This window comes from Chlamydotis macqueenii, chromosome 1 (genome assembly GCF_036417535.1).
Source record: "Chlamydotis macqueenii isolate bChlMac1 chromosome 1, bChlMac1.mat, whole genome shotgun sequence".
NCBI classification, from domain to species: domain Eukaryota; kingdom Metazoa; phylum Chordata; class Aves; order Otidiformes; family Otididae; genus Chlamydotis; species Chlamydotis macqueenii.
The window spans coordinates 108,552,859-108,697,037 of record NC_141556.1 but is presented as its reverse complement, the minus strand read 5'-3'; the positions used below and the strand labels follow the sequence as shown (position 1 = coordinate 108,697,037).

Sequence of the window (144,179 nt, the reverse complement as noted above, 5' to 3'; positions counted from 1 at the left end):
GGTTTTGGCACCCATTTTGTTGACTGTGTGGTGTTTAGATATCTGTACCTAGCTGAAGGGGTGATTCTTTTTCTAACAGAAGGTTTACAAAGGAGTCCGTGTCCAATGTTCTGGTACAGCATCTGTAAATAGGGTCGAAGCTCTCCTAAGTCTATGTTTTGATAGCGCTTTTGCACTAAAGGCTTTCTTTAGAGCAGGCATACAATTTCTCTTAAATCCTTTTAGGTCCAGTTGACCCAGGAGAAGGAATTATTTGCAGGAATTTTCCATCTCGCCTGCATCCAACCATTGTACAAAGTGAAGAGCTCAGCCCCTGAGAGTAAATTACTGTGTTTGGTATAAATGTCTTCAGCCTTCAGCAACTGCAAGATGTGCAGCCAGACTTGTTTTAAGTCTCCCCTCCCCTCTCCCAGGAGCTGTTGCTAAGAAAAGAGTTTCTGGGATGAGTTTTGACTAGCTGTTATCAGAGCTTTCTGTCCTTACATATACTCTCTTTCATACCCATTTGCTGGCATAACATTTGTTATGTTCACTGGGTAAATGCTGTTCTGTACCACACAGAGACCTTGATCTGCCACGAGAGCAACTGCAGTTCCTGTGTTGAAGGTAGAAGCTTCTTTTTGAAGAGTGGCCTAAAGCTCTTATTCTTGCAGAAGGCAACGGATTTCAAAGCCATAAGGAAAAGCTGTCAGTGGGATCAGGCTGAATATTGTGCCCTAAGGCACACAGATATCTTTTTCTTTTCTTTCTTTTTTTTTTTTTTAATTAATTAATTAAAGCTTCTCAAGACTTGGAATGTTACGAATATCCTCGAAGTGGATTTGCTGGCAATGGCTGGTTGTGCAGGATCAAAGACTCATAATAGATTCGTTACTGCATGGACCAGCCTCAAAGAACTGAAAGTCATATCACGATGCAGAAGGCGATGATAATTTTTTTTATTTGTTGTGTAGTCTGTTTTGAATGCCTGCCAGAGCTCTGCTGTGACTGGTTTTGTTGAGCAGTGCTTAATGCACAGTTGACTGGGATATCACAAAGTTGAAGGTATACATTCTACGTTTGGGTTATTCTGAATTGAAAGTCCATGTTAGCATGTAGTTAGCTTCACATACTTTCTTTGTTGCAGAAGAGGACAGAAGTTTGAAAATGTGTGCTTTTTTTGATGGAAAAAAGAGAGTTCAATGCATTTGACAAACTCTTTTCACTTGTTTGAAGAGTGTACTGAGTATGGTAGCATTACTTGACTGAAACAAAGGGTGAAGAAGGAATTAATGTTTTGTGATGCCCTGTTGTAAATTTGATGACTGACTTGTTTTGGGACTTTGCTTCCTTTTCCTGTTTCTGATGTTGGGGAAACAGACTTAGGTTCTCCTTAGGTTTGTGTTTGGTGTGCAAGCATGCAGTAACATGTTGACGGGCAGCTGTAATCCAAGCACTTGACAGGGTAAACCAGAATGGAGACTGTACAACCTGAAGAGATGCCACAGAGGAACGACGGGAGGGATGTGAGAAAATGCATGGGCTAGGGAAACTAGAGGGAAGTAACTTGCATGTGTTCCTCATTACCATACTCTTCTGCCTTTTCTGTATTTTTAATGGGCTCCTCTTGGTCCTGATGAGCCTGCTGTCTTGGCTCCTGTGCTTTTGCTTTTCCTGCATGGTAGGATGCTTGCCGAAACAATGTTAAGAGCATGAGAGATGGGGAAAATATGTTCATACTGTTTGGTAGTGGGTGAATACCTGAACTGACTCCAAGTGAACCACCTTCTAAACTCACCAGCCTGCTGCCACACCTGAACTAATTAGCCTCACAGAGATCATTTCATTTACTGTGAGGAAGTCCCCAGAAGTTGTACCATCTGTGTGGGAAGAAGAGTTTAAATCATTCAAGTAACCCCTTTCTCATACCCATTTTCTGTTAGAATTATTGCCATCTTTATTCTCTATGTAATATTGAGAACAAACTGATTGTTGTAGCTTTCGTCAACTGCTACTATGATCACTTTTTCTAGGTTAAACGATTTATGATGTTTTACCACAGTCTTACAAACAGGAAAAGCCAGCCTAAAGACAGGAGAGAGATACTAATTAGAGAATGATAGAAATACAAATTTAAAGCAACCACAGTAGGGCAGAGAACTTAAACAAAAGAGCATCCCTTTTATTACAACCTAAGCCTTAATTATATTTCCTAAGTCTTCTATTACATCGTAAGTTCAGTTGCAGAAGACAGATGGGAAAACTAAGCCTCCAAAGCCGTATTTGGCAGAAGCTCTAGAAGGAGATTGCCATTAGAGAAGAAAGTAGGAAGTGAGCCCTTGTGAGGAGCACCTAAGAGAGATCAAGATGCTCTAACTTGGCAAAGGGGAGATGACAAGAACTTGGAGCTCCTGCCACCAAGGAATGGGACAGAAGTTGGTAAGTGCAGGCCAGAGCTGGATGCCTCCCTAAAGTAGCTGAGGGAGAAGCTATCATGTTTTACCATGTTTTTAAAAATGTTTAACTCTGTGTTGGTGGTGTGTATTTGTAACAGGAGGGCTTAACAGGCTCCCAAATTGTGTGTCAGACAGCATGGATGGTCTTTTCTTGAGTGTATATTCAAGGAAATGCTTTTTCAGGGGACTGGTAGCATTGGATGCTGATCTTACAGAAGGAACATTTTTAGCAGATTATGACAGGATACAGAATACAACTCATTGTTACTTCTCAGCATTCTTAAATAATAGCAAGATTTCTCTACGGTGTGTGGGGACTCTCCCCTGCAAGATCTTTTCTGCAGACAGCATCTTTTTGCCTTGTTTCATTTCTTTCTACCCTTCTCAAACTGCCTCAGCTTGTGTACAGGGCTGTGATAGGTCCTGTTACCTGATCTTTCTTCCAGGGAATTTTGGCCTTCATCCATTGTCCTAGTTCAGTTTGTCTCCAAATCCACTGGATTGCCTAGCCAGTCTAAAATGAGTCCGTTCTTGTGAGTGTATTTATTAAGTCTTCATAATGAAAGCATCCCTTTTCCCTCTCAGCTTAGTACAAACGATAAAAAGAAAAACATAGCCTAGGCAATCATGAGGGCTTAAGCCCATACAGTTCATTAACTGAAAGTACTGAAAGTAGATTCCTCAAAGTTAAGGGGTTTAAGTTTAAGAGTTAGGGTTTTTTTTTTCTGGGTTTTGGTTTTTGTGTGTTTGTATGTGGTTTCTCAGAACCAGTTGTGTTTTAATTAAAAATAGATGGATTTTTCCTCGCAAAGAAAAGGGCACTTATCTAGCCATCTTTGATTTATATTTTAAATTCTTGCTTCTAATCATGGGAATCCTACAGAATTTCTGATTAAAATCATTAAGTATTTTGCATAATAATATTTTCTAAATACATTCTTTAAAAGCCTTGGTTGTTTTACCTGAAGTTAAACACATAAAAAGAAAATGGATGATAGTGGGCATTATATTTTAGATCATAATATACTATAATTTATAATATAATATTTAATATGTCTCCATAATGTCTTAATATTTCAATGCTTACTATTATCTACCTGCATTATCTCTATAGGTAGAAAATTGTTCTCTATTTTCCCTTTTCTACAGATGAAGTGACACACAGAGACAATTAGACTTATCTCTTCAAACCTGTTTTAAAAAGCATCAGGGCCCAAGGTCATGCAAGAATGATACGGTGGTGTCAGGAGCTAAACTTCACTCTTAGGTTTAGACAGTGGACCACACTCCTCTTCCCTTAGCTGAAGTATCTACAAAGAGGATTTGGAAAACTTCCTGTGGATGCTTTTCCTCTGCTGCTTCCAATGCAATTTTGATAGAGGTTGTTTATGGTCTCCTTTAGTAGCAGCTTGCAAGAAGCTCTCAGGTAGAGAGCAGTCAGTGAGACTCGCAAAAACAGTGCATGTGGAAATGGGAGAAGATCTCTACCTCCATTTTAAGCACTGTGGCTTGTCATGGGCTCCGTTCCCAGCTGACAGGGGCACTAGATGAATCTCCATGCAACTCCATTCCCAACTGAACTAACTGGGCCGAAGGCTTGCTGTCTTTATTCCCAGCTGCCTATCAAGAAAACAGTTTGTCTCCATTGCTGCCATCTCTCCAGGGACATTCAGAGAGTACAGCTGGATTCTTTACCCATATAGCACTAAAGCTAGGACTTTGGTTTATTGTAGATTAAAAAAAATGATACATTCTTCTGTGTTTATATTATACAATTTTCACATCTGCAGTATAAAATATATCTGCAACTGTGGCACTGCAAGACCTGGGCTATTCTCTTGAATTCGAAGGCAGAACTTTTTTTTGAATGCACTGTTTTGCCCTCAGCACAGGATCTCTTTGCCAAAAATGCTGGGGTGAAGAGCCACCCAGCCCACACCTTGCAAAAGAGGTTGAGAGGGAGCTGCTGCTGTGTCCTCCTGCACTGAAGGACACAAAGCAAAGTCTGGCTGACACCTTTGAGAAACAAGAGTGTGTTTCCACATCTGTATCTCATTTGCATAATCTGTGATATCTGAATTAAGTTTCATGACTTATTAACACTTTGAAGCTGAGTTAATATACTGTGTTGTATAATACATTATGTATGACTTGGGCATCAATTGCGCTGGAGCATCGGCAGCCACAGACTTGAAAATGTCTCTTTCAATGACAGAAATCCTAAATAATACTGAAACCAAATTCCATTGGCATAATTTTATTTTGTATTCCTTGTCCCATTATAACATCTCTTACTTGCAAAACCACTCATGTTCAAGCCATCAAGCTTCCTCTTCTCTCCTCCATGTACTTGTCACGAAGTCTCTGTTTCACATCTTTCATATTACAAATATTCCCATGGTGCTGCATGGTAATTTTAGTTTGTAACATCAGAAGTGTTAGGATTATGTTAGCTTTGCTGAGCCTGGGCACTGCGATGTGAAAAAGAACAATGATAAGCACTAACATTTATAATAACGATGTGCTACAAAGAAGAGTAAGAAACAAAAGAAGAGTAAGAAACAAAAATAAAACCCCACTGTGTTTTCTTCTTCTTGTATATTTGTATTTCATGCTTCCAAACACAGCTAAGATATAGCTTGTTTCATCAGAAGTTGTCTTGTAAACTATACATTGGTCTGACATTGGATACAGCATGTATATATATATCTATAGGCAAATATGCAGTCAGAGGTTTGTTGCTCTTAATATAACTCATCTTAAGCCTGATTACTTTGTTTCAAAATTAGACTCTTAGAACATATTAATTATGGACATATCCCCAGACAACATGGCTGTCCCGGGGGGATTTCTGCCCTTAACTCTGATGAGTGTTAATAGCAGCTATCCATGTAAACTCCTAGAGGACCAAAAAGAGAAATAATTTTCTGCTAGCTGTATTTTTCTTTTAGGGTATAGAGCAGTACTGAAATGTTCTGTGAGTAAACTGGTAGAGTGTTTGATGTTAGTCTGAAACCTTTCCTTTCTGGGGTGGATTCTGGATCTGATAAAAGCACGTTACAATACTATACACAACACTGTGTATATATTTTTAAGTTTATATATAAAGCGATGCTCCTTTTTGTTTATCTGGGTTTTTTGTTGTTTTTTGTTTTCTAACCCAAATTAGACATTAGGGAATTTTTTTTTCCTTTTTTTTTTTTTTTTTTCTGGCAGCACTGAACTGAAGAATGCTAGTATTACATAAATAATGTCTACGTGACCTGGTGTTGGATGCAGTAATTATCCACTTGTCATGATTCTCCCACCCCAGATTGCTCAGGAAAAAATCATATAATTTGAAATTAGCAACAGGAACAGTTTTCAGACAGAGGGAATGTCTTGTGCTAGAAGCTAGATAAGCCTAAACATTATTGGGCCTGTGTTGACTGAGACTTCTGGCCTCTATGCATACGATAATTAAAATAGTTTCTTAGTGATGGAGAATTTACTGCATCTTTTGACAATTCATCTCAGTAGCTAATTATACTTAAAACATGCTTTTTATCTCCAGATTGAACTTGCAAATATCAGATTCTGTTGTGTGCCTGCCCACTAATTTAGAGTCTTCCGAAATATCTTCTTCTTGTCTAGTCCCTTAAAGATTATAATCTTCTCTTTGAAGCAAAACACATTTAGTTCAATGTCTCATTGGAAGGAGTCTTTTTTTTTTTCCCAGACCTAAATCATTCTTCTTGCTCTTCTCTGCACTCTTTCCAAGTTTATTTATTTATTTTAAAATTTATTTTAATTAAAGATATTGTAGCTTCCCAGAGGCTTGCCTCCTTTGTTCACAGAGACATTATGGCTTGCTTGGCTTCATCCACATTCCCATCTGTGGCTGTCCCTAGCTTAAGCGAATGGTACAGATCTTTGTGCCTGTCCTCACGGAGAGAGGTCTGACACCCTTGACGAACTGATGGAAACAGCAAGCAGGTATTATCCAGAATCCAACCTAAAGGTTTTATTGTCTAACACCATTCAGAAACTGTACCCAGAAATAAAGTAGGATCTATTCCAAATGATCGTGTCTATTTTTAGCAACAGCTAAATCTTATGATCATCATAGTAGACCCATGTGACGGGAGGGCCGCGGTCCAGGGGTGAGGTGATAAGGCATGCATTATGCATGCCTTATCATGGGAGGGCACCTCAAGGAGGAGAAATCGTGGCTTTCTGGATATAGAAAGGAAAATAATAAGGTGTAACATTCTTGTAGTTGTGCCAGCTGCTTTGCAGTCACTGGAGGGCTAGCAGTACTGTTACCCAGAATAGCAGTAACACAAGAAAATTAATTCTGTCAAATTCTGTCTGTCTGCTCCCTGTAAAGGATGCAAATCAAACTCTAGGATTAGACGAATGATGATACTTTCAAAGCATTGCACTGAAGGTGGTGTGTAAGCAAAGAGGTCTAAGTAAGAAAAGTCATGGGATTTCACAAGGCAGCTCAGGAGCGGACCAATCTCACTCAATTTCTTCTGAGTGCTGTCAGCCCAGTTTCATGCAAGGGAGTGGTCTAAAATCTTTTGACTTGGTTTATTCTTTTCTCTTCTGTCTTTCCAGAGTAGTTGAAAAGTTCCTTTTTTTAATCATTCTGTTCACAAAAAGGAAGGAAAGCTGGGTGGAATGGGAGGTTCTTCCCCATCATATGGAAGAGAGGAAAAAAAAGGGAAAAAGGAGAAAGCTGACCATAAAGGCATGGAAAGAAATTAATATTTAAGAGATGGTGGTGATGGAAATAGGAAAGGTATAACTGTGATCCCTCTGTCTGTGGATAATTTATTTCAAACGGGCTGTGATAAATACCTCTGGTATCTGAAGACAAGGATAATATACTCCAAGTATTATTCTAGTTGTATTTGAAGAATTGTTCAGGAAACATTTACTTTTTAAATCTTCTTTGCCACTCCATATTGTTATGACAACATAGATACTATATGGATTTTCCAGTATTTCTTTGTTTGTATGTTTTGTTACAGTAAATGCATATCTGCATCTTGAGCTTTTACTTCTGGTACAGAAACAATTTAAGCATCTTTTTTTGGCCCCTCTCTTGAGGCTTTCGTTTGGTCCTTGTTTAGGTACGATTCTGTTCCTGATCAAAGTTTTATTTTAGTGAGAGCTAAAAAATGGATGGTACGCAAATGGATCTAGGCCATGAATATCTTCTCTACAAATTTGCTGTGCTGTCCGTTTTAGCATACGTTATGGTCAAATATGCAGACGCCAAGCACTGACACTGCTCCAAAGTAAAAGCTGTGGCAAGAAGGTGTACAACTTTAAAATATCACATGACACTTTCTTAAAGTATGTCTTTTTAGTGTGAGTGGGCTGACCCTTTTCCTACTGTTTTATTTTTTTTATCTGATTTGCTAAATATGACTGAAGGTTGCTGCTGGCTGAATTACTGTGGGTATCATCTCAAGAAGTGATGTCTGCAAAGGCAGGCTCCAGAATGTTGCCTGATTTCCATAATTACCTTTAGTTATTACAATTGAGTCTCTCAGAAAAGAGCACACAACAAATACCCACAGTACTCAGAAGGTGCATAAAGTCTAACTTTTTTTTGTTAGTACTTTTTAATAATTACTGCAATCCTGTGAAGTTGCATGGTGCGTTTTATTTTGAGGGGGAGGGGGAGGTGGAAAAAAACCCCACACCATGCTTTAAAGCTTCATTAACAAAGAACTTTACTCAAGGAGGAGATGTTAATAAGTAATGGAACAAAGGCTCTGTTATGGAGATTAAATGTGCATATGTCTAAGTACAAAGTTCGTGTTGCAAAGTGCAGCTGTTTCTCTGCTGGCAACCCCGCAGCAGCCCCGGAGCGCCGGGTTCAAAGTCTGCCTGCTTTCCTGTGGCAGAGCTGACCGGGGCAAGGTCTGGCCAAAGTTCAGAGTTCGGTGTCTGAAGGCTTGCTGGCTCTGTCCGCCACCCTGTCTGACGTGCTCGGGATAAGCAATAGTTGGCTTAAGATTATAAGTACAAAAAAACCAAAAACTTCCCGTTCTCTTTTCTGATGTGTCAGATTTCATTAAAGAAGGAACGTTTTGGAAGGCATTGCTGAACTGTTTAAAAATAATGTGCTGTATAATACGGCAATCTTACCAAAACTCACTGAACGAACAGACCAGGAAAACGATGCATGCAGGAAACAGTGCCTGTCTGCATCCTCCTTCCTCTCAAGTTTTATTGAAATGAGGAAAATGAAGTAAAAGAACTAATAATCTATATACAAAGAGATAAAACTGAATTATTTTTAAAAAAAAAAAAAAAGAAAAAAGCTGGTCCATGTGTTTCCTTTGTGTCACGATTATGGTGTTCCACACGGTGAGGGCGAAGAGAACTTAATACGTCTGGATATCCTGCTTTCAAATCCCCCTTTTTCTCCTCCTTCAAAGGCTTTTTAAGAAGCTAGCACCAACTTTCTTATTCAGAAGGCCTGCAAACCCCACCTGTGCAGCTTTTTGATTAGCTGCGGTCATATCAAGGGCTGCCCTACCCAAGCACAGATCCTGAGTGAGAATGGAGACTGATGGTGGAGAGCAAAGGCTGGTACAAACACGCTTGCAGAAATTTATATTTCAGGCAAAGCTGTAGTTGTATCACAGATGGAGAAAAGTTTCCTATCTGTTGCCACATCCTTTCTTAAGGAAAGGAGGGTAACCATGGGTGGTAAACCAAGTTGTCAGTGCTCAGTGCCCACAGCGTGCTGCAGGTCTGAGCAGACTGCTGTCATCTCACTTCACTGAGAGGGACGTGGATGTTCAGAAAACTTTCTCAGACATCAGAGGTCTGCCCCATTTCTATCATAGCTTCTGTTTCTCTGGGTTTGGTAAGTTTAATCATTGAGAGCCACACTTAAAAACAGGATGCAAGGAAGGACTGTAGCAGCCAAAAACATGACTTCTGGACCAAAAGATTTGTGTGTTCAGATATGATGATTTTTTCCCTTCCTGCAAACATTCATGAGTCCATCAAACACCAGAGGAGTCTTCCTTTGAGTTAATCCTATCCTTTGAGTTAATCCTACCCCAGGTCTAACCTTCCACTTGTGAGTAATGTACTTGAGAAGGTAACAGAGACCAAACGGGAGCCCACAGAGCTACAGTGAACACTCCAAACCAAGGCTTGTAAGGGTTCAGATGGGCACATGAGCTACATAGTGCTCAAAAAAAAAAAGAAAAAAAAAAAAGGCAGCCAAGGTCAAAAGATCCAAAATAATGTGTTATGATGGCTGAGCCCTTCCTGGGAAGATGTGGGGAAGGAGAGATAACAAGAACTTCACCTCTGCTGTTCTGTTCCTGTCCTGGACTGTGGAGATTTGGGAGTATTCAGGTTTTTTTTCTCTTACTACTTGCTGTTTCCATGCAACTATCATAGTGAACAGATAGAGTCACTGAGATTTGATAAGTCTTAGTAAGTCGTGACACTGGCAGTGCATGTCCATAATTAGTTAATATGGTCTGCACTGATGCAAATCCCTGATGTACTCATCCCTGTGAGAAACAATTTCTGTTGCTCCCACTGCTGAAGTTCCATGCAAGTCTGTTTGTCATGTCTTTGGCACCTCTTTGCTAGACCTGGCCTTGAAATCTTTGTTTCCTAAGAAACTCTGACTAGTGCCACTACTCTCCCCAGCACTGTAGACTACTGAAAACATACAAAAGGTGAGGAGAAGATAGCTTGTGTACCACGTGTACATTGCTTACTACGCTGATAGAAGTTCTTCAGATGATCGAGCTCTGCTGGGTGGCAACTGCAGATTTGAGCCTTGGCTTGCCTCTGCCAAAAAGACAGCCCTGTCAGTGTGCTGTGGATTGGGCTTCTTTCATTCTTTTCTCTTGGCATTGACCACATTTTATTAATAAATATATTTGTAGGGGAAGGTATAATGGGAGGAAGGAGAAGAGTCCCTGTAGCCCTGCGGTTAGAAAGGTTGCACGGGCTAGGGTGGTAGGCTGAAGTTCAGGTACATAGTCCAAATCAAGCAAAGCAGGAACTTGGACCAGGTTTGCAAGGCAGCAACTACTCTGGTTGTTGGCTCTGCTGAAGTAGATGGGTGAATGATTTTCTCTCTCCCTCTCTTGCCTTCCCCTCCCCCCCATTTTCATGACAGTCTTCTGTGCCCGTGTCACCGGGCTTCCGTTAAAAATAAAAGAACAAACAGGAAAATTACTTGCAGCTCAATTATTTATTTTTGTCTGGGTGTATCTACTTTTACTTAAAATTACTTATTTTCTTTCTCAGCAGATAGTTTGTTGCCTACCTGAACCAAGAACCAGACCCTGGAGTAGGACCGTGCTGGTATTAATTGGCTGCAGATCTACTGGAATCCTAGCATTGAGAGAGACCTAACAGGTAAGTAAAAATCAGAGATTATTCAAGAAGCTGAGATCCTTAGAAGAGAAGATTGCTACTGCTATCTGCCGCTCTCTGAAAAAAATCCCAGGGAAAGGGTGTGTGCATGCAGATATGACTAGCAGGTTTTCTTATCTTGACCTAATGTCTTTCCACTAAGAATCTGTGCCTGTGAATTGTTTTATTCTCAGTTTACGCACTCCACAGCCCATTTTCTCATCTGTTCACGTAAGGCTATCAGAAAAGCCCTTCTTCAATCTAGCTTCCCTCTTCTAGTTCGAAGTCAGATGTCTTAAGAAAATACAGAGGAATTTCCTTTGGCAGGAATACTGGAAGAAAACAAAGAAGAATAGTGCAAAATAAGATTGGCACAGCTTCCCTTGGGCTGGGGTTTTTTATTTCTTTCTGATTATTTTTTTGGCTTTGTTCACCACGTTAGAAATTTTCTTTTCTGCATGTGTACTGCATTCAGTTTTGTCCACACTAGAGTGGTAGAGCAAGAAGGCTTGTCTGCAGCTGAAGTTTTACTGCTTTATTCTACTGCTGTAGTTAAGGCAAATCCTCCACCACCTCTCGCCCCTTCCTAATACAGACTGTATTATATCAGTAAGGTGGTGCTTGTACAGATACTTATGATGCTCTGTAAAGCAAATTGACTTACATTATCTGATGTCATATTTATGCAGTAGAACTGTGCACTTTCAGTAATAAAATTAGTTAATTTTAAAAAACATATTTCAAATAAAAAATGTATATTGGGTAAATGTTAAAAGCAGAAGAGATCTCTGTATAGCTCACTACTTTATACATTGGTAATAATGAATCTAATACACAGTCACTTAGAGTAGTGGACACCCGTCGTTACAAAACTAGGACAGAGTGAATTAAAATGAAGTTATTTTTATAGGTATACATAAGTTTGCTATGTAAGGACTTTGACAAACTTCTTCAAAGGAGTTGTTGAAACAGTAGTGTTTTTCCCTTCCATTCAGGTTAAATATTTCACTGGAAAGAACCTCAAGTTTTTGCACTTCATTCCTATAGCACAACCTACTCTATGTAAAATGATTGAAATGTCTGCTCTTCTAAAAATAAACCTGAGTAAAATAATCAAATTTGCTTACAATCTGTTAATTATGGCATAATATTGGTGAAAGGTTCAAATCTTTATTATGAAAGGACCTTGTTCCTTTTGGTCTTTCTGTCTGACATGAGATTCCCTATGAAAACACAGATTTGTATTACCTCTGTGCTAAGTGGAAGGTTCTGCACAATCTCATCTGTTGTCAGGATCTGGGCTCTGGTTTGCCTTAATTAACGACGGAGCTCTGTAGTTTATTGTAAGAGATGTTGGCTTCAAATTCAGAAAAATTAAAAAAAAACCGTCTCAATAAACTGCCACTTAAGGTGGGAGCAATTTAAATATTGAATGATATCTTGATGGAAAATTAACAAAAGTAGAAGGATATTTAAGAGTTAAACCAGGTTTTATTTCTTGCCAGTGTTTCTTTTAGCTTATTCTTTCTTTCCATAAGTCACTCTTGCACTCTGAGATTGATCCTTTGTCCTGCTCTTGTTCCGCAAATTGCTCCCTGCTTGATGATCAGTACAGACATGTAGTTTTCATCTGTGGAGAATTTTCTAACTTTTTAGTCATAACTGAGAATTTATGTGCTAAGTTCAATTCAATGAATTACATGACAAATCTGCAGCAATGCAGACGCCATCAGGGAGACAGAGAGGCTGGCTGTCTGTCTTGCCAAGTATCTCAGCAATCCTAGGACAGAATCAACTTTCTAATGCGTGGCGTATGTGACAATGAGATGTGCTGACTTTTTGATATATACGTGTACAATGTTCCTCTTAAAGATTTTCTTTCCAAATGAGGCGTCGACGCAGCGGGGTATATATCGTGCTTTTATATCTGCTGGAGATGGGAGAGGGAAGGGAAAACATGAGGGCATTTCAGTACAGTATCAGCCGTGCTGGTGGGCGGTGTGAAGATCAAAAAGGAGCAAGTGTACTCCTCACAGCTTTTAAGGTGTGTGCCTGCATGCCTAGGGTATGTTCCATAATGCATCTTAAATGATCACTAATTAGCTTTTGCTTATTTACATGAATTGAACTTAGACCTATATACTATTTTGATATATTAATGCGTATTTCAAAGCTTTGCACTATTTTATATGCTGAATATATAACATCACCATGTTTTATTTCCTGTGTTCACAAGCAAACTCGCTGCTTTGTAAGCAGATGAATTGTTTACTTTTCAGACAAAACAAGAACATACTCTTTGGAAATATATTATAGCATGATCTGATCTGGCTGAGAGACTGGTAGGTACACATTACAAAACAGGTGTTCAAATTTGTCGCTATGGCTAAAACAGCATTTGCTGAAACATGCATATAAAAATCTCTGAGAATGTAGGGCAGGTTTAAAAATATGTCTGAATTTTTTTATTCATATCTCATTTAGATAGCTCATTTTTAAATAATAGTGAAATTGTTTTGGCTTACTTGATTTCAGTTATTATCAGCTGAAGAAGTGAAGACAAGATAAAATAATTGGTTATCTTCAGTTACGTGTTAAGATGTACTTTTTTCTTTTTCCAGAAAAAGATCTTTGAGTTAAACATAAGCCAATTGATTTTTCACGGATTTCATCTGAGCCACAGGCTTTAGGTCAATGAGACTTTGATTTCTTTTTCAAAATATCAGATCAATTTATGTGAAAGATAGAATGTAGGTTTGAATTTTAGTCGCAGTTTTCTATCTTTAATGTTTCCTGAATGGATTCTTGTAGTCTGAACTATTATTGATGCAGAGCTTGCTTACTTTGACGAGTACCAGGAGTCAGTCACTGGTTGTGCATGACTGTCCTAATGATTTAGTTTCATTTGAAACTCGGGGGAGGGGGCGTGGGGGGGAGGGACACACTTGTGGAAGAGAGGAAAAAGCCTGGAACAGCAACTTACCAAACTAGCCAGCCATCTTCCTTGTAATAAAATGATGCTGTCAAAAAGCCTTTCATTCCTATCTTCCTTCATGTCTCTCTCTCCTGTAGAATTCAGCAGGTGCCTCTGGGTACAGTTAATGGGGTCCGGCTTCTATAATGGGTCGTTAATGTTTTCACAAATCTAAGCAGAAACACTAGTGCTGAAACACTACCTGTATGCAAAAGGGATACCCGTATTTAGTTTAATTTCTTCCCTTTGCATGTAACAAAAGTAGTTTTCACATAGAGGATAACAATATTGTTGCAGTTTAAGCTTCTTGTCTCTAATTGTCATTAGATTTTACGTTTCTGTGTTTAGGTACCCCTTTTTTTCCCTACTTTGCCATTGACTTTTGTGGCAAGAAGCTAATGTAAAGAAGGTGGTTCTGAAAAACCCATCCTGTATTTCTTAAGCATCAGCTCAGTGAATCTCCCTTTGAGCTGCAAAGCAATTCCGATATTCAGGATTTTAGCCAAGGCAACAGGGCAAAATTCTTCTGTTGTGCAAAAAAAAAAAAAAAAGAGAAAGCCAAGGGACTTTTAATGATCAAGCAGAGATGATAGGACCTTGGCATATGAAAAACCCTGATGTAGTAAATCAAAGCAGACTGTCTTGAGTGTAGTAATATTTTTATGCTAATAAATTAGTGTCATAAGTTATTTGTCAATAAGATGTAGAATATGCTATGAAGGAAGTCAGACAATATTTTTCTTTTGTGTAGAAAAATAGGGTGAGGTCATAGAAAAATCCTCAACAAGATTTCTTCTAAGAAAGATGTTGGTGGTCTGACCCACTGCACAATAGTTGCATATTTAAATTCTTATATGCCTAACATGTCTTATATACCTAAGCTAGATTTAACCATTTAGAAGAGTTTAATGAGAATTGTTATGGCCAATGTAGTGCAGACAAGTGCTCTTGGCCCACAGCCATGCACGAACCAGATGTGCAGTTTGAAGGGATGTGAAGCACCAGTCCTGAGGAACCAGGGCAGGAAGGAATTTGAACCTCAGCCTATGATGGTGCACTTAAGGTCTCGGGCCAGTCCTGCATCAGTCAACTGCTGGGCTGGTTGCTCCTCCAGTGAAAGGCTACTGCATCCCTCGGCCCCATCTGTGCACCCAAGCAGTAGTTCTTCATGCTGGTCACTATGCCAGCCCTCAAAATCTATCCTTCAGGCTGTACAATCACTTGTACTCCTGTACACCAACCTTTCCAACTCCAGTGGCAGCTAATTCCTCCCTTGTTTGCCTTAGATTTGCTTTTTTATCTGTAGTCAGTTCATTCCCATACTTCAACTATCTGGCTTTAGAAATGCACTGCCCAAGAACTGAAGCAGCAGCTCCTCTTTCCTCTGAACCTGGTGCAGTCCAACACAACAGAGACCTGTTTTCTTTTCAGACTGCTTTTGTATTCCCAATCTATTTTGTTCCACAGAGAATCTGCTGCTTTCCTTGTGCTTGAAAGGACTCATGGGAGTTATTGTGTCCCTGAGCACGCAGGGCCTTCATTTCTCCCAGTCCTTGCTCAAACTGTACAAGGATGGAGAGCTGCCCTCTCTTGCGTGCTCATAGACCAGCAGAGTAAAAGCCTCTGACTTGGCAGGATGAAGGTATCAGTCCAAGGTAAAGAAAACTTTTTGCTGGGGGACTCCAAGGAACCAGGATTTATTCTTTATATTTTCATCTGTATTTTTCACACACAGGTCCTATGGCATACAACCTTCCTCCACTGCTGCTTCATGCACACAAAATTACAAGTGGAAGTCCAGTCTGACCGTTTGGCACCGCTCTCTGCAATGATACTAAGAAAAAGACTTAGGAAAGTCAAAGGCTTATCAACACTCTAAACATTCATACTAGTGCAACTTTGATCTGTTTGTTCTAATTCATTCCTGCTTTTAAGAGATTCAGAAGTTGTATGTTAGCACCCAATTTAAAAGTGGTATGTGGACGTAATGCCTCTGGAACTTGCTGGCTCAGCAGCAGCAGAAATGGTAGCCTTCTATTAATCTACCTAACAGATATGATACTGAGAAAAGAGTTTCCATCTCTCTCAACAGCCAGACAGTTTGGAAGAGTAGAAGGTTGCCTTATTTGCAATATTTTTCATGGAAAAAATTTCTGTGGCTGCAATTACCTTGATGCAACAAGATAGCCTTCTGTTGGCACTTGTTTTACTACTCACTTGGATATTCTTGCAGATATGTGTAAGGTATGTGAATATTAATCTTTCTCATGCCAAGAGGTTTTTAAGTTTTCCCCCCTCACTTTCAGGTCCTCAGTACCTCTTCTTAAAATCACAAGCATCCAAGAAGAACATGTTTAACCCAGAATCTGCTGTAATGCAGAGGTGGAGATTTTTATATGCACGCACCCTCTGCAAGAGTATGTCTACTATAGCTGGCTGTTGCTTTTGTGAGAAACTAGGGTGAATTCTCCCAGCTCGTAACCGTGCCTGTCAGCTAATGCAGACCGCGTATCTACCAGCATTGGGCTGGTAGATGGCTGTCCCATGTGCAGTATGATGAAAGTAAATACATACTGCATGTACCATTCACACAGATGCACCAATTTCCTTATCTTCACATTATCCTCTGTATTGCTAATCTGGGAGAAGACCTTCTTCTGTAGTAGTAAATCAGGTCCTCTGCAGTTTGGACCGTTTTTGAGGGGTTATCCAGAGCACATCAGCCAGTGACTCAGAAGCAGGTCTCTGAAGCAGAACCCCAGTGAATCCTTTTGCACATCGTACTCAGAGCCACCTCTGCATTGTGCCCTGCAATTGTAATTTCTTCTTGTGCGTTCCTCATTTCAGCTCTTGATTCCTGGGCAGATGCTTATTCCTATCTCTGGCTACTGACCCTTGGTTTGACTTTCTGGCTCCTGATTTTTGGCCATGAACTTCTGGCTCATTTCCCAGTTCTGGAAACAGGCCCTAACCTTTGCGCTGGATAGCCTATGCTCTGGTCTGTAATCCTAGAGGGCCACCAGGTCATCTGTGGTGGACTAATTTATTCAACAACAAATGAAATCTAGCAGATAAGTTTTTTTTTTTTTTTATGACAACTGCAGCTATTTATTTGTAACCTGGTCTTCTGTTAGTATTTTGCTAGATTGCTAAATGTGAACTTCTCCTTTCTGCTAGTTCTAATATTGTACTTAATGGCCATTCCTTCTTTAGGGAGAATATAATCATACCTCAGCCAGCAGAGTGGGTGAACAGAACTGTTAGCATACATACAAATTTCAAATTGGTAGCTACGAGTCCAATAAATTACACCAGGAAAGACAAGAGTGTCAGATTATTATAAACTTCCATTTCATTTTAATATGAAATATTGTAGACATTATTGATATACTTTACACATGGTCTGCTTTTTCTTCTGGGAGTTCATAATGTCATTCCATTGCACATGACATAAGAGTGTAAACATACACTCAAACTTAGTCACTGAGACCTGTTATAGTCTCGTGACTGAAACTCGATGAAAATATGAGATATAAAGTTGACAAAGTCCGAAGTAAAAATTCCAGATGAAAGAGGAAGAACCGAAGCTCATAATGTGTGTTAATGTTCAGGTGGAAGAAGGGTCAGGTTGCTTTGGCAGGAGAATTAATGGAGAACGAATACAAAGCTGAGTTGTAAAACGAACTTAAGTAACAGTCAGCTAGAAGTAATACAGAATAGGCAGTGATGTGGATCTGAGTGAAAAGAGAACTGCTTTTATACATACTATATATGTTACATTGTTTATACACAAAGATTGTGTAACAGACATTTATATACAGATGCTCAACAGAAAATAAAAATCACAAGATCTGGGTGGATTTTATTTAATTTTGCTCATCAGCAATTCAGGGATAAAAAGCTCCACGTTGATGCAATGTTTTTGCTTTGTAGTATTTTGATGGAGTTAGATATTTAAAGGTCCCTTCCAACCCTAACGATTCTATGATTCTGTGATCTAAAATCAAAGCAATATATGGCCCATCTGTCCTGCTTCTATGTCAAAATATGTAACAGTTGTCAATTTAGGAAAAGTGTACTTGTTATTTTGCTTTAGCCTAAAAGCAAATTATAGTCCACTGTTCGTCACTTTTTCACAGAAATGTGAAGCTTCCTTAATTTTAGAGCTTAAATCAAGACCTATCAATATGGAGACACTTAGATTAACTTTTTTTTTTATTAAGTTATACAAACATGCTTGCTAAAACCATCTCCTTCTGCCCTTTGACAAGAGAAAGTGTCCTTTGGTAGAGTAAATTTCATGGAAATACGTATTTATTTCTTTTTTTTTTTCTGAAGCAGGCTAGCTCAAATAAGGGATAGCAGGATGTTTGTGGAATTCAGCTAATGGTGACTCATTGAGACTCTCCTTTGCTTGAAGCGGATGGTGGAAGAAGCAAGTCTGAACTATCAGTTCAGAGAAAGAAATCTGGTGAAATAAAACAAGTGACATCTTCAGTTTGTTGATCAGTTAAAAATTGTTAGTATAAAAAGCTAGAGCAGAACAGTAGGGCATAGCTTTTATGTAAACTGAGAATTTTTACTTGGTGTAAAGCTCTTTAATGGAACTGCCCATGAACTTGTGTGACATTCGCCATGTGTAATGACATCCTTTTTTTTTTCCAAATGAATTAAAAATGGAAAGTACTTCCAGTACTTCTTGGTAAGTACCAAGAAGTCAGATCCCTTGGTACCACAGAGGTCCTTTCTTCATTAGAGGCAGGTAGTTTCCATTATTCATATTGGGTAGCATTTCATTTAAAGTCCCACCATTACTTAAAAAGCAAGATATTAATGAGAGATGTTACTGGAGTGCTGTCTTTTAATTTTATATTGTTCGATCTAGCTGTTTTAAAATTTCAAAGAATAAAGCTTCCATTACCTTACATCAGAGTAGATTTTTATAGGCAAGAACGTCTAATTCTTGCCTAGGTTCCCTTGACAGCCAATTGCCTTTCTTAAATCTTCACCATTTACTTCTAGGTTAATCCTCTTGCTTCGCTTTAAATAATATATCTGAATCCTTGATATTCATACATTGCAGTTAGTTATATATAGATATTTTTTCATACTACCCCCATCCACTTAGCTGGTGAGTTGCCAAGTAATACATACTTAGCACTTTTAATTTTACCTCATAAATCAATCATTGTAGCTCCAAAATCAGTTACATTTTTCCCTTAAACCAGCATTCAGTACAAAGAGTCCATTATGCATGTCTGTGAATAATATTAATGGTGTGGTTTAAATTAATAAACAATGTTACACAATTAATTTCATGAAATTGCTCACTTTGAAAAGTGTACAACTACAATTTCTATAATAGCAGCTACAAGATGACAGCATTAAGCTGAGCGCTGTCACTCTGAATTGTCACCGGTAAAGCAGAGGCCTCTTAAATGTGCAAGTATGATAGAGAGAAAGTGTATTCCTTGTAACAGATTTATTCCTTAAGGTTTTCACCTTGTTTTGCATTACCATGCTCTAATGGTGTAAGGCAAGATTACTTCAGTGAAGGGCTTATATAAAGAAATACTACTAAATGCTACTAAATATTTTTTTAAAACTAGATTTAAAAAAATCTTTTCCACTGTGCTGTATTCTCTATCAGGTTGTTTAAAAATATTAAAATTACTTCTGTACTGATTTTGCTCTTGGCAAACACTGTTCTTTTTCTCTTGGAATGGAGACAGAGATGGAATGAATAGCAGAATCTACAAGAAAAGAGAATACAAACCAAAACCAAAAGGAAACATGTTTATATGTTGATAATGATTTATTCCAAGTTAGAAGACTAAACTGAGACCCAGGTTCCATAGGCTAGACAGAGTGCTAGTGTCTCTAATGAATGTATTCCTGCTGTATGACAGCGTGCTTAGATAAGGCAGAGAAAGGGTTCAAAAAGGCATTACCCTGCTTTCAAATCTGGGAAACTGAGGTGCAAAGAGACCAAGCAACTTGTCCAGTATTACAGAAGTCGGTAGGAGAATTGGGAGCGTAAGCTCCTGCCTCCCAGTTGAACTGATCTACAAGACTGTATTTATTCTATAATCTGTTTTTATGCTCTTATCTATTTAATCTTCCCCTCATACTAATTGTTATAAGTATGTCTCCTCAGAGAACTCCAGCATAAGAAATGTTTCTGCAGATGAACCCTGAGGTTTTATAGTAACACTGTATAATCATTACATGGGAGGTACTCAGAGTTAAAATGGTGCAAATTGCCATTAGAAGTGAATTACTCCAGCACAGGGAAGTAAGGTTAGCTACCAGCTTATTGCTGCCTTTCCATTGCTTGCTGTCAACAGCAGTGGCTCCTACGGCGTTACATAAGGTTACATATGCTTTGCCAGATTGCTTGCTTCTGCTGGGAGTGGGGGGGACACAGTAAACACATCCCCTCACCCTCCTTCTGTTGTGATGGGGAGGAAAATCCTGAGGAGTCCCCCTTGGGATTTTCCTATATTGCTTTGGGAAATGGGAAACTTTGGCCCAGGCATACGTGTACATACGCGCTCGTGGGCAAAGCCCAGGGAAGGAGGAGATGCTGACACCCATCACCCACCTCTCTTCCTGCAGCAGGGCTCCTGCAGCCCCCTGGCTCTGAATAGAAGGGATGGGTTAGCACTGCCCTCCAGTCACCTGGCAGGTGGGGATGCACCCAAGGGCTGCCTGGTCAAAACCAGTGTCTTACAGCCATCCGTAACCTTTGCTGCATAAAAATAAACCAGGAGGGAGTGATCCCGTGGCTCATAGCTGCGGTATGGAAATACACTAAAATTCCCCGCCGCTCAGGCGTGGAATTCATGGATTTGGTACCCCGCTACTCAAAGTAAAACACAGCCACTAATTGTTCAGCGTGGTATACCAGTTATTTCACAGGTTATTTGTCTACACAGAAGATTCCACTGCTGCCTAATTGTACTGTACGTGAAACTCCAAATCTGCTACAGTTCCAGATTTCTAAAGGAGCACTATATAGAATATGGGCCTATTAATTTTACAGTCTAATTTCTGATTAGATTTTACAGCATCTCTGACAAACTGCATAGATTTTACCCATTAAAAATGATGACAATTCAGTTCTGTCATTTTAAGTGGAATTAAACCCAGTATTGCCAAGTATGATAATATCCTATGAAAAAAAAAATGAACGAACACTTGTTAAAAAAAAAATAAAAACCCCAGCACTGTGTTATTTCTATATAGGAAAATTTCCCTTGCCGAGACAGCGGGACGAACTGTTACCCATTAGCGCAGTCAGGAGCTTGTGGGTCTGACAACTGAAATAAAAAATTCTCCATTCAGGCTGAGGAAGTTAAGCAAGGTTTTCTAGCACAGCTGTGTAACGTGTCTGTTGGCAATTAAAAGAGACTGCTAGAGCTGGTTAATGAAAAGTTTAAACTGTTTTCTTTCCGAAAATAGTTTTTGGTAAAAATTAAAATCTCTACAATGGCTGTGTCTTGTGGCTGAAACTACAAAATGTGGGGGGGTTTAAGAGGAAAAAAAATCAAACACTGAAACAGCCTGATCTTGACTTTTTTTTTAGATGCAAACTACATAAACACCCCCCCAAACCAAAACTGAAATGTTGTAATATGAAAACAAAATTTACATTTTCTTCAGTGTCAAATTAAAATTTGGGAAAGGGGCTTATTCTGATTTGAAACAAAGCCAAATTCTGAAAGCAGATGTAAAATGCCATTCCCGCTTGTGACACGACTTTCTATTTGCATTTGCAGATGCAAGGTATACTTTTTAGCTCTTATTTGCTACACTAATCCAGTTGACTTCGCTTGAAAAGTGGCACATTTCCCACTAACTTTATTAGTGACAGGATTGGGTCTTGATGCAATACCTCATGTCACAGCAGCAAAACTTGTTGCCAATAGACTGTCTCAAGGGAGGAGATTTCCAGTAACTGCTCCCAGAGAACTATTCTAAAAATGCATCTTTATTTTTCTGTCCAGCCATCGGGATAATGATACACTCCATCCCTAAAGAGAGGGGCACTGACTGAGCTGCACTGATGGCACCAGAGGTCCCTGCTGGCTTGTTCGCTAAACAGAACTGGCAACTGACTCTGAAGATAAAAGTTCTTGACGTTTTTCCAAGCTGGTGGAATGGAGCTGAGTGACACTTAGAAATAAATAGAGGAGGGAATAGTATGATCTTCAATGACAGAGGAGCTTTCATGAAAGACTTTCATGAGGGAGATGTGGGATGTACTGTTCCAGGCTTGAGTCTAGGGGATTTGTTGACAGTTGGATAATGGGCATGTTTGCTACCGCTCATATGAAATGTAGAGAAAACAAAGGGAAAAATCCCAAATGAATTCTTTATTCCCACTTATATGGTTAAAACCAAAAGACAACCATATCTCTCCTTCTTTCCTATAACTGACTCTCTACAAATTGCCAATCTCTTCAGAAATCTGTTACAAGAACATTCTCTCTCCTGACTTCATGCAAAACATTTGTCATTTGTCTGTTATAATTCATTATCTTATCCTTCATCCTCTCGTTTGTGTAAGCAAACAGTAATAGTACTTTTAACCTGAGACTTCAAAGGTAAAAATATTGTGAAGAGGTCCACATTCTCTTTCTTCTTGTCTCTGATCTTAGCCAAAGTCTTTGAACATCAAAGCTTCTCAAAGTTTGGGGCAATTTCTTAAGGATCGGGTTACTGGAAAGAAATTAATTGAATTTCCATGTTCAGATTCAACATGGACCAGGACAAATATTAATATTCAAGAATTGTTTAATTTAATCACTTACAACAATTAGAACAAGTTGCTGCTTAATCTTTTTGCTCAGTACAATGAAGCTCACTCATTCCATTGTATTGCTGCGAAAAATCTTTTACTTCTGTCAGTCAGAAATTGCGTGAAAAAATTTCTAACCTAGGAACTACAAAGCAATTAGACATTTAAAATAAATTCCTCAAACAAAGAATGTTGCCATTTTAATTACAGTATCACACTGTCATGTAAGAGGTTAACACTTAAAAAATGAATCTTGTACCCTCGATCTATTACCTCTAAGCAATTCTCATTTTCACATTAATTTTTGTAGGCTGTCATCTAAATTAAATACTTCTCAGCTCTCTCAGTTTATCTCTATATGTATTCTCATTACAGCAGTCACTAGAGTCAAAGTATTTTAATCTTCAGTATAATCCCTGTAGGGCCATATTCTTAGCTACAATTTTAGGGGTTCTACAACTGATCTTTTTCTTTCAAACAGTGGCACTCCTTTGTACAACAACTCTTGCCCTTGTATGGACTTTCTATAAACAAGTAACTTCTGCAGTCTTTTCAGAAATTGTCTTCATTGTCAGTGGCTGGTTCATCATAAATCCTCCCTTTCCCCATTACTCACCTTTGAATTTCTGTGTTCTCAGAAAATGATCTGGTAGGTTTAATTATCTCGTCATTTAAAACCCAAATCCTAGGGACAAAACTCTTAAAATACTCCTTTTTGGATTTTAGCTGGTAAGAAAATACGGGATGTAAAACTAAAAAATAAAACATGTTAGTCCTAAAGCTAGATCCCTCCTCAGATCAGCGCAAATATAGCTCAATGTGCAAACCTGAGTAACCACAAGGATCAGCAATCAACTCTTCAGCAGAAACGTGTGCCATCAGGAAGGCCAGTAAGATGGGCTAGCAACTCTGCCACACAACCACTTCTGACTTGTTTACGATATGTTTCGTTATGGAGAATTTTCACTCACTTCAGTAGCGCCATCCAAGAAGTAAGGTACTTGTTTGAATAAGGTTGCCTGAAAAAAAGGGCTGCTAACACTACTGTTGTCTGCTTGCTGGGGTGGGCTTTGGGTTTTTATTGTTTATTTATTAATTAACAGTGAAGAGTGCTACAAGGCCAAAATAAAATTAAACAGCTTCTTAATCCTTGGCAGCTGACAGAAAAAAAACCATCTTCACAAGCCAGAACTCATCAGAAAACAATCAAATCTCATGCAGCTCATGAGATTCGGTCTCATACTCGGATCATTGCTGGGCATGGTACCCCAGACTGCCTCTGTCAGCCCTAGTCCTCTGATCAACCTGTCAGAAGGGTGATCACACGTGAGGGTTTCCTTCAGAAGAAAATCAGAGTTTGCAAAAAAAATAGTGTGTATGCCTAGATTTCATTTCAATATATAGTATATGGCCAGAGTGCAGAAGCACCTGGATTCAGGAGCGGAAAAGTGCTGCTGAATCAGCCAGTTTGGACACACCAACTCTTTCTCAAAAATATATAGGATATGAGCAGAAAGCCACCACCCAGTGTCCGTGCAATAGCTTTAAGAACATGAGTAGAGGTTACATGGGTTTACAGCTCATTTTTTCTGAAGTCAGTGGTAAAGCTTCCATTAACTTAACTTGCTTAAGGATTAGCCCCCTGACGAATGTCTCTTAGTAATAAGTCAAAGTTCATTAAAAACTTGGTAGGGCAAGAGCAGTAATAGCTTAAATAGATTTTGTGGTGTATTAGTAGCCACCATGAGAGAACAGCAGGTATGAAACATGCATTAGTCTGTACAATACATTGCCCTGGAAACAGAACTTGCTATACAAGATGAAATTTGATAATCAGTCTCATTGGCGGATCAACAAGCTGGGCATTAAAATAATCTAGTCTAGAGAACATAAAAGCATGAATGAGCAATAAGCGAAGCACATTTATTTCAACTAATAATAGGAAGCCTTAATCTTTTGACTGCAATACTGAAAGAAGAGGTTGCAATCAAAAACCACATAAGGTTTTTAACCAATCAACTTGGATTGAATTTTAAAGACAGGTTAGAAGTTCAAGTGGGTTTGGGTTGATAGCAAGAGCCAGCTATGAACAGCTCAGTTTTGTCTGATTTTAACTGAAGAAAATTCATGATCATAGAGGCTTTTACAGTCACCAGCTTGTCAATATGGTAATAGCATAGTTTGAAATTGCTGGTTTGGTTGACAAATAAATCTGTGTCTTGTCGGCTTAGAAATGAAACCCTGCATCATGCCAATGAACAGCCCTGCGCACAGGCAGCTTTGGACTGCTGAGTAAGAACAGGGCCAAAATGGAACCCTACAGAGCACAAGAAATAAATGCTGTAGGAGAAGGACACAAATTACCCTTGAAAATATAATGCAGGTAACTGTTGGATAAATATGATTTAAGCCAATTTAGAACTGTGCCAAACAGGAAGATAAAGTCCCTCAGGCATTCAAGAAGAACATTAAGATCTAGCAAAATGAGAGTAGCTGGAGAATGAGAACCTGTCTTTAGGAGAAGGTTATGTCTTGTTGCTGTCTTGCTAAAAATTTAAAATAGTAAAAAATCCCATTCAAAATACAGAATTTGATTCCATACTCACTGTAGCCAATGAAAAATATTTTGGTGATGCTGGATTATAGGGATGTGAAATAGAATAGTAATACACAGAGGGATCTTATGCTTTGTGTTGTATATCAACATAGCTCTTTTTTCAATATAGCAAACAATTCATGCATGGTGTTGCATCTCTCGATTTCTTTTGGATTCCAGCAACTAATAATGCTTATTGTTACTATTTTTCATTTAATCTCAGAAGAGATATGAAAAAGACAATGATAATAACTGGGTGAAACGTTCTGCAAATCTGAATTTTACCAGTTTTTAAGAATTTGAGAAAACATTCAACAGGTTACTTTTTATGTTCTGGTTTATAGATTTCTTTCTACCAGAATCATTCTAGCAGGATGGTAAAATGTTGATTAAAATGTTCACTGATATTACAACTCGCAGTGAAGAAATAGGGAAAGAAAGGAGGGAAAACTTTTAAATAAGAGAACAGCTGTAGAACAGGAGGAAAGGTTGAATATCCTTCTCTTTTGCATGGTCTGGACCATGCACTCTACCCCACTATTTTTTTTAATATATATATTTTTTTCAATATATGAAGGTGGGAACCAGGAAAAAGCTGATGAGTCACAGAAAACAGAATTATATGTCTTTGTGTCATGATTTACACTGTGTTTTACTCATAAATCCAAGTACAGCTTATTACTGGAATCTCAGTAGATCTTTGATACTGGGAAAGAGAATTTCAGTAGAGAATGGTGAGAGTCATAACACAGTAAATTGTTCCTGCCTTTTCTTTTTCTCTATAGAAAGGAAATGAACAAAATCTATTTACAGTTGAAGGAATAACTCTGGAAAACACATGAAACTATTTGTTTCAAAAAGCCAGGAATTCATCTGAATTGTTGTTTCATTTATTAGCTTTCTTTAAGCATCCATATAAGCAACATCAATCACATAGCATGAGTAGAAAATCACAAGTAACTAGTATACAAAGTGACTTTGGAGAGCTGAAAAAATACTTATGGATTTAATCAATTTATATTGTGTTGACCTGGAAAATTTAACTGCTTATTAATTATTTGTTAAATAATTGTGAATAGTGATCACCTTTTCAAGAGCTTAAATCTGCTCTAGACAAACCACACACATATATTTTTTGGTTTTTTTCAAAAATATTTTTTCAAGTAACCTTTTTTTTGTACATTTCTGTTGGTAGACAATGCTCCAAGCCAGTAAAATATTTAAGAGTTATTAGGGATCTAGAACGTGACCTGTAAGGAGTTGTGTGAGTCCTTACCCTTCTATTAAGAAAGTTAGCAATAGTGTTAAAGAACTGATGTATCAAGAGTTTGAATATAATTTATATTAAAGAAGGGATTTTAGAGAATGGAGTAATTTTAAATAGAGTTTGTCAGAAAAACATAGATCCATTTGTATTTTCTATGACATAAAGAGTAGTCTGCATAGACAAAGGAACAACAACAAAAAAAGTAGGCACAGGATCAAATTACACAAAATCCAACAAATGAAAACATTTGAAATATTTCTTTTTCCTGCTGCTTGACCATCTGATTCCTCAGATGGGGGAGGAAGCAAGAAGCAGGAATCCCTAGGAGTACAAACTTCTCCTCCCTCCGTGAGAAAGGCTTCCAAGTTCAGGCTCTTTGGAGTATTTTATCAAGACAACGTTAAGGTCCTGGCTTCCCACATGAATTTACAGTGGGCAATAATTATAATAATATTGGAGGAATTAAAATGTTGCTTCTAAGTCCAAATAAACATGAAACAAAACTTTCACACTATTCACAAAGTGTAATTATTTTTCTCCACTCAAGTTTTACTTGAAAAAAGTTGTTTTGGCCATTGTAATGCAGCAAAAAGGATATTGTTCAAATGAAGAATGTAACCCAGAGATTCTCTGTGCCAAGTCATCAAAACTCAGAATGAATTTTCTTTTCCACAGAAAACATTCTCACATTTTTTTTTATCATACGACAGATAATAAAACAGAGATGCAACTATTTCAAAATTAGAATTATATATATTTAGAACCAGGTTATAGCATCTGCTGTTTATATACGGAATTACCCTTATGTTCTTACTCCTTGGTTTTCAAAGCAAGAGCAGTCTTGGCTAGGCAGTTCTCTAACACACATGCAAAAAGTAGCAAAAGAAATTTCCCAGCTCTATGAGGGGATGTAACTTATGTGAACATAACTGTTGCTATCTGGTTTATGGTGAGCTGAATCACTCCTGTGCCTCTGCCAGATTTATGTCACATGTAAAATACTGCTATGATGATCAGCGGAATCAAAGCTGGATTTGTTGTATTTAGTGAAGCTAATGTATCCTAATAAAACCTAGATATTTGTATGCTAATAAAAATATGCAAAGATATATAGTTGGATCAGTTATGAAAGCCCAGCTCATTCGATTCTGATAAACTAATCACATAAAATAAAATCACACAGAAACTTGTCTAGGCTTACATGGCCCAGTGATTTGAGATCCTTAATTTTTTTTTTATACACAATTTAAATAGATTTTCCCATTAGGCACCTGTAGGTAAACAAAGCTAGTAATCACTTGTGACTAAATATGACATTAGGTAGGTAAGCACCATTTTTTGTGGGAATATTTAATCCTTAGAACTGCGACCATGTTTTCCAAATGGTCACCTTTTAGATACCTAGCCAAAGAAGCCAATTTATTTTTCAGAATTTTTTAGCTGATACTTTTCTGAGGGCTTTCATGAGTGATGTTAGGAAATGTTGGGTAGTAGTTCATGCTCTTTATGTTATGTTTTTGTGCATTTGTGAAAATTGTTAAGTGTCAGTTTTCCAAAATAATGTTTTTTCTTTTCACTATAAAGCAAGAGAATCATTAAGATCTTCAATACTTTTGAATTCCAGTCATTTTCTGAGGCTAACCTCTTTTCTTCACCTCTTCCTCCAACTCTCACAATGAAAAAATGAAAGACAGAAAACAATCAGCAACTTACTTTGAAAAAAAAAAAACAACATTACAGACAAATAGAAAATATAACATGCTAGTTTGGCATTTAAAACACTGGTATTGTGTTATTTCATCAATAAAAGGTCCATTCTTCTGAGGCATAGGGACTGAGTTGGCTAAAGTAAGGTAGCCTGCACCATATTAGAAATTTGATCTTTACTTTACACTCTGGTGTATCTGAAATCAGATAAAATAAATCTGGACTTACTTGTTTCCCTTTATTTGTTGTTAAATAAAATAAGCTATTATTTATTCTTTTTCTCCTAAAGGGAGAAAAAGAATAAATAAATGAAAACTTGAGTTAATGCTATTCAAGCAAATGTTCCAAGTTAGTGGATCATAGCTTAAGTTTATTAAAATAAGTTGCATTTTATGTCACTGGTTTTGCATCAAAGGTTCTCTTGTTCATAAGCTAATATGTGAGTAGGTAAACATATTTAATAAAAATACATGAGATACGCAGTTTAGCTTAACACAGCAGTTTTGTTTACTTGAGTCAGAGCACTTAAGATCATTTATACCAAAGAATATTATTACAACTTTAATATGTAATTAAAGTGTTCATATGTTGTAGAAAATTTGCCCAGTACCTGTTTATATTGAAGGGCAAACACAGGACACTTTAGCTCCGCTTTTTTATCTGCTTCCTAATGATCCTTTCCAGAACTTTATTCATTTGCAGTGTAGCACAGGCTGCCAGATCGCCGTATGTATAATTTGTACGTACTGTTCATTTTATTTTAGAACATACCGTTTCAACAACGTGGCTTGTGTCATTGTGAGAACCACAACAAAGGGTTATCCAGATTTCATGATAGCCAGCCAGAAAAGTGAGGCTGTGAAACAGTATTGTTACCGAGAGTAACTTATAAATGCAGAGCGTGAGAGAGAGCACAATACCTCTGTCCTTATTCAGTCTGTTATTGCTGACATGGGGAACATCTTTGTCAAAGAAAATGGGAAAATATGAAGTCTGAAAGGAACATGCATGTTCTGAATGGTTTCATCCACACGCATACAACCTTCTCAATTGTTATCTTTGCATTGTTGTTGACCCACAAGTAGTAACAGTATTTTCACACCGTTACGCCTGCTCTACTGGTACTTTCTCGTGTCACAGTTTCGGAGTAGTGACTCCAGGCTGGTTATTTTCTGGACATGCCTTCCCACTAGCAGGAATGTGACTCATCAGAGTCAGAAGTCTATTTTTCATGTTTGTTTGTGCGAGTGGGATGAAATTGCAGAAAATTCACAAGTACAGGATGTGGTGTTCTGGTTGAAAACACCAGTATTTTATTCTGGTAAAATATTACCGATTAATGTAAAGTACTCATATCAACTTAGCATACACTACTTTGCTTCCTCCATGAAAGCTGTTACAGGGGCTCAAAGTAGTGTTTATTTCCTGCCACCAAATATAAGACACAAAGTGTTAGTTCCTGGCCAAAAAATGCAGACCCCCACCCCAAAAACGCCTGTGGGAAAGTACACCTCACCCTAGCTCATGCCTCAGAACAGATACGATGCGCTAGAGGCATGGCCAAAACTCACCAGATGCTGCAAGCATATGATTCCTCCATGAGAGTTTATATGGTACAGCTGTCTTTAAACGTTTTCGTAATTGAAAAGACTCTAGCATCTGGTCCTTTGCTTATTACTCTTAGATCAAATAGTCACCATCTGAAGTCTACTTTTAAGTAATGCAGAAAAAAATGGAACGGGAGGTGGTAGGGGTACATTTCTCTCGGATGACCTGCTTTGAAGTACTTGTAAAAATATACGTAAACTGTGTAATTAGGAAAAAAAAAAAAGAAGCAGAAAACAACTCCAGTAGGGAATGTTGTGAGTTAAGTAAGCATTCAAATACTTCTATCATTTTAAATGTAGGTAGATAAAGCAAAGAGCGGTATGTACTCTTGACATCCTTCAGTTACATGAAGAGTCTATTACCCTTCCCTTTACATGTTATTGTGTAATTCAGCTCCACTTCCAACACTTGCAGACATGCTGCTGTCATGAACAGAACAGGCTATGCGCTGTGGTGCACCCTGCAGAAACCCTTGCCCTGCACCAGTTTTTCCTCTGATAACACTCGTATGGTTCCCACTGGTTCCAGTTAGTCCTAGATAGTACTCCTGACGAAAGGCAGACTTCTCCACCTTACTACTATAGATTTATGGATGAACACTGTTACATGATTATAATTTATTTATACAAACCTCCTTTGAAGTCAATTATTGGATAAGTAAGAATCATAATGATTCTTTGTTTTTTTAAAAATATTATTTTGTATGCCTATACAGGTTCTGGAATACCAGGTGAATTAATCCTCTGTGAAGGCACCTTCGAAGTAGTGGGTAATCTGACATATTACGTGAATTGAACTAGGCTGAGTCAAGGATGGAATTTCATTATTTGTCTTTGTAAGGCTGACAAACTATTTTAGAGTAAGATTTAGTCTGGAAATGAATTTCTGAAAGCTAGCTAGCTTCCCAACCACATCCCAAGCCTTTGGATGCCATAAAGCAAGGCCTTAATTATTCTGATTGAAAAAGGTAGTTTCAGAGCTGTTAGTTTTTGAGAGGCTAAGATAGCCTTAAAAGAAAATCAAAATAAGAGCAACTGTAGTTTGCTCAAGCCCTTCAAAGCACTTTATGTGATTTAAAAATAGGCTAGCATTAGCTTAAAAATGTTTGGGAATCAGGTAATGGCATTTTCATTTTCTTTTTGACAATAATACATGTCTTGTTACTGCATGGCGCAGACCTATGTGGTTTACTTCAGCAAGATAAAGATACAAGCAAGACAAAGTTTTGTTACTGGAACTGTAGCTTGGTTCATAATTTTTAAATGCATTATTGTAATCATCAAAGCGATCAAAGCAAAACTGGGGGGGTATGTAAACAATTTATTGACCCATTTTTGAAATAGTCACATAGATTAATTTTGTACTTCAAGAATGTCAGAATCCAAATTGTATTTTGGTTTTGATAGAATTCCTACTAGGTCAAAAACATACCTTTCTGTCTTGAGATTTCTGGTTAGCAATAGTAAAGGTGGGGTTTGTGTGTGTATTATATATTTTTATAAATACAAAAAGAAGTGGTTCCATGCTATTGCCAAAGTACAGTACCAACAGCTCTGCACTAAGTGCTTGCAATTCTGGGAATGAGTTCTAATATAACCTCTGTAAATGTGTTTTTCCCTTCCAAGACCCATCCAAAAGCAGTTTACCTTTTCCTGTCATAATTGGCCTTCCAATTACAAGCCTCTTAGAGGGAAAAATTCCCCTTGAAGAAAAAAAATGGAAAAACTATCCCTGTTTGCAACGTCTATAATGAAGTAAAGTTATCGACACCACCCACAGATGGTAGATAGATAGGTTCATCGGTAGACGCACATCTGTTTGGCTTTATGATTTGGTTGAAGACTGCACAGGAGGAACCATCAAATACTCATCAGTACTTTCACGCTTCTTGACAGACTGATTTCAGTGTGTGCTGGACTTTTTCCTTTACTTGTACAGATAATTTATTTTGTGTATTTTTTGCATTCTCAGTTAAGATAAATATTAGCAAGTGGCACAATTCAGCATGATATAAATATTAACTGTTGGAAAGAACCTGCTAAATCCATATATTATGTTATTTAATACAGTTGACTGCATCGTATCGAAACTTGTGTCCTCAGACAACTATATGTTACCTAACAGCAGTCATTTTAACACATATTCCACACATACATTTTTTTCTGTTGCTTGTCCAAGATTCCTCATTTTGTAGGTCTCTCGTCTACGCAAATATGTTCCCTAAGGTTAAGAATGAGAGAGGTCTCTACTACAGACATTCTTGATTGAAATAGCGGCTAAATTGCTGCAGTAATGAGAAAATTTCCTTTTCCCTAGATAATTCAGCCGCTTAGCATTGAAACATTTCTGAGATAAAGATTCTTCGTGAAATAAAAAATTAAAGATCATTTCTTTACAATCAGAATTTGCTAACGAGCCTGCTACGGAAATGAAGAAGAAAACTTATTGTTTTAATGGAAGCACAATCTGGCTATGCTCTCAAAAAAAAAGAGGCTGTTGTATAGACACTGTGACATCCAGTAGCTTTAGAAAATGCTGCTGCATTTCTGGAAGAAAGTGGTTAAAAACACATGATGATGAAGTTAACCTAAATCTTTCATTGGCTTAAAAAAATAGGTCAAGTAATACATGACTAGCTCTGCTGTAAGCCTGTACACAATCTGTACATTCCAAAGTGAAAGAGGTTTTTGCTTTAACATTCTTACATCTACTTTCATTCATGGTATCTCTAGGTTAAAATATTTGGCATTTCACAAGCGTGACTCCCTTTTGCTTTCTTTAAAGTGGAAATTCATACGTTCTTTAACGATATTAGCGTTTAGCTAAAAAGACGCTTAAATACACCATTTATAGTTATTTTACCTGAGTTTTAGAACTAAAGTGTTGGCATCTGTCAATGCAGATATTATCACACAGTTTATAAGTGACTTGTAAACAAGCGTGTTTCTCTTTTTGCGGGCTTTAACTTCTAGAAGAAGAAAAGCGTCACGAAGTGTTCTGTAAAGCGTTTGTCAAACAACGCGCAAAGCACGGAGACACGTGTTACAGGCAGGCACGCAGGAGATGGGACGAAGGTCACGCACGCTTCGCAGCTTAGCCTACACCAGCCAAGTTCATCTTCTTTGATGAGATCGTGTCTCTTCTTCGATGGGAATGGAGCCTGAAGGACAACTTGATGTGTAATGCAGTTTCTGACAGCAGAGGTTGTGGGGATGCCACCTACCAACATGGAGGGCTCTGCCCAAGGCTGGTTTTCCTCCCAAACTCTATCTGTTGCCACGTGGGCTTTGATCAGCCGCTTTGCCCCCGCTTCTCGAATCGCTTCCTCTGAGACAGCGGGTTGGGAGCTGGGTTGGGGGGGCGGATGCTCCACTCCCCTCCCGGCCGCGGTGACCATCCCCGCGCCGCCCGGCCTGCGGGGCTGAGCCCGGGGGGTAACGAGATGGGAGCCGGCGGGGCCGGGGCCGGCCGGTCTCTTCCGGGAGGCGCCGCAGGTGCCGGGCTGCCCGCTGCCTTTTCGTTCAAAACAACCGAAAAAAAGGCAAAGTTTCTAGCGCGTGTTTTTCGCAGAAAAGACTGAAAATATAAGCGCTAAACCGACGGGAAATGCTACCCACTGGGTGCGCGCCCCCCTCCTCCCCCCCCCCCGCCCTTATTCTAAGCCAGCCGAAGAAGGGGGTAAAAAAAAAGGTGTAATTTTTAAGGCACCGCTGTTTTCATCAGATATGGGTCCCCCGGTGCCGTCGCTCGTAAGTTTGTCTCCCGGGGGCCCTGCGCTTTCGGTCAGGTTAATGAGCGAGGACCGGAGCCCCCGCCACTTGCGTACGTGCGACGCGTTCAGCGGCAACCGGCTCCGCAGCCCCCCCCCCGCCCCCAAACCGTGCGGGGCCGGGGAGGGAGTGGGGTGCGGGAGCATCTCTCCTTCCCTCCCTCCCGGCCTGCCCTCCCCTGGTCGGGGGTTAGAAAAGGGTTAAGAAACTTGGCTGGAGCGATGAATGGCGCGGCGCGGGGAGGGGCTGGGCTGCGCCGCGGCGGGCGAGGTGGAAGGCGGGGAGGGATCGCGGCTGCGGGTGAGGCTTTGAAAGTCAGCCCCGCAGGCATTGCAGCAGGGCCCCCGGCCGCCGACGGGCGCGGAGAGGAGCGCAGCGCAGCTCGCCGTGTATGTGTGCGGGGCGAGGGGGACGGGCGGACGCGGGGGGTGGGTGTGTATGCGTGGGGAAGGGGGAGGCGGTGCGCCCTGCCCTGCCCTGCTCTCCACCCGGGGGACCCGGCCGCCCACCTCGGCTTTGGCAGCTGCCGCCGTTCCCCAGACCTCCGCGCCGGGGCTGGCTGCCGGGCTAGAGCCGAGGGGAGGCTGGCGGGCAGAGCCCGCCCGAGAGGAGCCGCCGGTGCCGCCGCGGTGAGGGGGTGCGGGGGCCCGCTGCGGGGTGAGCGCGGCGCCCTTCGCCGGCGGCCGCGCTGGCTGGCGGGGGAAATGGCCGAGCGGGGCGGGCCGGGCCGGGGCTGCGCTGCCGGGCGGGGAGGCGGCGGCGGGGAACAATGCCGGGGTGAGCCCGGCGCGGGGGCGGCCGCGACGGCGGCGGGGGCCGTTTCCGGTGGCGGCTGCCTCTCGGCCTCCCCCCGGCTCCCAGCCCCCGGTGCGAGCTGAAAGTTTGCCCGGCCGGGGTGGGTTTGGGGGAGCCGGAGGGACGGAAAAGTTACCAGTCTCTACCCCCCGAGACCCGCGAGTGTTTTCTGGAGCGCTGGCTGCAAGCCGGGGTTCCCGTTTCGGAGGGACGCCCTCCTCCCCGCGGTGCGCCCGTGAATTATTGAAAGAGCCGCAAGCTCGGTGCGCAGCGGCTGCGGCGGCCGGTGGGGGTGCGGGGAGAGACCCGGCCCCGCCGGCCGCGGCCTCGCTTGCCTCCCGCCGCCCGGCTGCCTTCACGGCGGCGGCGGGCAAGGCCACGCTTCCCTCTGCTCGCCCCCCTCGCTGCCCCCCCCGGCTGTGTATTCGTGGCCACCCTGCCGCTGCCGGCCGTGGCGGGGGGGTGGGGGGGGGTCCTTTTCCCGGTGCCTCTTGCCGGTGGCAGACGCCGGGCTCCCCGCTTCCCCCAAAGATGCCTTCTCATCGCCTCGGGATCCTCAGGGACGTCGCTGTTTCCTTTCTAGACTAAAGGTTACTTTTCCAGACGTGTTTTTGCGTCCCTGAAGCCCTTTAAAGGTGATTTTTTTTTTTTTTTTAATTTCTTTTTCCCCTCCCCCCTCCCTTTCTCCGTACCGAACGTGTTGTTTGAGGCTGTTCTTTATTAAGTGTCAGTTGGTGATTAAGTTGGAAGGCAGTGAAAGGTGAAGAAACATAGCGTCGGGGCACACAGGCAGAATAAGGGACAGCTTCCTAACGTGCCAGCAGCCTCTGTGCTGCACCTCTGTACTGTGGGCTCTGGTGATTTATTCGGTTTTTAATTTAAAGCAGAATTCAGCTAAAATACTTGACATGTGTTGAAGATGTTGAAAAAACCTGGTGGGGTTTCTGGCTTTGGGATTATGTTTATGTTAGGAAAGCTGAAGTGGAAGTTGTCCCCTTCTGCTTCATCTCTCTGGAATCCAGAGACTCTATTATTCCTTGTTTTATTTTGAGGGGACCTGCCTGCAGTGTCTGACAGCTCACAGGCTGATTAGAATTTAACTGAGTCATGGCACTATAACTGTTCGGAGGTACTGTAAAGCTTTATTTGACAAAGAGCGCAGATCCAGTCTGCGAAGACCCGCGGGGAGGAAGCAGTCACTTGTGGAAAGTGGGTGGTGTATCCCCAACCGAGTGGTAGAAAACATTTTTTTCTTTAATGTTCAAATGCGATTTATTGGTTTTGGGGCTGACTGAATGCACTAGAAAGTGACACATGAAGGTGCCATATGACGAAAGCTTTCTGAGCTGAGGGTATCTTGTGGTTAAAGTCTGATTTCATGGCATCTGAGTAATTGTTGCTATATGGGCAGCAAGAGTTTACATCTGGGAGAGCAAAAGTTCTTGTCCAGAGCGATGTTCAGGTGGGTTTGGGGCTTCCGCTGTCCAGGGCAGCTGTCTTCCCAAACTTGTGGTTGAGAAACCTGGCTTGCTGTTTTGTCAGCGGTCTCTCCAGGTAGTGTTGATGTTGACTCCAAAGCAAGACAGCAAGTTTGTCATGAGTGAAATGCGTGCGGGAGGGTGTACATTTTCTGTGGAGTGGGGAGGAGGAGGTAACACGTAGTGGCTACGTGTTTTGGGTAGGGTGAAATCTGACCTCCTGTTGGACTGGCCTGTGGTTCTGAGGAGTTATCTAATGAGCGAGAGCTGTCAATGCTTTTCAGATTTTTGTAGACCGTGCATGCACAGAATGCGAGATGCTGTCAAGTGCCAAACTGTACTGGGTGGATTCCCCCCCCCCAGTCTTGGGGTAGGAGATTACTGGGTGAAAACACGCTCTTCCTCTCTGCACTTGTTTCTTTTTCCTAAGTGAAAGACGTAGTAATCAAAATTTAAGGAGATTAAAATAACTAAAACTTATTATAGTCATAAAACCTACATTGATAAAGAAGTAAAAGTGAACTAATGTTTTCCTATTGTAAACTTAAATGAGTGATTTAAATGCTGACTGTCTCGCCTGCAGTGTTTGATAAGCTGTTTTTAGGGTGAATCTGATCTGTAAAAGGCACTGAGGAATTTTTCTAACTGGTTCAGTAGATGTTATAGAACTCACACATGAATTACTTTATGGTGATCGTATTTGCCTGTAGGTTTTGCGTAATGTGGGATTGGTTTAGAAGAATTGACAAAGGCTTGCTTGCTTAAAGCTGGTTTTGTCTTTTCGGAGCTGACTTCAGTTTTTTGGCTTTGAACGCTGGCAAAAGGTTTCTATAATACCAGCTGTATCGTTGCTGGCAGTGAGACCGCTGTTAATTTCACCAGTGACGGTGCGGGACGTTACTATATTAAAAGATAAACTCTGTTTTGCGTTGTGCGGAGCACATGTATAAACTTGCCCAGGGCAAAGCTAGGGAGTTGCATTTCCCGCAGTCAGCTGTCTTGCTCAAGGCTTGCGCTTGACACCTCCTCGCAGGGCCATCAGAGAAGACATGGAGGCTGTAATATTTCGTTAATTTTAGAATGGCTCTTCAGAACTTGCCTGAACCTCCAAACCCAAATGGCTTAGGGTTTGGGTTTTTTTATTTATTTATTTTTTTTTTTTCCCCTGTATGTGAAAGTGTATGGAGCGGAGGGGGTCCAGCAGAAAGACTGGGGTGAGCCTGGGGCTCTGTGAGTGTGGCTGTGGGGGCCCAGGCCCCTCTGGATGCAGGGCTATGGGGAGGCTGGGCTCAGCCCAGCTGACCTCCCAGCTGCTGGGTGACACCGGCAGTAAGCAGGATAAGGAGGATAACCATCCTGTGGGTTGGAAAAGGGTAAATACCCTTTTGGGACAAGAAGTGCAAATTTTGAAGTATAAATCATTACTGCTCAGCAGAGGTTTAATGACAGGCAAGTGGAAAGATAACGTAGGTAGGGAATGAAGCCTGAACAGGAGGAAAACGTATAAAAAAAGTGTGCAGAAATGTACAGAAAAGATAAAAACCGTAAGCTTGGCAGTCTGTCTAAACAGTCTTAAACTACAGACAGAAAGGTTAATGGTAACAGCGTTTGTGGTTTGCTCTTTCTTCCTGCCAGCAGGCCAGGCCGATAAGAACAGTCCCCGTCGGAGCTGTGCAGGCCTGCCTGCAGCGAACAGGAGGGAAGTTAGGAGGGAGGCCTCTAAAAGGCTTGCGGTGTTGCTTTTGGATATTATGGTGTCAGGGTTTTGCTAGTTGCGTTTGAAAATACCGGATTAGAAATTAAGGTGCTGTGGTTGGTTGGTAGGCAGTGCGTTGGGTGGACATCTGTGAGCATGTGAAAACTTCCTTGCATTCTCTGGTGGGAAGACCTGCCTCAGGAAAAGCAGGCAGAGGGGTTCTTTTGGTAAAGGTGAACGTCTGCATTTGAGTGTTTCTGGATTATTTATTTCAAATGCTTAGAAATGTGAACGGACCTATTTAGCACTTGAAAGAATTAATGTGGTAATTTATTTGGCTGGCTGCTGCAGGTCACTTGGCTTGATGGTTGAAAAAAGATAATAGTAACTAACATTCATGTCAATAAATATTCATGTGTAGAAAGGGGAGGAAGCAGTTGCTAGCCACCTTATTTTGGGTCAGACCTCTCCTGCCATAGTCTTCTCTTACCAAAATGGCTACTGGAGCTCATTGCTCCTGTTTAATTGCCTGTCTTGAGAGAAACTCTGTTTTCCTAACACTTATTTCTAAATACCGTTGTCTTCAGCAGAGGAAAAGTGATTTTGCTTATAGACAGCATCAGATTAAAAGCAGAAGCTACAAATCTTCTGTTGGTCACCAGTTTCATAGAGGTTGAGTTTAAGGTAGAAAAGAAGCTCAGTGTTGGGGGAGACTTCTGGTGGGCTGCCCTTCCTCCTCTCGAGAAAATTGTGGGGCAGTCATCGTGAGAGATCGGGGGCTAGATTTAAAACATGTTTAGGTCTTGACCGAAACTAATATTTAAAAAATATCAAGGGAGTATTTAATTTGCCCCCAAAAGTGCTTAATGAATTTTTGTATTGAAGCGTGTCTGAGTAGTACGTCTTGCTCACGAAGTAGAACAGTATTTCTGTTCCCATTGGTGCTAGGCTGGTAACTGCTGCTCTGATGTTGTGTTTTTGTTTTTTGTTTTATTTTTCACCACAGCAAACTTTAAGATTCATGGCTACGGGCTTTCTACTTGTTCTCTGCCCTACCCTACTATGAAAATGGAGTGGGAAAGAAAATTTAAAAGGCTTTTTCAGTGACATAGGAAGCAAGGCTCACACCAGAGGTAGAAATTATCATTCTTGCCCTAGGAGATCGTCCCGTTGGCATTGTTCGTGTTGGTCACCTATCCCACTTTCAGCAGTTTATCACACGAAACAAATCAACATTCAGAAAAACTGAGGTGTGCAAAGCGAGTCATCCGTCTGTGAAGTTTTGGGGAATAAATTATTATTCTAGAAAAGCTTGCTTTTTTAAATATTTTAAAAAGATTATTGTTGGTTTTTTTTTTTTCTTTCCCAGAAATAACAAATTCTTTAGTTCTCTTTTCTCTGAACTCTTATGAACTTTTTGTAGTTGCTTGGAACAATGCAGAAAACACTGTTTAATCCTGAGCTAAAGGAAATCCTGTCTATACGTTGAACCTTGATGGCAGTGTAGTGTGAGGTGTTTGTTGTTTTGTGTGAGGCTTTGGTTTTTTTATTTTCTTATCTCCTCCCACCCCCCAGATACAAATCTATCTTCTCTTGGAAGTAGGAATACCTAAATAAAACCACTTGTCAGTAGTGGAAAACATTTTATCTACATCTATGGAACAGAAATAGTGGAATTAACAATTTTTCTGAAATTAAGGTGACTTGAAGAGGTGAATGTATTTTTATTAAAAATACTGTTTCCTTCTACTCTAAGGGACCTTTTGTCTGTTTTTTCCTTTGGGCACAAAAGAATCCCCATCCAGCTTATTTGTCCTTTCAGTGAAATGGGGTTGGGAAGGCTTTGAACTATGTTTATTACCACCTTTGTCACTGTATGCGTCACTTTTCTGTTTATTTTGACTGCAATGGTAGCTTCAAATTTTTTTTTTTCCCCTAAATGAATCCAAATGCTGAGGATTGCTACTGTTTTGTGGTGCAAATTGGCTTTTTATTTTGTGATGTGTATAGGGGAAGGATTTCAAATAGGGTCTGCATATAGTATTTCAGGGTATTTACTTACTTTTTTGCTTAATTTGGTCTATTGCTTTTGTTGGGTCTTGATGCTGGCAGGAGTCCAGCATGCTTCTGTTATCTTTCACGTACCTGAAAGCTTTGCATAGGTCTTATTTTTGGATGATGAAGATGATGACCCATCTACCAACACCTGTGTCTTCCTCCCCCCACCCCCCGGTAGCACATTGCAGCGGTCAGTTAGGTGTTTTCTCTAAGCTGGTTTTAGTCCCAGTGATTTTTGCAGAAGGGGGAAATGCTATGAGCTGCCCCAGTGCACACACTTCCCCCTCTGCCCCTCTCCACCCTGCACGCCCGTAGCTGCCTGTGGGGTCCTCTCTGCTGGAGAAATTTTGTGTTTATAACGCTTTTGCATGCAGTTTTTATGAGACCAGAAGCTAAAGGTGAGGCGGAGAGGAGAGGAACTCTTCCCTCGGCCAAGCAAGAGGAGGGGAAAGTTCAGCCGAACAGGGAAGAGAGTCTCTCTCTCTCTCTCTCTCTCTCTTTTTAATATATAAATTTTATTGCAGTTAAATTTGACTTTCTGTACATAATAAACTTGCTGCTTGGGTGGTAACTTGGTGACGGAGGGTTTAACATAACCTTTAATAATGAGGCTTGTCACAGGAACAGGGCTGAAATAGTGCAAATAACAATGATCTGGGCTAGCTGTAACTTTACATCTTTTAGCAAAAGCTGGCTTAGGAATAATAGAGAAGTGCTGAGAAGAATTTTTAAGGTGGTGCTTGTGATGGATAATGTCTCCTAACTATGATATTATATACTATTTAATTTGTAAATACCTCAAAGCAAATATTATCACTTTTTCTGGTTTAGTTTTTTTCCTAACTAATTTTGTGGCATTTAGCATTACATTCACCAGTTATACTGTTCTCTTCTTAGAATCATAGAATGCTTTGGTTTGGAAGGGACCTGAAAGATCATCTAGTACCAACCTCCTTGCAGGGCTCTTCAGAAAAATATGATTTTGACGTTCATAGGTGCAAGTTTGAAGTGTTAAGCAATAATCACCACATAGGAAGGGGGCTTTTATGTCACAGCTGGTTTTTTTTTTTTTTTTGAATGACAGAAACAAGAGGAGAACCATGGCTTTGAATCAGACTTGAATGTGGATTTTGTTCGTGCAGAAATACTGTCCACTTAGGACGAGTCTAGCCAGTGCAAGTTGTTTCTACTTGTTTTACTGATGGTTCTGTTTGGAAGATTTTAATTTCTGAAGTTTGAAGCTATGCTTTTCTTCTGAAATAGAAATGTTATTTGCTGGTCTCATTAGCCAAAATAAAGCATCTCTTTCTGTTACACCAACAATACGAAAGTAGACAGAGGTATATTCGGTAGGAAAAAATGGTATGCAGACTTTCATAGGGCAATTTCTGCTGCTCTTTTCAGATCAAGCCTGGAATTGTTGAGGAAGAAAATTAATGCGTCCTTGGACTCCTGAAGGAAGAGCTTTCCTGATGGCACCACTTTCAAGGTAAATAATTTAAATTATTTACCTTGTCTCTTTGGTTTGGGGTTTCTTCTTTTACCAAATCTGTCAGACAACTGTCTGCTGTGTATACGTCTTTTAGGATTATAATATGTTTTGAAGTGGTAAGTTTTTCAAGTTAATTCCTTTCTTACTGTATGATTTTTTTTTTTTTTTTTTGGTGGTGTGCTGATTAGAGAGAGATACATATTTAGTAGCATTTGAACTTTTTTTATACGGAATTCTCTGGTAAGTCCTGAAGATGTAGCTTACTTATTTGGGAGGTAGCTGCTAAATAGAGAAGAACCTGATTTACATGTAATTTCAAAGTGAAAGAGAAGATTAAATAAAACCTACTACTGTGTTACAATCTCTCTTATTTTTTAAATAAAATAGATCCAAATTGAGCTTCTGTGGCAAGGGACCGTCACAGTAAAATCATTATTAGATATTACATTACAATGGCTTGTAGTAGACATTTAGCACCACTGTCATTTTGTTTGGATCTGGTCCCTTGGTTCCCATTTCCTAAATCCTATTTTTCTTTGATGCTGGGGAATAATTCCCCAAGTGTTGTCCAGTGATTGCTTATGTATATGCACTTTGGTTTGCAAGTAATTTTATTCACTTGAGTAGCCCCACTGTACTCGGTGGGCCTACATGCATGCCTAAGAACTTGAGAATGCTGATGAGCATAAAGAATACAATTTGGGCATGTAATGGTTGACAAGCAGTTGTTGTTTTGTTTCTGGTCTCTCTCAGGACTCATTTGCATTGCCTCCAGTGGCAACTTTTGTGCGCATTAGTAGGGAAGGTCTAGAAGCTCGAGGCAGTCATACCAAATCCCAGCCTGCAAAACTTCTGGCATATTGTTGTAATGACACGTATTGCAGATGCAAGGATATATTTTTTTTTCTTTTTTTTTTTTAAATAGGTCTGTGTGTTACTTGACTTCATTTGACTATAGCTTTGGTCTGTATACTGCAGTTTGAGCTTCTCCAACACAAGAGAATATAGCAAAGTGAAATCATTCGGATTTTTAAATTGAGGAGGTTTGGATTTATGCGGAATCAGTGTTTTGGAAATAAAGGGAAATCAAGATGAAGGATTTCCACGCCCCACTCCCTCCCGTGATGCTTCTTATTTTACTTCTCAAAAAAAGAAGTCTAGCGTTGCTATAGTGCTTCTTAGTTGTCTGAGCAATTGTATTTCCAGGAAAGTTAATTATGTTACTTGCTGGTCTCTGAATCAGTAAGATAGGCACTTTGGAATTAAAACATAATTAATTAATTAGCTATTTAAAGCTTGAATTGTTGTGATCAGCAGCAGATGGTCACTTATATGGCCTTAAAGTAGATGGTGGCTTTTGTGGCAACAAGCTTTTTAAAATGTTTCACATCTTCAAAAACAGTTACATTCAAAGCTTTATTTCAAGATTGTCACCTCTATTTAAAAGCAATTATATTTAGTCAGGGTTGCAGAAGTGTAAGCTGTAAATAAGGATCTTGCACCAAGTATTCAGCTTGTCAGTAAGGTGGTTAAGCTAAGGATTTGTGAGAATGTGTTTGTTAGTCTATATGTGGCTGGTCATTCTGACACAGTTTGCATTCTTTTTCCTATTTCTAACCAACATTATAAAACAGTTATGTGCTATGTCTTGATTTTTTTTTTTTTTTTTTTTTTTTTTAAGGGGAGGAGGGGAGCTGAGGAACAGGTTTGTTTATTTGTTAGAGGCAGTAATTGTAGAATATCTGTGTTGGTATATAGGTTTGCATTGCATACCGTAGCTTTAATGTGGAGTGCAGTAGAGTCGTCTTGATCAGACGTTTGGTTTTTGTCACTGGAATTGGATTTCTTGTTTTAAGTTGGAGTTTTTGACCATTAGGATGGTCTTTATCCAGAAGAGTACTGTTTTGCAAATGTAACTGTTGATCTTGTTAGTGCTGTGTAACCTTCAAGATCTAAGATGCAAGAGAGGAAGGGAGTTATGCTGTCTAAAGCTGAGCTTACATCAAAGAGAAGTCTATAGCAGTGAGCTGAAATTTATAAATTATGTCCTTATTTTAAGTTTATGCAAGCCTAAGAAACTTGAAAAGATGCAACTTGAGAAGATACAGATGAGAGTTAAAAACTAATAGTAATTTAACGATGTTGTGAGAAGAACAAGGTGGTGAGTCACTGTGAGCAAGGTTGGCAGAGGCAGCCTTTAATTGAGGAGGAACTGCTCACTGTAAACCAATTACGTCTTATTTTTAATGATAGGTTTTAGAGAACAGCAAATGAGTGTAGTGTGATCTTGGCTGATAGTATGTGCTTTTCTTGTTGGATAGAAACCCAAAAGCCTGAGGATATGAAGTTGCAAACAGAAGTTTCACTTTTTTTTTCCCCCCTTTCTCCTGTGAGGAAGAAAGGGTAGGCTATGCAGGTGGAAGAAACTCCACTTTTTGCTGTGAAACCGATTAGTGTTTGGATGTATATTGTCTTTGGGAATGAACACAGTGCTTCTGTGTTGTCAGCCTAGGGAATTTGGTAAAGGAATTGGTAACTTGCAGGGTAGAGAAATGTCCCTCGTTCTTTCTGTAGCTTGGCATTCAATATTTTACAGCAAACTTTTAAGTTTAACGTATTTGAACTTGTGCTAGATAGGGTTAATAGGCTAGAACAAAAGGTCAAAGCGTAAGGCATTAGGCTTAATTAAGGGAGAGCAGGAGTGGCGGGAGTATGTGACAGTTAAATGGGTTTCCCACAGACTAATGTCTGTTACAGTGCAACCATGCCTCAACTTAAGTGGGTTATTTTGCGCAAAGGGCAGCGGTGATTAGCAGTTTGACATACCAGACGTTTCTGGCCAATCCCATCTGTTTTAGAGGTTAAAAAAGCACACCTTTATGAGCTGATAGATTGATTTGTGTGCCTGTCTGGTAAAGATTAGAAGTCCAAGGCCGGTGCTGTAAATGCCAGTTATAGAATATTGTACTTTCTTAGTTGCTCTTTGTTTAAACTGTCAACTGTGTTGTAATAGGGCGAACAGCTATAAAAGCGACGGGGCAATACGAAGAACGCGGCGGGGCTGCCGCGGCAAGTGTTTTGAACCAGGAAGGTCTTGGAGGAACGTTTCCTCCTTCATCAGGTTTGTTTTGAACGTGGGCCTGTAGGCTTTGGTCGTCTTGCAGTGCTTTGCTTGGAAGGGGAGTCCTAGCTTGACGCACTCCTACGTCAGCCTCATGCCTTTTCCTTGTGGCGGTCGCTGTTGATATGCTTGTCCGGGAGTTACCGCCCTCAGGACAAGCAGTTTTCCAGTTCCAGGCATTGTCAGCTAGAAGAGAATTTTAGTGCTTGAAAGGTTTCAGTATTTACCTTAACTTCATTATGCTCTCTGTACCCTTCCCATTCTGTTACTGAACTGGGCTGATTTTGTTGGGATTTGTTGTTTTGTTTTTCTTTCCCCCCCCCTCCCCGCCTTTGCAGCTTTTACTCTCTGGATAGTTTTTCTGCCTGTATCATGAGGTTGCCTTGTAAGCCTAAAATAAAATAGGTGGCACAACAAGTCTCAACTGTGTTTCTCGTCATCTTTATGACTTTGTAAAGTCAAAGTTACATTACTATTAATACAAGACTATTAATAAATCATTGATGTAATAAAACTGGTTTTGATAATGTTCAAGGTTCATACATAGTTGAAGGTGATTATCCTATTTTAAAATCAAGCAGAGGTCAACAGTATTGTAAGATAACTGAGTGTGGCCCAAATGATTCGTGATAGTTTCATGACCAATGACAGTATTCCTCACTTTAAATACATTATTTTAAATTAAATTGTTACCTATCAATGTATTTTGTGGTAACATATTGATTAACTTCCATTGTATTTTGTGAAAAGTAGTGAGATGCATGTGCTCATTCAAAATTAATACTGAAAGCTCTTATTTTTAAAAGACATTGTTTAAATTTTCCTTGTTCTCTCTCCTCTCTGTTCATGCAGTGACACTTGTAGCTATCTGTAAGTGAGAAACAAAACTGCATGGAATTAACATTTGGCACCTTACATTTAACAGTCCTGCGTTAACTTTTAGAATTAGCCACCTGTCTAAAATTTCTTATTTTCACTTTGCAAATACAATTTTCTTTCCCTTGCTCAATTTAAAAAAAAAAAAAAATAAAAAATTTGAAGATAGTAATGACTTGGTATTCGTGCTATAAAGGACTGCTCCGTGTCCCTGAGCTGTACTTTTACTGTAACAGCTGTAGCCCATTCCTGAAGAGATTTACTAGTTTGTGATGTGTGAGTAACTTGTCTTCACCTTATCTAGCTTTGTCAGAGCTGCCTTAGTTTTTCTTTTGTTCTTGTGAAAGTTTCTTCCTTTTTCTTCTGTTTGAAATGCCTAGGAATATTTTCATTGTCCTTTAGGATGAGCAAGGCAACATCATTATCTTGCAGTTTATTTAGTAACACGGAGCTGTAATGGCCATATGCAGCATCGTGTTCTCTATGGAATAATATCTATTTAAATGATTTGGATCTAATACATATTTACGTGAAAAAACATTTTGCCCTTCTCTGTGGGGAGAGAAGGTGAACAAGCATAAATTTTATAATACTCATTGCTTCTCTTGCACTAAATCATACTTAAATTGCAGAAGGTTGTTGGCTTGAGAGTTGTGTAAAAAGTGCTTGGCTAGTAAAGTGAGGGTGCAGGGAGATTTATCTAATTTAATACTAAGAAAATGTTGTCAGCCGCAGTGCATTGATGTGGGATTGCCTAAATCCAAAAGCTGCACTTCAGATTTTCGTATATGCATATTTGTAATATTTTCATGGTTATCATACACAAACTGTAATCCTGAAACTAGCCATTAGTGCAGTATGCATGTATGCTGTATTTTGGCTAATTTGATTGCTATTGATCATACCTGACCCATCATCTAATATCTTGGGAGTGGGATGGACACTGTGCCTGCTTTTCTGCTGTTTCAGGGCAGAACACACTTTATCAAGTTTCTTGCCAAGAGTAATTATTAAAATCTTTGTAACTGCTGCTTGAGTGTAATTGGCATTTCCCGCTCTAGGCGTAGCCCAGATTGAACAATAAAAGTTTTCAGGTAGCATGGTAAAGATTGTATTCAGGACTACAACACGGGATATTTTCTGCCCGTGTCTTAACAATATGATCTAGCTTTGAGAGGGGAAGTCTAGGCAGTGGTTTTTATTGGGCTTGGGCTTCTCTCCGAGTCTGCGCAGTTCCTGAAGTACAGTGATGTGGAATCAGCATGGCGACTTCTCTTCTACTGTTCCACTTTCATAATTGGATGAATCTTAGCAAAACTATTCAGATTAACATTAGCAAATTTAACAGAGCACTGTACCAAATATTCTGTCAGTGAATCTGCTGCATCTTTTTAAAATTGTATTGTGCCTTTCAAATAGAGTATTATAAAATATTTGCATAAGATAATCATATGACCTGATTGGCCATTAGGCATTAGAAATAATTCTGAAGTGTCCATTCTTTTCAACTTTTGAATATTCTTCAAAAAAGAAAGGATGCACTCGGTTTTTGGCATTTCAGAGGATTTGCTTTTTTCGCATAATTGATGAACAGACAAGCACTTGGTTGGTATCCCTGACCCTTTACAAGCTGGGTAGAAAGGATGCTGCACCATGCTTGTGTGAACTGGCCGACTATGGATTTCTCCTTATTTTAGATCTCCATACTCTTTGACCTTGTAGTCGTTGAATTTGGTCTGGAACAATTTCAAAGTCATGTAAATGAATGTAATTAAGGTATTGCTTATCATCTTGGAGAGTTCACAGAGATGCTTATTGGCTAGAAAGGTTTGTTTACTTAATATGGAAGGTTAATATAAGGTTAAATTTTACTGTGTAAAATGGCTTCATAATGTTTTTATTTAGCAGCTGAAGAAAATAGTGTTTGAAAAGGCAAATAATAGTTTTATTTGACCTTCATGTGTTTCCTGTAGCTTGCGTTATTGGGAAAAAGTTATCTTCATTGCATAGTGCTATTACAGACTTCCTTTCTCCTCGTTCTACAAAGGGAACCTCTCAAAATTACTTGTAGGCCTTTGTGTAGGAAAGCAGCTACATTAAGGAAGGAAGTGCAAAAATATTTGACAGTAATTGCTGTAAGTAGCCCATCCACTTACCTCTTTTGTTGCCCCTCCCTCTTTTTGTCAGAATGGAATTCAGGCTTTGTTCTTCAGTGCTTCTTTGGTATTTATTTCCATTACCGCTGAAATAACGTGAAAAAGCAACATAAAACAGTAAGGAAGAACAGCAGGTTGCTGGTTTCTGCCTTCCGTTTCTCAGGCAATAGAAAGACCAGGGCTTAGGCTTCCATTTTGCTGTCTGTACCCCTCATCTTTGCTTGAATATAGTTGTTTTGCTGATCACTTATGGAAAAACTTACTTGCCTGAGCGTTGTTTTTCCTCTGCTCACTTTGGAGTTTCTATAGTTATAAAAAAGGCGAGTACATGAGAAGTGTCATGTAAAAAACAAAAAGCCCTCCAAACAAACCAACCCAGAAAAACCCCCTCTTTTCCCACATCTCTTTCATCTCCTGCTCGTGGCCATTTTTGGAGAAATGCGGCTCCCAGCTGGAGAAGCAGACATCCCCGGCGGGTGATGGTGTCCAAGCAAGCGTGTTCTGCCAGACCTGTTCTGGGCTGAGTTTGGTGGGGAAGGACAAAGCTACGTGAAATTTGGAAACAACTCTTTCTGCATAGCTCTTTCTGGAACCATTTGGGCAAGAAAGGCTGCTGGCTAGGTTGGCCTTGTTTTGCAGAGTACTTGCGTTTGTAATTTCTTTCTCATTTAACAAGAGTAGTACCTGGGCTCCTTGCTGTTGAGGTAACTAACTTTTCTCTTCTTACTAATATTTTATATGCTAAATTGATTATGCAACAATGATAATATCCTTTAAATGCTGATTAATTCAATGAATAGTCTTATCTATTTCTAGCTTGTGGAGATACCCCAGAGCATACTTCCCCTTCCATTTTTATAAGAGCTGAAGGCTTCGAGTTCTAGTCCGTGCTTCCTAAACGTGCAGCTAGGACAATAGCTTGAGTTTTCTTGAATTCATAGTAACAATCATAACTTGAAATGATCTAAAAGTGCTTTCAGAAGAGAGACAAGCAAAATCTCTCTTGGGCGAGGTGTGAGAAGGAAGGTAAGAAGCTAAAGTTCAAAACCAGAATATAATGATCTGAAAGGAATGGGAGGTGGGAAGAAGAAGGAACACCACAGATAAATGTTAAATCCCTCACCTTTAGAATTAGAAGCAGTGGTGCTGTTGACTTCAGTAAGGCCAAAATTTAACCTGAACTCTAAGATTGTAAGTTAAAGTCCTAGAACTCCCTGAATAATGGATGAGAGATGTATGGTTATGGGGTGGAAAGGCAAAACCAGCTGAAAAATGTCCTTTCTATGTTGCTTCAGGCCTTACTTATGGGAAATAAGGGAAGAATCTATGCACCTTTGTTAGTAGCTAACATACTATGAGCAAATATGCTCCGAACTGCTCAACAGTGGCCGAGTAAGAGTGCAAAATTTATTGAAGAAAAAATTTCCCTTTTTCCTGGATGATTTCTCAAGAATCGGTCCTGGTCCTCTCAACTTACTGGTGTTTAGTTCTCTGCCACCTTAAGTTTTATCCTGCTACAAAGCAAATGCAAAAGGAACATTAATAAACAGTGCTGGTAGCATTTTGTAACCCCTTTGCGCTCCCTCACATAGGTTTAACTGTTGAGATGAAAAGATAACAAGGTTATGCAGAATCCCATTTACTGTTTCCTGAACTCTGGTTTGTCTTTGGATTGCAACAGCAAGCATGAAAGCTTGATCATGTCTTTTGGATACAGCTCTTCAGCTCTTCACTTGCTTGCAAGCTTTTTTAAAGCTAGTTTGTCATGCGCCCAAGGCTGTCTCGGAACGCATATGACTGAACTGGGGTTTTGATCTGAAATGCATAAAAGGTCACTTTCCCAAACTTTATCTTCTGGACCTCAAGTTTTATCATTAGTTATTTTCTACTGTGAATTCCCTTAATGGGAAAAGAGTCTGTTCAATGTTTTCTTCAGACTTCCCAGGCAATTTCACTTTTGCATTACCCTGCTCTGGTTTTGTTTTCAAAGTAATCTAATGTGCAGTAGAGGAGATGAGCAGTATTTGAACACTACTTTGGGGGTAATACTGGGTATTTTGGGTTACAGTGCTGTATGGTTCCTTTAGCTCTGATGTCTTCAGAGCCTTGCTTGGGCAAATACCAGCTGTATTTTGTCTTTGCAAAACTGAACTTAAGCATTAAAGCAGGTCTTAAAATACCCTCTCTGTGCTGATGATCCTGCTATTTCTGTGGCTTATATCTTATGACTTTGTTATTTTTTGAGGGAAATTGCGCATGCTTCACAAAATACCGTGAGCACACAAGCAATCAAATGTCCTCTGTTGCAGCCTTTTGGGGATATCGTAGGCCATTGCTGTTCTGCTACTTAAGTAGATTTAGAGCCTTAGATATCAGTTACTCTTTGGATAATGGATTGTATGAATTTAACATATAAGCATGCTCGTCTCCTTTTCCTGTCCTCCTTAAAGGTCATTGTACAGGAGAGAAAGTTGAGTCATGGGCTATAAACGCTTGTAGGTCTGCTATCTGATCTAACTCTTGTTAGCTTATTGCTTGGTGCTGTGGCAGGTGGACTTTGTCAGGTTTATCTGCGGCGGTGCTGCTGACCCTAGTGACCTGCCCCATTCCTCTGCAGAAGGTCCCTTCCCTGTAGTGGGATGGCAGAAATCGGCGTGTGTTGTCTCCTCACCTGCTGCTTTTCCTTGCTGAGCAAAGAGTCACTTGGAAATGCAGATGTGTTCCGTGTGCATCATACAGTTTATTTCTGTGGGAAAAGTTGTTTGGTTTGGTTTGGTTTGTTTTTTAAACTTGCTCATGTCACATGGAAATCATCTGCAGGATTCTGAGAACATTTGTCAAGATGTCCTGGATTGTAGAAAGAGCAGTGGTGTTTGAATAATCCAGAGAAGTAATGTAAAATACTAAAATATTCCTGATGATTGCAATTGTTGTACTTTGGTATCAAAGCTGTAGATAGGAGAAATACTACTGGAAGGGAACATAACAACAGGTATACTAGAGCTGGTGATACTAGGAACATCAAATAGTTTAAAGACTGGGAAGAGAGGTAATGGATGGGGGTTCACTTTTCAGTTCCTGAACACCTGTCATGCAATCCTGGGGATGAAGCACATAGTGTGGGGGTAAGCTTTTTGAGTATTTTGGTTTTTTTTGAGTTGTTTTGTATTGGGAGTTTGTTTTTTTTTTTTTTTTGGTTGGGTAGGTTTTTTAAAAATTCTAATTTAGATTCTGTATTTAAGTCCTCTATCAAATGACCTCATACATTCTCATTTGGAAGAATTAGGGTAGAGGGCCACCTTATGACATAAGTGAAATTGTAGTGATGAAATTTTCTTGTAAAAAAGTTTAGGGAAAAAAAAATAGTAGTAGTAGAAGTCCCAGGGGAGTATATTGTGATTATTTTGTATGCTTTTGTATCTTTCTGATGAGTGAGTGTGTTACTTTCTCGGGTTAAAACAGATCTCGCTTGGATGGATCAAATGTGAAGTTTCTAAATGTGTCACTTCTAAAAACCATTTTGGCAAAAATGATGTTTGGAGGCTTCTCGTGATTTGAAGAGTGCAAATAATGTAATGCTCTTCAGATGCAATAAATAAAAATGAGTTGGAGAAACAAACACATGGTTACCTTTCAACCTGCATAAATAGCCTTACTAATTAAGGGGGCAGATAGCCCTATGATTTTCTCCTTAGATTTAATCACTATACTGTATAAACAAATGTGTAAACATAAACATATTCATAAACTGACTTTTCTGAGTTCTGACTCCCCATACACACACTAATGGTGTGTTCCAGCACTATATTCTTGTATTTGTTATTTACAAGTGAGTCACTTAAGATATGTAGAAATAGCTGTAATTACTAAAATGAGATCACAGAGGAGAAGAAAAAGGTATAATATCTTCTGTATACTTTCATTAGCTCTCTTTGGTTACCTTGTGTATGCTGTTTAGTCTTTGCAGATTACTCATGGGTGATGTGTGCATAAAACATTTTCTTCTGGAAATGCGTAAGTGGTTGATGTTGAGTTGTTAAGTGACCATGGTACAAGCAGGAGGTTTGTCTCCCGTTGGATTTGACCAGCACTGAATATTTTGATACTCTTTGTGGTCTAAGGGCATTGCTTCCCCAGCCTACAACTACCGTTTGTCACTCCTTGCGTATGTCATGTAAGTCTGAACTAATATCAACTGCACTTTCGGGGTTGAGGACCTCAGTTTAGGTGGACATCTTTTGTTTAAATATTTTTATATTAGAGGCTCTAAATACATACTAGAAAGCATTTTTTTATTTAAAAAAGAAAAAAATGTCTTTTTGTGCCTAAGTGATAATACCCACTAACATGTGGACACCCCTTTTCCCCTCCCCGATATGCACGAGATAAATGTGGTAATGGAATGTGATAGAGCTCTTAAGACTTACTAGGCCTAAGTACTTGGAACTTGGAGGGTCTCAATACTTGTGTCACTGGAACTACCACTTGTTGAAGAGTTAAGGTTATCGCCACAATTTGGCTCCTTGACTTCTGTGTCTCTTGCTTCTCTATCTCTGTGGGTGAAGGGGGAAGGTCTTAATGAAATAAGCATGCGTTAAAAGTGTGCAGATGATGGGAATTTTGAAGAATCCGTTTGAGTTAGCTTGAGTATCCTTTAATTTTACAACTTGTTAAACACTTTAGAGGAAAGAGCAACGATGTGGAGGGGAAGGTGCTGTGTGAGGTAAGCTTTAGCAACAGGGACCGTATGCAAATTTCTGGAGCACCCAGTGACTGTCTTATGAGGAAGAGGAGGAGCTGGCAGGAGCAGTGTGTGGCTTACAAAGCCTGCCAGTGCCCTTTGGAACGTGGATTTTGCTCTGACTCCTGAGACAACAAACTGCTAGAGACAGTAGGAGAACGTGCTGTTCTGTGGATCTGAGCGCATCACTGGGAGAAAGTTGTTTAACTCTAGTGTATGGTAAAAGGTAAAAAATTTGATGTTTTAGCTTGTATGTGCTACCTGCATTGGACAGGAGTTGCAGAGTCTATTTTGCACATCCCCGAGCCGCACACTCCCTTTTTGTACTTTTTCTTAATAAGATCATTGCATTAATAGCTTTAAAGCTTGCTTTTATAAAGTACATAATAAATATATATTGTGCTGGAACTGCTCTGAGCCTGGGAGCCAGTCTAGGAGATGAACTCTCACAAGTGTAAAACCAGAAAAAATGTGATGTGTAACAAAAAATATGTAGTAGTTCTAGGCAGCAAAATGAAGAAACAAATCCATGCTTTACCTCCCAGCTCTCGTGAGGGCCTTTAACATCCATCAGTGGCTGCTTGAGTTTCGGACTGCAGGTATTGCTCTTTGCTTAGCTGATATAAAATAGCTGGTTAAATTCCTTCCCCCACCTGCTTTTGATCACCATTACAGTTGGTTTGTTTTGTTTTGTTTTCTTGCTGTTTACAAGTGGAATGGGAAGAGCTGGCTTAGTCTAAAGCAAGTTAATTCTTTCTTGAATAGTTCATGCTATCCCCACTGGTTGTCTGAAGTCTTTCTTTCCTTTCAAAAGATGTGTGTTGTATACATGCTTTCAGGTATAAGACCCTTCTACATAAAAGTGTATAAACAGACTTTGGTTAAAATTGTCACAAATGGCCAGTAGGTTTACTTAAGTATTTGTTTTACAGTCTGTAGTGGGTTTATTCTGTTACAGAGATACTGTCAAACCTAAGCCTGGGCTGGCTACCTGTCAAACGAAGGCAGGTATGCTTATGTATTCTGTTTTCTGTAAAGGTTGGGAAACAATGCCTTTCCCCCCCCCCCCTCTTTTGTTTTAAGCTTTGCAGCATTTAATTAGTTGGCTTTGTCACCTACTGTGACAGGAAGTGTATGTGCTATAGGAATTTATGGGTCGTGGCCTGTAAGGGCTGTGCCCTTCTCCTGTATACAAGGGTGAGTCTTTCCCCATTTTGGTTTTTCTGCTCTTAGTGGGGAAGGGTGAATTGCAAACCTGCAGCAGGCTGACTTCCATGTCCTTGCTGCTTCTTCCAGTAGTGGAACAGACAGGCTCAACAGGGATATCTGGGCAGAGAAAGGGTAAAAAGTATCCACGCTCGAGTTTAAAAATTAATCTAGGAAGGACATTCTAAAAATAGATTAGAGCATGTGAATATATACCTGTGAGAAAGAGAACGTAAAAGATTTTGGTCCTAAAAGAGTCTTTTTACAAGGATAGCGGTATGTATCTCTTTCAACATGCCAAATTGCACATTTGTGATGCTTAAAAATATTTTTTCCTGTTATGAGGGAAACTTGTCTTGGTTTGCTTTCACTGCTTCCCGCTCTTCTTGTCAGCTTCAATTTAGCAGAAGTAGCCTTACTGCCTGCAGAAAGTTGAGCTCTTTTTCAGAGGTAGAGGCTGAGTTTGTGACCACTTTTTTAATATGCTAACTAACACTTATTTTAGTTCTTCCTTTTAAGAGCTATATTGTGATAAATGTGCCTTTTCAAAGGAAGACTGTCCCTTAACCATACAGTGTGCTGGTTCCAGGAGGAGCTCAGCATGAAAACTTGTGAAACTGCAAGGTCTTCTGTGAGTTGGTGGTTTAGTTACTGCAGCTTCCTTTTTGTTGGAAGTAGATCATATGTCAGCCTTCCTGGGTGGGTATTGAGTCTCACGCTGACAGGATACCTGTTTCTAGTCACATGGAGGCATTGTTTAGCAGTAGCATACAATGGAATATAAGAAAAGATGCTGCCATAAAACTAGCAGGAATGGCAACAACTTCTTAGTAATGCACTGCACTAGACCAGGCTGTGGATTAGTCAGGGACAAAATTAAGACCAGATAAGGCAACAGGTAGCCCTTTCACCAGACATAGTGTTCATTCAGAAACAAATAGAGTAAATATCCTCATTTTAGTTTTTCTTTTTCTCTCTTCTTGCTGGACTTGGAGATTAGAAGGCTTATTTTTTAGCACTTCTCCAAAGTAAAGAAAAAATATAATCAGTTATTTGAGTAGAGGATGCTTTTGAGTTAGGCTTATTAAATCAGAAGTCTGACTCATGTGTGTTGCATTCTTTCATCGTAAAATGCAATTCTGTACTATGGTTATTAAGTGACTGTTCTAGCCTAGTATTGTATGAAAAAGCACATATTACCTCAGTAACTTCTGAATGCATTGGATAATCTAAACTAACTTAAAAAAAAAACCCACAAAAAATAAATTGAATTTATGAAGACCACTCATTTCCTGTCAGTTTTCTAATAACAGACCTTAAATTATTTACAAGTTTGCCTACAGGATAAAAAAAGTGGAACAAACTTAGAAAAATGTTGTTTCAACAAACAACATTCTGTCATCCAAAAGTACACTGCAGGCAGAAGCAGTAGGTGTACTAGGAAATGGTAGCATAGTTTGGATAAGAAGGTGTCGATCACAAGAAGCAGCTCTAGTTTCGTAAGTTCAGGTTCATGAGACTTTTCCAACTCAGGAACATAAAAGCATTCTTAGCTAATAGCCAAGCTGAATTAACAGTAAGTAGACAAAATGGAAATACGCTCTTAAGTTCACCACTTTAGAGGCTTGGTGTTTAAAAAAAAAAAAAGTATATCAATTTATTTAATAGTTTAGAAAATATGCATGATTTTAACTAAAGTAGTATTCTTATGGAGGTACAGCAAAAGCAATCAGCGTTTGTTTTTCAAGTATTAGTGTTCTATATAGGAGTTAATTCCATACTTGTTACATTTGTCTGGATATGCTGATAGCATGTTCATAGGAAAGTGCTTTGAAAGACTATAGCTTCTCTGCTGAAAAAAAGAAGCATTTTGGTTTTTAACCTCCTAACATATTATTAACAACTCACTGTAACACTTCTGAATCAAAATGAGAGAAATATTCCTGAAGTGCTCTCCTCCCGGTTTTTGTGTGTGTATGGTGTAGAAGCATCACTCACAGCAGTGAGAGAGATGGGGGTGGGGGGCTGTAGGATTGGGTTGCACTAAACTAATGAATCTGCGAGCAGAAACAGGCGCTTCCAAAGGGAGGTGTGGAGCTGTGTATGCTGTGGTCTCGCTATTGCGTTGTGTTGCGTGCTCAGTGCGAGTGCACTGGATTGAAGAAGCCCTTTCCGCATTTCTCCTTTTTAGCCATCTTAATGGGCCCCTGGACAGTCCTAGTGTTTGGGTTCTCTGCTTGATGCAGGGAACATTTTTCCTTTAACACAGAGATTGGACTTGCTGGTTGGTGTTCTTGGTTCCTGTCATCAATCTTTAATCTGTGCAACTGTCATCTGCATTAGGAATTTGTGTATGGAATACCTGTGCAATATGCAGTGTTCCCGAGCTTGCCCTGAAGACGACAGGAGACCTATCCTTATGCCTTTTCTGCTCGTTCATTCATATGATTGGGTGTTTCCAAATCAAAAAAGGCTCTTGAAAAGTATGAATAAGTTATCAGCATTTTGTTGACTGCAAATATGGGTATAGAGCCATAGAATGTCTTGAGCTGGAAGGGACCCGTAAGGCTCATCGAGTCGAACTCCCTGCTCCTTGCAGGACTGCCTAAATCTAAACCATATGACTAAGAGCATTGTCCAGATGCTTCTTGAACTCTGACACGCTTGGTGCTGTGACCGCCTCCCTGGGGAGCCTGTTCCAGTGACCAAGCACCCTCTCCATGAAGAACCTTTTCCTAATGCCCAAGTGGGTAAGGGGAAAGATCTGCTGTGGTTCGTAATCCCTGGGAGATTCACCAGAGTTTCTCTCAGTAATACAGCCAGCCTGTGGTGATTCCATTTGGCTTACGTTGAGAAACGCCGTGTACTTCTCATTATAAGTACTTTTAGGGTTAATTTTGACTGTTGCTATACTTGAACATTTTATGTCTTATCTGGGTCTGGAACAGTATGCACCATATAGAACAGAAAAAAACCCACCAAACCTATTTTGAGGCATTATGGGTTTAGGTGAGGTGTTTTATTTGTTTGTTTGTTTTGTGTTGTTTATTTGGTTTTTTTGTTTTTTTTTTTTAATGGCACTGACTGGATTTTTATAAAGTTGTCCATGCCACGATTTCACATTTGGCCCCAAATTGCTTGTAAGTTGTTCAGAAAATTTGGACAAACTGTTAGGTGTCTTCACTGGCTAAAGAGCTTGTATTTAGGAAGGGGGGCAAGTCTTTATTTTTATGTTGTCATTGAACTAACTGAGCTGTTGATGGTGCACAGTACTGCACATGCTGTGATTACCAAATAGCTGGCTTGACTGATAAATGACTTATTCCAAATATTGCTCCTGCTTTGAAAAGTGTATTTTGACACCTGTATTCTTAAACTTTTCCATAAAATAATACAAATATTGTTGGACTTGCTGTAGACTTTTGATTTTCCAGCTGTGTTTGGGTCTACATGTAGCTATCGGGCTGTATGCTAAACATTAGCTCAAGGTCTGTTGCTTGAGCTATTGTATTACAGCACTGTAAAGAAATTTTCTAACAATACAAATGGTCACTTAACTTATATTGGGTTTGCAAGGAACTTAAAAAACTACAGTCAGACTTTAATACAGTTATCTATAATAAAATTATTTTTTTCTGGAACTTTGACATTTAAAAAGCAATGAGATTTAGCAGTGCTTAAATGGAAAGGAAAATATTGATTACAGTTTGGAAACCTGCTATGAGTTGTGGAGCACAACTACATATTTTCATTTTTTACTCTTTAAAAATTAATCTGTTCCTTTTATCTTTGTTGTATTAAAGACTGTTGTTCAAGCTGTGTAGATAAGTAAGATGAGCCCCTGCTTGTTTTCTGTTCCAGCTGTAGCTTTGGAAAATGTATTAATTGCAAGGGCTTGTGGAGTTGCCTCTTTTTTACATGAACTCATTATTTACCTTAAAATTTTCTTTATCTGCTGTAAGTAATATTTTGGAACTAATTGGAAGAGTATGTGGAAGGAGAGAACCTTCAACATGAGCAGTGGTTCCAGAATCTGGCCTTCTTGGCATTGACCGTGATGGTAACTTTGAGACTGAAAAAGTGAATTTGAATTCTCTCTCTCATGTTTGCATTAGTAAGGTGCATTCTGAAAATTACTACTGTTTCTAATCAATCATCTTCCCTTTAAAGAAAAAAAAAAAAGAAGAAAAAATCATAGTGATATTTTTGGTATCAGGTGAATGTTTCAGATTTTTGGATCCTTTGTTCTGGTCTTCACCTCATCAGCAGTGATAGCTTTGACTACTCTGTTACTGTGTGGTGTATTTCTGTCCATCCCCTGTCTCCCCAAAAAAACCTAGTGTATGTTTCTTTGTAAGTCTACTTGCAGTGCTGATGAGTCTTCCTAATTGCTTTCTCTTTGCCCAGATTCTTCCTCAGCACCATTACCTACTTTGCTTTCCAAAAAAATCACCCTGCAGTAATTTTTATTTCATAGAAAAGTCCAATGGAATTGCATTTGCTGTTTAAAAAAACAGAAAAGAAAAAAACCAAAACGATTGTTGTCCTTGGGAGTGTTTTGGGGGTTTTTTAATTTTGTTTTCAGACAAGGTTCTTGTGCACAGGGTTCTGAAGCACTCGTTGATTTCTCTGGATAGCTGAGAGTCACCCGGTCTTGTGCTCTTGTCAATGAAAAGATGGCTTGCTTTTCCCAGCCGTCTTTCCTTGCCAGTCGGACATGCGCATGCTTTGCCTTCGGAGCACGTGGAGATAAAGGTAGCAGCAAACAGAGGCAAAGCACTAAAGGCATACTGGTTGACTGGAAACTGGAGTGTTTCATCTGTCCCCTTCTATAAGCGCTTTGTAATTTGCTGTTTTTCTGAGGTACGTGCAGCTAGCAGTCCCCCAGCCTCTGCATCAGGACACAGACAGGTGTACTGGTGGGGGTTCCGTGCTGTGGTGGCGATCTCTGACTTCGTGACCCCCGTGTGATGCTGCGGGCCTGCCAGTTCCTGAGGCTGCGCCTGACCAGAGCTCCGAAGCTTCAGTTTGAGAAGCAGGCAGCTGCCTGTCCGCGGAGAGGGCATGGGTGGCAAGAACACGCTCAGGCGGTTCTTCAACAGATGCGTTGGCTTCCTTTTGGCTTCTGGGTGCAATTCAAGGTTTTGGCCTTGATTGCTTTTAAGCCTAATGTGACTTGAGCTCCGGCTGAGAGGCTGCCTGCTTTTTTCATCCAACATAGCAATTAATGTCAACCGGGATACTTGACCTAGATCATCCTAGTTCTTAATGTCAAGTAGCCATTGGCAGGAAGTTCTTCGAGAAGGACTTTTGACTGTGGAATGTGTTCCCAACCTGGTCTGGTGGAATCGGCTTGCTGAGCGGGCTCGGTGCCAGGTCTATCTTATTTCTTTGCCTGTGGAGATGAGGAATTGTTCAGTGCTTCTCCTGTTCTCCTTTGCCCCTGAAGAAAGGCAGGTTAATGTGGGTTTATAATCACTACACTAAGATTTTCCACTTGAGCCATGTGGGAAGACAAATGAAATACATTTTAAAGAAAAAATAACATACATGCCTTTATACATTAAAGGGCTTTTTTTTTTTTTTTTTTTTCCTGAGAGAATTTAATTGAACGTTTTGCATGAAATGAAAGCAAAAGACATTTCCTCACACAGACTGGTTTGAAAGCATGGCAAGTTAAATTTAGATAAGTGCTGTTTTCTTTCAGCTTTGTGGAAGACTCTGCAGTTCACTGCCAGGCACAGAAAGCTTCCTTCCTGCTGGGAAAGGAGATTTGTCAAACCATTAAGACTATCGCCAGCCTCTCTAAGCTGAAAGTGCCCTCCCCAAGCGCCACAGCCGAATAGACTGTAATAGGGCCCCTTTGCCCCATGAGGAGGTGTTTGATGCGTGTGTGGTTTTTTTTTTTTTTTTGTTTGGGGTTTTTTTTTTTTTTCCCCCCCCCCCCCCCCCCCCGACCGTGCCACTTTTGATGAGGTTGGTCAGTTCTGCAAAGAAAAATGTTTGGGAGCAAAAGTAATTTTGAGAAGGAAGGGCTTTGTCTGGAGCACTGCATGACGACTGCACACCGAATCTGGAGTGAGCTGTGGGAACAGAAATACAGTCATGACTTTGGCCTGGAAAAATTCGGTCTAAAGCCCTAAATTTTAGTTCAGGGAGCTGTGACTGATTTCTAACAGTAGAGCTACGTTGTGCTTCATTTTGCCCAGGTGAAAGACTGCCTGGTCCTACAGGCTGAGAGAATGCAGCTTGCATGTATGCCTTGGAAAGGTTAGAAAAAGTTAAACCATCTCCATTTCCTGAACACATTTTAACCCTTTTCCAGTCAGTCTGGCTTCTGGCGTGCTTTGGGAACACTGTGTTTAGGAGAAGAAAGGAGATAAATTAAATATTAGAAATAAAAGATACTTGTTTCTGGGATTGGTTAGTAAATATAAAAAGAGAAGTAGAATTGGAGAACTTGGAAATACACATAATTTTCCTTCTTGACTGTCCAGATAAAATGAGGACTCTGTAAGGATCAATAAGAGGTAACAGAGATAATATAATTGATCAGGTGGCTTGATTCAAAGTCCACTGAAAATTCAGTGGTTTTAGTAGATTTTGGATAATAGATGTAGAACTAAAGAAAAAAGGCTGAAGAAATGGAAAACTTAAAGGAAATAAACTAGAAGAAAATATATAGGTCACACCTAAAGGGAAAGATCTTTTGGTAGTTCTTTTTTGAAGACTGGTAACAAAGAGGAAGTTTTTGTGCTAATGAGTTGCTACTGTGAGTGAGGCAATTCTTGTGACATCTTAGGGGAAAAGTACTGAAGGAATAAGTGCAAGCTGCTGAACATGTTGAACCAAACACTCTACTTGATGCCATGAAACTAATAGCAGTTATGTGAAGGACTGGTGTTGCCCACTAGCAGGTATCCACTGTACTGAGTGGGAAACTCGGAGAACGTACAGGACTAGTATTTAGTTACTGATTCTTAAAAGGAGGAGATTAAGATGATGCTAGGACACCATGTGGGATTTCTCGCGTGTGTTATAGATGCCTACAGACATAGATGTCTGGAGTGGAAGGTTTGGAAAGGCCCTATGTATATTGAGCAAAGAGAAACAGGAACCCTGTAGAACTCTAAAAAGGCAGGGGACAATAGGCTCTCTTAGAGGATGGTTCATTTGACCTTCTTTATACCTCTGCTATAAGATGAGCTCAGTAGAAGAGCCTAGTTCTTCCCATGGGCTGTAAAGAGAGACTAACATGACCTGTTCAGATACAAACACCTACACTTTAAACATCTTTATGTGGCCAAGTGAATTCTGGCTTGGCATCCACATCTAAGAATGGAAAGGCAAGGGTGCTCTGTTATTATGGCTTGTGGTTAAGTGCCAGATGCCCTCCATCCTACTTAAGTAAAGACTCAAGACCTTTTCAAAATGGAAGTTGGCCTTCTGGAGCCTCTGCAGATCTGCCCAGGTAGGGCTAATGATTTATGCTGAATTGTGTCAAAGGCGTCACCTCTGTGCCATCTCTTCACACCCCACCTCCTGGGAAGTGTATCAGGGGGAGCAGAAGCAAACCCAGTGTAACAGGGTGCTTCTTTTTTGTGTCTGCCTACGTGAGCACCAGCGTTGGGTCCTGCAGCATCACTGCCAAGAAGAGAGCAGATGCATGGTTTGCTCGGCGTGGAGCAGGAAGCGCCTTGAAAGAGCTGGAAGTAGTAGCCTGCGGAATTGCCCCCGTCTAGCAGTGACTGATTTACAGGTGAGGGTGCGTAGACGTGACAAGTGGTCAGGCGGTGAGCTCCACAGGGACGCTGTTACTGGAGAGCAGAGCGTGCGGCCCGGTGGCAGGCTTGGTGCTTGCCTGTAAATCACCCAGCACACGTTTGGTGGGCCGTGAAAAGTCAAATGATTTATTGAAGCTGGTTCCTGGGTGAAACTGGAGTGTTGCACTGTATCGTTAAACAGGGCCATGTAAAACACAAGAACTTACGATTTGTTTGTTACTAAAAGTTGGTAATTTTAATCTTTTGTTTGGACTATAAGTAACATGCAGATGTTGCCATTCTCTCACTTGTTTCTATCATATCCATACAAATCTACTTTTATTACTTCAGGGCTTTGAGAATTTTGTTTATGCTGCGGAACTTCTAAATAAATAAATAAATACACACATCTTTGTTTTACTTGCAAACTCCATTTAATTTTTTTCAAATTCTCCCGCTGTTTATTTGGGATATCGGCATATTATGTGGTGGCTGCAGGATTATTTCTCTGGATATGCAGTAAATGGATATCTCTGGAACCTGTCTTTTTTTTAAAAAAACAAAACAAAAAAGCTTTCATATTCTGTTACTGTGAAATGTGCTCAAGTTAAATTTTTCAGGAAATTTTTGGTAGGGAAATTAGTAAAAAAAAAAATTGTTTTTAAGCTGTATTAAAACTCAAGACATTGGACTAATTCTTTTTTAAGAAAAGGAGGGATGTCAAATTTAGTATTATGCCTATTATAAACAACTTTACTAAAGTACATTTTAAAAAATAACCTTATTGAGAGTGTCTTCATTTCTGTTGCAAAAAACAGAAACAGTTCATTGTCGTTATTGTACCTATTTTCTTAAAGTACTCATTGTGTCTAGGCAGGCTCATTTTATAATGTATGCATCTGCTAATGAAAATAGTAATTAAGTTCTTTCACAATGAAGCTGTGATTGGGGGGAGGGTGGGGGCGGAGAAAGCTCCGGTAGTACTAGCAGCCAGATTCATACCCAGTAGAGCTAGCTACCTGAGTAGTAAGGCTGAGTTTTCACCTAATGTGTTTTAAAGCCTAAAGTTTATATTTTAAAGCAGTGATTCTCTTTTTCTAATATGCACTCCATATTTTGGAAACATGACTCTTCCCCCCTGCCCCCCTTCCCTACCCCTCCCCTGTGTCTTCTCTCCACCCTCATATATGCATTCCGACCTTCAGCCGTTGAGGAATTGTTCTTGTACTGGGGCTACGAGTGACCCAGGCACTGACTTGGAAATGTTTGAAGAAGATGCTACTGGGGAGGTTGGAGGAGGTCTGAGAGAAGGTGACTCTGTTGTTCCAAAAAGTACGCGGGGTGACAAGCCATGCTGTATGACTAAACCCTAATAAAATCTCTCAATCCTGGGAAAGACAAGGATGTAATCTAGGGCTGAGTAGCAAAATCAAACTGGTGTGGATTAAGATACAGCTGTTTGGGTGAGTGTGTGCGTGCTGATTGACATGTAGGAAATAAAGCAACAGTTGTGTTGCAACATGACTGACTAAAAGTATGTGGATGAAATCTGATTTACTTTTTCAGTTCTTAATCTCCGTGCTTTTCATTTTGTTATTGCTTATTTGATTTGTTTGTTTGGGATGATGTGCTCTCTCCATGGCATTTGTCTGGGTTTTTTTTTTGGTTTTTTTTTTTTTGTCTTGTTTTTTAATTTGTTTGTTTTTTAATCCTTGCCTTTTCCTTTACATGTTTCCCCTGTCCCCGTATTTATACTGCTTGGCCCAAAAGTATCCCTAAGCACTGTTTACTTTCCTGTATATCCTCTACATCTCTTTAAAGACATATTCAAACACGTCTACTCTTCAGTTAGGTCTTGAAAATAAGAGGAGCAGCATCAAATGTTTTGAGAGCTTAGGACAAACTTCTGACAGTGCCCAAGCTCAGCATAGCCCCAGAGGTCTGTATTCAGGTCATCTCGCAGGCAGAGATTAAAGCTGAAATAGTCTCACAGCCTCGGACTGTGTAATGATTCCCTTGTGTAACTGAGGGGAGGAAAATGAGGTGGGAAAGACGTCAGACCTGGCTGGATATGTGGGTTTCAGCTTGGGGCAGCTGTAGTACCAGGGAGCATTGTATCTGAGGCCTGGGGTGGCCTGAGTCCATATAAACTGTAATTTTTTGGGAGGGCTGGTCTGATCTATACATGAGTGCTGCACATTTGGTATGGTGTCAGGTTTTTTTTTTTGTTTTTGGTTTTTTTTTTTTTTTTTTTTTTGAGATTAATCACTGCAATGCTTTAATAAAATGAATGTACAAGCTACTTCTCTAATAAAGGCAAATGGTGTACAGTATTAAAGACTTAAATGAAGGGATGAACCTTGCATGACCAAAAAGCAAAGTGACTGTTTTTGAAGCTGCTGCTCCAGTATTAACTTGGAAATTAATTTTGATCTTTCTTGAACTCTTTTAAACTTTCTGCTTCAGTCACCACCTACAGTAGTTTATTCCACTGCCCTTAGCATTAAATACTTCTGCAGGACCTATGTATTTACTTGTATTTTCAATCAATTGCTTTATGTAACTTTGAAGACCTTTAAGTCATCTCAGAATATGTTCTTTCCTGATGAGAAATCAACCTGGATCCTTTAACCTCTTCATTACAAATGCCTCACCTTTTTTTTTGGCCTTTTGTGGGCATCTGTATACTTCTTTAGATAAAAAATGGGAACCAACAATTTTTCTCGTTTGCCTGCAACAACTGTATCCTTCAGATTTTTTTTTTAGTGCCGATTACTTAAAATATACTCCCTCTCTTATCTTTTCGCAGAGTAAGTTCTTGCAGAAACATGTAAAAAAGAAAGAAAAATTTAATCGTGAAAAGCTAGGTTTGACATAGCAAAATATGAATTTCATTGGAGCATTTGCAACTATGTATGCCCATTGCAAAAGTTTTGTTACATGAGACGAACTTGATGGGAAATTGCAACTCTGCAGTTCGGTTTCTGTTGTTCTCCTTGGCCGTTACAAGAGAAGAGAGCAATGCGAATGCCCAGCTACGCTGCTGGCCGCTCTGGAGGCGTGGAACTGCAGAGACCAGCTCTCGCCTCTCAGCTGCCAGCCTCTGTGGGAAGCAGCTTCATCATCTGGTGTAGCTTCCCTAGCTTCCCTCTCCAGGTAACAACTCCTTCCTTCTCAGGGAAACAGCAGTGTTCAGCCTCTTGCACTTCCCAGCTTTGTCACAGACATCACACAGGAAAACAGGGGCATTCTGACCAAAGAGCATCCCTGTTAGAAGTAACTAAAAAGACTTCTGCATCGTTCTGCATGTAAAGCTGTCATATATATGTTAAGCTATGCACTGCCCAGAACTTTTTTTTCTGAAGTGAGTTGGATTTTGAGAGTATGCAGCAGAAGACTGCCTTTTCAATGTTTTTGTTTACATCCACATAACTCAAAATTATGGTGTGTTACACCTGACTAAAGGGGAAAAATCTTTTATCGTAGAATGGTTTTGGTTGGAGGGCACCCTTAAAGGTCATCTAGTCCAACCCCCCTGCAAGAAGTAGGGACATCTCCAACCAGATCAGGTTGCTCAGAGCCTCATCCAACCTGGTCTTGAATGTTTCCAGGGATAGGGCACCTACCACCTCTCTGGGCAACCTGTTCTACCACCCTTATTGTAAAACATTTTTTCCTAATATCTAATCTACCTCCCTCTATTTTGAAACCATTACCCCTCGTCCTATCACAACAGGCCCTACTGAAGAGGTTTTTCCCCGTCTTTCCCATAGGCCCCCTTTAGGTACTGGAAGGCCACTATAGGGTCTCTCCAGAGCCTCCTCTTCTCCAGGCTGAACAGCCCCAAGTCTCTCAGCCTGTCATCACAGGAGAGGTGCTCCAGCCCTCTGATTGTCATTTACAGGGACATTACCAAGTTCAGCAGATTGTAAGCCTTACTTGTTAGCAGTGTTTAATTGTTTTAAAAAGAGCGTGGAAATGTTTTGTCCAGTGTACTTTGTTTTGGCAACAAATTAGGGGGAGATGACAGGAACAGAGTAGGAGAGAGGAAATGCCATGTGCAAGAGAGAAGAGGGGAGAGAAGAGCTCACCCACCTCTACTGTATAGCAATAGACCCAGAGACCAGAGTTTAAATCTATGTCCAGGTTTGTACTGTGCTTTTAGTAAACCCATACAGACTACTACTTAGAAACTGAAACCCTGACTACTCTGATGGAGGAGCTCGACTGTGTAAGTACAGAAGAAAACTAGTCAGAGGTGTTGACCCTTTCCTGCCATTTTTCTTGTGGGAATTGGTAGTAGAGTGTCTGTAACGCATATAACACATAACCTGTGTTTCTCTGCTGGGGAATGATGTTGTGTGACATTTATGTGTCATGTTAGTGATTGTAAGAAAGTATGACTTTAGAAGTTACTTACATTTAAAGTGAATCAGGAAATAAATCTAACAAAGCAAACAGCTGAGGAGCAGAAAGTTGTTTTCTTGATGGGTGGATTAAAGAATTTTCTGTATGTTCTTTACCATTATGAAAGACCAGTAAATCCTGTTTCCATGTGGGCTGGTAAATTTTTGAGTAATTGGTCGAGTTAATCTAAGTGTACAGTCTGTTGGTGTGTTTTGTTTGTGGTTGGTTGTGTTTTTTTTTTTTTGTTGTTTTTTGTTTTTTGTTTTTCTTTCCCACACCACTGATACACAGATTTCTAGAATGAATTACGTTCTTGCACAACATCTGATACAGTTCATCCCCAAAAAAACATACTGGGAAGGGGTTGGTTTGTTTTGTTTTGTTTTAAATAACAAGATACCATCCAGTAACTTTGTTTCAAAAGCACATATCAATGAGCCTTCACTGTTCTTGAACTGATGCTTTTTCTTATTTGCATTTCTTGATTTCACTGTTTACCTAAGGAATGTGAAGATCTTCATATTTCCAGTGATGATTGGTTGGTGTCTGTGAGACTTCCTTCCCCGTCAATCAGGGTCATTAATCTGCGTTTGAATTTGTGGACACAATTTTGCAAGTTTTGTGTTTGTCCTGTCATGTGTTGACCCCTTACGTGTTGTCTGTCTGTCGTGTCGCCGTGGTGTTGAGTCAGTGTTGCCCCCTCACCCTTGACTAACTAGTGTGATGAGATTTCTTCTGCTCAGGTTCAGTCCCTGTTGGCCTTGGTACTTAGTGATCCACATGCTTGTTGTAAAGTTGAGTAAAAGAGAGAGGATGATTCCATAGGCAAAATTAACTTCCTGTATTTTTAATTTCAAAACCTTCTGCTGGTAAATGGAAAAACTGTGGCTAGAAGCTTACTTGATTGTTATTAGACATTCTAGCCCTTGTATTTCAAAAAAGTTGGTTAATAAGACAAAAACTAACTTAGTGCTGTTACTTGTATCTAATGACAAAGAAACATCTGCTTGAAGAGCTTACAGTGACCCAGTTTGAATAGTCTGAACTGTGCTAAAACCAATTCTGCAGTATCAGGGTTGGGTTTTTTTTTCCACTCATTTTGAAAGAATCAAAGATAAATGTCTTGCACATTAAGGAGATGAGCTATAATAAAACATATATGCATAATATGGCAGCAGTCCAAGAGCATTAGTATGCATGCCCCGATCGAGCTGTGGTGGCAGCTAGCAGTCACTCTCGGCTTACAGCGAAATGTTACTTGGTGAGCCTGGAGAGCCTTCCTCAGTGAACCACACCTGTTTTAAACTGGGGTGAATTCCTTCCTTTCAAGGCATTTGTTGCCTGGATTGATGTGAAACTGGTTGATTTGGAGAATTAGTGCCCAGCCTCTCTCGGGAGCAAAATTTGTTATGGGGCATCTGAACTGCAGATGACCGCATCTGCAAGCTGCGTGGGTAACTGCGTTAGGATGGAGCATGGATGTGTTGTAACAGGAATGTATGGGTGGTGTGCAGTTACGCTGGCACAGGACTGGTCGCGCTAACAGATATGCCTGCTAACGCGTGTGAATTTTGCTCTGTGTGACAGTTACGTGAACACAATCACTGCTGCATGGTAAGCTCTGCCCAGTTTTTTGATAGAGGGGAGGCTGCAGGTTCTTCTGAAACGCAGTGGTGGGAAATCAGATGTGAGAGGAATTCCTCTAGCCCTTGCCTGCTTCCTTCCCATATCTAATTAGCCGTTGGGGAGGACAGCAAGGAGTGGGCAGCTGGCCAGATAAATTGTTACAGTGGATTGGATCTGGCCAGCAAGCTGCAGCTTGGGCATTCCAGTTTGGATTACAGAGAGAAAAAATAAAAATAAAAAAATTATATGAATTTGTGACCCAGCTTGTCTTGAAGGACGTGTACATTAGATAGTTATGTTTAGACTAGTTTAGATAGTTATGTTTAAAGACCAAGTAGAAGGTATTTGAAGTATTTTGAAGTAGAAGGCTTTTGGATGATCTTAGTAGTTTCTTTTCTGTGATTATTTATTCCCTTTGCTTAGGGCAGGAGTAATCTTTACTCCTTCTCTGGCTTATTACATGTTTCTTGCAAGTGTTCAGGCTTTTATTTTATTATCCTTTGGAGACTCTTTCACAGATAAATGAACCTTGATGTCAGGTGGTAGTGAGCATGAATATTCCAGAGCCAAATTGCTCCTGCTGTGGAAAACCTCATAAATAAGAAGAGAATTAAGGGAAGAAAATTTTCCGTGAGGTTCTTCTTCCCATAGACGTTTCTCTATGTTCTCCATATTCCGATGGCTACTTCATGAGCATGGCAGATCCTTTGGGTAAAGTTGAGATCCATGACATAGAGCCATCTATGTAGGTGAACACTATGCACAGTTCTTTGGTTCGTTGCTTGTCTTATGCTTTTGGGGTGTACTATAATGTTAATTTTGCTCTTGTGAGCAAATAAATTGAATCCTTTTATTTTTTTCAACAGTCAGTACTTTGTTGATTGGTGATGCTTTGTTTGACGCTTGTTAATACTAACATGCAAAACGCTGCAAGGAGGAAAGGTTTAGGGTTTTGTGTTGGTTCTCTCCCTAATATGACTGATCCATTAACCACTGAAACTTGAAGCAACCTGTGGGATGACGTCTGATATTTATGTATACAGCTATTATATGAATTCTATTAAGGGCAGTAACCAAAACATTCCACCTCCTTTATCTTTTTAAAATCAGTACTCGGTTTGCTTTTTCCCAATATTGCATGTTCTGCTTATCCATGGTTTCTCAATAGTAATTCACCTGCGCAGCAGAAGAGATAAAATAATGGAATAATGGTGTTTTTCATGATTGTGGCCATTACGTACATTTCTAATAGCTCAAACCATTTTTGTGTTGTTAATAAAAGTTTGGAAAGCTGAAGAAAATAATTTTAAGTTGCTTTTTGGTTTTGTTTTAGGAAAATAATTGTTTTTACAGTATTTTAGTTTGGCAAATCTGTGTTTTTGTTTAGATTCATGCCTTTTGAAGAATGAATTTTATGTCTGTGTTTGTCACACAGATGTATTGTTAGTCATCCATACATGAAAATAATTGAAAAGTGACAAAAGTCTTGTAAATATTTTGGAAATCTTTGGGTACTTTTAAAAATTGATGAAAGCTTCATGTTTTCTGATTCTTTAAATCAGTCTCCCTGGAGGTGGTGGTGGGGACAGCTGTACTACTGGCAAAATATTAAGAATTAAACAAACTTGAATGGACTGTTTTACACTTTGAGAAACTGGAGTTATGTTTTAGTATATACTAAATACAAACTTAATGTGTCTTCTGAAAAAGCAGAACAATTGTAGTGTGCTCCATGTTTTCCTAACCCAGTAGTTTGGCAAGGTCTGTTTGTAGTTTAAAAAATTGTTACAAGTATGGACCTGTTGTGCATTTGTTTTGTTGAGGCAATGTGTTTGCTTTGAGGGTTTATGTTTACTACAAGACAAATGAGAGGCTTTGTTTCTAAAAGGCTCTAACTAGTGTTTCTCAGAAAGGAAAGAGACTGTTTCAGAATAATTGCCTAACAACTTTCTTTCCTTTCCCCTTTTATTATTTATTATTATTAGTAGTATTTATTTGAAAACATTACTGGTTCTGGTGATACAGTTCATACCTACGCTTACGGCACTGGCTTTGACTAGGACCAAGATTAATCTCATTTGCTCCTACTAAAGTTTTTGATGACTTTGATGTGAGATTTAATACCACTTCTGAGTTATATAGTAGGAAAAAGTCAAGAGGTCTAAAACTTACAAAGGCATTACAGATTCGTAAACATTTGAACTTCTAAGGTTGGGGGGGAAAAAAGGGAGCTTAATGTGTTACAAATTTAGCTGCATGCAGTAAAGTGGGCATCCCTGGCTTGAGTATAAGCCACCTGCAATCCTAAATAAAGAATCTTGTAAACTGAAATAACAAAATAGTAAGAGAATATGTAAGGTTGATGGATTTCTGACACTTCTGCTGGCTGGAGAAGAGAAGAGGTTTGAGTTTGCCATATGACCTAGGAATTAGTATTGTTGCAGATAAAATGAAGCACATGTGGGAGAAGGAAATGCAGTTGGCAGCGAAGTACCCGAACGCACTCGAAAACCAGAAATCACTGCTGACTGCTGTTGGCTTCAGCTATTTTGTTGGACGCATGGTAACAGTATTACAACGTGATCCTTGCTGGAACTGTACAAGTGTAATTAATTCTTCTGTTGGGCTCATATGGTTGTCAGCTTGTTACTCTAGTCTCGAAACGGCCTGGGGTACCAGCATAAAGTACACATGTCTAAAATACATGCATACACGTGGAAATAAAGTGCATAAATACAAAAGATGGTTACCTGCCAGACACTTCCAGTTTTTCACTTTCCATAGCTAGCTGTATTTTCTCTCATCAGTATGCTGCTGCTTGCTTTGTAATGATATCTAAGATTTCCAAATACAATAGAAGATTATTTAAACAACAGTATTTGAAGGTGACTATTGGCAACATAATGTTTCAGTGATGATACAGAGACCGATGTATTTGTTTAAAAAACCCAAAAGACATGGTATTTTTTTTTCCCCAGGCTTGTGATATTTCTTTAGCAATCGTGTGCTGACAAAATATTAATAATAATTAATACAGCACAATCAAAAGTGTAATGTAAGTGTTTACTTTTCCCCTCCTCAATCCCACATCCTTAATTATAAGAAGGAAGAAGTGATACAGAAGCTTAAGGAGGTTGATTGGAGCGATGAAAGAGGAGGACTGGGGAACAGGGAATCTTCTTTAACTTTGTAAAACATAATATAAACAAACTTGTGGATTTTTTTTTTAATTGCAAATTACTGTTAAAGGTAGGTAGTTCCCCACCCCCTTTTAAGTGCAAATGTAGAAGAGGTTGTGTCTGGCAGAGCAGGGGAAGGAGCTCGAGGACCTGATTCTATACTGGATGCCTTCAAAGGCTAAGAGTGGGCGGTATGGCTTAGACCTGGAGATTGCAGGAGTTGACACAGATTTTTACATCATGTTTATACCTTCCAGATATGGGTGGCTACAGAGATTGAAGGCTAAATTAGAGTCTACAGTAATCAAGGTAGCCAAGTAGAATTATTAACAGACAACTGATGAAGGCAACTTTAAAGGATGTTTTTCACCATTCAAAGATGTTACCAGACATTACTTTGCTCTGAAATGCACTTAAAAAAAATTCTCTGCTCTGCAGACAGCCAAAAAGCTGTGCTTCTGAATGTTAAAAATGACCTTGAGCAGAACAACTCAAAGGTTGTTGGTGGCTTTGTACTGAATAAAATAAACTGGCGCAGCAATGAGGAAAAACCTGCATTAAGGTTCAGGGCCCTGATTCAGCAGAACACACTAAATCTTAAACATGGATACAGTCCTTATTCTTCTGCAAATGCTCATGTAATTCCTGATCAGAATACAAGTTAAATACTGGAATAAACCATATTCATGAGTGTATATAATGTGAAGTATTGATAATGTCCTTAGATGGGTATCTGAGATGTCTGAGGTAGGAAATAAACCTCCCAAAATGAGTACCGCTATCTGTGCAAGTAGTCAGCCTCGCTTCTTTGAGATGCACATTGTGGAGAGGTGTCCCCAGGTTTGGAAGTTACTCCTTTTGGCAAAACGTCTGCAGAAGATTGTTGCTGTGAGTGCTTGACAGTTGTTGGGAAACCTAAATTAAACATCTGGTTTTACTAGCAAGTTGCAGAAGATGCCTGGCTATTAATTGAGATCTCTGTAGAACAAGGTTATTTATTTTGTAACTGTATAAACAGTAATATTCTATTAAAAGTTTGTTTTTTTTTTTTTTTCCCCGGGGGATATGGAAAGAATGACTGTATTTGAGGACTTTAATCTACGTTATTCAGTGCTTCTTGCCTTTAACAGTTACTTCTTGCCTTTAATGGTTACTCTTAGAATATTAATTTCTTAGATACTAGTATAACTAGTATATCTCATACTAGTATAACAATGCGAGCTGTATTAACTATATTTGAAACTAATACACTAATAAGGCTTCTCTGCCTTTGATTCTTTACATCTAATTTCCGTGACTTTAGTTAAGATGTGTAGAATTCATATAGACAGTGATGAAGATGTACCTAACACTTTGTAATAGTATTCCTCTTAATTTTGTTTGGTTTTGTTTTCTTTTTCTTTATAACCATTCTAAGATTTATCTGTGCTAATATTTCATCTGGTTTTAGTACTTAGTCTGTATCTGGCGATACATTTCACGAAAGCATACTTATTTTTACTATATTAGTACTAATATAGTAAAAATATTTGTATATTAGCACTATAAAGTATAATTTATCAAAATTTCCATTTAGTCAAGTTACATAAAATAAGTAGCCCCCCTTATCTAAGTTGGACTTAAAGAAATGGTTGTCTTTGCTTTACACTATGGCTATCTCATGAACAGAACATATAATAATGGGAATAATAATTTACAGCTCTTGTCTCCAAAAAAATTCTCATGTGTGGTGCTGGACCAAGGGCTGCTGTGGATGCTGCTGGGAAGCTGGGTCAGCAGCACTGGGTGACATGGTCTCATGACAATTTTTCAGCTTTTCCTTGTTAATACCAATATCAATGGGACTATCTGTGTTAGCTCCCAAGACAATGTTTTTGTCACTAGCATCTTTACTTTAGCAGATACGGTTTCATTTAGTAATGGGGTCCAGGTGGGAAAAGAATACAGTATATTAAATTCTGCCATCTTTGTCTCTTTTTTTTGTTGTTGTTGCAGAGAGGTATCTGTGTTCAAAATAACTGCCTTACGCTTAAAGAACATGAACATTGTGTAGTCAGAATCAGCAGTTAGAAAATGGCAGAACTGAGGTTATGTGGACAACCTGTACTTGGATGGGTTGTAGAATGCTTATCCCATCCATTACAGGGCTTGCACGTGCTCGTGCAAGCCCACCTATGTAGGGAGCCAAGCAGGTAGAGAACAACCTACCTCTCTGCGCTTGCTGTCCCTGGGCAGTGGTACCCACAAAGACCATTTTTATCAGACGGTTAGCAATGAATTACTGTCCGACTCCACAGATGCTTTGGTGTCACGATGGTGGTGTTTTGGGTGTACGGGTGCGCAGGTTGCTGCTGTAGCTTTTGAGGGGTGGCTGAGTGCTGTGTAACCGCACTCGCTGCTTCTGTCCAACGGTCTCAGGGCAGCCGGATTTAAAAGTTTTCGCTGGACTGTTGTGGCCCTGGAAGAAAGCTGCTAATTTGTATTTTTGGGTTTTGGCATCTGCTTTTGGCAGGGCCACACAATGTGTCCCATACTTGGCAGCAAGGACTACCTGGCTTGAAAGCTTTTTTTTTTTTTGCGTTGTTAAATCACCCTGCTCAGCTGGAACATTGCAGCATGAGTTCTTTGTTTTTGTTTTGGGGGTTTTCACAATGCTTGATGTTTGAAAAACCCATAATATATTTTTGTCTTGTTGTATGTTGGAGAAACTTAAGAAACTGTAGAAACTTCATGGTCAGCTGTGCTTACTGTGAAAATACTTCTTAGTGTTTTCTGCTAGGCTAACATGCAACATGTGAACTACTTAAACTGGTCCCTTAATCCCTTTTCCTGGTAACTCTGGGGTAAACTGGAGAGTTTTCTAGGAAACACAGTGTAGGACTTGGTACTGCAATAATTGTGTAATAGGCTGAGGGACCGAACTTTTTTTTTTTTTTTCTTTTTCCAACCGACAGTTGGCTGCCGGTATGGTGCCCTATCATTCAGAGGCCACAAAAAGGACACGTTTGTGCAGAAACACCGATGAACCACATGCATGGATCTGCTCGGTCTCCATTTGCTAGAGGCAAATGCCAAATGGCAAATCTGGCAGAGGTGGTGGAGGAGGCAGGCGTGGCTGCGTGCCACCTCTCACCTCCCAGTCCCCTACAGCTGCGGGTCCGTAGGGCAGAGCAAGCCTTGAGCCATCAGGGAGATTGTTTGGTTGTTTGGACATGCAGGCACTGCAGGAACGTCGTGGCCCTCTGTACAAGCATAACAAACGCCTTGGAAACCTTGGTAGGTCTGTGGAAAAGCCTCCGTATGGTACGAGTTCCTCCTCTGCTGATACAGAAAGCACCGTCACTGATATCGCTGAAAACGAACACTTGAAGTTGTTAAAGCCTTCTAACAAGGAGGGTATTTTGTGAGAAGATCTGCACTTCTTGGGAGTGAGGGAGTGAATCTGTTTTAGTGGGATGTGGAAGGTAGTGTTATAGTAGTTGTGACTTAACTGCTGAAGCTGTATCCTTCTTCAGTAAACTTAAATGTGTTTTGTTCCTGTCTAATAGACTATCGTACTTAAAAAATGACTGCACAAAACCAGACTGAAGGAAGCCCTCGGTGCTCAAGGAGAGAGGAATCACAACCCCCTCTGCTGGTACCAGCGGCTCCTCCTTCCTCTCCTCCTCAAGGACTTGCCCGGCAGATATCCTAGAAATAGTAAAAGGCAGTTCCGAAGTGCGATGCTGGCTCCTCTCAATGAAGCTGAGGTTATTTTAACCCATTTGTGGTTTGGTTTTGTTGTTGTTTGTTTGGTTGTTTGTTTGGGTTTTTTTTGTCCCCCTGTAGAAATTTGATAGTTTAACCTGACCAGTAACACCACCACTAAAAGAGGAAAAGCTGGTTATGGGTTTTCTCCACCTTCATATGTGAGAATCCACTTTACTTTCTAGCTAAGCATACAGAAGGCCACTCCTAGTTGGCAGACTCTTGCTGAAGTTGGAGTTGGAGGTCCTGTGTGCAAATACATTTCTGAAGAAACCATCCGTCCCTTCGATGTGCTGATAGTTGCATTTGAGTAACGCTGGCAAATCCATTGGGTAAACTTGTGGTTTTGTAGAGTAACCATGTTACTTTCCTAGAGGCTATCTTTGTGTGCTTGCTCAAGTTTTCAGGAAGCCTCTGTGTCACTTGTCAGATGATGAGCAGTCAAAAGCAGGCGGGCTGGGCAGTTTATTTATTTATTTGTGTTTCCCCAGTGTGTACAGTCATGCTCTCAAACTCTTGGTAGGCCTGTCACACATTAATATCTTCTCCTCTGCTTCCTTCTTGGCTCAGGATGACTGAGAAGGAAATCACAGGTTAAGATGAGGAGTGGATGCTTTTTAATTTTTTCTCTTAAAAGACACCTGAAGCCTGCCAAAGCAACCCTCTGCATGTTCCCGACCCTCTTCCTCCTCTGATCTGCCTGGCCTTAACACCCAATATATGGTGGTAGGTGCTGCCACTTCCACTCTGAAATAAAAAAAAAAACAAACTTCACCCACAAAATTAATGGAGGGGCTGGGACAGTGAGGTGCTGGGCACCCCTCTCTCCTGCCTTTGGAGAGCTGGGGTACGTCACTACCGTGCTCAGACACAGCGTGTAACACTGGTTGGAAAAATGAGAATTTTGAGTTTGGGAGGGGAGGAGAGGGACGGGGGTGGCTTTGTGGGGAGCCAGCGGAGTGTTGGGTGTTAACCAGAGCACCATCCCTGGTAAATCATAAATGGTTGCTTACATAATTCCCTTATGAAAGGAGGCTGCTGGTGGACGCGCGCTCCTGGCCGGGGCTCGCTGAAGTCTCCCTCCAGCGCGGCAGCGATGCTCTGCCTCCTGTGTGAGGAGGGTTAAGGGGAGACAACATCCTGTCAGAGACCTTGTTTTTAATTTTGCCTCTCACACTGGCACAGATCGGCTAAGAGCAGCCCAGATTAGTTCGGAAAACCTTTGAAGAGATTTAAGATGTCCTTCAGCCGGTTTGAAGGTTTTTGTCTTGCAAATCCAGTACAAGGGCGCCTGCAGGCATCTCGACCCTTGCTGTGCTGCTGATGCAGCTCAAGGTCACACTAACCCGCCCTGTGACATTCAACAACACAGGGAAAAAAAAAAAATTATGCGGTGAAACTGCTTCAGCATTCAGCCAACCAACAACTTCCTCAGTTCCTCACTAAAGGAAGAAGTGTATATATTTTTTTTTTTTCTTCTTTTTGTCGTGGTTTTTTTTTTTTGTTTTTTTTGGTTTTTTTTTTGGCTTCGTAGATTTTTGCTGCAGGAAATAATCCAGGATTTCTGGTGTGTGTGATGACAAGGTCATTTCTTAATTAGAACACATGTAAAGAACAAAGCTAAATGGCTTCAAAACAGCTTTGTAGTTGATGGAGAGGATTTAAATTATTTAAAGAGATAGTCACCCAAGTATGATGGAAACTGAATTCTAAACACATTAACTCTTTCAGTACTCTGCGGTTTCCATATGCTGCTCAAAAGAAAATGTCAAACTTGATAAGCATTATTGCAACTGCTGTTAAAGGAACATTTTAACATCTATTTATAGTTAGGGTTGTATTATACTTTTATGCTTTCTCTTATCAGAGTTACGAAAGCAAGTTTTTTGGGTTTTGTTTTTTAAACAATGAAGTATTCCATGCTGGCTAGAGATCAAGAGATAGCCATAGGAAACTACTTCTTGGAGATCAGTGGCTTAATTTCTACCACGTTTCATATTTTGATGAACATATTAGCATACATATACGTGTGTGTGAATACCTGTATGAATTACAGTGCAGGTATACAGGAATTATTTCAGAGCTGCTGCTGGGAGAAAGCTGGACTCTGTCCTCAGTACTCGGTGTGGTTGCAAGGCAGAAGAATATAAAGAAGGTGGATTTGAGATTAGGGAATGGGGAATGAAAGGAGAGAATTGACAAGATAAATGGTAACGTCACTTAGTTTGAAATTGCTGTGAGCTGGCTGGAAAGACTAACTATGGGAGGCATCTTGGGATTTGAATTTTGTTCCTCAGATTTGTTTGTTTCTTTGGCTCAAAGCACCTCCAGATAAAGGCATGGGTACAGCTGTCTTAACCGGGGCTTCGGGCGGTTGTTGGTAAATATCCATCCTTTTAATCTTATCCCCCTATTTATTTATTTATTTATTCCCCCTTGTTCTCTTTTCTGGTCTTTGGGCAAGTGCCGGGGCCTGGTGGGATGGCCGCCCTGGGAGGCCGCAGCGCCCACCCCTGCTGCGCTCGGCTCCCTGTGCTGGAGGGGCTGACCCACCACGCCCGCCGGCGGAGCGGCCGGATTTGCTGCGGTCTGTGGAACCTGCCTTTCGGTACCAGCACACCGTGACTTCCCAGGCTGGCTGCTTCAGAAAATAGTGTGTGTGGCAGGGGGAAGTATTAAGAAATTGTTAATCAGGGGAACAAAAGGCAAAAAAAAAAAAGCGTTGAACAGAAACTTTGCTGTCAAACTCAGGGCTATGTGTATGCTCAGAGATGCCACTGCTTGATGCATCTGCAAACTGAAACGTGGAGAAGTAAGTTTCAAGTGTGAAAGACATAAAATTTACAAGTTTATGACTTGTTTTGGTTTTTGTTCTGGTTTTGGTTTTTGTTTTTGTTTTTTTTGTTTGTTTTTTCCTGGAGTAAAACTTTATCAGCTGGAACATGAGGCGCAGCAAATGTCAAATGTCGGGCTGAAACGGAGTACGCTTACTCGAGAGAGGTGGTGCTGGCTCTGAGGACCTCCTTGTGAGAAAGGACGCTGCACTTGCCAGATTAAAGAGCAAAGATCGGACACTATAACTTCTTTCCTCTTTGGACTGCTTTTCTTCCTTTCCCTGCTCTGTCTGTCTCAGATGGGGCTCATGAGAAGAAAACGATGGAGGGAAACGGGCTTAACGCAAGGAGGACGGGTCGGACGAGACTGATGTGCTCTGTGAAATCCATACGTCCCTGCCCTTGCCTGGGGTGCGCCGTGCCCTTCCTATTATGGGAGACCCAGGCTCACCTGCTAGTAATTTCTAATTTACTGTCCTAATTCATCGATTTGTTATCGCTAATTGTACTTCATTTACTTCTGTGTAGTTTCCAGTACCTAAAGGGTTGAAAGGTTGCTGTAATTGGCACCCGCAGCTGCTCTTTCTTTTGACAGGGGATAATTTTGCAGCCTCTGCTTTGTGTGACAGCTGCCTAATTGGGCATTCTCCCCTTGTAGCGAGCCTGCCTCCTTCAGCCTCCCTGCTGACAAATGGTGCTGGATTATAGATGAGGACACGCTGACCCGTTCGACCTTGCTGAGACAGCGGGGAGGGGCCTCCCCGCTACTTGAGGGAAGCTTGGGGTCATTTAAAGGACAAGGTCATGAGCCAGGTGGGGAAATGACATGATATCACATGACAGTGGCCCGATGACACGGTCAGCGTGTCAAGGACGAACTCATCAGTATTGATTAATGCAGCTTTTTCCGGGTGCCGCTGCGAAGCCACCCATATTTCAGAAATATTTTGCTAATTTATTCTAGGTAGAGTGCCAAAAACATTTATTTTTGGCGTGATTTGGGCGAGTGTTCGTACAGCGTTCTCTTCTCCATGCAGATCACATGCAAAAGCACTGTTGTTAACGCCCCCTCCCTTGCCCCCCGATGATGGTAATTTATAGGGTTCACCTCTGTGTTTTTGGTAAAATGTACATCTGGATGTACTGTAAGGAAAATGCCAGGAGGGATTCATGGAGGGGCAGAACTTTAAAGGCGAGGGGGGTGGGGGGGTGAGGAAAAAATCCCTGCTTTTAAATTTCAGCATTTCACTTTTCACTCCTACTTGAAATCCGCATGTATGAACCTTTATGAAAACACATCTCTCCACGTACGTATGGCTGACAGGAATGTGGGAGAAGTGTTTGAATAAAAAGAACCAAAGAGAAAAGTTAAATATAAATTGGACATGTAAAGAAAAAGTCTTATACTGGCTCAAGGTCGGTACAGGTAAGATAGTGCCTTGCCTGTGTTCAGAACTAATACAGTATCCAGCCATGCCAGGCAATAAAAACCCGCTAAGTAGGTTTTCCAAAACGTTGTGAATACAAGTGGCAGTATTTTGAGATCATCTTCATGTTGCATTTCTATGCTAATAAGCTTCAAGGTAAATGAACAGCTTGTTTGACATTTGCTATGTTAGACAATAATAAAATGCTTTCTTCTGAAGTAATTAGACTTGATAGATTGATTATGTTAAGAGGTAAAGAGAAATACAATCAAAAAGAAAACTCTCTCGAAGGGAGTTGTTGCCTGCTTTTGAACTTTAACGCTGTCATTCTGTTGTCACCAATACCTGATGGTGGGTCTCACACCCATGCGTGTGTGCACGTGTGCCACGCGTGCGCGCACCTACAGACACGCGCAGCGGGTTTCTGAAACAGCCTGTTAAGCCGGGAGAGGAGCGTTCACCTAGGAGCGCGGTTCCCGTTTCTGTGGGATCTGATTTGTTGTTGGAAGCTGTTGTGTCTGAACCGCGTCGGTTCACCAGGATGTAATTTTACTCCCCCGAGGTAAAAAGCCGTCAGTGGTAAAGTGTGATAAATTAGTTCACTCCAGTAGATGCGCGTGCGTCTCTGCGTGTCTCTGTGTGTGTGTGTGTGTATGTGTTTAATTCTGACCTTGCTGTGCGTGTGTTCAGCTGCTCCCGGTGCCCGAGTCAAGCCTGGTGGAGGTTTAATCCTGTGCCCTTGTACACGTATACTTGATTAGTAGTTGTGGTTATCTCAGCAGAAGACATTCCGCCCTCCTCCTTGTATTGGTCGGGACCCGGGCATTGGGGAGTCAAGTCGAAGGAGAAAGAAAAGAGATTTTTTGCATTAGTATTCTATGAAAGCCTTACTGTCTGCAGAACAAATTGATTGCTACAGTGTACCTGTGCTTGGCACCACTGCTGTGAAAGAAAGGTATGGTTGTAATCTGTTTTATTGTATTACATGTTGTGACACTCCAGGAATGTTTAACATTCCGCTCCTCCGTGGCACATGCTAGAAGTCTAAGTAAAGAAAAAATATATGAATGAATGAAAAGTATGCGAGGCTGTCGTTGTCAGCAGCTTTGTTTACTACAACGAACTGAGTAGCCCCTGCTAATGAGACAAATTTATTGTATGTGCCAATGGCGACGTAAGGAGATGGATAGCTGAACTGTCTGTATTATATTCAGTTGCGTCTGTGTCAGTAGCTGCTACGTACCTACACGGATAAAATTGTAATTAACCTTTTAAGGGGGTTTTGGTTCAGCTTTTAAATGTGAAATATACTTGAACATGGATGTCTCTGTCTCTTTAAATGAAACTGTGGGGTTTTTTCCTAGTTTTTAATCTGCTGCACTGGTCCTATGTGGAGCCGGGGGGGGGGGTGGTATGTGAAGGGGAGATGTGAAAATATGAAAATCTTAAACGTGCTGCTATGATAAACAGAACAAGAACAGAGCTGAGGAAAAGTCTTACAGGATTTGAGCCTTCATCTCTCCCTCCCTCCCTCTCCCCCCACCCCCATCCCCAATAATGTGCAAACACACACCGGTATTTTAATGAGAAACCTAGCGCTCTTCATTTCCTTAGCTTGGTTGCAGACTTCAGACAGTTGGTTCTCTGGTTTTATAGATGCTCAGCTGGTGTCAGTTGCGTGTTTGATGGGAAGCATGAAGCACACATTAATACAATTCAGGCTGTTTCACCAGAGAGCTGTGTTCAGTGCTTCCTTCTTGGCACCACGGAAGGTGTGTTGGTGGTTATTTGAATGTTTGCTTGTGGTCACTCCAAAACGTCCGAAGGATCTGCTCTTGTCATGCAGGCGTTCTTGACTAATTAAGTTTAGGACAGGTGGCAGGCTCCTCCTGGGCATTTAAATCTGCATGTAAACCTAATCTAAGAACTTGATGAGAAAATGAAAATCCATCTTTCCTGGTGTGTTATCGCCGTGTGCAAGCCATCGAGGTATTTGTGAAATCCTCTCTACTCTTTGTCCTAGCAGGTGACAAGGAAATGAGTTGCTTTAAGGAAATGAGGGACTTGGAGAACGCTTTATGCTGAGGAGCAGTCGTGCACTGTGATAGTTACTTCTGTCGTATGGCCTTGCTGACTTCAGATTAACGCTTTCCAGATGTGCGGTATATTTGTGTGAGTGTACCCTTGAGCTTACATTTTACACCTTTGCAAAGAGTGTGAGTACAGCCTTACTGCATGCAAGTCGTTGGTCTTCCAGATCCTGTGGCAGCTAAGAAAATTTCAAAGAACCCTGGATAGGGAGGCTCTGCAATGTGATTGTTTGTACTCAAATAATGACAACTTTAATTGCAACTAATTAGTCAAAACTTGCTTATTCAAAGCAAATATTTTTGCAAGCGAGCTATTCTTCCCCCTGGGTTTTTTTTTTTTTTTTGGAAACATAAACACATGTTGTAATGGTAACAAAAGTTGGTAAAAACAGTTGCACAATTTATACAGCGGGCTGCAAGATCAAGGGACTTGACCATATCTAACAGGATTTTGGAAGCTAATTGCAGTCATACTGCAGAAATGGTTAAACCTAATCTTTAATTCTGTATTGACTTTTTGTAGATTTTAACCAGTGAGTGGCAGGCAGTTGAGTTCTGAAGAAGGTGTTATAGAAATACAGGGCAATACTGCATTTCAATGCAATTAACTTTTGTTCATAAATAATTCAAGCTATGACTTTAAATGATTAGAGGAAAAGAAAATGACATGTGATTAAATCCCAGTCCTTGCAAACATTTTACCTGTCAAGATTGCTGTGACTGCTTTGAGACTTCTTATGAGTCCTCTTTTGAGTAGGACCAGTTCTCGGAGTTGTGGGGGTTTGGTTTGTGTTTTTTTGTTTGATTTGTGTCGTTATTGTTTTGGGTTTGTTTTTTTTTTTCCAGTTATTAGTGTATCAATAGAGATAGGAGGTAGAACATTTAGATCACAGTTAAAAGAGGACGGATGAACCTGTGGTTTGGGTATCTCAGTTTTCCTAGGGCCATGAAATACATCAGCTTGGGTAGCATGTGATTTTCCTGGTTTGTTTGTTTGGGTTTTTTTTTTTAAAAAAAAAAAAAAAAAAGGAAAGTAGAATGACGTTTGCAGTACTAAAACTTTTACTGCCAACTTTACTGCGTGAGCATGCCTGATAACACTAAAATCTTGATGAGAATTTTGAAGTACAACTCTGCCTGGAGCATACTGCTATATTTGGAGGGCAAAGACCAAACAAACAAAAACCCAAATAAAATTAACCAGATTTTAAAAACATTCTTAATTTACGTTGGAGGCGTGCAGTTGATTACAGCATTGGTTAACTGTGTAACACTTCCTCTGGAAATATTTAATCAAGTTTTAAGTAAGAGATGGTGCTTGAGCATATCATTAAGTTGGGCAGATTTTAGAAGCAAATTCTAGTTCAGGTGCCTTTTTGAAAGGTAGCTGTGCCCTGCTTGAGATTGTGAAATGCCTGTTCCCTGTCTCCACCCCCTTTCCTTCTGGTATCGCGCTTTACCATAGTAAAGAAAAGAGGAAGTTGAGGTGTTGCATAACTTGTGAGTAAATAGATTTTTCTGTGCAGATACTGCAGGCAGCCTTAACTCAAGCGCTGCTGTAGCTACCAGGTTCCTGCTAACACTAAAGGCAGTTGTGCAGTTAATGGCCTTGTGTACCTAACTGAGACTGCTGCGAAACCTCTGGAGGGAATTATTTTGTCTATTGTGTTGGTTAACTTTCTCTGAAAGTTAAAAGCGTTGCCGATACTCCGTCGGGGTGATGGGGGAGGATTTTACAAGGCCTGGTGCAATAAGCTCTGGCATCTTTTTCCTGACTACTGGGCAAAGCATCCGCTGCAGCAGAATCCGATTGAACGATTGAAATGGAGCCGTGGGTAAAAACGTGGTCAGTCTTACTTCAGGGGGGAGTGTGGGAAGATAAGAAAGTGGAAAGCTGCACTTTTTTTTCTATGTTTTTAAGATGTTCTTGCTGTAAAATGATGGAAAGAATTGGGACCTGGTTTTGGTACTAGCACCATTGGCTATTGCAGTCGCGGTAACTGATCTAGGGTAGACAAGATTATTGATCTCCTTTGTCTAATATATTCTTCTGAAGCCACTTGAAAAACCAGAAGCTTATTAAAGGTTCCGAACACCCTCTATTTGTTTTTGGTTTTGTTTCTTTTTTTGTTTGGTTTTGTTTGTTTGTTTGTTTGGATCTTTGCTTCTGCAACATCAACCGTAGGTGGCACTGACTATTAGCAGTTAGAAGGTTTGGGATGCTTCCCTTCCTTCCAAAGTTACATCTTCTGTAAAGCCAGTGGCAGCCACTTGATTGATCTATTTTTTTCTTACTCTGGCAAAGAGTACATGTGGTAGGTATCTGCAAGTTCTACAAATGACTAAGTATATGAACCAAATTATTTAGTGAGTTTGGGCAGTTTGGAAACTTCCAGCTTCTGAAGCTGAAATTTGAGTTTGTGAGAACTCATTGTGAAAAATGTTAGTATTGATTATTAAGGGATGAATATTCTTCCTTTGAATTTGGGCTTCTTTTAAGTGGGAGGCAAACTCATTTCTGCAGGCTTAGTTCTCGTTACTGTTGCGGCTTGCAGAGGATGCTTAGTCAGGTTTGGTGTAATTCAGGGTTCCAGAGCCTGGGTGCCACGAAACAGTTCAGCACACACCAAGAAGCTGCCTCTGTGGATTTATTTGCTACTGGAGCTTCAGTCACCTTTCCTTCATAGCTCTGCTTGTAGCATGGACTGCTGGTTTTGTTTATATACTGGTACACATATGGATGAACACACAGCCTGTTTTCTAGTCCATCTGAGCAATCTAGTGCTCTGAATGTATTGCAGCTGAATTAGACTGGTAAAAAGCAGGTTTTGACAGCCTTCTAAAGCGAGGAAGTCAAAATGGACCTGTTTGGGAAGGAACTGCTTAGATATGTTTATACATGTTTGTACGTGCTTCACTGTGAAAGACCCTTGCTTCAGGATAAAAAGGACTTTAATGTGCTTGGTTAGGGAAGTGACTGAAAGTGGGCACTGGATCAGAAGAGCAAATCTCTATCTGTTGCTGCTGTGCAGTGATCCTTCTAGCTCTGATCACCTAAATAGGGCTTGCTCAGCTCATTAGGACTGTTTCAGCATGTCAGATCTCTGAGAAATAGGAAAAGTTGGTGGAATTATGTGTTTGATCCTAATGCCATCATTCATCTTTTCAGTTCCGTACTGACACAGTTGTTTTTTGGAGAGAAGGTTGTTTCAGCAGGTATAGTGGGAAACCTGTATTGACTGTACTTGGCTGACACACATCTCCCCCTAAGGGTTATGGCAGTGCTGGTAGTTTTCCTTATTTTGGAAGATCAAGAAAGATAAAGGCATTTACTTTTGGAAGATAAAGGTATTTACTGTGATGTAGAAGTCATGTTCCTTTAGTAATCTCCATTGTTTCTTCAAGTTTAGTGTACTCAATTGTTCTTTTGTTTCACCAGCAGAAAAATCAAAAACCATACCACAAACTATAGAGACATATCTGTATGATGAGACTATATCTTTTAATTAAAGGGCCAAACTAAAATTTAGAAAATCTTTCTTCTTTTGCTCTGGAAATGGACTTCATGTGACTGTGGGCAAGCTACTTACTCTTGCCCTGTGCTCGCTGTTCATCATCCGTAAAGTGGGAACACCCCAAAGAACTGCTGTGATATGTTCATGGATGTCTGTAGCATGTTCTTTTTTGTTCAAAGACAATAACTTTTTTTCTTTGTGATTTGGACAGTGCCCAGTAGCCTCCAACGTGGTTTAGACCCCCACAGTGCATGTAATGAGAGGTCCTGGTGAACAACAGAGGAGTGAAATTACTATGATCAGGCTGTAAAGAGAAGCAGCCGACTTTAGATGTCAGGTTGAAATAGGTCTTTGGTAACTGAAGTGCCTCTTACTTGTCATTGGTTTGTGGGTGAGTTTTTTAATTACTTCACTTTCTATATAAGTAATATAGAATTGAATTCTGTAGTTCACTGAAGTCTGAAATAGTTTGGGATTTTCTTTTCCAGATTCATGTAGGGGATGGATAGTCTATGAAAATATCTTCTCTAGCTAGGAATGTTGCCTACTGTCTGCAGCTTGGTGATGGAGTACATCAAGGGTTTTTTTTTAATTATGGAGTTTTAAAATGATGGTTGCATGTTGCATCAAAGAAAAATAGGATGCTCAGTCAACTTCAGACACTTTCTTCTTCTCAGCTTTTCTACCTGTGACTATCATTTTAACAAAGAAAATAATTTCATGGAAGGGTAGTTCAGATGCATGTTCTGTGTAATTTGCAAGTGTGGACTCCTGCACATAGTTAGAGCTGATGGAGTACAGTCAATGGAGGAAAAAGTCTCTTATCGACAGTTCCCTGCTCCTCAAAGCATTTCTTCTGTTCTCCACGATTTATGAGGTCGCTGTGTCAAAGGCTTTTGTAGCATTCAGCTAGTCGTGATGGAGTGCAAATGAATTTGAAATTAAAAATGCCTGGATGAGCTTTACTGTGCAAAAATCAAACTCATAATCGAATTTGCTGATCGAACAAAGAGAAACATTTAACAAGAGAGGTTTTAGTGACAATACCTACAGCAGCAAAGATTTTGCTTGCATATCACTATCAAATAGTCTGCGTTTTTTGGATGTGCATTAGGAAAACTGTCATAAATAGCATTACCTTTCTCGTGATTGATATCTGTGAGGAACATGGATTGTGCTTACTCTTGGAAAATACCCATTTGCTTTAAAGTAAGGTAAATAAAGGTGAATACAAGAATTCCTGGAAAACTTGAGAAGGGTGCTTTCAGTAATATGTTATGTTCAGATGTATTAGCAAAAAGAAGGCTGTTGTTATTCCATGTTCTTTAGAGTCACTCATATCTTACCAGGCAGCTGACAAAAATAATTTACATTCATTGCCTGCTTTCTCATATGCAGAAGTGAATTACAAGAGTAGTTTAGTCTATTAATTTTCAGTTTTGAAATCCTGCCCCCAACCCCCCAATGTCAGGAAAGCCTTTGGTCTGAACGGTAATGGATATGGAGTAACTTCCTGATTTTTCTCCTTCCCTCACTCCCGCACCTTTCTTAACGGCAGATTATAGAATCAAGGTGTTCAGGTCTTCCAGTCCTCCCTCTTGTTCCGTTGGTCAAGATGACAAAAAAAAAATGATGTGACCCCTGAAGATTTTGACTTCCCATCTATATGCATTGATGTTTATTGCAGTTCAGTGGAAATAATTCTTACAATGGCTAAGAAATATAGCTGATGTTTTAGGAACCATGCTACCTAGAGTTTCACCTCTGGCTTGATATTTTAATGAAGCAGGCTGCTCGTGTCCCTTTACAGTGTGCAGTATCATCATCTTATTTCTGCTCTTCTTTTTCTTACTCTTCAGGACTTCAGGTTTGCAAGACAGTGTCCCAGGCAGCTTGGATAGCCTCGCTGCCCTCACCTGCCACTGACACTTTTCTTCCTTATGCCTACTTTCCCCCTACAACCCTCCCTTTCTGCTTAGTTGTCCCTGTATCTTGTCTTAATTTGTAAGCACTTTGGGGTTGTAGTCTGAATTTACGGGAAGACAAAATGTTTTACAATAGTAATTATGCCATGCAGTGTTTCCCCACAAATGTCAAGCGCAGGCAGGCTTGCTCTCATAAACCTGGCAGAACATAAAGAAGCCAAGTGGAATTTGCATCCCAGTAGGTTATTCTTGGTAAGCCAAACTGTTCACCTTCAGAAGTGCTACAAGTGAGCTCTGGGTTATGTGATTTAGTAGAGAGACACCAAAGGGACTCCGGAAGGAAGGGTTAAGCTTTATTTGCAATAAAACTGAAATCAGAGGTAGAGCCAGTAAATCGAATCCCTCTGATTTGAGGAGTAAGAGGAGAAATTATGTTCAAAAATGTGGAGAACTTGCAGAATTAAGTCTGCTGTTTGGGCTCAGAAGGTTGTTTCATGAAGGCAGCTGAGACACAGAAAGTGGCCGTTGTTTCACTGGAAGAGGTCTGGGTTTATGTTTAACCAGTGCCTGGGACAGATACTTTCTCTGCCTTCACCTTCCTCCTCAAAAGTTTCCTTGTTCATGTTGTCTTTGGTACCATTTGTGGTCATGATTAAAAAGAAACAAATAGACATTGTTGCTCTGAAAATAAATTTTCCTAGGAGCAGTTTCCTTTCCTTCTCTGATCTTTCTTCCATCTTTGCGCTCTCAAGTGATAACAGATTGCATCGAGGCAGGGATATTGTCATTGTACCAGCCAGGGAAGAAGAGCTTTCACTAGAAATAGCAGCAGCTCAAGAGAAGGGGAGCCATTTCACACTTTGTTTTAACCCTTGTGCATTTTCTCCGTATCATTACTCTTCGTGTTCTATAGGTCCTTTAGTGCGTACCACTCTTTCTTTCCCCTCCAATCATATGTAGTAAAAGAAAGGTGTCAGGTGAGACCTGTAACGGCAACACGCATTGTTGTACTGCAAAAACAATAAATGCATTTCTTCTTTTGTAAGGGGAAAGGAAAACATTCTTATTCTGGAGGCCAGTGTTGCTCTAGGGCTTCATTTAATTGTTTTCCAGCTGAACTCATGTTATGTATGTACTCAGCATCTCCCAGGTGTGGATGTATTTATTTTAAACTTCATACAGACTATGGTGAGAGAAAGGGAACAAACAGTACGATGTGAATTTGTGAGGAAAGGCATGCAACGTACATAATTTGTGTTTTGGTTTGTGGTTTTGCAGGAGCTATTTTGGTGGATTTGGGTTAATTTTTGCTCTGGTGATTTACTGTTGGAGGACAGGAAGAAATAGCCTGCAGAGTGTAGATGATCTTCGCCTGGGGAGTGGTGCAGGAGCATGATGGAATTTCCTGTGTGAGAGGTGCCTGAGTATTACAGTAAAAATGTGTGCTTGTGGAAACAAAAGGGTAAGGAGGAAGGACACAATAAGTGGTTAGGCTATATGGGCAGAAATGAAAGAGTTATTAATGTCTGTAGAACTTGGGTGAGAAATTTTAAACTTAATCTAGAGCAAGAGAAAAACAACTGAAAGCGTAAAGGGTCAGAGTGTCTTGAAGGGAAGGATTACAATAACAGCTGTGTTTTGTGTAGTGTGGAAGGGACATTGGATGTCAGTCATGTGGGCTGTAGAAGTAGGGAGCTGAGAAAAGACTAAATGAGAGTAACTTAAGGAGAAGAGTGGGGTAAGACAAGTAGGATTTTAGAAAAGCAGAATGCAATGTCAAAGATGTGTTCTGTGGTTGTTTTGATTTTGTCTTTGGATTTTTTTTAAATTATCATAGGTAAATGGATAGTAGGAGTGTCAGAATAAAGATAATCTCCTGATGACAACTTTTCTTGACCAAGTGGATAGTATTAACGAGGGAAGGCAGAGCTATCCCCTCTCTCCTGGCATGTTAAATGTACCAGCTTGCTCAGCTCAGTTTCACTAGTCAAGCTCTGATAACTGTCACAAACTGACCACAAGTATAACCAACTTCAGGGGAAAAGACTATTTTAGTCTGTTGATACTTCTTAACAAGGTAAGACGGGCTTCCTTCTGTGAGCTGATAATTAACAAAATTACTTTCCTGTTACAGTAGAAATAAAATTGTTTTCCACCTTTAAGTGTCTACATCCTGATTATAATCTATTTATTTTTGGCAGGGTGGAGTGAAAAGCAGATTCACAAAGATCCAGCATTGACGCTTGAAAGGTATGAGTTTCTGCCTCAAACTTAAGAAGAAGTTTATTAATCTGTATATTTTCTCACCTCAAGCATGAAGTAGTAACTTTATCTAATTCACACTAGCTTTGGTCCTTATCCCTCTTAAGAATTCCGAGTCAGAGGGTGGTTTATTTCGCATCCCCAGATAGGCTTTGATCTCTGTCTTCTGAGATTGCTAACTAGGGTGCCAAGCTAACAATCTGCTGAAAGTTTCCTTGGAAGCTGGAGACATGATCACCTGCCCACCAGAACGTCTGGCCTTTTCTCAACAAATGGATTTTAAATTATACACTTTTAGAACAAAGTCTTTTTGAGGAGAGTGGGCTTTGGTTTTTGGTTTGTTGGGGTTTTTTTTATCTCTCCTTTTTATTTTCCTCTGGTCTTCCTTTGTTGCCCTGTTTGACTTGCACCTTCCTGTCCAGTGTGATTTGCTTCTGCATTAATTTGATATTTGTGGATTGTCTTGTGGTTCTGTAAGATTGTGCAAGTACATGTGAGCCTGAACTGCTGTTGAATGAAATCACATTAATGTAGTCTTCAGTGAAGTTGTTTTGGTATCGTTCACTGGTGGAATTTAGCACCAAGAGTTAAATGAAAACCTTCTTTTTTAGCTTTATGACAGGATTCTTATGAAGACTCTTAAAAAAAAAAAAAAAAGTACGGTTTAGTAAGAATACAGGCAGTCAATGAAACTTACCTTCAGGTCATTGACAATGCCTTACTATATATTGATTCAGAAAACGCTGGAGTTGCTTATTGATAGTATATTGAGCTGGGAAATGACTCTTCCAGATACATCAAGGAAAGATGTCTTTATATAACACAAAGGACGTGGGTTGTGACCTGTCAGCCGTGCTCAGATCTCTACTGTGGCAGATTAAGCTGAAAATAATACCTAGCCTGATCAGCTGAATCGATAGCCTCGTGGTTATGGATAATAACTATTAGATGATGACCGTATACTATGTGATGCGTAGTTTAAGCTACTTTGGTGGAATTTCACATGTTTATTTGCTAGATTCATGACTTCTAAGTCTTTTGTTTTATGACAATTGCCCCCTCTCCGTATACTTTATCAGTAAACATTAAGTGAACAGATTAAAGCTGTCATTATAACTTTGAGATATTTCTGTGGATGTTTCCCAGGCTCCCCCTCTTCCCCCAAAGCTGAGACAAGATTTACAGAGGGAAATTTGCCACCTAGCTCCCACTGCCTTTCATTGTTACCATCAGCCACTTTTGTTAGATGATGAATCGATGTCAGACTTCCAGCATGTGGGAAACCTGATCAGCTGCTATGGCTGATGTGTGTTGAACTTCAGGGATGGAAAAGCTAGAATAACTGATCTTGGACATCTTGTTTGGAAGAGGAAATCTTATGCTATATGCTGAGTAACAGAAGAATATTCAAATCTTGAATGTGAACCAATTCCCTTTTAATAGTAATGATGCTTAAACTGGTGCTGTATTACTGCTTTTCCATATGGTAGATGTCTGTCTATCATCTGCCTAATTCTGCAGCCTTTAATATTTGTTGCATCAATTAGATGCCCCTCTCATACAAATCTGTGTGTGTGCATAATCTTGCCATTATTTTGTTATCCTTTAAATTCTGTAGATCTACTTATGTTAGTAAAAATAAATAAGTAAAAATAAAATACAAGGAGTTACTATTAAACTATCAATGAGAATGATATTTTAAGATTTATTTTTTTTAAACTTCTTGATTTGACATTTCACATATGTAAGTAAATATAATCACAGACACAACTTAAAAAAAAAAAATACTACCTTTACTGATTGGGTATTGGCAGTCATCCTGTGCTTCAAGGTAGTCCTTTTGTTGTGGACTACTTGGCTCCTGAATTGATCAGAAGTACTCTGTGCTAGCTGTCGTACTCATTTTTGTTGCTACATTGGCTAGTTATTTACTGCAGTTTGTCACTACTCCCTTTCCAAAGTCAGCATACTTGAAATGGTTTACGTTAGGCTCTCTGTGCAGAAAGCTTTGGCTCTGCCTGATAGAGCTTCCCAAAGAGGAATGGCATAAAATTGAGCTTCGGACGTTTTCTCCTTGCTGTCGCAGTAAGAAAGAGACTAAAACCACTGTTGCCCACTGATAGCAGCTGCCACATCCCCGCCTCTTGAAAAGTGGGAGATCTGATCCAAAACTCAGAACAGAAACCCCCTACCTCTGCAGGTTATGCATGTAGAGACCGTGAACTTGTATTCAAAAGGGCGGGGGAGGGAGAGAGCCAAAACAACAACAACAAAAAAAACCAAAACCTGCTACTGACTTATTCTATTAAAGGTTTGTTTGCAGTGATTAAAGAAAGTCTTTATAGTGTTAGCATGAGAGAAGACCTGACGTGATACTCACTGAACAGCTATTCATTCACTGTAATATAGCTCAATTAAAGTAAAAGCTTTTTCACACATTAAGAGTTTTCTTGTGTTAGTCAGTAAACTTAAATAAGCTATATGACTCCAAATAGACTTGGTTTAGAGTTTGAAGTGTTGGGTAGCTATATTGCTAGTAAACTAATGGGTTTCTTAAGATGTTTTTGGTTGTGAAATGTCTTACATACACATTTTCATGTGTATTTGATTCTCAGAATAAGTACTGATTTTTTTTGTGGATTTTAAATGAACTCTTTTTTTCCTCCCAATCTTGAATCATAGTAATTGCCTGATTTTTTTTTTTATTTTTATTTTTTCCTTTTCTCTTCCTAACAGTTCAATGCAATGAGAAGCTTTCTCAGCATTTCACGAAGTAGGAAGAATAGAAATTCCACTTTAAAAAAAAAAGCCAAACAATCAGCCCTCCTCTTTTGTCCCGTTTTCCTGAAAACATGTAGAAAAAGAGAGACTAAGGAAGACCAGAATTGTATTGCCCTGAGGTCTACAACTTAACTCAATTTGATCTTGAACCAGTGACTGTTTTAAGATGTGGTGAATCACTATCAGAGCTAAAAACACCTATACCATTGCGCTGAGAAGCTCACATCCCAGGCTTCAGGAATGATTTGTGTCTGGCTCTAGTAGCTCAGGCAGTACTATAGCTTAAAAGGGTGACAGTCTAATTTTTGTAAAGGATGTTTTCGAGGAGGCATCTTTTAAACTTGCTTTTTGGGGTTTTTTTTTTGGTCTTTTTCATTTAAGGCCTCTTCATTAGTAGCTGAGCCAACCCAATCACATGAGTAGAGTGCTGCAAATGTAATACCTATACAGAAATTAAATGGAGAAAAATCAGTAAACAAATGTTGAAGCACAGCCAGAACAAGATGCAGGAAGGGATGTGATGGCATGAAGGTTTTCCTGGCTGTGTCCGAGGTGGCTACATACAAGTGAGTTACGCAGGTCACCCCAAATGGGTTCCAGTAAAAACTTTATACCAACACGAATGGTCCTATTTATAGACATAGCTCTCTGTCTAAATATAAACTGCTCCCAGTCCTGTCTAGACTAACATCAGAGCTGTGCTGGGGGTTCAGAAGTGAGAGTACAAGCCACACTGTTCTTTGAATTACTACTTATTATAACAAGCACCTAAACTTTGTGGCAGTGGTACACCTTTGAATGTCATATGACGTTGTGTCACCCAAGACACTCTTTTTTCTTCTCGTTTAAGTCTCAGAAGATACGTCTGGTGGACGTGACCTGTCAGCTAAATATTCTTCAGCGTGTGCCTAAAGCTTTGAGAATGTATCAGTGCGTGGGTGGATGGATGGATAGATCAGTAAATGACTTTCATTGCGAGCTATTTTCAGCGGCTGAGTTTTAATGAGTCTTTCAACTGTTGCTCCTGTGTTTAATCTGCTCACTTACTCAGCATTCAGCATTAAAGAAGCTTTCTAGGAGGTAAATGTTGTCCTGATTACAAAAGAGGTTAGTTTGATTGTGTTCTGCACAGACCTTGTGTTAAGAGTTTGTTCTTTTTTTTTTTAATTGAGAAATATATGCTGTGCACACAGATAATTAGGATATATAAGCAAGTGTTGTGTTTAGAAGTGCACATCCAAATATGCAATTGCTATGTTAAGATGAGTAACTCTGACTGCATGAAGTTATAAACCAAGGTCCTGATTCTCTTGCAGTGGTTTTACTGTCATGTCCTGTCTTTGTGAGTGAGTTTTCCTTTTGAATTTGTGATTTAATATATATCAGCATATAGCTGAGTAGAGTGAAAAGGATGGCAAAAAAGTGTTTCCCACTTCCTTTTCATTTAACATGAGTTTTTCCTTAGTTTACTTGATAGGCTGCCTGACATCTCCTGTTGAAATAAATAAGCAGAAGGCAGCTGCTCTTAAAGGTAGGGAATACTTGAAACATGTAGTGTACCAATGTGACGAAAATGTAGTGGTATTTCTGGTAAGTGTACTAAAAAAAAAAATTAAATCCAGGAGCTTTGATCAAATGCCAGCTCTTACATCAGTCCTCTTTGTAATCTTTCTTGCTGATCTGTGACCTTGACCTTGTGTTTGTGTTTGTATGTCAAATCTATTTTAGAGATGGACAAACTAAGTTCAGTTTAATAGGATTTATACTCCAGCTTCACAAGATGCCTCAGTAGAATATAAAAATTAAAATATTTGAATCAATTGTTCTATTTGCAGTCATCTTTTCAGATTTCAGAGGGCTTGAAAAGAACACATTGATTACTCTTTCATTTATTTATTTATTTGTTTGTTTGTTAAACTCTGTTTAGGAAATGCTTCTTAAAAAGGCATCTTTATCTAACCCATCAACTCTTCTAAATTCAGCACAGACCTTCTGCCTGGAGGTGGAGTTTCCTCTTAGAGACTCTCACTGGTGGCAGTGCTCCTCTGGAGGAGGCCCTGCTCTCTGTCCTTCCTCACACCACTCTCTTAGTCACTCATTCCCATGCGGAGAACTGTGAGACAGCAACTCGGCGATATCTATGGGGTTTCTTTTGACAGCAGTGAGGTCCTTAGTCTGACTTGCCTTGTAGGAGCTTTCTGTAGGAACCCTTGTGTCAATGCAGGGAAGGTGGCAGGAGCAAGCAGCTGCAGGGCCATAGACCAAGACAAGGCTGCACATTTTGGCAGCAACTTCACACTTAAACAAAAGTCCTTGTGGAACCACATTTTTGTATACATTAAATGTGCAAGTTCTCCACTAGTTTATTCTGTGATTAGCATTGTTCATCATGGCTACTGAGGTGGCCTTTTTCCCTAGAGATTGAGATGGAGCTTGCTAGCAGCCTGTTAGACTCTGATGCGCTGGTGCTGCTTGCATTCAGCAGGGCTCTTGAGCGCAGGCTTAATTTTAGACATACACTAACATGGCAGTGAAGTTGTTTGGTGTAACTGACACTTTGGGCATATGGCTTTATAAAGGCTTAGTCAGGTTGTTGGTTTGACAGGCACTATGAAAGATGGTCCCAAATTAGCTAATACTTACGTGCAAGTATGGAGTAATAGATTTATTTTTAATAGGTCTTTTATTTTGGGGTATTGTTGTTATACGTAGAAAATCCCACACTTTCTTCAGAAACCAATTGTACATCTGTGCTGTTTTGTTTTGTGCAGTTTTTAAATGAGTATGAGCACCTGTTTCAACTTCCTTGACGTTAGTGGAACAAGCAGTAACAATAAATAGTCTTTTCTTTTGCTATTCTTCCTTCATGCAGCACTCACGAAAGACAGATATAAAACTTACCAGTAAGAGCTCTTTTATACAACTTGGTTGACAGCATATTATCTTTCTACTTAAAATGCTTGTCATTTTATCAACATAAAATTTGAGAAATTACTTCAAAGTGTATGCCCTTATATTGAGGGGTAGTTAAATACTTCCCCTTGCTAGCCGTCCACTGTTCCTGCCATGGCTTTGTGGCAGAGAATAGAATTTTCATTGTTTTTTTAGCTAAGTCAGTATTTTAATTGTTCTCATTTGACTCATGGCTAAGGTTGAGTTGCAGCCCTAATGTTTGAAGGTATTATGAAGTAACTGATCGTCTCTGTATACATCTGTATGACTTAAAAGGCTTTTAGTATTTTACGTAGGGATTCGTGTTATGAATGTTTTCAGATTAATTCTGGCACAGTGGTAAGATGAGTTTCTGTGGCAGTTTTTACAGGATGTTGTTATTCTGTTCTCCCCAGGTTTCGCTAAAGTTGGTTCTTCTGTTGTATCTTTAATTCTGCTTGGTTTTATTGCTACTTTGGAGGGGGGGGGGGGGGAAATCATTTTTTAATTGTAATTGAACTAGTAGAGGCCTTCTTGCTAGTGGAGATTTTTTCTTTCCCACTTAACTGAAATTATACGAGCCTTTTCTGTGTCTGTAGCCTTTGGAAACATCATCTGCAATAAGCTGGAAATTTCCCATTATGATAGAAACTATGTTGTCCTTCCGCTTACTTAAAGAAAAAAACCCAAATCATCTGTGTCTTTAACGTGGATTTATGGGGTTTTACACGTAATTGAATACTGTGTGACTGTGATCCTCTACTTCACCTTGCTATGGAATTACTGTGTATTTGTGTTCGGTTAGTCGAAACCTATTCTGTTGAAAAGTCTGGAAAGTGGCTGTCATTCATAACTAACCATGAGACCCTTGGTCCCAAGTGGAACACAGCTATCACTGTCAATAAAAGCTGTGCATTACTTCATAGTGCTTTGTTGCAGTTTGGCCTCTGTGAAACCAATTCTTGGTTAAAATAACCTAAAGTGGTTTACGTGACAAATCGCCTAACGTACAGTTATTCCAACAAATTCAGAAATACACAGTTTTATTGTAGTGCTGTGGGTAAATGGCTGTATCTTTAGATCCCTCCAACAAGCAGAAGGGCAGAGTTGTGTGGAAATGCATTATCTGCATGCATTGATCGTAACTCAACAGCATGATTGTTGAGAAGAGGACATTGATTTCTTCACTGTATATTAATCAAGTTTCATTCTTGGGCAGTTGACAGAGAGTTAAATGCATAATCAGTGATTTGTTTTTGTAGATGTTGAAGGGAACCAGAATCTGTTTGTTAGTTTCCTTTTTAATTGCTTATTGGAAAGAAACATCCTCTGTCCAGTCTGTTGTACCTACCAGTATATTATCTGCCCCTCTATCCTGAAGACAGATCTTGGTATGTATTTTTGTGCCCGTTTGCTCTTAGTTTCTTGAATAAGAAAACTTGGTTAACAAAAGCTTTTCTACTCACTGTACTTCTGAGTTTTATCAACACACTACCAACTTAGTTGAGATTTAGTGATATGTGCTGCTTCTGGATTCCTGTCCATATCAGGGATGGGGTGGGGTGTAACTTTTCTCCCTTATTGTTTAGTTTCTGCCCTTCTTGTCTTCAATAGCAGAAGATTGTTGAGCAGCAACTCATGGGGCAATTTTAAATGTCAAATACTCTGTTCCTTCATGGGTGGCATTTGTAGGTTGAATGTCTGTTCCTCTTCATACTGCAGCTGGCAAAGACTTGGCAGAGAGTGTGTTTCTAAGTTCATGTCTGAGTGTTAACAGATCCTGATCAAGACATGAACTCGAAGATGCCCTTTACAGTACCGTTACAGAGCTACGAATAGTGCTGGAGGAAGAGTTCTGTGTAAGAACAAGTATATGTGCATGGGTCTGTGCTAAGCAATTGAGGGAAATTTCTGTGAACTACTCAGTTACGGGGGTAAATTGTACGTTATATGAACAGTGTGGAGTTTTGCACATCTAGGATTGATTACTTCTGCAGTGCTTAATTCTTTCACTTGTTGGAATAAGAAATACTAATTTAAGGTAGGCTGACATTAGCTGTTGCTTGAAGAGTGCCAAAAGCATGGAAAGTGGCCACACATGTGATTCAGCTCTGAATTTAGCAGAACTTCTTAGCAGGAGGTTTTGACGTGTGGGCCAGATTTGGATTAAGCTGTGTACAGTGCTTGAGTGTACTTGTAAACCTTGAGAGCTGCTACTAAGGCTCTCACAAACTCAGCTTTTAGGGCACTTGTGTCTGTCTCCCACTTCCCCTCCCTGGATTCTTACTTCAGCTGTTTTGGGGGTTTGGTTTTGGGGGTGTTGTTGGGTGAAGGGTTGTTTTTTGTTTGTTTTGGTGTGGGGTTTTTTATTTTTTGTATTTTTTATTTTTCCTCTTCTTACTGTTAGGTTTATGAACCAAGTTTCAAAAACACATGTCCCTTAAGCAGAAATGTCTGCCTGCAGCCTTGTGTAAGCTGCGCCCTGCTTTCTGGAAGAGGTAGCAGGGATGGGTTGAGTGCCAGCGTCGGACGAGTCGCAGCAGACCAGCGCTGTGTTGAAATACCCAGCTTCTTAGGGCAGGCTGACCTCTGCGAGGTCCCTTACTGCCGAGCTGGGCTTACTCTGGCACCTGAGCTGTCTTGGCTCTCTCCTGCACGCCTCCGTTTACAGCGCAGACATGCCTTTCTCTCCGAGCATTGCCACCCCGGGTTTGCTGTCATCCATGCTCGTGCTGTCCCCTCTCAGGGGAAGGACCGTGCGTCAGAGCTGGCTGGGTGTTTCTTTGCAACGTGCTTCCCCAGGGTTGGGTAGAAGCTGCAGTGTAGCCAGCACCGCTCACGTTTTTGGTCTTTCACGTGAAAATGCTTTGCTGCCGAGTTTGAGGCGTTCTGACTCCTGTATCTCTCCTCGCATGGGTGCAAACGTGCGCAGCCTGCCTTGCCACCTCCCCCAAAGGCTCTCTGCATAAATATGAAAATCCCTCTCACATTTCCACACCTCATTTAAGCACACAGTGGAAATATTGTATTCCCCCCTGATATATATTACGTATTGTCCCAAAGCTCCTCATTGCCGTGAGGTGGCATTGCATGGCCTGGGTGAGTCAGAGATTCCCGGACTGTGGAGAGTCCCATGTGAAATCTGAGGAGCAGAGGGACACTGAGATGAGGTGTCTGAATCCCCCTTTCCACACCTCCGAGGGAATATGTAGGAACAGCTTCCCATTCCTTATGTGCCTCTGGGCCACAGTTAACACCGACAGTAGTCAGCATTCACATTTTAGCAGTCTCTTAAAAGCTGAGGTAAATCTAAACAGCCTCTATCACCAGAACAGCTGGGGTTTTCTCTTTCCCACTCAGTTGTTGGTTTGCTAACATTTCAGTCCAGCGGTCTGTCAAATCTCGTTCTCACAGGAAAAACTGTTTCTTGGGTCTGCTGTGCTGTTGGTTCTATGTTCCTGTCAATCTAATGTGACTTTGGACTTCTCAGGTACTGGATGTTTGTGTGCTTTCGTAAAATGGTAGATTTTGCGTCTTTTGATCTATAGCGTCGGCTGTTACGGAATTGATTTTCGGCCGATACCCCAAAGCGGATATATTTTTTAGAGCGAGCGATGCTGTGGTGTGCTGCAGGAGGCCTAGCAGGACCGCGCCAGCCCCAAGGGAACACCCCTGCCCAGGATGGGGGACCCCGGCTCCCTGGCAGGGTTGGGGTCTCGGGACCCCCTCCAGAAATCCTGCTGCTGCTACTGCAACATGATTCCCTGTGTGCCCTCTCCTGACCCAGCTGTTCAAAAGTGATAGGCCTGCCTTTCCATGTTTAAAACGTATTTTGGAGTCAGTCGGTAGGCCTAACGAAGGAGTGAATAACATGCTAGGCTCCTGGGAAGAAGCCTGTTTTTGCTGTCTCAAAGTGCTGTCCTACGGTTGTAGGAGGAGCTTGTTTGGGGGTTTTTTAAATGAATCTACTGTAGAAAAGGCTTGTTGATTCTCACGTTCTTTTGAGTGCAACCGTGAAACAATTCACCCATTTATTGCTGAATTTTGCTCCACAATCTGATCACTTTTGCTTCTTTTTTTTGTCTGTTTCTAAATTACATTTGCAAAGGGAGCCTTCAAAATGTCTTGACAGCCTGAATCAAAGCTGTGAAGAGGTCTCAGCTGCTCCGTTAGTCTCAATAGATTTCTGACATAAAGCGGGGATTTAGCAAAGTGCTTAAATACTTGATTCTCAAAGAGCACATGCTTAAGTGCCATTGAAGTACCTGCACGTCTGTGCAGCTCTGTGGATTTGGTACCCTGGGTTGTTGAATCAGGCCTGTTTCACTGCTTATAACCTTAGCAAAAAGAGTCATCTGAAGTGCTCACACCACCGCTCTGAACACATCCTTCCTGCCTGCTAGAATCAAAGAAGTAGAAATTGGGCTAAATAACAAAAGAATTCTGGGACAGCTAGTCTCAATTTTCCATGCTCTTCTTTAGTTAACTGCAAGATTCTGCTGCAGTTTCCAGTGCATCTAGGAATTTTTCTGGAGACCTTAATTTCATGGAATCATAGAGTCTTTAGGGTTGAAAAAGACCGCTAAGATCATCAAGTCCCACCAATTTCATAGCGCTCTGCAGCATTTCACTGCTGAGAACTGTAAGGATGGGGAATCATATAAAATTCTATGTTTAGGGTACTTCCTCAGTGCTATTCCTGGCGCTGTTGAGCAATGCACAGCCTTTAATATATTTATCCACAATTATCTTTCTGAAGTTTGCATCTATTATTACTCCATCTGCGAAAACAGGGTACAGAGAAGTAAAACCAGAAATCAGACAGCCTGTCTGCAGCACAGCGAGTAATCGGACCCCTGGATCCCAAGCTGCCAGTGTAATCACTGTACTGCATTCCTCAAATCTGTAATATGACTGAGCCACTGGTTGATGTGGTGCGCTGTAGCTTTTACATGTAGGAATATGAGAATGGGAAGGCCGTCAGCTAGTGAGAGACACTTCTGTCTTTTCCAGTAGTTTCTAACCATTAAGACACCAAATTTGTTAAACAACTAAAGGTTTTAATTTCACAGACCTGTTTGATTTCAGCTCTACAGATTCATGGTTTGACTCATCTCAACTTAAAAATGGAACCTCCAATTACTACAGGAATTTAATAGTCGTTAAAGAACTCTGAAATACAGTTAATAAAAATGTTTTATCTGTGTGTACATACACACATTTCAACTTCTATTAATCATTCTAACAGTGCATGAGTTTGGATAGTGTCTCTTTTAATAAGTCTTTGTGTGGGTAATCTGCTAGCTGTTGCTGATGAATACCTTAATAGTTTCTATAAGATTTTTCCATAAGATCTTGAATTAAAACTTCACAATATCAAGTTTTATGAGTCATCTCTGTTAGATTGTGTAGCCCTCCTACTTGGCTAGTACTGCTCTAGTGTTGTTCATTTACTGTGGCTCTCTGTTCCATTTAGCAAAGGGATTTAATTAGAAATACTAGTCTGGGATATTAGAAAAATGTCTTTTGGATGCCATTTTGCTACTTTAAATTGTGAGCTGTCCTTAATTTCTTAAATGGCAGCAGCTGAATATCTGTTGGGTTAACTAAGAGGCCACTGTTTGTGTAGAGTCACCAATTAAGTTTTACAGTTAAGGCATTCATTAATTCAAAGAATTCTTTAAAAATAAATACATATTCAGGAGTAAAACGCCATTGGCTCAGATGTTGTTGTGGCTTAACATATTAGAAGATGTGTTCTCAAATTTAATTATCTTTTGCAGCAGTAATACTTTATGGAAGCCAAAGGATCTTAAAGTTTTATTATTATCGTTCTTTTAAAAATCTTTGTCACTACTAAGTATATCTGTAGTTTGCAAGCAAAGAAAACTCCCACAACTGTGAAAGTGGAATTAACATTCTGGGAATGCCCAATTTCTATAATTCAGTGTACATTTTAATATTGTCTTATCTTCCCTATTCTGCCAACAGTTTCTCCCCAGACGTGTTTTAAAAGGCTGTAGGACTGATTTCCCATGGTACGCTCCACTTGGGGAGTGTCTCTCCAGGTTACAGCATTTGCGCTGCAAATCCTGCTGCTGCTGCAGTTCTGTCTAGGTAAACAAAGCTTAATGGGCTGTGGTCGCTGTGTGTTCTTGAAGGTTCTGGAAACAGCCTCTGCAAAACAAGGGTTCTATTTATGTGTTAGGATACAGACATCTGGGAAAAGATACTTGAAACAATGACGACCAGTGCTTATACAGTAGTTTTGTGGTCAAGAAAGCACATAAACTTTAATTTATCCATGAGTTTTGTCACAATAGTTAAATAAAACTTTTAGGTCTACAGATTCATAGAGGTTAATGTTAGAGGCTCATTGCAATAAGGTTACTTCAGCCCTTAACTGGGAAATGAGAGATCTATTGCTGCAGGGCTTCTCTTTTCTCTTCCTTCGGTCTTATTTCTTTGCATTCTTTTTTTCTTTCCTCGGTTCTGGTGATTTCTGGAATAATATTTAATAGCGAGAAAAACTGTTAACGTTTCAGTGAGTCCAGTGAAGTTCTGTGGTACAGTCTGTATCTTTTTAAAGGGTTGCTGAATGGTTGCCTTAGTGTCCAGCAAAAATTTATGGAAGCTGGTTCAGTTTCCACGTGACCACACTTTAAATAGTGGAAGAAAAGCATACTAAATTCAGAACTCACTGGAAATACTTAGTTATGAGATTGCCTTCCAACCCTGAAATTTACTACCTGGCCTTCCATCACAAATAAAATGTAGATTTAGAGACAGTTTTTTAAAATGTAATTTCAATTCTTGACAGATGACTTCATCAAATTTGTGTGTTGTACATGTAAGGTTCTCAAACGCTGTAGTACCTGTTGCAGCACTAGATCAGAACAGGCTCTTCAGAAGGATTGCTGGTGTCCCATTCCTTATGTGCCAAGTGCTTTTCAGGCTTTGTTCTCTTTGATGAAGGCTCAAGTCTCCTTTGCATCAACCAAATACCTGTAAAATTAACAATATTTTCTTAGCACAGCGTAGTTTAAAAGACGTAAAAAGAGAAAAAAAAAAGGTGGCAAAACACTTCTTAGAGTAGTTATTGTGTGTAAACTGGACTGGCTACAAGTGTCATCATCCACAACCGGCTTTTTGAGTGCCCGAGGGATTTGCATAAGTGCATGGTCTTTTTTTTTTTTTTTTTTTTAATTACCCAGAGCTGTAATGAGTAAAGTTTTACCAAATATTGGCTTAACGGTGCATTTGTTTGGGGCTTTATCTTAAAGGTGACCTGCAAGGCTTGCTTTTATCAGATAGTGAGAAATCTTGAAAAAATTTCAATTTTATTCTCTTAAGCACAAAACACAGGGTATGAAGTGCTGCTCACTCCTTTTTAAAAACAGCATGCTGTCAGCTTAGTTCCCTTTTGAAATATGAAAATGTGGCTCCAGGTAAACAGTTTATTTTTGGAAGCTGAAAAACTATTTTCTAGATAAAGCACATTCTCAAATGTTGGAAGAAATAAGTCTTGCTGTATTGATGTTGCAGTTGCTGGATACTTGATGTATTCTTTGGAAACCTTGGTTGGTTTTTTGTTTTTTTTTTTTTCAAGGATTTATTTCTGATTTTTAGTTTATATGGGATTGAAAACTCTGCAAAAGCCTACTCAGAGGTGCACAGGTTTTTGAAGGAACACTAAGATGATGGATAATTTTTAATTAGATGAATCCAAATTTAAGTTTTAGTTATAAATTTGAATGAACACTGTGTCTTCTACAGGTAATTATGTAAATGCTGGTTAATGTAGGCATGTGTTTCTGAGAGAGATACTAAGACTCCAGCAATAGCTACAACTTTTCATTTGATGTTTAGATAAATGGGTATACATTTATACTACAACGCATTGCTGGTATTTTAATTTTTTTTTTTTTTTTTTTTTTGAGATAGCTCAGTTTTTAGAGTTTCTCTAAATAACTTAAAATCTAGTAAGGGAGTATTTGCACAGGGGGATATATGGGCTGTTAACATTACGGCTACTTAGTTGTTCTTCTGATTCTTTACTTTTTTCACATCTGATATTTTTCTGACTTCTAGTTGCCTGTAGCTTTTGAATTTAAAAAATAGCCTCTGGGAAATCAATCATAAAATATTCATTCACTTTAAGGAGGCAAAGATTTCATCTGTGTACATCCTTTTAAAACTTGTAAATACAGGTTTTCAATGGATTTTAGTCTGTGAAAGTGAATTACAGACTTAGATATGTGGAAAGACACTTAGTTTTGCTCATGTTGAATGTTTATGCCAGTTGAGAACTGAGTGAGTAAAGGAGTAGGCATGTGTGGTGTGACGATCTCAATATTGAACTGGCTATCTGAACTGTTCATGCTATTGTTGACCAGTAATAACTAAAACTGAAGAGATGCATCTAGCATAAGCGCCATTGCTGTGCTTTTTAAAACAGCTTTTTATAGCATAGTGCCTCATCCAAGTAAGTATTGAGTAGAGCTATTGTATGCTCTTTGAAAATAACAAGACTTAAAGGAAGACCTGGGGTTTTGTTACCATTGTATGTTTAATGCATGGGAAGAATGTAAAGATAAAAATCATAGAATCATAGAATGGTTTGAGTTGGAAGGGACCTTAAAGATCGTCTAGTTCCAAGTCCCCTGCCATGGACAGGGCGCCTTCCATGAGACCAGGTTGCTCAAAGCCCCATCCAGCCTGGCTTTGAATACTTCCAGGGATGGAGCATTCTCAGCTTCTCTGGGCAACCTGTTCCAGTGCCTCACCATGCTCACAGTAAAGAATTTCCTCCTTATATCTAATCTAAATCTACTCTCTTCCAGTTTAAAGCCATTACCCCTTGGCCTGTCACTACATAACCTTGCCAGAAGTCCCTCTCCAGCTTGCCTGTAGGCCCCCTTTAGGTGCTCGAAGGCTGCTAGAAGGTCTCCCTGGAGCCTTCTCTTCTCCAGGCTGAACAGCCCCAACTCTCCCAGCCTGTCCAGCTAAGGGAGGATTTTTGTGTCAGGTTTTATATCAGGAGCACGAGTGCCCTTTTCATCACTGCTATCACATCACTCTCCTAATGACTTGTGATAGTTGGGAGTTGTAAGAACAACAGATTTCCTCCCTGTTGTGCTGTCATAGTAGATTTTGCATTACTAGATAGTCCTGGGCAGCAGTGGGAACTTGGTTTCTACTTTTAACAATATCATCTACCTGCCAAACAAAATGTACTCGTGTGATGCTACCTATTCTGTTATTTGAAAAGAGATTAAATGTGAACCTAAACATTGACTTTAGGCATGCCTTTTCCCATTCATTCTCCTTTAGAGTGATAGTCTGCATGTCCTGTGTATTTACATAATAAGAAGTAAGGTTGGTACAACTGTGAAGTAAAATCAAATGTAGTTTTTTAAAACTATATTTAGAGTACTTTAAGATTTTCCTTTCATGCTTGCTGTTCCTTGTTTTGAGCTGTAGTACAGAGAAATTTGATGATCGCTTGTAGTACCTATGCTTATGATAGTTAAGCTGCTTTTTGTATAAAATTATCTGACTCAGAATTGTTTTCACAAAGTTCTTTAGTTACCATATCCTTTGTCCATTACTTGACATTGAATTTCTTCTGGAATATATTTATTGCTTATATATCCTGAATCTCTAAGACAATGTGTTTACAAGGCGGGGGGGGGGGGATGAGGGGGTGGGGAGTAAGTCTTATGCAATTACTTACTTGACCACTTGTGTTTTTTTGTTTTGTTTTATTTCTTTCACTTAGGAATTTTATGTGCTTGGTGGAGATGGAAAAAGATGACAAACGAGCTGGCTTCCTGGAGAAAGAGGGTGGCAGATACTTAATGGAACTTTATTACTGTGGAACGATGTTTTGAGTGCTCCTCCTAGACATCTTTCATAAATATTGTAGATATCAGCAGATTGATGTGGTTGGAAACCTGGCTCGTCAAACAGTCTATATTGGAAGAAGCCTGCTTGGAATATGACACTTTGTTTCTGAAAGGCTGTGAGAAAGCATTACAGACATCTACCCATTATTTCCTTAAATCTGCATCTCGATTCAGCTACAGCAAAACTAGCCTTTGAAGTGACTAGAACCAGAGCCCTTTTGGAAACTTTTATTGAACATGACTCATGGAGAAGAGCTTGGCTCTGAGATGCACCAGGATTCTGTTGTTCTAACTTACCTAGAGGGATTACTAATGCATCAAGCAGCAGGAGGCTCAGGTACTGCAGTTGACAAAAAGTCTACTGGGCATAGCGGAGAGGATCAAAACTTTAAGATTTCTGGAAATATATTTCCCAGCTGTCAAAGTAATGGTCCAGTTCTTAACACAAACACGTATCAGGGATCTGGCATGCTGCACCTCAAAAAAGCAAGACTTTTGCAGTCTTCTGAAGACTGGAATGCGGCAAAGAGACGGCGGTTGTCTGATTCCATTGTGGATTTAGGTGGAAAAAAGGAAGCTTTGTTAGCTGGCATGGTCGAAAATGTGCCTAAAGGCAAACAGGATAGCACATTACTTGCCTCTTTGCTTCAGTCATTCAGCTCTAGGCTGCAGAGTGTTGCTCTGTCACAGCAGATTAGGCAGAGCCTTAAGGAGCAAGGGTATTCCCTTAGCCATGATTCTTTACAAGTGGAGAAAGATTTAAGGTGCTATGGTGTTGCATCCAGTCACCTGAAGACTCTGCTGAAAAAGAGCAAAGCAAAAGATCAGAGGCTGGACAACAGCCTGCCTGATACAACAAAGAACCTGCCCAAGGAGAGGTTTGTGGAATCTCCTCATGCAGTGCAGAGCGGACCTAAAGTGAAAAATGAGCCACTGTCATGTGCTGCAAGATTACAAGCTGTTGCCAGCATGGTAGAAAAACGATCTAGTCCTGCTGCTTCACCAAAGCCCAGCGTAGCATGCAGCCAGCTAGCTTTACTCCTTTCAAGTGAAGCTCACTTGCAGCAGTACTCCAGGGAACATGCTTTAAAAGCACAAAATGCAAATCAAATAGCAAGTGAGAGACTTGCTGCTATGGCCAGATTACAAGAAAGTGCTCAGAAAGACATTGGCCAATTCGGTTTAGCAAAAGGAATGACAAGCCATCTCAATGGTCAAACAGGATCATCAACCAAAACAGGATCTAGCAAAAGCAATATGGCACCATTTCAGAGTTCAGCGGGAATCATGCATTCGCCTCCCAAGAATGTGGGATACAAAAGTACTTTGGAAAGGAGTAACCCAAAAACGTCTCCCAGCAACAGTTTGCTCTTGCATCTACTGAAAAGCCAGAATACCACCAAACACGTAACAGGGCATGAACAGAGTGAGAGAGCCAGCATTTTTGAAGACAGCAGCACACCAACAACTATTGATGAGTATTCAGACAACAATCCTAGTTTTACAGAAGATGACAGCAGTGATGACGAAAGTTCCCATTCTAACTGTCTTCCAATAGACCTATCCTTTAAACAGAGGACAGATAAAACAGATGCAGGTCCACCTGCGTCGCTGGATAACCTGACTCAGTCCTTGCTTCATAACTGGGATCCAAAAGTTTCCTGTCCAGAGAACAAGGAAGACAAAGACACTCCGAAAGCTTCTAAGCTGAATCCCCATCAGAAAGTAACGCTACTTCAGCTGTTACTTGGGCATAAGAGTGAAGAAAAGGCAGACAAGAGCAATGACCCTCAGGGACCACACAGTGCAGCTGATGTGGCAAAATTCACTGTACAGACTGGTAAAAGGACTCCTGTTACTGACAGTCCCAGTGCACATCGAATGACTCCATTAAGCACTCCGCCTTTGCTGGCTGCTGCAAAAGCAGACTCTCCTATCAATCTCTCGCACCAATCCTTAGCCATCAAGCGTAGCTCACCACCGTATGCCTGCAGCATCCAGATGGACAGGCTGGTGAATCCAGCATCTAAACATTTGATAGACCTTTCTAAAAGCAAAGAAATTCAAGGAGCCAAGCTGAGCAGGAATGATAGTCCCCAGAACTCCTCAGCTTTCAGTGCCAGCAAGCTGTTGCAGAACCTCGCTCAGTGCGGCATGCAGACTTCCATGTCAAGTGAAGAACAAAGAGCTAGTAAACAGCTGCTGGCAGGGAACACAGATAAACCTGTTGGCTTGATTGATAGATTGAACAGCCCTCTGCTTACGAATAAATTGAGTACGCATGAAGAAAATAACAAAATATTCAGTTGTCAGCCAGCGCTCGCTGAACAAGGACTTCCAGGTTCGGAAATAGAAAATCTCCTTGAAAGGCGCACTGTCCTTCAGCTGCTTCTGGGAACTCCCAATAAAGGTAAAAGTGAAAAGAAAGAAAGGATGCTTTTAAGAGATGAAAGTTCTCAAGAACAGACAGATAAGGCTTTGAATGAGCAAATATTGACGGTGAAAATAAAAACTGAACCTTCTGAAGAATCAAATGTTCCTTATAATTCAAATGCACAAGTAAGAGAGTGCAAGGGTAACAAATTTCAAGGATTTGTTCATTCGCTGCAGAGAAACACAGCTGCTTCTCCAGCATCCGAGGAGTTGAAATCTGAGCCTCTTTCACCTCAAGATTTCTCTTTTTCCAAAAACGGCCTGCTAAGTAGGTTGCTGAGGCAGAATCAAGACAGTTACCCTGCAGATGAGCTGGACAGAAGTCACCGAAACAATGAGCTGACACACCTTGAATCAAAGAGTCTTTGCACAGTACCGAAGAAGAGGAAGCTTCATACTGAGCCTGTTGAAAGTCCATTAAAAAAGATGAAAAGTAATGTGTCTGATGCTGCAAACAATCATGCTTCTGCTACTGAGGCACTGTACGGGCCTTTGCTTAACCAGCAAGAACTGAAATTCAGCAGAAATGACGCTGAATTTAAATATGCTGTAAGTCATGGTTCAAATAACGACAGTGAACATAGGAGTTGGTCGAGAGATAGTAAAGGCTTTAATGTGTTGAAACAACTGCTTCTCTCAGAAAACTGTGAGAGAGATCTGTCGCAACATAGGAATAACATACTAACGGAGGGCAAGAAAAAAGGAAACAAAATCAGTGCAACAATTAATAAACCTGAATTCAGCATTTCCTCAGGAAATGCATTAATGGGAAGCCCTGTGCAACAGAACAGTTGTGTAGATCATAGAACATTTCAATATCCTGTAGCGGTAAAAAGTCCTGCCAGTTCCCCCTTCCCTGAACATTTGGGGAGTACGGTATCTAGACTCGAGTCCGATCAGTTTAGCATGTGTCCCATGCCCAGTGAAAAAGGGCCCATCAGATGGGTGATCACAGGTATGGACAAGAATGATTATGAAAAAGACTCTCCGAGACTGACCAAAACCAACCCAATATTGTACTACATGTTACAGAAAGGCGGCAACTCTCTTAGTAGCCAAGAAGCACATGATAAAGAAATTTGGAATGAACCTTCATTTACTGATCGTTCAACTCATGTTACAATCAAAGAGGAGCTGACATCCGACGCAGAGCTTAAAACTCCTTTTAGTAACTTAAGAAGCCCTCACAACAACCATGTGAGGAGTAAGACCTCTCATCAACATGGTGTGAATGGAGAAGTGCATGGACTTCTGGAAAAAGTGCTAACAATCAAAAAAGAGCCAGAATAAGCTGCAGCCTCCTCAATGAGTTTACAATCAGTGGTTTTGAATCTTTGTTTTAAAAAAAAAAAAGAAAAGAAAAAGAAAAAATAAAAATGACTACGAACTTGACTACTGTATAAATTGAGCATGATTTTAGAAAAGCATGGTCTAACTGAAACATGTTTTCATTTGATAAACTTTTTATTTTTCTGGTGATGTTATTTAAAATACATGTAGATAAAATTTGCTTTACGATAGATTGTCACAAGGAAACTAGAAAGGTTGTAATTTGTACAAGACATTTCTGTATGTATCAGATTAAGTTATGAGTACTCTTTGATCAGAGTCTTATTTGGATCTGCAAGTTTTTGCTATAACATAAAGTGTAAGCGTACAGCCTAGGTGGTGGTAATGCTGCGTTTCCTCCCTCTCTGTAAAATAATCCTTAATTTTTTGGAAGCCTGAGCATAGAGACAGTGTACTTTTTTTTTTGAACGTTTAATATGTTTTGTGAAATTTTAAGAATAACTTTTAAGAAATTGAGCAGTCCGTCCAAGGTATTAGCTCATCATATTGGAAAACCTGTGTCAGTGTTAATAATTGAAATGCACTGAAATGTATTTTTTAGTGCTTCCAAAATTTTTATTGTTATTTTTAAATCTTGTTTGTGGTCCTGCCAGAATAGTGGTGTAAAATCTATTTTTCTTCCTTGCCCTGCTCTTGACAAATGCCTTCCTCAGAACCCTTAGCCATAGGTATGAGTTACTAGTTACGATTAAGGATTTTTTTAGGTTTTTATACAAAAGGAAGATTTTCATAGGCCATGCAAGTACTGCATGAGTCCTTTTGTCAGCGCATTCCTGTCACTTCCCTGCTTAAAAGGGGAAAGCCAAAATGCCTCTTGGAGTAGTGCGATTAAAAAAAGCTTAGTACATCTATTTGGTGAGGAAAATGGTGGAAAGTTTGTGAAACGGATGAGCAGAATTGTCTGTTTAGCACCATCCTGCGTCCCCTGCAGAAGAATACCAGCTGCACTAAAGCAGCACATCAGACTTCCACTCAAAGATGGAATAGGATTTTAATGAAAAATGTGTTGGCCTCTTCCTACAACCAGGGAAAAGAATCCATATTCTGCCAATATTTATTACTCTCTGAACAGCTGATGCATGGTTTAATGCACTACCCTTTCACTTTAGAAAATCTGGTTTTAGAATGATTTTTCAGGTTGTATGGAGGATAAAATTGTGGTTTTGTCATGTTTTGTAATGGATAGTGGGACGTGTCTGAGAAATCCTCCTCTGCCCTTTTCCTCAATCCCCACCTGTGCTGTGATTTGTAACATCTGGCAATACCAGCCTGAGATGGAAGTAACTGAAAATTGCGGTCAGAGCTGAGACACCTTAAAAGAATTGCTGGCTGGGGAAGAGCCATGCGGCTCTGCTTTCCTGTGAACACTGTCAGTGTTAACTCCATTTGCAGCCCTTACTTCTTGTGGGGGAGAAGGAGGACAAAATCCAGTTCTTCTAAATTATGTGCATTATTGGCAACGGTAAGTTTTGCTGAACTTTTTACTCCCCTGAAAAAAATGTTCTCTGTAGCTTCTAATTTCACTGATAATCCCCTCTGCTGTCAGAAGACAGCTAAGTAGTTGGCTTGCCCAGATAATGAAAGCTACACTCTGTTTTAATTTTGACCGCTTTCACCATTGAGAGCTGATGACGTGACAAAACTGCTGTTTCTGTCCATCTCGTGTTTGCGTAGCAGAGATGAGTGATGGGGCATTTTGCTCTTTTCCTTTCTGGTTTGGTTTCAGAGATCCTTTTCCCAGACTGCAGGCTTGCAGAGACAGAGTAAGCTCTTGTCCCCCTCTTGTCCTCCACCGCCTGCCTGGTATCAGTTCCCCTTCTTTCCAGTCCAGTCTCTAGTGAAAGGGACTCCTCCTGTCTGCCAGCTGGAAAATGCACCACTATTCTGTTTTAACCCTTCCAGGTGATACCTTCTTTTAGGGAACACAAATATTTGGCAGTATCCAACACAAAACATTCCCCCTGGTTTATATGAGAAATAACAGAGCAATTTAAAGATATATTTTTATGTTATTTGGGTGAAGCGTAATATATTAATGGGCTGTACAAAGAAGATTTATATTTTAAAACCTTCACACAAATCTAGTATCATTTTAAATGTCATTGTCTGAAGTATAATATAAAAATAAAATTTTGTTTGTCTTTAATATTGCATTTATAAGTGGCCCAGTGACAATTCAGATGTCTCATAGAATAATCATTAATGAGATAAAGTATATTTTGGATTGACAGTGGAACTGAATTCTTTTTATATGAGTCAACCCAGCAGAAATATTAAAAAGATGGTATTTGTTCTATCCATTAAATGTATCTTAAAGTCTTAATTGATTATTTTTCTCGAAACAACATGTATATAGCTAGGAAATATATCGAATATAGAATAATAGATGGTCCCCAGAGTAAATACAGGGCTATGATTTACTTGAAGGGCTCCACAGAAAAATGCAGCTTGAAAGGATGTGAAATAGTCTGGTTGGAAAAACTTCATCAAAACAAATTTGAGATGAAAAGTAGGGAGGAGAGTCTAACCCTAGCAAAAAGTAATACTGGAGTCTAGCAGTGTGCTTACCTATGTATTTATTCTATGGTAGTCTATTGTTATAATATATACTTTTGAACATTTAGTTTTTAAAGTTTTATAAAACATTTAAGTTAAAATGTTAACAGCTTGACCAGTTAATGATTTAGCTTTCTTTTCAGGTGATGTTAATGAAAGGGTATTACCATTCTCACAGACGTCAGTAAACTATAATACACAAGAATTTTAAGTTTAGGACATGCTGTTCATGGAAAAACCTCGCCTCTCGCAGACATTGCCATCTCAAGCAGTGCGTAACATAACGAGGAGGCCCTTGAGAGAAGAGGGTAGGGCATGCCAACTTAATGCTCTTCAGTGAGCTGCTAAGAGGGTAACAGTCTCCCACGTGAAATTCTCCAGTGTCACTGATGTTACCCCTCTCTAGGGAAGAGAGGTCGTCTTTGCAGTCTGCCCCATCCACGTTTACAGCCTTTAAACCTGAGGACCAAAGGCTCTTCAATCGTTTTTTATCTTGTAGCACGTGCGAGTGAAAAGGAGTCACCATCGTTTTCCTTGGCGGCTTCTCCCTCAGAAAAGGGGGTTGCAGGAGCTGGGTTTGCTGCACCAGCAGAAGGACCAGTAGGGCTGGCCGTGTCTTCCTGAGCAACTTAAAGATCCTTGATTTCCACCAGTCCCTATAGATGAATGATAAACCAAGGTCATCTGAGTGATGCTTGGTATTCTCAGCAGCTCCTGTCTTCTTGGTTCAGTAGACATTTCACTACCAGGATAAGTGTTTTGGCTGTCCCAAATATGCTTCCTCGGTCTGTGGGAGTGGAAGCTTCCAAAGAAAGCTCTGCAAACTCAGGTGGCTGAATGTTCGGCTAGGCCTTTAGACTACAGACTTGAGGGAAAACAGGGCCTTCTCAGATATTGGCAGCAGTAGCTATGTAGGCAAAGAGGTGGAGGATTGATGGGTACTGTAGTGTGATGTCACCATCAAAGGAGCAGGGAGGGCTGGGAGGAGATCACATCCCAGCTGTAGCTGGTTGAGACTGCTGGGAGAAAGCTGCCTCCACCCCATCGAGCAGTGAGGAAGTAAGTTACGGATGTGTCTACTGCGCTTGAAGTTGCAATTGCAGCCCCCTGGGACTTAACACCTGAATTAACTTAAACCTCACTTAACTCAGAGCAGTTGCGGCAGCAGCAGTCAGGTTGCTTGGTGCCTGATGCCCTGCTCGAGGGGGCATCTACGGGCTTACGCCGCTTCGCCCGCAGTGGTGATGTAGCTAGCTCGATTTGGGGATTGATGTGTAATTGCCACGCAGATATGCCTTTTCTTTCCAGGAGAAAGCGTACGGGACTGAGACAGCCAAATTTCTAGTGTCTCCCCTGCCAAAGTTTGAGGAGATGATGGGGGAGTAACACCTGACCGCAGACTCAAAAGCTGTTTTGCTGGAGGGCGTCTCTGCTGATACCACGTAACCGGGTGGCTCAGTTTGAGAAGTTTCTAAACATTATGAGATCAAAAGGGAATTCAGCCATAACTTTCACTTTTCTTAGCCATTTACTCTTAGTAAAGTTTTTAAATTTTTAATTTACAAATGTTTTTAAGAGAAAGAAATGAATGGTTTAAATTTTCCCTGTTAAATGTTGGTGAAAGTATTACAGCTCTCATTGACGTCAGTGACATGATATTACCAGTTTGTTCTCTGCCACATCTTACAGAGGAGTAAACTGGTAAGTATATATTATATATATTTATATATAATGTAAATACATGGACTTGTTACACCTATAATATGTTGAAATTGGTTTTTAAAAGGTGATGTAAATAGTGGTTTCCTTAATGAAAAATACATATTTTGTATTGTTCTAATGCAAAGGAAAAAAAAACCCCTTTTAATCTTTTTTGTTATGTATATTCCATGTATAAGTGTAAATACGATCACATAGGTTTAAAAACTTTTGCATGTATGTATACAGTTGCAAGTCTGGAAGAATGTATAGAAAAATACTTTTATTTAAAGTTGTGATTACCTGCTGCATGAAAAGTGCATGGGGGACCCTGTGCATCTGTGCGTTGGCAAAAAAAAAAAAAGTCTTAACAAGTCAGGTCAGTTCAAAACACAACAGTATTCCACTTCTGGACATGACTTCTGCTGTGGTATTTTAGCTTTGTGAAAGAATGTGCTTCAAAACAAAAGGGTCTGGAAAAAAAAAAAAAAAACGCAAATCTACTCGTAAAACATGAAGTACTCATACAACTATAATCAGTCATGTACGTTCAGGATTCCATTTTGCCTAATTGAAATATTGTACCAGGACTGTTCCATCCCTGTAAAACAAAGGAATATTGATTTTCATTGCCATACATAAGAATTCGGGATTTTACCGCAACCACTTCTATTGTGATGTGTCTTCAGTAATTTATCTAACTGGTCTCATTTTTTTATTAGAAATTAATTTCCTCATGTGATGTCACAAAACTGTACATACTGCAGTGTGAGGTTTTTTTAAATCTTTCAGTGTTTACTTCCTGCAGAAGATTTGAATAAATGAGAAAAATGCATTGTCTTGATGGTTTTTAAATCTGCTTTATTTCATGTGTACTTTCCATTATGGGAGTGTTAGTGGGCTCTTTGCATCAGTGCCATTAATACAGATTTCTGACAACAAAATATCTCAGGGACACATGGCCTCCAACAAGGCTACTGACTGGAAATGGAGAGTCGTGGAGCTGGAAGTGAAACAATCCAAGTCAGATTAGGAGCTTTCCTTTACAAAGCACTGTATTATGTTTCATTCAAATACCCTTCTGCTTATTAACTTGAAATCAGTGACCATAAACTGGAAACTTCTAAATGGGAATTTTCCTGTGAAAATAATTTTAAACAAATGTTGAAACATTTTTCAGGTCCCCTGTGCAGGGCAGGAAAGGTATGTTTTCCCATTAAAATCTATTTTGGTCTATATGACAGAGGACTTTTTAGTTGTGTTTCATTTAAGTTCTTAAGCAAACGTGTAGAAAAGTGAATACAATTTGCCCCTGAAGACTATACAAAGATTTAACAGCATACTTGCATCATATTTTGCCGCTTTTGAGTTGGGTTATTACATTAGTGCAAATGCTGGATTGCAACAGTAGTGCAAGCGCTATTTTTCCAGATAATTTTTGTGGCAAGATGTATAGGTGCGCTGGGTCTGGAGCGGTACGGTTGCAACCAAGCAATTGGGTCATGACTGTCTTGAGTAACAGTAACAGTTCTTTTAATGAATTATCTTGTGTTTTCTGATCTCTTGGTAATAAGTGTGCATGCATGAGGTTCAGAAGCTTTCTGGAAACCATAGATTATAATCCGTAAAATTAATTTAAAAACAATAATTCCAACTCCATAGATCTCAGCTAGGGCTTCATAAAGTATATAGCTGAGCATTTTGATTGTTTGGCATCCTAAATGGAATAGGACCTGGATACTGACTGTCTTTGGATGCGATCTGTTTTAAAGTACGTATATAATGCCACCAGTGACACTCAACTGTGCTTTGAAGGGAAAAGACCCTTGACCCAGCTTCTGCATAAACTCTTCTCTCTGTAAGTAGGCATGCCCCCGATTTGAGGGATGAATGGCTAAGCCAAAATACAGCCCCATGAAAAAGCAATATACCTGGGGAGCCAACCTGGTCTTCCAATGGCAGTGCAACTTGGAAATAATTTCTGAAATACATGCTTCCTCACTGACTTGGTCCCTTTGATTTTGATCCTACCAACCAAGCAAACACAACAGTATGCCTTTATTTCTCATGCGATTATTCCCTAGGACAGTTTCGTAGAGCACCTGTTTATCACTGGTTTTCGTTTTATTAGTCAGGGGCAGTTCAGGCTCTTGTAATTTCACTATATTTGTTTAATTTACTGTGCTGTAACACCAAGTAGAACTTTCTTTATGTCTACCAGAAAAAAAAAACAGTCCTGCAGAGCTGAGCGTATGGTACGCTAAGCAGCCCGTGGAGTGACGAGGATGTCGAATGGGTGTAAGCAGTCTGAGAGACGTTTCACTCCGAGTGAACGTTAACATTTGCTTAGACTCAAAAATGCCTCAAACTGCCAGTGAACTATTTACACAGACCTGTGGTCATGCAGAATCTTCTTGATCTTCAGTTTGTTCCTTACAAAATGAAAGACGCATGTGATGTTGATGATCTTTCACAAAACAGCTGCTGAATAAAGAAAGTTTTTGCTTCAGAGATTTCAAAATGTGGGAGAAAAAACCCTAGCAATTGTATTCATGGAACTTGGCAGCCCAGTCTTATGCTCCCCAATGAAATTATCTCCCATCATTGTGGGCATCAAGGACGGATGTGGACTCTGATAGATCGTTTGCAGGCCTGTACATTGTGGAAGCCTTCATCAGAGTAGAAAAACTTGTTGCAGTAATACAAATGTGTCTACACATAAGAAAAGTAAAGCAAATTATTCTTCATTAATTGTAAACTTTGTCAAGAAAAATATGATTTTGAAACTGAGAATACAATGAGAATGTTTTTCTGCATGATGCAGCTCAGCACATTAGACATGTGCACCCGTGGGAATGTCTGTAGGGACTTGATAGGAGCCTTGAGCAGTGGCTAGGAGATGCAGGTAATAATTACTGGTAGTATATTTCCATTTGATTGTCAGAGTGACTCAAAGGGATCACGGCACAAACTTGGAGCAGGAGAATCCTCTCTGCTGGTAAATATCAAAGCTGCTAATGAAAGAGCATATGCTGATCCGGCCACACAGCAGCCCACTTTGTTTTGGCTTTTTAGGGACTGCTTGCTCTTAATGAATAAAGACATTTGTCGCTATTTCCAGATTACTTTTCTTATTAAACTACTCAGAATTTAACTGAATGCAAAACGAACGTTGCTGACTTGTGAGCGTGCCAGTTAGATAAGCTTGATGCCTGCCTCCACAATTAAACTCAGCATGTGCCTTCAGTGCATCTTGGACTGTTGGGCAAAGATTGAGAAATAACTTTGTGTCCCCCTTCACAGTATTAGAGGAGCTAGATTCTCTTTGCCCAGTCTAGTTTGGTGAGGCAGGGATGCTTTCTCACTAAATGGGAGGCAAACTGGATTATTCTGTAAGTTAGTGGGGGCTCTCTGGCCCCGGTCTTTACTAAAACCGATGTTGACTTTTCAAGTCGCATCCTTGCATGCTCCAAAGTTCTTTTGAAACTTTCAATATAGATCTCAAAGGTGATTTCTGCAAATGGCTTGTGAGTAACCACTGGAACACTGATAGATCCAGTCCGTTGCTGTTACCTCCTAATTTTTACCTGTCTGCACCTTTGTAACTCCAGCAAAATGTCATCGTTTTCCAAGTTCTGCCTGACTAGAATCTGCATCCAAGTCTCATCACTGGTACTGAGAGAGTAAGAGAGAAAGTTCAGGCATGTTTTGGAGTTAGATGCCCTGCTGCTCACTGTCTTGTCTGCTGTGACTTGGGAAAAGCTTTACCAGGAGTTCTGCAGAAGACGGAAGCAAATTCCTCCAATACCTCTGTTAGCCGTCAGAATTGTGCAATTTTCTCCCAAATGTGTTATTCACTTTTGGCTCTGAAAGAAACGCTCCTTTTTTTCTAAAGAAACTGAAGTGACTTTCACATGCCTTACACATGGCTCAGCATGTGACTCGCCTTTGGTCATGCTGGGAGCCTGTGTTCCTTCAGTTGCTACATGCTACCCCCGTGCTTGTGTGTATCTTATCCGCCTGTCCTTCGTGTTTGCCATGGCGAACCAGTGACTTGGAAGTGTTACTCACCTCTTGGGCCACAATTAATTTGAAGGGAGGAAAAGAAAGAGGGAAGGAGAGTTTTAGGGTGGCAAGCTACAAAGATGTTCTCAAGTGCCTTTTACTTTCTAATCCCACCTCATTTTCCTCTGTTGAACATGGTCACTGGGAGAAAGTCTTTGTTAGCACCTGTAGCAAGAATTAGATACAACAAAAACCTCATGCACCTATTCATGTCACAGGTAATATACCATCTGTAGTTCAGTATCACTGCTTAAATCTCAGAGCATATTGATACAAGTTTACTTACTGCCTAGTCCAGAACTAAAAGAAGCCTTCACCTTTCATTATGCAGAAGTACCAATAGCTGGTTGGTTGGCATGTGAATATTCTGGAAAACCTCAAAGGAATTATTTCAGCTAATCCTTGCATGTGGTGAAATTATTTTGAAATAAGTATTTACTTAAGGTACTATGCTGTGCATTCACTGTATTGAATGCTATAGCTCAGTCTTTCCTACTGAAAGTATTCACCCAAGGCATTGCACGGTGCCTGCATACTGAGAAGAGAGGTGATGACATCTAACAGCACCTACCCTCAGTATCTCTTACCTTGCTGCTTACTATGGCAGAAAGAAGCAAAGTGTATTTCACAAAGCTTTTTTTCCCAAAAAAAATTGCTGTTTAAGAGTTTTTTAAACTGACAGAATAGAAGATGCATGTCCAAGGACAGAGTAAAAGAAGGAAAATAAGAAAGAGGGAAACGTTTTTTTTTTTTTTTTTTAGGTATCCTCAGCGTGGTCCAGCTGGTAGCCTGTTGCCTGCTCCCATTCTGGCCCACCACCTGTTTCCCAGAGGGAATGCACAACCGCGGTGCAGGCAGTGGTTGCTTCCCTGGGGGCCAAATGCTGCCATTTGCATGGGATCTGACGCAGAGAGCTGGGAGCTGCTGGTGGCTGCTCTCACCCCTAACAAAACAGAGGCAGCTGCGCATAGAGGAAGAAGAGGCACTGAAATCATCCGCTGAAAATGTTAACAGCCCAAAGAGTCATCCTGTATTTTTGCATGGTACAGATTTGCAGTTATTAATTCAGAAGCAGAAGGAGTAATTGTGTAGAAACAGACAGCAGCTATTGTATTGAGTACATCCCACTCCGTGAAACTTGTGCAGAAGGTCTAAGGATAAAGCTAGTTACATAAAAAGATGACTTTTTTTAATATCCTGTGGCTTCAACAGATTTTTTCATTGTCTTCTCACATCTGCTTAGCAGTTGAAAACTTGGTTCACTTTAGTAAGAAAGGTGCTATTCCGGTTTTCTTGTCATCTTTGCCTCTCTTTATATAAACATTTCTGCTGTGCTGACACTAGAACAATACAGCTTGCTATCCCTTGTTTGATTTCAAACTCTGCCTGTAATGCAGTACAATTCTGCCTGTGACACATCTGACGGTGCCAGGAACCTCCTGCATGGAACAGAAGTCTCCTCTGACCCAGGCTAACTGTTATTCCTCGCTGCTAGGAAGCCTGGAGTGGTAAGTGATAACGTTAGTGTTATGAGATACAGAGCACTGCATAATTTTCTGCCTAGTTCGTTTTTTCTATCTCCTAGTTTGGATCAAGGGGGTACCAGGATTTTTGGCAGTACATAGAGCATGGGCTGCAGAAGTAGCAGCCAGTTTCCAGATATCTACTGTATCCGTGTTACCCTGTAGTAACCCTGCAGCTGTGGCAGTGTCACCCTTTGAGCATGTGCCCAGTTGGCCCAAAGCAGACACGATTATACCGGAGCTGAGATGGTGCTGCTCGTTTTGATGTGAAGCATGGCTGCCTGTGCTGTAGAGCTCCATGCTTTGCAGGAAAGTAGAGGATTTGGCATATGATATGAAACTCTTGACAACTGTAGAAACGTCTATAGGGCAGGGGAGAGCTGCTTTTTTTTTGAGGAGCCATACTGGGTTCTTGGAGTTCACTCTTCTCTGCTTGATGCAGTTTTGCATATGTTTTTCTGGACTGGGAACCAGAAGGGTGAATGAATCGCGTGATTGAGAACAGCATTCCCAGGGTTAAGTCCAGTCCCTGGAGTGAGGAGCCAGCTCAGAAGGGTGTTAAGCACAGAGACCTCTGTCCAGAAAAGCATCAGGGCCAAGAGACAGTTACAGTAGCAGATTGTTCAAAGGAAGAATGCTTAGAAAGATGCTCTATGTCTTTTCTATTTAATATGCAAATTCCTGGTGTTACCTGGGAGCTGGCAGGGATTAAAAGAGATACCAAAAAGGGGCCTTGCTGGCCACAGCTGCTACTGCTGCATAGTGAGGTGGAGGATACACAGTGGCCAGTTGGGTAGATGGCTTGGAGGGAATGATAACCAGGTTGAGCTTGCTGAAAGAGTCCATGGTAAGATGGAGATGCAGAAAAGGACCTCAGGAGGAGTATTTTGGTACCAGGGTGCCTTGCTTTAGCATCTGAGCAAACAACGTCAGGTTACAGAGCCAAAATGATAAGGCTCCTAAGCAGTTGTTCTTGTTTGCTATGTTTTCTTTTTCCATAGCAGAAGTTACAGTTGCTACATCATCACTGTTTACTCAAATTCAACAGCAATCACTGCAGTCTTCCTGCCATAAGCAAGGATTGCTTTTGCCACAGCATCTATATACAGCATAGATGAGATCTGTATTACTATCAGGTGATGCCTGCAGCCTGTCATGACTGGTTGTATTTCCTACCACCATTCTCACCAGGAGAAGAGGGATGGTCCCCAAATTATGATTGAGGAACCTCAGATTTGCATTGTGGTTAACTGTGGGGTTTCATGAAATTTCAGGTAGGGCATATGGCTATATTGCATGTCAAGATTTCTGTTAAATAGCCCAAAAAAGACTTTGCCTTGTGTTAGGGAGACTGCAATGCTAGTGGAATATTAGCTGCACGTGTATCTGAGATGGACAAGAGAGTATCATTTGTCCTATATCAAGTTTTGGTGTGTTAAAAATGCATAGCATGTGGTTTGGCACATTTTAGAGCACCTAAATGCTCTAAAGATGGGAACATCCCCAGAGATGACGGATGGTTTGGTTTGGTAACCTGTTGCTATGGTTTGGTAACCTGTCTGTTAGAACTGTCTTTGCAAGTGATGATTCACAACACAGAAGGTAAACTCCACAACTCCAGTCTCCTTTGCTTCTTGTCTGCATTGGTTATTTAAGTCACACTCTGCAACCCTGCCCCTGCTTTGGTCATCTCACCTGGGACCCTTGAGTAAAACTAGGTTAAAATGTACTTGCAAGAGAAACATTTTGGAAATATAACTCACTCACAATGCATTAAATGAGCAAGTTTAAAAGCCAGTGAGAAGGAATAAAATGAAAGAAAGGTTTCTGAGGCCAGAGAGTAACCAAAGGAGAAGCAGGGCACTGTCTATGATTTGTACCTGAAACCTGTGAAAGCTGACCCCAGGCCTGCGATTGTATAGCAAGTCGAACCCCTAATAGGCTCAGACAAGTAAATAAGACCTTGCAGCAGTGAAACTGCCTTATTGCGACTATGCTCGTGGGAGCCTGATGACCGTGTTTTTCTCTCAACCAGGCTGCACCTCGCTGTGTTTTCCTCAACGTAAAGCTCTTTTCACTTAGGCTTAGTTCCAGTGTTAGAGATTTCAGTGTATTTTTAGCATGTTGTTTGTTTATCATCTGCCATGTATTTCTTACATCAACAGCAAGTTAAACATGGAGTATCATGTCTAAATAACCTTTCTTGAAGAACACAATCACAAACAGTGCTTTTACACTCTCTGTTTAGGTTTTTGGGAGTGAAGGGGAGCTTTTCTATGCAGAATAAAAGAGTGGAAAATCTTGAAAGCTGACTGTGTCTCTAGCTAATCCAAAATGTTTGGATTTATGTGGAAAATAAGGATTTTTGGTGCAGGGGATTATTTTAGCATTTCTTTCTGTGGAGAGAAATGTGAATGAGCATGTGTACACAAACACATGCAGAAGATGGGTACAATGACTCATGCAGAGCCATTTTTTAATTTAAAGAAAAATTAAGCAAGCTGACAATGCAAGGGCTGATATTTAAAACAGTAGGGGTGTATAGTGAGCATTCTTGTAGAGTAGCCATTATTTATTAAGTAGAGTCAGAGTGAGCGGAGCTATACAAAAATATAATGAGACATGCTTCAAGGAATTTGCAGCCTATTACAAACTCAGAAAAAAAAACACTGCAGGCACATAAAGTACATTAAGTGCTGGTACAAGTTAGCAGTAGTGAAGGAATCTGGCTGAGGTCATTGTTGAAAAGTATTGTGAAAAGAGAAAGTCTGGAGGAGGAGAAGAGGGGAAAGTCATCTGAGGTGAAATTCTTTGGAAGACTTAAGTGGACCTGGCACTGGCTCCTCTGCATGGGGTGGATTTTATCCTTGACGCTGGGGAAAGATGACTTCCTGTTTGAAGAGGCTGTTGGGGGAAGGAGGAGAAAAGGGAAGCAGGTTGAACTGGAGGGAGAGGTTTTACCGTGGGACTTGAAGGCAACTTTTGGAGGAAATGAGGGGAAGATGAGAGCGGGAAGGGAAAGAGGGAAGAATTTGGATGTATGGAACCACAAAATAACAACCGAGCTTGATTTGGAGCTAGTCAAGAAACACTGATTACAGCTGGTGCTGAGCTGATTTTTAGAAGTTGAGTCAAGCCAGAGCATTCAATATCATATGAAATTTAGAAAAATGGTAAATAAAACAAGAGTAGAGGAGGAAAAAGATTTATTTAATTGATAATTTACTACCTCGGCATTGGTATTTGTTATTTCAGGAGGGAGTGTGCTGGTTCTTCACTTGAAGCATGAATGGTTATCTATGGATTGTGTCATGGAGGTGATCAGACGAGGGGCCTGTTGCTGTGGGTTTCCCCAGTGATCCTTTAAAAAGATTTCTATGAACCCAGAAATAAGTATGAGGAAAAATCATGAAGATCAAAAGTGAGGTGACAAAGAAGTTACTTATTAAATTGCCAGAGAGAAAGAAGTACAAAAAACCTTGTTTAATACATTCAGAAATCTAAAATATGCATTGAGTTGTTTGGCTAAAAGCTCTGATGTTCTTGGAAATGCTGCTGGTGCCCATGCCAACTCATTTCTGGCTATGTGTGGGCTATGCAGACGTGCTCTCAGGGCTTCGCATGAGACTGGTCTTGAGATTTTAGAGAAGTGAATTGTCATCTAGATCTGAAAAATGAGCAGTAGTGAGGTAAGAACAGGAAAGGCTATGTGGAGAGAGCTAACTTCAAGTCCCTGGGTGCCCCCTTTGTTTATACTCTGTTGCTTTTAACTAGCGCAGAAGTATAGTCTGGTGTGTGGGTGGTCCTTGCGCTGCAACCCAAGGCTAGTCTTTGATCAGTTAAAGGTTAGTGCTGACAATACCGTCTTATCACTACAAGCTGAAAAAAATATAATGGGACTTCCGAGTAGTGAGTTTTAGGGAATCTTCCTGATTTCTGGTTTCAAGGGACAAGAAAATAACAAATTACAGTTGAGCATAGCTGTTGGGAGGGTTTCAAACCAACCACAGTTTTATACAGAGTTTGAAGAAGCAGATGACCTTACCTGCTCTATAAATTGTAAAAGAACCTACCCACACCTTCTCTTGTTCCATAATACTACTTGGTGCTCGTTAGGGCAGCACGCATACAATGAAGTCTACAGGTAGCAGATCAGCCTGGTTGTGCTCTAGAGCAAACTATGGAGAGAAGGGTTGGATGGTCTTTCTTCCAAGTCATCAGATCATAAATTTCAGGAAGAAATTCTTTGTCCTTTTTAAAAACGGCCCAAGAACCTCTTGTGGCCTTGGATCTGTTAGGCTATGAATGCCTAGTCTTTATTTTTCCACTGTGAAAACAAAGCAGGCTTGTTGCTTTTGGGTGTGATCTTTGGCTCTTCTTTGATGTAACTTAATGAGTGTCGGTAACACCTCACCTTTGAAGACTGACCTCGCTTACCTTTTTTTATGGAGAACATTGAGACTTAGACTAAACAACAGTACATTTAGATATAAATTTAGGTAAAGTGCATGTTGTTCCCCAGGTACCTGACTATGCATTTGAGGGGATTTGACATTTATCTTCAGTTTCTGCATTCCTCAACTCGTCAATTTGGAGCAGAGGTTCTGGAATTTATGGCCTCCTGTATTTATTTCATCACAGCACAGATACTTTTAAGTCAGTGAATTCAGCCATCCTGACAAAAAATTTGCTTTTTCCAGCAGGTGTCTTTCATAGGCTTCTTAGACACTTTCTAGGGATGCTCAGAGTTCCTATGGCCCTAGTAGAAAAATGTCTGCTGTTGAGAGACAGTCTCTAAAGATTATTAATGTGCCACAAGTAAAAGATGCGGGAATATTTGATGAAATAAAAAGAAATCTTTTGAAACAATTTAGATTTAATTGTATGCCAGATGACTTTTCACCTATTTACCATGTTAGTGTGAATATAGCTTCCGTGTGTCCTCAGCAAAATCTGTTTAGAACAATCCGTAGAGATACAGAAACACAAACTTGCACTTTGAGGGAAAAAAAAAGCATGTGTGGACTGCTGCCCCTGCCAGATTACAGGAGTTTATTACTCTTAGGGGAAAGCTTAATAGTCTGTTAATTGAGAAGACAGAAGATCTTTTACACTTGGCTGCACACTATTATTAGGAGCATAGCAATAAAGGGAGCAAACCTTAGCCTACATATTCAAGAAAATTTTGCAAAATAAATTTAACAAGATAGTGATGGATTATCTGTACTACAGTGTGCGTGGTTCTCTGCAGAGCACAAAAGGGCTAACAGTAATAAAAGCATTGATTACAGACAGGGGTTTTGCTGATATTTATTATTGCCATGGACAAGGTGCAGTTGCCTAAGCAAGCCACATGTTTCTTCAACACTGTGTGAGGGCCAAGACTGTGAGAAGAGCTGCAGTGTTTCTGGTGTTTCTGCCTTAATCCAGAGGTTGCAGAGTTGCAACTCTATAATAACCACGGCAGCGTGGAGCCAGGCTTAGCTTGCAGAAAATCACCAATTTATCCAAAATATCACCACTTTTTGAACTTTGAATCCGGACTGCTAGATCAGAGATAACGTTGAGTTCCTTGAAGGTACAGAACAATTCATTCCAAGGTTTTTCCTTGCTTTGTATGCAGGCAAAACTGCTGCTTTTCAGAGTGTGATCTGATGGTACTGTGATTCACACATAGTAGCCCTGGTGCCATGACAACTCCAAACTCAGCCGTGCTTGTGAATTTCAATCTCAGCTCCCAGTGCCAGCTCCATCTTTTGTAATGCCCATGGTTTGTTTTGTTGGTTTTTTTTTTTTTTTAATGTTACCGTGTCAGTCTGAATTACTTCTACAGATTTTCATACAAGTTGTTACTGGCCCAACCTGAACAGAGAAAAGCACACTTAGCATTAAACTTGCAAACACTTCTGGGTCTTACAATTTTATTCCGAAATAAATTATGGCTCTGTAAACAAGAAATTATTTGATAAACTCTATTGTGATTGATTCTTATCGACTTAAACAAAGTCAGGCTGCCAGTATGAAGTCTTTGAAATTTCGATCTCAGGCATGCTTGTGAGTAGCTCCCGGCACTTGCAAGTGGCTTTGCCTGGGCAGCTGCCTGAGCTCACATCTTCATTCCAGGGAGACTCCGAGGTCTCTTGCAAAAGAAACTGTGGGCTTTTGAATCTGCATATGTAAATCCAGTATGTTTCCAATGGATCTGCGTCATATACCATTTGGGAGAAGATTATTTTAAAGCGATGTTTAGAACGTCTGCACTGGGGAACGTAGAGAGCGTACAAGCATTGTGAAGCAGGGGTAATATTTCTTTTTATGTTTATACATTTCTTGTCACTGTGATTTAGAGATGCTACCACAGGTTTTAAAAAGATTTTTTTTTCACTCAGTGATGTAAGTTAATTTCAGTATAAATACTCTTGTCCTGTCTTTTGAGTATCTGCTATGGGAGAGAAATTCACCCTCCAGAGGTACTTATGCTAACACACAGGACATACAGCAGTTTTTCCCCCAAATTTGAACACCACCTGTGTTTTAGTCAGACCATCATCTGTTTTTATAGACAAGTGAAGTTCCAGTGCCGAAGACAAAGTTTCTGGGGCGGAGCTGGAGGAAGGCAGGGCACGGGGGTCTGTCTCCTTATGGGGGGACAGCCCACAGGTGGCCAGCCCCCTGCCCCACATGGCCACTTTGGGAAAGTGGCTGTCTGAGGGAGCAGTGGCCAAGCATTCGTAACATGCATGTTTTTAAAACTTTGCGATTTGCTGAAGAAGCTTCTGTTTATGCTATTTTTTAAAAGAATCAGGACTGCTGTGCAGGAAGGGTTTGCATCTGGTGTGATGCGACAGCTACACTGTAAGGAGCTTTTGCTGGCTGACACGCTGGAGCTGACAAGGGTTTTACCAGGAGGGGGATTTTAAGTGAAGAAAACTTATTAACTCCTACATCTGCAAGCACGTGTAGCTTGAAGCACAGGAGACAGCTCTGTTGCTTTACGGTATTTGTCTTGACCGTCAAGTTACACACCTGGCTGAGTTCTTGCTGATGCTAAATTTCCAGTATTTTCTTCTGTGAAGCTCTTTGTTTAAAAATACACATAATTGGGGCTGTTGTGACAAAACATTTCAGGTGTAGATGACCGCTTTTCAGGAGGCAGGCACAGCACCCGCGAGGGGTCCCCACCGGGCTGGGCTGCAGGTGCCAGCACCATGGTGGGCCTGTCCCTGCCCCTGCCTCCCTCACAGCAGGGCCTCACGGTGACCGTGGGGGCTGGGGCTGCCTCCAGGCCACCCCGGCTCCCTGTGAAGGTGGTGGGATGGGCTTGGCCAGTGAGGCCCTGCTATACCCTGCCAGAGCAGGTGGCCCAGGCTGTGGCCCCAGCAGCCCTATGCCATGGGAGGAGTGGGGAGAAATAATGTCTGTCGAGCTCTCAAGTGGGGCACTTTTCCTTGTTCAGGAGGACAGGGGCCCAGGCAGTGTGTTTGGCAGTGGTATCTGAGAGTGCTGGAAGATGCATGGAATTTGCTTGCAAGACGTGCGCCATCCACTGATGTATTTTTGTAAATCCCAAAAGGGAGGGGGCACACACACCACAAAAAAAACCCAAAACCCTAACCTCAAGATGAAGAAGAGGAACTTTTCAAACCTTTCTTTCAAACACATTTTTTAAAAATGCAGCAGATCTATTGTGTCTCATTACGAGTACTGACTAGCCTGAAGTCTCCTGATAGAGATTCTGCCAGCTCTGCCAAGAGCTGAGATTATTTTGGGCTTGTCTGGATCATGTCAAACCCGTTCTCACCCTCTTATCCTGGCACTGAGTGTACCAATGTGCTGCTGCGGCTGGGTCATGCTGCTGCTCTGACCAGGTCAGGTATGATGCTGATGTAAAAAACAAACAGGTACCTGACATTGGAATGTGGTGTGGCTGGCATTTCCTCATGAATCCTCCCATCCCAGGAGCAAGAGAGAGGTTCCCTGTGCCACTGTAACAGGAGAGGGCTTCTGGGGCCCAGAGCTCACAGGGGCACTTGGAGATTGCTCAGAAAAGAGGGGACAGGGCTTGAGGAGAGTAGTTCTGCTGATGGCAGTTCTCCTCCACCAACAACTTTATAAAATCTTGCAGATAACTGAATGACCACCGACACTGTGTCTTTAGGTCTTGCTAGGACAAAATTTCATACTACTGCTAGTATGGCACCTCTACCATGCCCAGATCTACAAGCTACTTAACAGAGCCAAGGTAGTCTGAGGAAACCTGATGACTGCTAGAGCTGCCATCAAGAAATCTGGAGTAAGACACTGTCAAAACACAGGAGATGGTACATAAGCTCATACTGGCTTCCTGACCAAGGGTTTCACCACCCCTTTCTCTCCAAAAGTGAGGCATGATGTGCTGGGTATAGAGAAATGGCAATACAGCCAGTCACTGGTGTCACCAGCTAGGGACAAATCTCAGCCACACCACAAACCAAGTGAGTCATGGAGACTGAAATGCACCCAATGAACAGAGGGGAAGTTTCTGTGTCTGAAACCGCTACACTTTTTTCACATTGGTGAGACTCAAGTCTGCACAACTATGTTTGCAGAGAGGCATGAAAATTCCTCACAAGAAAAACCTGTGATAACAGTTGGTATGCTTCACAGAGCAGAGACACTGACAGACAGCTCTCAGGAAGTGAATGGGAACACTACATGAGAATATTAACATCTGCCCACCAGGAACAAAGCACACAACTGAAATGAACTGACTGAGTTTGAGCAGCTGCCTTTGAATGTGGAGCATTCAAAGATTTGCATCTCTCTGTAATTTGACAGCCCAATCGTGTGTGATACTTCTGGTAGATAATCTTTCCCCATACACTTGGTTGCCATTGTTGCAAACTAACTGGGTGCTCCCATAGCCTGCCAACTGTTAGGATTTTAAGGAAACAATCACACACTTTGCAATTATTCTTTTTCGCAGGCACTTGTTTTAATATGCTGCGATGTGGAAGTACTTAACTGCATAATGCCCCAGATGTCTAAAGGCCTCTTGGGGATGAGAGCACGCGTTGGTGATATTGGTGCCTGGGACGGTGCTTTTTGTGTGTATTAGGAACGACTACAAACAGTAACGGAAATTTAGGACAGGAAACCACCTAGCTAGCAAAGAGATTGACTACAGAAGGAGGCATTGCACAGTAATTCTGAAAACCAAGCAATATTTAACATTCAGATAAAATGAAGATAAATCTGAAACTCAGCCACTCAAAAAGCAAGTTAAAGTAGGTCAGTGAGTTTAGACCCAGCACTGCAGTTTGAATAACTTACAGAAAGTATCTGCATATTTTTCACAACATAGGCACTGCCTAAAGCTATTGCTTTGCAGCAGATCCAGAAGTCAACTGAACATCCAGAAGTCTGATCCAAGACCTTCCAATGCTGTAAAAACATAGAAAATGAGACGAAATCATCCTTTTTAAAGAAGTGTTCAGTCAGGGAAAAAATTTCAAAGGGTTAAGCTTCAGCTGACATGTGCCCTACTTCTCATATGAGATTACTGGGAACAGCAGTAGGAATACATTTATGTGAGAGCAAGGGAGGCATGAAGCTCAGTTTGGGATTTTGAGTCACATTGTTACACCCCACCTTGGCATTTGTGTGATGCCACAGCACTTCCCTCCAACTCAGTCCTGGCCACCACTGGCAGCTTCATGCAGGGGCAGAGCCTACCTGCAGGGAGGGCTACCAAAACCCTCCCTGCGTGTGGCAAGGTTAATTCAGTGTTAGAGTGTGGAAAAGAAAAGGTAGCAAGGATTCAGCTTCTCTTGGGCAGCGTAGGTTGGTACCGTGGAGGTAACGCCTCTCTGAGATCCCAGCAGGACATCCAGAAACACGGCAGGCTGGGGCAGTCCTATTGGAAACGACTGTACTGGTCGTCATCAGAAAAGCGTACAGCAGGATCACTGTTTCCTCACATGGGTCCAATGCTAGTAATAAAAATATAGTTAATGATAACTTGTTACTGGGAAAGAGCAGCAGCACTGGCCGATTACTGGGGCTGGACGGTGACTTCTCCCTTTTTGTCTTGGTATTTCTTCTCTCCTGAAAACATAGATACTTCTGGTTCTGGCATGCTGTTTCTCTGCTGGTTTTCAGCTCAAAACAAGGCAGTTGGTTTAAGAAAACTGAAAAAAGAAGAGAAAAAAGAAAAAACTCAACCCAGAATAAAGTGACACCATGTAGCTGGCTGGAATCCTTAATCTCTCTTGATAGCACAGGAAAGCTTGTACAGACTTTCACAGTGAATGACTCAGGTTGGTATTTAAATTTATTTGAGAAGAAATCAACCTAAAAATATAAGTGAAGACTGGTGCAGTTTTCTAGGTTAGGTCTGCCTTATTTAGTGAGCCTCGTTACATGTTCAATAACATAAAACCAGGTGGCAGTTGACACACTAAACCAGTCTAAACAGGTCACAGTCTGCTCCAATGTCAATCATTTGCCTGGGGTCAGGAAGTAAAAGTAGGCCATGACTTCATTGCTAAAAACATCAGATTCGTTTTTGTTCCTTGTTAGTTTTGTTCAGCTCTCATGTTGAAACGCAGTGGTCGCATGCATCCCATGTAAGTAGTTGAACCTGAGACTGTCTCTTCAGCAGGAAGTCACTGTACACGTTTGTCGCTACTCCTCACTGTGTGGTGCCCATCCCTTCTTTTTCTGGCTAGTGAAAGGGTGGTTGTTTATAATCCCTCCTGCCTCAAGCAAAAATCATTTCAAATTTCACAGAGCAACTCTCTTAAACAGCTCTGTGTATGCCAAAGGTATACATAGTCACAAAATGTACTTACTGGGATGAAAGTCTTTGCTAATAGACTGGCACTGCGGTCTTTCTTTTGGTGCAGCTCTGCTGATTTACATCAGCTGATGGATACCTCTGCTGCCTCTCTTTTCAGTTAGGAGGGTAATTACAATAATATACCTTTTTGCTAAAATAGAATTTGCTGAACATATATTGTATACAGGAACCAGCTGAAAGCTGATGCTGTGTGAAAAGAGAACTTTTGTAAAACTGCATTTTCTATGACACAAAAGCATAGATTTATTTCAATGGACAGCACTTAATCGTACATTCCTAGCAGTTACATTCCATAGGAAAAAAAAATAATATTCCTTGAAGTATCAAAACCAAAAGTACAGCATTTCACTTTTTTTTTTCACCTCTAATCCAGCTGTAAGGAAAGGAATTAAAGAACAGGGTTCTCCTTTTCAGTCCCATGTTAAAGTGCAGTGAAAGCAGTGGTAGATCAGCAGAGAATTGGCCTGAGATTTTTCCACTGGGGACATATCCCAGTCTGGATTTCTTTTAGTATGCAGCACCACTTTCACTGTGTGATACTCCATCATGTCAGTGATGCTTTCACCAGGTATTTGGGAGGCTTTAGTAATAAAAACATAGGCAACTGCTGAATCAAGTGAAAACTCATTGCAATCCTTTTAGATAAGATGATGAAGAACCCTTGACACAAGTCTTTCAGTGATAAATTTCTATTGCGTATTAAATAAAATTACTTAGAATCATATTCCAGTTTTTAATTCCAGGCAGCTATGTGGATCATCAACATTCCTGAAGGATCTGAGGTAAATTCAATTACTGAGAAATGTTTCACTTGATATAGAAAAGTTGAGTGGTGTGCATTACATTAATAGATGTTTGTTTATTGATTTCTGAGGAGTTATCCTATTATAGTTTTTTAATCCTGCTAAAGACTGCCTCAGGTTTTTGAAAAACACTTTGGACCTGAACAGCCATGCTAAAGGAGCCACTTATTTGGTCTTGGTGTGAAGAAAAAAAAAAAAATCAGCATTTTTAAATTTGTCACCAATTGGAAACTAAGAATTAAAATTCACAAGGGTCAAATCTGGATTACGTATTTAACATGTGCTTCTCAATAGAAAAGAGTGAACAGGAAAAAAATTAATTAGAGAGTTCATAGATGGAAAAAATACTACCCTGCAAATGTTAAGAGAGAAATTTTGATGGAAGCTGAGATGGAAGCTTTCCAAACTCTGATACGTACTGTATTATAAACGGGATTTTAATGGTATCTTCCATTAATTGTTGTCTGTATCACAATTCTGTGTGAACCAGTAAATTCAGTGTAATATAGCACAAGTTCAGCATATATATAGCTGGTGCGTTGGGGAAGTAGTTTCGTTAATGATTACAGAGTGATTTGAGAGCCCCCAGCGGAAATGCCACATGCTCTTGCTGTTATCAGACAGGCACGCCTGGGTTGACTTCAGCAGCTTTGCAGCCTCTGTTGGATATGGAGAGACTAACTTCTTTCCCAAAATTACCACTGTTGAGAGATGAGTGAGCTGTATCATGTATCTCATGTCAGTACCCAGTTAGAGGCAGCTGCTGCTTGCTGGGGTGGGCAGCAGGAGAGAAAGGGCTCTTCAGATCGTAGGCTTCAGCTACAGCTGACAGGAAGCGGCTGAGTAAGGCCTTTGAGTTATGACCATGAGTCTGAAGGAGATGAGCCCTGTACTGCTTCGTCCTGGTGCAGTTTTCATCCAAAATCACTGTGCATGGAGTTTCCACAGAGGAGATAAGTTTTTTGCCAGCCCTCTTTTAAATACTTGCTTGTCACCTGCTACAGGGTGGGATACAACAGTGTTATCTCCTCTTATTCCCTATTTCCAGCAAAAGATCTTGGTCAAACTGAGTACCACTTCTTTTAGCTATCCATGTGTTCTCTCTTCTTGTGGCTGGTTCAAAGTATATCTTTACACACTAGAGACCAAACAAAAATGAAATCTCCGTTTCCATATGTCTGAATACAAACTTTAGACTGAACCACAGGCTCTTAAAAAACCCTTCCAAATCCTGGGACCAAAGAAAGAGGCTTGTGCTTCACAGTTCTAGAAGTACATTCTGATTTTGCAAAACAACATAGTGCTAGTGTTTGTCATTACCTGGTAAAAGAAATATATGTGATGATCTGTTTAAAAAAAAAAAGAAAGTACTTTTTTTGGCTCGTGTATGAATCTCCAAAGCATGCTACAGCTGGCTGTGGGAATATTTGGTGGGGACTGCTAACTAAAGTGAGATCATTTTCCCAGTGGAATTGTTGATTACTCATTTTTCTTGTTTTCCTTCATAGGAACTCTCTCCAAGGTTATGTATTTTAGGATCATAAGTGTAATTGTATCCTCAGAGCATATCAGTTCAGTTTATGTAGAGAGCATCATGGCAGGTGTCATATGAATTCACTGGTCAAATGCTATCTAATGCTGGTCTGCTTTAGTTCAGATTATCAGTAGTTTGGAAGTGTAAGACCATGATCTTTGTTGTCAGTCAGTGGATATCTAACACAGAGATCATCAAGCCTTTTTCTCAGAGTTATCTTGCTGTTGCCAATGTAGGCTCCTTAGTGACAGAAACGAAAAGTGCTCTACTTTGTTGAGTTTGTGGAAGATTTACAGAAATTATTAGTGCTCTGTTTTAAGTTTCAGAATAATTGGAAAATAACCAGTCATCTTCTATTTACAGGAGCACATTTTCTAGAATAAGACTGAGAACTCTGCCTTGTAACCACAGCTTAACATCCAGCATTGAGAAATCAGTGTAAGTTTTAATAAGGTCTTCAGTGAAGTTGAAAGGTTTTATTAAGAGAATGTCACAGCTTCTCAAAGTGTCACAGCTGTATGTTTTCCATATAAAGTATTAGTGCCTTGAATATAATGACACTATAAGGAGAAAAGATGTTCTACTGAAAAATCTATTTCTGAATTCCAAGAAACTTAAACAGAAGAGGTAGAAAACAGTTCACTGATTGCTTTCTCCAGAACCCTTAGAATTTAATGGGAATTGTTGGATTGGATGCAATCAACCACAGCAAATGTGAATGCTTGGTGTGAAAATACCCTCAAAAGCAAAAATAAATTATGTCTGATGGTTGTGGATGACAGAAAATTGTTTTCCATGGGGATTCTTAAAAATATAACTTTTTCAACAAATAGATGTACAAAATATTTCATACTGTGTTTTATACCTATTTTCCAGGGTCCATGATTTTAATTGCAGCCCACTGGTTCAAGAGTGAGGAACTGTGTTCAAACATTTCTCTCAAAATATTTGAGTCTTCACATAACTGAGGTGGTTATTAAGTTTAAGTTACTTTTATATATCCAGATAATCTCCTGAAACTCATTATGACTGTGGGGAAGTTACTGTAACTACTGTTGAGCCAAGCTGCTGTTTATTTCAGTTCATGTTGTGTTATACTTTCATTTCTAGAACAGCTTCAGATGTACAATTTTTGATATAACCAGTAGTGGAATCTCCAGTTAAGCAAAGGGTCTGAAATAGCCAAGATTTACATTAACAGAGCAGTGTAGGGAAGTTTCCTTCTTGTAATACTTGGCTCTAGTGAGTGTTATTAACATTGGATTTCCCTGTTGTAGCCAGGCGATATTGGTTATCTGCCACACAATATAAATTAAACAGCAGCTGTTTGGCTCCCGCATTATTCTTTAGATGTCTTTAGTATAAGTATTTCAAAATTCTGCCTGGTATATCACTTTCCATGTTTCACACTGAATTCTTGGGTCAGGAATGTCTGCCTTAGCCTAGATACTTCCAGTCACACCTTCCTGGTGTGGAAAGTTCTGGTTAATACTTTAATCACAAAGGTACTTTTTCTACATCTCCACAAGCATTGGCTTTTGCTGGTCATCTTCTAGCTGCCCGCCATTTGTTCACTGGCTTTATCAATATGGGTGAAAATAAAAAATCTTTAGATAGAAAAAAAAAAATTGCCACTGTTTGAAAGATTCTATCAGAAGCAAGATCATAGCAAAACACTTCAAGTGAGCCTGATGGTAGTGGCATAAAATATCCAGGAAGTATTCTGTATACCAGGGAAAAGTGCAATCTCTTTTCTTTCTCAAAAAAAAAAAAAAAAAAGGATATTTGTAGTGTTTAGAGATTACTACTGCCCTGAGTAGCCACAGACCTTACTAGACTCATTGGAGGCACCCAGTAAGATCTCATTTGTCAGGATTGCAAGTGAAAGCTTAGAAAATGGAGGATTATTATAAGGTCAGCAGCAGAAGGCCAGAAGTACTTGTTCATGCTTCCTAGGCAGTGAGGTAGTGAGCCATGTTGTACAGGTGATAGGGGCAAATGCTTGTTTCCCATTTGCTTTAACATTTGTTAACACATCAGTACGTGCTGCTAAGCCTACAGGAGAAGGTTTCCTATTTGGCAGAATATGTACTATGGCTGTGGCTGATACTTTCTTATGCTGTCTCATTTTTTTTTGTGCTTTTAAGACTTAAGTCAGCTTAAGACTTAAGTTATGAAACTTTCCCTGGAAGGGTGTTTCTTTTTCCCAGGGTTAGCTGTACTAAATGGCATGTTAGGGTGAAGAGGCAGTGGAGCCACAGCAGCTAACTTGCACAATGGTGAGTGAAGACTGATTGTTTCTTGTCTGGCTGATGGATCTACGTATAGCCCCTTCATGACTAAGCAGGCTTCTTTAGGGGTCTCATGGCTGTCTGTGTTGAAGAACACAACAATCCGTAACACACAGTGCATATTTTACCTCGTATGTGTGGGAATCCAAAGCTGTAGTTGCACTCATGAAAATGAATACAAACCTGCTGTTCTAGCCTTCCTTGAGGAAACCCTGAGGCCACCAAGGGGTTTTAAGCATCCTGACATGGAACTGCCACTCTGTCCCCATGGGCCTAGAAGCCTCATTTCACGTCTGAGCACCTGTGCCTGTTGCCTGTCTTGTCCCCAGTCCAGCCTCCTTTTGCTCCTGGCAGGACTCCCTAGCTGGGCCCTGGCCCCCATGCACCCCCTCACCACCTCTGGGGCTGCCAATCAGTCCTGCTGCTGCCCTTGGTTCTGCCCATTGTGTTCAGGGGCTGGAAGGCGGGGACTGATGGCATCCTGGGTGGCATTAGGAGGGATGTTGCCAGCAGGTGGAGGGAGGTAAACCTCAGTGCTCAGCACTGGTGAGGACACACCTGGAGTGCTGGGTCCAGTTCAGTACAACAGAGAGATGGAGCTACTGGAGAGAGTCCAGCAATGGGCCACTAAGAGGATTTAGGGACTGGAGCATCTCTCCTATGAGGAATGATTGAGAGGGCTGGGACTGTTCAGCTTAGAGAAGAGAGGGCTCAGGGGAATCTTATCAATGTATTTAACTATCTGGAGAGAGGATGTAAAGAAGACAGAGACAGGCTCTTTTCAGTGGTGCCCAATATCAGGACAAGAGGCAATAGACGTAAAAGGAAACACAGGAGGCTCCACTTGAACATAAGGAGAAGCTTTTTTTTTACTATGAGGGTGACCAAGCACTGGCACAGGTTGCCTGTAGAAGTTGTGGAATCTCCATCCTTGGAGGCACTAAAAAGTCTTCTGGACATGGTCCTGGGCAATTGCCTCTAGATGGCCTTATGTGAGAGGGGAATAGATGACTTCCAGAGGTCCCTCCCAGTCTGCACCATTCCGTGTAACTCTAGGTGGCTGGGCTCTGGCCGGGCTCTGCCTGTGCCCAAATTATCTTGGATTCTTGCCGTTGGGATGAAGCCCCCATGCCCACCTGACATGGGACACAGTTTCTATTCCATCTCAAGCAACACAGCTGCAGGGATAGCAGCGTAGAAAAAACAGGCAGTGCATCATAAAGATGCCTCACTTGCATTATCCAAAACACCAATCAGCTATACTAAAAGCAGACATCAAGATGGACTGATTAAAATTATGAAGAGATCAAACAGACTTTCTCTGTCTAGTACAGCTCACATGTTACACAAGGCTTTATAATGTCCCTGCTTCCTGTGAAGTTTAACATGACACCGTTGGGAAATGGAAGATGCGTAGTAGAAAGGCAAGGCTGAGGACATGTATCCTGTACTAACACATACAACATCAAATATATTTCTGCAAAGATCTCTATATGGGGTCCCACCCACTACTTTTAACTCTTTTGACAGATCTCGGTGTGGCATTTTTTATTTGAAAAATAAGTTATCTTGGCATTTGAATAAGGTCTTTAGTCAGCCACCTCTCATCTCCTTTGTGCAATGATTAATGTGATCAAATGGGAGTCTTATATATAATAATGCAACAAGCAGATATGTCCCCAAGGATGCTGCTAGCATACTTACAAGTGGAAGCAGAAGCCTATTGTGTGTTGCCATTTCACTATTCATTTGAGTATGCGGAAAAGGAGAAGTGGTGGAAGACTTTAAGGGTGCTTTAATTGCACAACTATAGGGAAAAAAGAAGTAATTGTCTATTATGTGAGAGCCATCTGGCATCTTTCTCCAGTTTGCACTCTGGAAATTATTAGTTCAGGTTGTTCTTAACAGGAGTTCATCCTTTTGATAGTGATGCCTCATGACCAGGCAGTTGCTGGACTGTGTGTGGTAACACTGAGATAATTATGCTTGGACAGGCAAACCTAGGAAAAGCAGAAAGATTAGGAAGTATTCTGTACTAGATAAGATAAAAGATTAATCTTAGTCCAGTATTTTGGCTTGGAGTGACTATTAGTACATGTTTAAGGGTGACTAGAAGAGAGAAAGCATACTTCTCGCAGTATGTCCTCTCAGCTTCTAGCAATCACCATATTAGTATTTCTTGGAATCAGAATTCATACTCCAAGTGCTACTAATTGGACTAAACTATTCCCTTTTCTTCTCCAAGACTCAGCACTCTACAGGTCTTCAGCAATCCAGGCTGTTCTGCTGCACTCTAAAACCTCATCTGCTCCTTTCATGATTATATAGAAGCCCATAATTCTCCATTTTAAAATGGTTTCTTGCTCCCAGTAGAGTCAAACAATGCTCTGTACTTGCACCTAGCCTATTCTTTTTTCTGTCTTTGGTAATGCTTCCCAGAGCATGACAAAGGAATGCACCTTTGCTATAGAACCGAAGGTCACCAGCTTAACCTCAGCAAACTGAGAGCCCAGCCCAGAGAGGAACCATCCAGAAGTCTTCATTCATTGAAGATGGCAGGATTGCATGCCTCTTCACTGAGAGTCATCAGGCTATCCTCAGTTGCCTTGCTGTTATCCAGAGACTTTTGTCTTGCCATTAGTGTATAGAAGATGGAGTCATTCTATGAGCTGACCCAAGAGAGTTATTCAGCTTTTTCACAGCCACAGTTTATGAAGCCAGAATCCGAGTGATTGACATGTTTACCTTGGTAGCACTCTCTCCAGGACAATATATGAGGATGCAACATCTCTTTGTTTTGGTGAAGAGAGCTTGTTTTGATCATCAGCAGAATCGCATTTGGAATGAAGGATGTACCCAATGCTCTACTGAGGCGCTGATGTTTACTTTCTACTCTTTTCTGCAGGTGCTGCTCTGGGATGGTGTCCAGTAAACATCCAGTGGTCAAGCAGCTTCATTGGTGCTGCTAATGCCAATTTTTGAATGTCCACTAGCATAGCTTTGTAACAAACATTGAGCTTCTAACTTGCAGCAACTTTCCATGTATCAAAACTGCCATGGCAAGATCCCTTCTGGGCTTGCAGTGTCCTTAAACTTGTCTTTTTCCACAGCTTGTTAGTATAAAGAGGATCACCTTGAGGATGATACTTGAATCTTTTAAGGACACCCTGAAAATCTTCAAACAAATTGGTAAGATTAATACTACTGAGTGTCAGGAAAAGGCCTAGAATTCTCCATAAAATCTTTTGAATGAACCTCAGTCTCTGTAATGAAGCACCCAGCCAAGCCATTGGCCAGAAGAGAAGAAATGCTAATCAAAGAGAAACCATAATAGTGTTCTAGTCACCTAAAATGTGCGTGTTTAGCCTGTAGCCGTACCTGTTCTTCCTAGACTGGCTTGTTTTGACACTATTGTATGTACAGATGGTGGAAGTGAAAACGGCTATAGCTGACTGGCAAACAGTGATTGTCAGTTCCGTTGGACAACTAATAAAATATTGGTTAAGGTCCATGATACAAACAAAACCAAAATTAATGGAAACCTTCTTAATGTTTATAGCCCTTGTATTGTTAAACTTTGGAAGTTTGGGTTTGTTTTCACACTTTAGGAGTGTTCCTTAAAATAGAAAAAAAAAATAATTTTAAAAATGGTAATTTGTTTTCCATTTCTAGAATGGGATTTTCTGATTTTCATTTTTCTCAGTTATTAAATTAGAAGTATTACAGTTGATCCATCTCTCAGTCTATGAAATTTCAGAAACGAAGCTTATTCAGTTGCAGGACCCTGTTACATCAGCAGAGACAATGGCAATACAATAGTGTCTCTTCTGTGGCTGTAACATGATTCCTGGGCTTGACCTGTAACTCAGTGAAGACGAATGGAGAATGCTTACTAAGTTTATTCGTACCTGAACAGGGATCAGAATTAAATTCAATGCAAAGAGAAAGATAAGATTTCTTTTTTTTTTTATCCACAAAACTTAAAATTCTTCTAGCAGCTTTGCCCACTGAGTCAAAAGCCCCTTTACATTTAGAAGCTTTTAGATGCGTAGCCTTAATAAGAATATAATTTATTTTATTATCACTGGTTTTATTGCTTAAATTATGATGCTTCTTAATGTGAATGTAGACAGTGTAGTTACAAACTTTCTCAAAATACTTCACAAAAACATAGCATGTATTTCATGTGTTAGAGACAACTAGGCTGAATGTGTATTTTCCCTACCTGAGTAACTTTGGAGTAGTTTGTGAGAAGAGATACAACACTGAAGTTAGAATCTGTAAAGTACCATGACATAAAACCTCCAAGCTTCTCATCACAAAGAAGTTCAGCCTTATGTTTTTGAAGCATGTCTAAACTCTATAATCATTTCAGTCTACAGATTTCAAAATGCCCAGAAGACTGTATCAGCACCTTATCAGTTTCAGTGTATCCAATGTTTTGTTTAAATATGTCTGCTTCAGTTGATATACTGCCTAAAGGCCAATAGGGTAGTTTTACGTTTGGAACAAGTTCTAAAATTTGAATCAGGAAAAGACCTTTGCTGGATTTTCTATCAACTTTAGAAAAAGTCTGCAGAAGAAATTATATAACCTAGATTCACAGTTGCAAAAGGATTAATGGTAGTATTTTGTATTCAAGGGGACAAGAGAGATTGGTGTTATATAATGTTTCAAAGCTGCTGAACAAAGCAGCTTGATAATGGAGGTAATATGAAGTGAAATATCCAAAGTTTAAAGAAACTCTGATGGAATTATGCTGTTAAAGTCACCAGGAATGCTGCATCTCTGGAGGTAGCCTTAGCAAGGAACTAGGCCAATGAACTGAAGCTCTCAGCTGCATCTTTAATAGATAAGAAGCTTGTTTTGCAAAAATCAGTGTAGCACAGTTAAATTGAGGCTCTGGTAATTATAGTAGCTGAAGTTCCTCTGTTGGATCTCTTCCATACTTCCTCCTGTTTAACTGTTTATGCTGTCCTGCCACCCTGCCCCTCTACCTTTTTCTTCCCAGCCTCCAAAATGATGCCAGAGTTAACTGGTTAGACATGGCATCCAAGAAAAACCAACTGGTCAGCAGTCAGGCAGTAAGTGGCATTATGGTAGTATTTTAGCTCCAGAACAATAAAAGCTAAGGTGTACAGACAAACTACCAAGAACAGTCTCAGAACACAATGGGGTTAATACATCTCTGCGAAGGGAAGCAGCAGAGCATGGCAGTATACAGGGCAAAAGGTCAAACATTTTTTGGTAACAGATTTAGATGTAGCTCATGGTCTGTTTTTTTAAGTGCAGTGCAGTCAAGAAGCAATAATGAGGTTTCAGAACCCACCTATAGTATTAAAAACTCTTCAGGTCCTTAAAAAAGATAGACTGGGTGCCGTAACGCTTACTGAGCCCAGAAGAACATAAAGCAGGCAGTGTGGCAGAATCACATGGAAAAATCGGTGCAAAAGCCAAAAACTGAAAATCAAAGATAGAAAATATGTGGGAAAATTCCCAGGGATGAAACAGGCATGCTGCTGCTGTTGCTGCCTTTTCCAGTAAAACAGAATAATAACCAAATTTCAGTTGATTGCCAAGTGACAAGACAACAAAAGAGCGCTTGGAAGGCTATGACAAGAGCCTGTATGCCCCAAACCCTAACTAATTAATATACTGATTTTTTTTTTTTAGAAATAAATTCTAGCCTTTCACGTGTCTGGTAAATGTAAATCAGTAACTTGAATTACCACCTGCTTATTCTTATATGCATACAGTGATGTGATAGTCTTAACTAGAGGGATTTGCAACCTTATTACTTTTTATCTCATTTGGAAAAGTATAAATTGGGTCTTGAAACTGCAGTGAACCTTTATTAAAATACCTTCCCTATCCCCACTGGTTGCCTTAAGTGCACAGTATTTCTTTCTTGTTGCTGTAAGAGGGATGAAAGATTTAGAAGCTCAAATCTACCTGAAAGGCAGCACACACATGAAGATCTGAAGAGGCTGCTTTCTCATTTGTAACAATGCCAAAATTTTATTGTGATGGCTTGGAAGCATCTCTAGGTATTGATTCTGAAAAATGATGGCACAGGTTCAGCCCTAGTGAAAGCAATGGAGCCAGCTTATCCAGCTTGCTTTTGAGGACTTCAGCCATCTGTCAAGTGAACACAGCAGGTTTTGCATATCCGGATGAATCATTGCTGTACAGCAAACTGTACAGCTATGCTTAGCTTACTCTCAAAGCTAATAATCTAATATACATTTCACAATCAACACTTTTTTTTTTTCCTCTCAAAAAGGATGTTGAGAGACTTTTTGTTTTGAGATTCAGTTACTGCAATTTCAACTTTACACAACTGATCTTTATTGTCAGAGAGGCTGCCAGTCTTTCATTCTTAGTCACGGGGATCATCACGTGCTCCTTCCATTGTGCCCGTAGATCTTTTCCCTTCTCTGGCTCATGCTGCGTAACCTCTTTTCTCTCCTACGTCACAAGCACTGCAATCCTTTTCCTTTTCTGTTACATGCACAGCAATAATCTCCTGCTAACGCACCAGCTCTGACTAAGAGAATAAGCCCTGTCACCTCCAAGCTCAAGCAGCTTCCGGAGTAATACCACATGATGGGAGATTACATGCTTAAAATGTATTTCAGTCTTAGAGTTTTCTTGCTGGTTGTAAGTCATTCAAGCCCTTCCTTGTATGTTGTGATGTTGCCCAAATCCATCCCCAGGCCTATAACCCCGTGGTCCCTTGTCTACCGTATTTGGCCTTCTAATGAGTCTCCAGGTTGCCGGCAAGGCACATGCCTTCTGATGCGTCTTTGGCTCCCAGGGACGGCTCTTTGCCATGTCCCTCAGCTAAGAGGCTGCAACAATAACACTGTGCCCTGGTGCAGCACTTAGATCCCCAAAATTGCAAAGTCCTGTGCAAAACAGGTTGCATTTTGCAATCCTACTGTCTTAGAATGTAGGTGATCATTAACCTTCTTATTTACTTCTGTAATGTTGTAGGTATGTATGTATGTGTTCATATTTATTTAGCTGAGATTTTCACTAAGTTTTCAATAAATATGGTAAGTATAAATTTTATACAACTTTTTTTTTTTTAAAGAAAGCAATCATACTGATATATCTGAATATCCTAATATACACTAAGAATGGAGTCGCTGAACAGCTCTGTTACATAAAGTTTGTGTGCAAGTACTGGGCTACATAGGTGCTGTTTTATACAATTTTAGTACTAAAACAACTTTACAAATTGGATGAAATATTTCTTCTCATCTCTTATCATTTTTAAACTGTTTCTTTTCCCTGGACTCTGAAGACTGGCAAGCAGGTGCTCTAGCTTGCAGGATTCTATAGCAAGGCTTTGACAGATCATGCAGTCAGAGATCTGTAAAACACAATTTTCTTTCACACAATAATTTTTTTTTTTTTTGCACTGAAACAGAGTGATGCAGTGAAGCCAAAGTTGTGCAGCCTGCCTGAGCTCGTTATGTGCTCTACTACACAACTTTGAGACTGATATTTTGCTCTGTGGTATGCTAGCTGTAAAATGAGAGTATTAGTTCTTGCCTTCTTTAGTAAGCCTATTTGAGGTGAGATAAGTGCGAAGGGATAATTATACATTATTACTATGATAACGCTGTTCTTTTTAATGCATGGTTTCATGCAATACTATGCTATTGAAGCATTCATTAGACTTTTCCCTGTTAAACTATGATTTTCTTTTTTTTTTTTTTTAACAAGACAGCAGAAAGTAACTGTCTTTGTGGTTGAGGACTTTCAACCAATGCTGAACTGAAGGAGAAAGAATAGGTTTCTCTTTTGGCACGCTTTTTTTTTTTTGGCAGGCACATGAAATCCATACAATATGGAATGATATGGAAGAGTTTTAGAGTGGAATTAATTTTCTTTTTATTTGACTATCTAAAAGTTTGTCATCCGGTTGAGGTTAATTGCATAGCTAAATATTTTCTAGTGAGTACCTACGTCAGCTGTCAGTCTTCTTCATAGTCTTGTTATTCTTTTTGAGTTTGCTGTAGAAACTTCCACTCATCAAACAGAATGCATATTTTCACATATGAAAAGAAATTAGTTTTCTTTCTGTTGCAGAGTTGAGATTTTTTTTTAACCTGAGTGTACAAGTTTCTGTATTTAGAAAGTGTAAGTGTATTTGGAGGTAGTAGAAATAATTTATCAGAAGTAATGTAAGGGAAATCAAGAGCATAGAATTCTTCTTGTGATTTCAGTTTGTTGCTACCAAGAATCTGTCTAGCCAATAGACAATTATTCCTGCCCTATTACATAGCTATAAATAATTGAAGGTTCAGTGGCATTTATTCACAGAGCAGCAGAGATTAGGCACAGCTTGGTTTAGAGGTATTTTCTGAGACGTAAAGCTTTTTCCTGAGTTTACTCTGAAGTTTGAGCCTCTAGTGGGTTAGATGCGTAATTTGTAAGGGCGTCAGGTAGCAAAAGGTCAAAAAGGGAGGTCTGGTCTGTTTATTGGTGTCTCTAGACTAGAACATGACACAATTCAGGACACCAGAGTTAAGTTGAAAAGTTATAAGGTGGAAGCTGGACTATGGTCTCTGTACAGTGCTGAGTTTTATTATCCTGAGTGGGACTATGTGTGAAATACCATGGCTTATTTAAGCTTGAGTGATTTAGAAGCATTAGTAAAACACAGACAGAGCATGCTTCTTCCAAGGTGCCACATGAGCTTGTACTTGAATTTTATGGACTCTGTAAGGTGCAGAAGCTTGATCATCTACTCTGACAGATGTATGGAAAGTCCATGAGTTCAACATAATTTCTTCTTTATTTTAGACAGCAAAATCCGTGACACAGGAAGGGCCGTATGGTTGAATGAATCATAGCATGCAAGAAGTCTGCACCTGAGATCTGTTTTTCCTGACTACTAATCCATGGATATGTCTTCCTTTACTCCACTCTCATGCTCTTATAATGTGCCATCCAGGCTTTGTTACCAATACAATGGCATTATGAAAGAAACCTAATTAGAAAACTGAAATCTTCTCCTTTAGCCCTGTCAGAAATTCATATGAAAGGTGGTGAAAGACACCATAACACCAATACCGCACATTTTTAAAAATACATTTTATTCTTGGATTTATTGAGAAATGTTATTAGTAGATTTGGAACATCAAATGAAAAACTGTATAATGCAAGGAACAAGAAGCTGTCAGCAAACAATAGATGACAGATAGCTGAAGAAGAGTGTTACTTGTGGTTCAGGTTTAATATTTGGAGGGATAAGCTATGAATGGGAGAAAAGGTAAGAAATTATGAGAGAAAAGGTAAGAAATTACAAATGCCATTTTCAGCCAGTCAGTACTTAAATCCCTGATTTGCTGAAATACATCTGGAATGTTACTCGGAGTCTCAATTTTTAAATTAAATTGAGCCTAAGGCCATGGTCAGGCAAGGACTGCAAACACAACTGTGCATGCTTAAGATGCTAACTGCACAATGCACAGCCACCCCCCAGGCTGAATCAGTAGAGCAGAGGCACCTTGGAAGGGGTATGAATTCTCCTAAATTGCCTCAGTGCAAAGTTAGTTGGATTAGCTTGTATTTCTATTCAAAGCTGTTTAAGCTTTAGGTAGTTGACAGCTGTTGTACTTATGTTACTATGAAGCAAGCAATGGTAAACATTTTAATGTTGGTTTATGAGCTGAAATATATTTTAAGCAAATAATTTAATAAAAGCAATAACAATAGTAATCAAAATTTTTACCAAGTATGCAGAGTGTACCAAAGACTTCAACAATTCTCAGAATGATTTTTGTGCTGTAGTGCTTAAATTTTCAATCAGAATTGGCAGGAACAGTAAACTAATTAATGCTGGATTACAATGGAATTCAAACAAACGTGTATATGACATCTAGATTAATACCAAATGAGGCCTTCGTGATTAATGTCACCATGATGAACACCAAAGGTATTAATAAAGATTAGACCCATTATTAGACAGTGTCAATCAAAAGAAGATAGTTCAGTGCAAAAAGATGAAGTTCAATATGGAAAAAAAAAATCAATATTACCCCTTAAAATTCATGTTAGCAAAATAGAGTCATAGAGTCATAGAATCATAGAATGGTTAGGGTTGGAAGGGACCTTTAGAGGTCACCTAGTCCAGCCCCCCTGCAAGGAGCAGGGGCATCTTTAACCAGATCAGGTTGCTTAGAGCTCTGTCCAACCTGGCCTTGAATGTTTCCAGGGATGGGGCATCTACCATCTCTCTGGCCAACCTGCTCCAGTGTTCCACCACCCTCATTGTAAAAAATTTCTTCCTTATGTCTAATATAAATCTACCCTCTTTTAGTTTAAAACAATTACCACTCATCCTATCACAACAGACCCTGATGAAGAATTTCTCCTCATCTTTCCTATAAGCCCCCTTTAGGTACTGGAAGGCTGCTATAAGGTCTCCCCAGAGCCTCCTCTTCTCCAGGCTGAACAGCCCCAACTCCCTCAGCCCGTCTTCATAGGAAAGGTGCTCCAGCCCTTTTATCATCTTTGTGTCCCTCCTCTGGACCTTCTCCAACTGGTCCATGTCCTTCTTGTGTTGGGGGCCTCCAGAACTGGACACAGTACTCCAGGTGGGGTCTCACCAGAGCAGAGTAGAGGGGCAGAATCACCTCCCTGGACCTGCTGGCCATGCTTCTTTTGATGAAGCCCAGGATGCTGTTGGCTTTCTGGGCTGCAAGTGCACATTGCCAGCTCATGTTGAGCTTCTTGTCCACCAGTACCCCCAAGTTCTTCTCCTCAGGGCTGCTCTCAATCCATTCTCCACCCTGCCTGTACTTGGAAAATTGAAAAGCCCAGACTGTTCTGACTGGGCTAAATACGGTTCTGTCTGTTAAAAATACTGCAGCCTGATCTTTTCTAGTGAGATAGTCATGTGTTTCTGCTGCTTGAGGGGCACTCTGCGTGGTTTGACAGAGGTGTACACTGTACACTGTATTCAGTCCGACCAAATTTGGATCCACCCAAGAACCGTCAGGAGCATTATTATGTAAGGAGAATAAAGCATTTCTAAAGTCTGCCAAATATGCTTTCCTTAAAAATCAAATTACAGAAGAAAACACCCCAAACCCTGATTCAACAGCTATGCAGATGGCACGTGTGGGTAGTACATGTTTTTCTTACTAGTTTCTTTGCGTATCATCTCTCTGTAGACTTTCTTTTACCTCAGTAGCCTTCTCAGCTTTGTCTCTGTTTTTCGGCAGTGTATTTAAAGGATTACATTTAATTGAAGTAATAGATTATCTGAAAATTTGTTTTAAACTATAACTTACTGTAACCTAGTAAAGTTTACATGTGTGAAAATGAAGTGGAAGTGTGTTTTGAAAAGATGTTAACATATTTAAATTACTGACAAATGTTAATAGATTTCAGTGGAGTCATAGGACAGGTAATTGATCAATTCATGGTAAGGATCAGTGGAGCCAAAAAAACCATATCCACTGGGCATCATATGGCGCTGTAAGAGGAAAGATAA

At 40.3% G+C, this 144,179-nt stretch overlaps 1 protein-coding gene across 3 annotated transcripts; it reads left to right on the top strand.

Annotated features, from left to right (window-relative positions):
* Positions 1-33,860: 33,860 nt before the first annotated feature.
* Positions 33,861-112,448, top strand: NRIP1 (nuclear receptor interacting protein 1). Of its 3 annotated transcripts, none has more exons than XM_086763943.1 (4): positions 33,861-33,946; positions 40,989-41,073; positions 87,891-87,939; positions 103,445-112,448. In XM_086763943.1, the coding sequence occupies exon 4, from the start codon at positions 103,809-103,811 to the stop codon at positions 107,292-107,294; it is 3,486 nt and encodes a 1,161-aa protein (XP_086620069.1). In that variant the 5' UTR covers positions 33,861-33,946; positions 40,989-41,073; positions 87,891-87,939; positions 103,445-103,808; the 3' UTR covers positions 107,295-112,448. The 3 variants fall into 3 exon arrangements, with proteins under 3 accessions (XP_086620069.1, XP_086620091.1, XP_086620080.1); XM_086763954.1 differs by lacking the exon at positions 33,861-33,946 and adding an exon at positions 34,914-34,987; XM_086763965.1 differs by lacking the exon at positions 87,891-87,939.
* Positions 112,449-144,179: the final 31,731 nt, after the last annotated feature.

Bases quoted from the DNA above. Each gene is read 5' to 3' on its own strand.
- NRIP1 (XM_086763965.1), top strand. From the start codon at position 103,809: ATGACTCATGGAGAAGAGCTTGGCTCTGAGATGCACCAGGATTCTGTT.